The sequence below is a fragment of the Lissotriton helveticus genome, chromosome 4_1 (genome assembly GCF_964261635.1).
Source record: "Lissotriton helveticus chromosome 4_1, aLisHel1.1, whole genome shotgun sequence".
Taxonomy (NCBI): Eukaryota; Metazoa; Chordata; class Amphibia; order Caudata; family Salamandridae; genus Lissotriton; species Lissotriton helveticus.
The window spans coordinates 1997103906-1997248084 of NC_136063.1; positions in this window are offsets into that span (position 1 = coordinate 1997103906).

The window sequence follows — 144179 nt, forward strand, 5'->3', positions numbered from 1 at the left end:
ATACACCTACTGTCCCTGATTTAGAAGAATATTCTGGTTGGAATAATATTACACAGATTTCCATTAGTGAATTGCAAGCTCTATTGCAAAATGCATCCTTTAACATTTCCAGTTTTGATCCAAAAGGTTGGCTGATGTGGCACAGAAGTTCTGATTCATGCCAACGTCATTTTCTGAGTTTAGCTGATGGGTTTACACGAGTCAGGCCTGATCCCCGTTTTTATACTGACCATTCTGTCACCACTTATTCAGTGGGCAAATTATGCCAGAATTGGCTGAAACATTCTACCTTGGCTGCGGTTAAACTGCATCTATCCAAGCTGGCTGATGATGTAGATTTAAAGGATTTCATAAAGGGCCCGGCTAGTGGTAGATCTAAAAGATGGATATATGCGATTTACAATGAAATCTGGAAGACGTCACAAATTGAGGCTGCTACACGCCTTAGAGCTATTGATCAAGCTAATTTAGAAAAAGTGCTTGCAGTTGTAGATAATAGTATTAACATGCTTTCTTCCCGCATTTACATGTTAAATAATATTGTGTCTTCTGTTGTTGATATTGTGCAAGATGAAGTGTCTGTGTTGTACCATGGTCAGAATCAATTGCGTTCCATTATGCAATTTGCGTGGACCCTGCAGACGCTTAAGGCTGGTAAGGTGCCTTGGAGTTACATGAACGTGTCCTCCCTCTTTGCCCCTTTTAATTTGACTGACAAGCAGCGCATGCTTTCAATGCGGGATGCATCTTTTTCTATGTTACACATTGAACGATTAGAGTACCGTTCTCTGTGGCAGAAGCCAATGCTGCGACGTGGCTTATCCACAGGTTAATCACATTACCATTTGCTTTGTACAAATTTACAAATTGTATGCGATATATCGCGATAGGCAGAAATGAACCACTAGGTAGTTCATTTCTCCATGAGGCGTGGTCCATTCCATTCACTTACAGATGCCTAAAGGACGGGAAAGAAGTTTATATAAAAGGGGAGGAGTGCACAGAAACACCAGATCACTCATTAATATGTAGACACATTCAATTGCACTGTTCTTGTAACCAGGACCGGCCTAATTTAGCCTGTGTTTTAAAAGGTACTCCAGTTCCAGCAATCATCCCCACTTTCACATTACTGGCAAACGGCAGTTATTTACTTTTGAATAACGAAGACTGTTGTGGGTTAATTAAAGGGGTCGCTTATGTGGTTACAGTATCGGAACGTGTTGTGTGTTGCAAAAACGTTCTGTATCCTCCTCCACATTTCACTAGAATAAGAGCCATTTTGTCTCAGAAAGAGGTGGCCCTGAGTTCGGCTCGTGAAACATTTGTCCTTCACATAGCTATAACGCGCACAGAGGTGCAGGCTCTATTGAATACTGACTTGCCATTGCATTTCAGCGAGCTGATTCATTCAATCTTTAATGCCTCCTCCACCTCTGGCCTCGCACACTTTTTTAAAATAGTTAGCAGTGGTCTTGTGACTTCCTTCAGGAAGATATTTGGAGTAATTCCTGCTTTCTTTCATTCTATATTTTCGAGCCTATTTGGTGGTTTTCCTGTTTTGCTGGTGCTGGCTGCAGGCGTTCTGGTGATATTTTGTTTTGTTAAAAATGGATGCCCATCCTGTGGTACACGCCGCACAGCCCCACCTGCACTGTTTCGCAACAGGATGCTTGAATACTATGGCACATTGCCGCTTGCGACCTTAAGCATGGCATATAGATTATCATTTCGATTTTCCTATTTCACATGTGTCCAGCCTGTGTTTCATTGCCTGAGCTTCGATTTCGACTGGGCCCTTGATTTGTGTCTCTGTGTCAGAACTCAAAAACCTGATTTAGGCTTACCGACTCTTGCACAGGAACAGAGATGCTTGAACCCAAATCCCTCTCAGCAATGCTGGTAGGTCTTTAATCAGAACCTCCCATCATTACCTGAAGGGACGGGGGAATTGGATAAAATAAAAAACAGAGAAGAGACTGGTTCAGCGCTGGTTCCCTCAGTCAGCTACCTTCTGGGTGGACTTGTTTGATGGAAACCTAAAACAACACAGCATTACATTTCTGCCCTTCTACTATCTATCTAAATCTATTCTATTATTTTCTCTTTTATCTTCTCTCACCCACCCTTGTGCTGTTGGACCTTAGCTCCTCTTCTGGCTTTTGGTTATGATTCTCTTCACCACTAATTAGTTGTCACTAGTGTGAAAGAATAAACAGGGATATTTATTTCCTTCTCTAGTGAGCCTAAAAACTAATATTATCTGTGGGCTTAGAAAGTGCACTTACTTCACTAATTAGCGGGATTTCCTCTAATTGGGGTTTCTGTTATTCTCTGTATTTCTGGTAAGCTCTTCAGAAGGTCTAACTCTTGCTTTTACTTGTCTTTTGCAGGTTAGCTGTATCATTCTATCTTTAACAGCTTTCTCGGTGAGTATTTACATATGTACTTGCATTTACATTATTTGGCATGACTAAGAACTTTCCAATATTTCCTCCTAAAACTCCTGACCTTTTCTCAACAGGAATACTGCAACTCTGGTTATCTCCTTCAATCAGGTAAGTAACCGTGAAACTATTATTCTAAAACTACGAACGTTCACTTAGCTTTTGTCTTCTCATTGTCTGTGTACCAGCGATTACTTTTCTCTTCAGATAGTCCGATAGGGCTCTTTCTCTCTGAACCCCTCACCGTTTGGCACTAATGGTCTTTTTCTCCGACTTCTGCTCAACGCGGTAAAGTCTCTAGAATTCCTAAGTATTACCAGGGAACTCCAACTTGACTTCACGCGCCGAGTTGCCGTGTTGAAAATGCCGCAATAAAGATTCGAGGAAAGCGGCAGCTCTACTTCTAAATCCAATAATCACTTCAGGGATTTCGTGTTACTCAGGGAAATGAACCACTCCAGTTAGGTTCTTCAGTGAAGTGTGCATTTCCCGGAGCGCTCGCGCTCCACATCGAATTCTCAGCAGCTGTGGCCTGAGAGACTGGAACGCCTACTGCCCTCTGCTCTGGCAACAACGGCGGCCATCTTAAGTCTCCAAGTCCGTACCTTTTCAGCCCAAGTGTCTTCAGCAAGATTTGATCCAGTTTGCACCGTAGTTGGATAAGAAAGAATGGAACCTAGGATTCGAGTCCTGACAGTACCCCCCAACAAGGCAGGTTCCTGCTTTCTTGGCTTGGTAGGAAATCGTTGATGAAAGGATCTAATTAATCTCGGTGCATGAACATCCTTCTCTTGTTCCTAAGATCGCTCTTCTGGGCCATAGCCTTCCCAGTCTATTAAATAGTACAACTTCCCTCTGGATCTTTTGGAGTCCAAAATGTCTTTTACTACATACTCAGTTCCTGTTTCCAACTGAATTGGCTTCGGGCGTGATTGGTTTCTCAGGTTTGCAGAAGCCTTCTTTAACAGTAATACATGGAAGACTGGGTGTATCTTTAACTTGGGTGGCAGTTTTAGTCGATAAGTAACCTGATTGATTTGTTCCTCGATAGGATAAGGGCCGATAAATCTAGGTTGAAACTTTCTGTTTCCTTTTAGTCTCAAATTCCTGGTCTCCATTAGTCAAGGGTGGCCCTGCTCGTCTCTTCCGATCAGCATATTCCTTGTACTTTTCTTTTGCTACTTGTAGATTGTCTATAGCCTTTTGTTGAATTTGAAGCAGGTGCGACATGACTTCCTTATCTGCTGGAACTGATGTTTCCATTTGTCGAATGGTAGCATTCCGGTGCCTGCCATAGTTCACAAAGAAGGGGGAAAAACCTGTTGAGCTGTTCTTTGCATTATTGTGAGCAAATTCCGCTGTCCACAAATAATCCGACCAATTCCCTTCTTCTTTTAAAAGGAACAGCCGCAAATATTGTTCCAATTCTTGGTTTACCCTTTCCGTCTGCCCATCTGTCTCGGGGTGGTAACTAGTAGAGAATCTAACTTCTGTTCCCAACCCTTCCCTAAAGGCCTTCCAAAACCGGGACACAAATTGGGAACCCCTATCAGAAATGACAATTTTAGGAATTCCATGTATTTTGACAATCTGGGAGCTGAAGTGGGCAGCTACCTGTTTGGCTGAAGGTACCCCTTTTAAAGCTGTAAAGTGGGCCATTTTTGAAAAGGCATCCACCACCACCAGGATGGTGTTGTATCCTTGACTAGTAGGTAAATCTGTGATAAGATCTAATGTTACTGTGTGCCATGGATGGGGAGGTGTGGGTAGAGGTTGCAATAACCCCTTTGGAGCCTGCCGTTCTGACTTCCCTTGCGCACAAATCTCACAAGACTTAACATACTCCTCAATATCTGACGCCATTTTAGGCCACCAATAATGTCTCTTGATCATCTCCTCTGTCTTGGCTTCTCCTTTGTGACCAGCTAATTTGTCATCATGACACTCTTGCATTACTTGTTGCTGTAACTCAGTTGTCGGTAGATACAAGGCCTTCCGATGGTAGGGCATTTGTTGAACTATCCTTCTGTTGGCGTCCTTCTCCGCCCAACTCTGCATGGCCTCCGAACTCATAACATCTGCTATCGACTCCTGTAGTCGAATGGCATTTGTGGCTCCTATGATCTTGTCACTGGGAATGATTGGCTGAATGTCTGTAGAGGTCTTCTGAAACTCTGTACCGATACTGGATAATGCATCCGCTTTTCCATTTTGAGCTCCAGGACGAAACGTGATCACGAAATCATAGTCTGCAAAATACAGAGACCACCTCAGTTGTCGTGGTGTAAGAGTTCTGGCAGTTTTCAAGAATTTTAAGTTGTGATGATATGTGAACACCGTTACTTGATGTCGGGCTCCCATCAAATAGTGTCGCCACTCCTTTAAAGACGTCCTTAATGGCCAACAGCTCCTTCTCTGTGATTGTACAGTTTACCTCCGCTTGAGATAACTTTCTTGATCGATAAGCGACCGGGTCCAGTTGGCCTGTGGTCTTGTGTCGCTGCGATAACACTCCTCCCACTGCTTGGTCTGACACATCGGTCTCTACGTAAAAAGGTTCCGAGGGATCAGCATGTAACAAGACTGGCGCCGTGGTGAAGTCCTCTTTTAAAGATTGAAAGGCCTCCTCCGCTTCCTTTGACCACTCAAACTTGGTTCCTTTTCTCAGTAATTTGGTAAGGGGGAGAATCTTTCTGGAGAACTCGCTGATAAATCTCCGATAGAAGTTAGCGAATCCAATGAAGCTTTGGACTTCCTTCACACTCCTCGGAGATTCCCAGTTCATCACCGCTTCCACCTTGCGTTGATCCATCAAAATTCCGGAAGGTGACAGAACGAAACCCAAGAACTCCACCCGTGAGACATCAAAAGCGCATTTTTCTATCTTCACACACAATATATTCTCCTGTAACTTCTGCAACACTCCCTTCACTTGTTCATGATGTTTTGCCACATCTGAGGAATAGATTAGAATATCGTCAATGTACACAATCGCACACTGATCAATAAATTCCTTCAGGATGTCGTTAATGAAGTGCTGGAAGGCTGCTGGGGCATTACACAGTCCATACCGCATCACCTGATATTCGAAAAGCCCAAATCTAGTTCGAAATGCCGTCTTCCACTCATCTCCTTCACGCGTTCGAACTAGATGATAGGCCCCCCTCAAGTCGAGCTTTGTGTAGATTTGAGCTCCCTTCACTTGGTCCAGAAGCACCGAAACCAAGGGTAAGGGATACCGGTTTTTCTTGGTTATTTTGTTGATGGCTCTGTAGTCGATGCACGTCCGCAAATCTCCCTCCTTCTTCGGTACGAAAAATAAGGGAGATGAAACGGGCGACTGGGACGGCCGGATGAACCCATTGGCGAGATATTTATCTAAGTACTCCTTTAGATGTTGGTGCTCCTTCTCGGTCAAGGCATAAACTCGGCTGCATGGCAAATTTGACCCCGGCTCTAATTCAATCTTGCAGTCATAAACTCTATATGGTGGCAAGTGTTCAGCTTCTACTTCATTGAACACTTTCGTAAATTCCTTATATTCTTCGGGAACTTCCTGAACGTTGACCACGCACATGGAATGCCCAGTGGTACACAAGGACTGTGCTGGATTGTTCTTTACTAGTCTGGTCTCGGAATTAAAACAATTCTCGTGACAATAACTCGAATCCATTACAATGGTTCTGGAACTCCAGTTGATCGTAGGATTGTGCTCCGTAAGCCACGGGAGGCCCAGGATTAGTTGGAACTGGGGAGCATTGATTAAATTAAAATGAATCTACTCCTGATGTCCGTCGCTGGTCATCAATTGGATTATCTCCGTGTGGCTCACGATTGGTCCTGAAGACAGATTTGTCCCATCCACTGCTCGAACAGGCTCGCTCTTTGCCTTTCGGATTGCTTGTATTCCAGCTTTAGCGGCAAATTTTAGATTGCAGAAATTCCCTGTGGCCCCCGAGTCAATCATAACTGATACTTCCGTTAGGGTAGTCTGTCCGAATTTCACTTCCATAGTTAGAACTAAATGCGGAGCCGCTGATTGTAGCGTATTCGCCACTTGATGTTCATGTGGAGTTATCTCTTGAATCGCATTCACCTGCTCAACTCCTCCCACAGGTGGTGCCGTTAGTTTTCCTTCGGCTTGAAGGGGCCCTTAGGTTTCTTCGGGCAATCTCGAACAAAATGGCTTCCGGATCCACAATACATCCATTGGTCATTTGCTGTTCTTTTTTCCTTTTCTTCCTTGGTCAAAGGGCCTCTTATTGCTCCAATCTGCATTGGTTCGGCTCCTGCGTGAGTCTCTGAGTTTCTTGCACCATCTGACCGAGCCCGGTCAACTCGTGGAGGTATCACCTTAAAGTCTTTCTTCTTTTCTCCACGCCTCTCTCCCTGACGGAAATCTATCTCTAACACCATGTCTATAAGTGCTGAAATCTCGGTGGGGCGATTGGGAATCTGAGCCAGAGTGTCCTTTAATTCGTCTCTCAACCCCCAATAGAATCCCGCAGCTCTCTTGCTCTCCGGCCAATCGGTCTCCACCACCAACTTATTGAACTGGGCCAGATATGCGATTAAGTCTCGATTTCCCTGTCGTAAATCTAGCAATTCATTATCCACCACTTGAGATATTCTCCGTCGGTCGAATATCCGTAAGAACTCTCGTTTGAAATGTTCAAAGTTCCTCAATAAGGGGTCATCTCGTGTGACTAAGGGCATGGACCACAAAGCTGCATCCCCACTTAGATATGAGAGTATGAAAGCCACTCTAGACTGCGCGTCTGGGAAGATAGAAGGGCCGCACATGAAGTGTAACGAGCACTGAGAGAGGAATGTCTGCGCTTTCTGTGGATCCCCATTAAATCTCTCTGGCGCTGCCAATGGTATGACTAGTGAGAGGGAATGTATCACTTGAGTGGTAGATCTATTCGTAGTTTCTAATACCGGATTCATGGCTTCCCTCTCCAAACTACTAGGTTGGCGTAATCTTAACGCCAATTCAGCAGTTTCCTTTCTGGCACTAATTACTTCTTGTCTTAGGTTTCGATTTTCCTCCCTAAGCACTCCCAATTCCTTCTGTATTGCGTCTAGAATTGTACCTAAGGATTGGACATCAATTCCTTCCGCCATCTCTGTTCGGGTGCGAAGGCAACTTGGGCACTTCACTCTGTCAGAACTCAAAAACCTGATTTAGGCTTACTGACTCTTGCACAGGAACAGAGATGCTTGAACCCAAATCCCTCTCAGCAATGCGGGTAGGTCTTTATTCAGAACCTCCCATCATTACCTTAAGGGAAGGGGGAATTGGATGAAATAGAAAACAGAGAAGAGACTGGTCCAGCACTGGTTCCCTCAGTCAGCTACCTTCTGGGTGGACTTGTTTGATGGAAACCTAAAATAACAACACAGCATTACATTCCTGCCCTTCTACTATCTATCTAAATCTATTCTATTATTTTCTCTTTTATCTTCTCTCACCCACCCTTGTGCTGTTGAACCTTAGCTCCTCTTCTGGCTTTTGGTTATGATTCTCTTCACCTCTAAATAGTTGTCACTAGTGTGAAAGAATAAACAGGGATATTAATTTCCTTCTCTAGTGAGCCTAAAAACTAATATTATCTGTGGGCTTAGAAAGTGCACTTACTTCACTAATTAGCAGGATTTCCTCTAATTGGGGTTTCTGTTATTCTCTGTATTTCTGGTAAGCTCTTCAGAAGGTCTAACTCTTGCTTTTACTTGTCTTTTGCAGGTTAGCTGTATCATTCTATCTTTAACAGTTTTCTCGGTGAGTATTTACATATGTACTTGCATTTACATTCTTTGGCATGACTAAGAACTTTCCAATATTTCCTCTTAAAACTCTTGACCTTTTCTCAACAGGAATACTGCAACTCTGGTTATCTCCTTCAATCAGGTAAGTAACCGTGAAACTATTATTCTAAAACTACGAACGTTCACTTAGCTTTTGTCTTCTCATTGTCTGTGTTCCAGCGATTACTTTTCTCTTTAGATAGTCCGATAGGGCTCTTTCTCTCCGAACCCCTTCACTGTTTGACACTAATGGTCTTTTTCTCCGACTTCTGCTCAACGCGGTAAAGTCTCTAGAATTCCTAATTATTACCAGGGAACTCGCGCTTGACTTCACGCGCCAAGTTTCCGTGTTGAAAATGCCGCAATAAAGTTTCGAGGAAAGTGGCAGCTCTACTTCTAAATCCAATAATCACTTCAGGGATTTCGTGTTACTCAGGGAAATGAACCACTCCAGTCAGGTTTTTCAGTGATGTGCGCATTTCCCGGGGCGCTCGCGCTTCACATCGAATTCTCAGCACCTGTGGCCTGAGAGACTGGAACGCCTACTGCCCTCTGCTCTGGCAACAACGGCGGCCATCTTAAGTCTCCACGTCCGTACCTTTTCAGCCCAAGTGTCTTCAGTAAGATTTGATCCAGTTTGCACCGTAGTTGGATAAGAAAGAATGGAACCTAGGATTCGAGTCCTGACACTCTGCAAGACGGTGTCTCCTGACGTCGATTTTAATCATCTGATGAGTCCCATAGTTACTCACGAGTTGGTTTGTTCTGGCGAAAGGATTATGGCCTTGGCAGAAATGCATGGACTAATGGGTCATTAGAACATACTCGCAGCAGCGCACGATTTCTTGGCACAGAGCTTTATTGAGAATCCGCCCAGTTGTCCTCTGATGATGCTAGAGGCTCCAGTGCTGGAAGAGCACGTATGTTCTTTCCCACTATTGAATTGGATGGCTGAACTGTTTTCGGATGATGACAGTGACTTCATGCTGGAGGCTGTTGCTGCATATTTTGCATATTCAGTCCTGTCCTAAAGGCCTTCGAAACTTTTGATAATACCCGTTTTTAATTACAAATTTTTTGGGGGAAAATTATGCGTACAAATTTTTTACAAACCCGGACCTATTGACTTGAGTAAAAGTGAGCAAGGATTGGCAAGTTCAGAACCTTTTTAATTGACTTCTGTAAAGGTTTTTCACCACATTTTGAAATTTGACCTAGCTCATCATTATTGAACTCTGCTTTCATGATGTGCCCCTAATATGATCTTACATTATCTTATCTTGTCCGTGCTCGGATCATTGGGGGGGTGTCATATGGTTACTGCTTACCTATATACCGTGTTAAGTTAGCATGAGCTTATTAAATGTTTAAACGCCATTTTTCCTTTTGCTGCTTCTGCACACGAGACATAATTGTTATTTTAGCTTTCAACCTAGAAGAGCATTGTGATTTACATGAGAATAATATGTTATTGCTCTGATATCAGCATTGCTTGATAAAATATGTCTGCACAGTGAGTGCTGAAGCCTTCAAGGATAACTCGACACAGTGTTGTTGTGAGGTCTGATCTTCGCACCTTCCTAGACATAACATGAATGCAGCTGCAGCCACAATCTGGCTTTAGGCGCGTTTTATATTGGTTTGCTTAGAGCACACGATACACACTTGATGGTGCTTCGCATGCAGAGAGCTGGTGGAAGATGATGTGATCCTCTGCCACTGAGATCTTGAGGTATGGGCCCGCCCTGCTAAAACCCAAAGAGACCTTCATAGATATAATATAATATGCTAGTTAGGGAGGGTGAGAATTAGGTGTTGTTAACTCCTATTCATTTCAGCATTTTAGCATGCTGTCACCTTTTGCCTTTTATGGACTAGTAACTATGCTGATAACTTTGCTTCTTATAATATGTTTGCTTGTATTATATAAGATACTGCGTTTGAGAACACTGCATTAGTAAATAAATATTTCAAATATGCATGTGTCCTTTTTTACTCCACGTTCTGGTTTGAAATGATTGTATAACTAAAGAGTGTTCATGTGTTCCACGATACCTGAAGTATTCTAAGTTCATGTTCTGGTTTGTCTAAACATTGGGAGTTTGTTATGACCAATGAGACACTGTAGCTAGCTCGGTAAGGGGATTTTGGATACTGAGGTGAGTTTTGGGTCATCCTAATTCACTGAGGTTCCAAATCTCTATGCACAGTTCTGTAGGAGAACATAATCCTTGCTACAGCCTCCTTGAGGCAGGCGTAATGTTGGAGGAAGGTTTTCTTTCCTCCAAAAGTTTCTAATTTTGCAAGTGTGTTGTACTATACAACACACATAAAAAGTAGGAAAAGTGTTAAACTTTATTCAAGTAAACTATTTGTACTGGAAGTGTATCACACTCTGCTGATTGAACTATGATGCAAGGATGTATGAGTTGGCACAAGCTAGCCCAAAGGGATCCAAAGCTAGGGAAGAAAGTAACAGCACCATATGATGCCAGATATGGTGCTGTTTTCCTTTCTCTTTCATGAACACGTTGCAGCATCGTTCATTGCTGCACTGGATTGTCTAAAAGCTTTGTAAATCTCGCTCCATATTTTGTTTGACATGCACAGCATTCTCAGTAGGAAAAGTTGATGGCATTTACTCAAGCCACATCATCCTTGACTTCCTTGGGCCTCTCCTTTTCAGAAATGTCTGGTGCCAACAGGGTTACTTCTGGCCATGCTGCCCTTAAAATCAGATGAGCCATTGCCCAGAGAAGGGCAATTGTTTGCTCCAACATGTCCATAGACTGCATCCTTAGCAGTGAGCTTCCACAGGCACATAAAGACGCAGGTAAGACAGTCGCCCTGGGCGTCCCCCCAAAACACAATTCTGACAATACTTTCACTAAATGGAAGGCACAGAGGCTCAGAAGAAGCGTTAGGAGTAGGATTTATAAGTCATCCATGGTGGAAGAGGGGTTATCTTCTCTGGCAAGGGAGGACCCCAATACTGGCACTGATGAGCCCGCATCTGGTCTTGAGGGACTGCCTGCACTGTCAGAGTGAAAGGCAACAGGGGATCTGGCCCAGACAGACTCCTTCAAGACACAGAGAGGGTATGTAATCCTTGAGAGGGACTGTTTTTGATATTGATAAAAAATGATGCTAATGCTTATGATTGAATACTCACATGCACAAATAAAATCTCATCACTATTGTCAAATTTGCTCGTCATGAACTCTCCATCAACCCTGACTCACAAATGCATGATCAGAGAGGCTCTGCAACCCAGGCCCACGGTAACTGTTTGACAGGTTACGGGTGGGGTGGCAGATAAATAACAGACAAATGCCAAACAGGAAACACAAGTCAATCTACCCTGAGGGGTGCATGAATCCGTAAAACCCCATAAAGTCAGATTTCACATAAAGTTAGGAACATGCAGCCGATCAGGACAAAACACAAACAGTAAAATAAGTGATCACGCGCCCATCATTTCAGACATCTGGACATACTACCCACTGGCTCATAATGTGTCCATATAAGTTTGAGGCCCACCTGCATTTGATAGTAGGGACCTTTTATTTATGACTTCACAGTCAAGTGACACTGTCTTTTCCCAAACAAGGATTGCCAATGTGCTTTTATTGCTCTCAAAACTGTATATAAATTGCTCGGATTGATTGTACATTGAGACGCTCCTCAGACATGTTTTTGTAAGTTGTACTCCGGTTCGCAATATTTAATTAAACCAACTGATCCTGTTTTGCTAAACACCTCTTGTTTTTTGTTCTTTCAAAGTAAGACAGTCCACGCCTGGACTGCGGCCAGAGCCAGAACCCCTGGTCTCCGCGAACGTTATGACTCCTGTTGCCATTACGATTCCAGAACCCTGCATGCACTCAACGCCGGACGATCACGTGCCTGCTGCCTGGCTGCTTTAAGTGCACCCAAGGACCCTTCTCCTGCCGGAACTGCAGTTGCACCGGCATCAGACCCGCCAACCCACCGACCAATAGAGAGCCCAACTACTGCATCCTTCTTAACATCAGCTCCCCCCGCAAACACGCTGTTAAACTCTGGGACCTACTCGACTCAACCTCATTAGATGTCGCCTTCCTGACAGAGACCTGGCTGAACCCCTCCTTGGCACCCGACATCATCATAGCCATCCCAGAAGGCTACAAGATCACCTGCAGGGACTGCACCAATGGAGTAGAAGGAGGAATTGCCATCGTCCAAAGGAAAACTCTCAGAGTCTCGACCAACACCGACGACAGCGTCAGCACCGCCGAACACCTGCACTTCCAGATACACACTGACCCCAACACTACTCTCAGAGGAACCCTCGTCTACAGACCCGCCGGACCCCGACCACAGTTCAGCGACTCCTTCGCCAACTTCGTCAGCACACACGCCCTCGCCTCCACAGACTACATCCTCCTCGGGGACCTGAACTGCCACCTCAAGAACAACTACACCAACTCCACCACCCTGATCGACAACCTTGCAAACTCCGGACTCAGACAACTCGTCACAACACCCACCCACTCCGCCATCCACATGCTTGACCCCATCTTCTCCACAAACCACCATGTCTCCTTCATCCACACCCCGAACTCCACTGGACCAACCATCGCTGCATCCATTTCACCTTGTGGAAATCCACCACGCACCACCGCACCCAACAGATTCATCGCTGCTGCTGGAGCAAAGTCACGAAGTCCAGCTAACCACCACCATTGCCCGGAGCCTACCCGCTGACCTCACCAACCCCGACACCGCCGCCCGCAACCTCAGACAGTGGATGGACGACTGAGCCGACACCCTCGCCCGCTCAAGAATCCCTCCAACAGCCACACCAGCAAGAAAGCCAGCTGGTTCACTGAAGACCTCCAGGCCACCAATCAAACCTGCCGAAAGATAGAGAAGAACTGGCACCGTGAACGAACACCAGACAGCTACGCAGCCCACAAGAACGCCACCCGCAGACACCATAACCTCATCAGATCTGCCAAAAGGGCCTCCTTCAAAGACCGCCTAGACAACAACGCACACAACAGCAAAGAGCTCTTCAACATCGTGAAGGAACTCTCCAACCCCAGCCCCAACACCAACGACATCCCACCTTCGCAAGACCTGTGCGACTCGCTTGCCATCTTCTTCCATCGCAAGATCGCTAACATCCACGACAGCTTCAATGCCATGACCGCCATGATAACCACTGAGCCCTCCGTCCCAATGACCACCATCCGCACCGACCGCCTGCTCTCCTGGACTAACATAAACAACGACAACACCATCAAAATCATGAACACCATCCACTCCGGATCACTGTCAGACCCATGCCCACACCACATCTTCAACAAAGTCAGCACCTCCATTGCACCCCATCTCCGGAAAGCCATCAACATTTCCTTCAAGACAGAAACCATCATGGAGAGCTGGAAGCCCGCAGAGATAAACGCCTTACTCAAGAAACCCAAGGCGGACCCCAAGGACCTCAAGAACTTCCGGCCCATCTCCATGCTCCTGTTCCCGGCGAAGGTCATCGAGAAGACAGTCAACAAACAAATGACCTGCTACCTCGAGGGGAACAGCATTCTAGATTCATCCCAGTCCGGGTTCCGCAGCAACCACAGCACCAAAACTGCCCTCATTGCATCCACCGATGAAATCAGGGCCCTGCTAAACAATGGAGAAACCGCGGCCCTCATCCTCCTTGACCTGTCAGCCGCCCTTGACACAGTCTGCCACCGCAAACTAGGCACACACCTCCAAGAAAAATCCCTGGACTGGACCAACTCTTTCCTCTCTGGCAGAACACAGAGCGTACGCCTCCCCCTTCCACTCTGAAGCCACCAAGATCATCTGAGGAGTACCCAAGGGCTCATACCTCAGCCCAACGCTATTTAACATCTACATGGCACCGCTTGCCCACGTCGCCCGACTGCACAACTTCAACATCATCTCTTAAGCTGATGACACTCAGCTGATCCTCTCCCTCACCAAGAACCACCACACCACCAAAACCAACCTCCACAAAGGAATGAAAGCTGCCACCGAGTGGATGAAGAACAGCCGACTGAAGCTGAACTTGGACAAGACTTAAGTTCCCATCCTCGGATCCACCCCCGCGGCCTGGGACAACTCCTGGTGGCCAACTGCACTGGGAACAGCTCCAGCATTCACCAACCATGCACGCAACCTTGGGATCATCCTCGACTCCACCCTCTCCATGACAAAGCAGGTCAACGCCGTCTTCTACTCCTGCTTCAACACCCTCCGCATGCTCCGCAAGATCTACAAGTGGATCCCCACCGAAACTAGAAGAACGGTCACCCAGGCCATCGTCAGCAGCAGGTTGGAATACAGAAACGCCCTCTACGCGGGAGCCTCGGCCAAACTCCTGAAACGACTTCAATGCATTCAGAACGCCTCTGCACGCCTGTTCCTCGACATCCCTCACCGCTGCCACATCAAACCCCACCAGAGAGACCTGCACTGGCTCACCGTCAACAAGAGGATAACCTTCAAGCTCCTCACCCACACACACAAGGCACTCCACAACACCGGACGAGCGTACCTCAACAGACGACTCAGCTTCTACACCCCAACCCGCCAGCTTTGCTCTGACGACCTTACCCTCACCACAGTCCTCCGCATCCAAATAGTGACCTCCGCCGTCAGATCATTCTCCCACCTCACCGCCAAGACCTGGAACACCCTCCCATCTACCTACGGCAGTCCAAAGACCTGCTGACCTTCAGAAGACTCCTCAAGACCTGGCTCTTAGAGCAGTAGCAGCATTCCCCCCCAGCACCTTGAGACCCTCACAGGTAAGTAGTGTGCTTTACAAATGCTATGATTGATTGATTGAATTCACATTCGAGCAACATTTTTCTGAGCCAGCCAGGAGTGATTGGTACCTCAAGTCTGTCTACAGCCAAAGAAAAGGGACCCTGCCCGGACAGATTTACATATGCGCAGCAAGGAATGTGAGTGGATGCCACAATTGGTTGAAAGTTCTGCTGAACCCACAGGAAGAAGGTCCGTCCTGTAGCCGCCCTCAGTTAGTGTGTAAGAGACCACATCTGACGCTAAGTCCCCAGAATTTGGTGTATGGCTAACTAGAGGGAAGTGCAGAAATGTAACCTGAGCATCCTGCCACTCACAGAACTCTCGATACACGACCTGGTACCATAAATTACCCAGGGGAACAGACGTATGTCTGAAATTACTTTTTTATTTTATAAAGTTTTTTGAAAAAAAAAATTTTAAAGCGTCAAAAGACACAGCAAAACATTCAACAAATTACATCAACAATACATTACATAAATAAACACAAATAAATGGAATTTTCAATCAATGAGATCCAAAAAACAACATTTCCTGGACGGACAACTGTAATATACCTACAAGTGAGTAGTCTATGAGGCACCAATCCTAGATATAAAACAAACAAGTGGTCTAGCAGTATGAAACACTGGCCTACTTGTTTAGCGCCCTTAGTGATGCGCCCAAAGCGGTCACTGGGAGGGGTGCCGGTACACATGAATTATACACATTTCCGGTCGAAACGAGCTTCAAATAACGGGCAGGAGTCCCTACATAAGCGCTCGAATAAGCGGCGGCTGCCGCCTGCACTCGTGCGTTCTCTCTCGTGGTTCAAGAACGTGGAAACTAGGCACCCAACTCCGAGTTCACCAACCATTAATGGTTGGTGAACTCGGAGTTGGGTGCCTAGTTTCCACGTTCGTTTCGACCGGAAATGTGTATAATTCATGTGTACCGGCACCCCTCCCAGTGACCGCTTTGGGCGCATCACTAAGGGAATTGATTCAACTGCCCAGTCACTAAGGGACAACGACCCCCCAATCCATGTCCTGATGAGAACCCTTTAAACACACTCGGGTTCGAAACGCGTCGACGTTTTTTCCTGCAAGATACCAATGTCGGAAGGCGCAATAGGAATGAACTTATGCATGTTAAATCGTGAATTGGCTTCCATGCTATTCCTATTGCTCTAGCACTTGATGTAGAAATGCACTTGGTTTTTTCTTGCAGACGCTAAACAAGTAGGCCAGTGTTTCATACTGCTAGACCACTTGTTTGTTTTATATCTAGGATTGGTGCCTCATAGACTACTCACTTGTAGGCATATTACAGTTGTCCGTCCAGGAAATGTTGTTTTTTGGATCTCATTGATTGAAAATTCCATTTATTTGTGTTTATTTATGTAATGTATTGTTGATGTAATTTGTTGAATGTTTTGCTGTGTCTTTTGACGCTTTAAAAAAAAAAAAATTCAAAAAACGTTATAAAATAAAAAAGTAATTTCAGACATACGTCTGTTCCCCTGGGTAATTTATGGTACCAGGTCATGTATCGATATTTTTACATAGGCTGTCCGGCCATTTTGTTTGTTTACTCAATTAAGAGTGGTCCAGGCCGGATGGTTACAGGACCCAAGTCTTCCCAGTCCCTTTTACTCACAGAACTCTGGCATGTTATCTATTTTATGTGCTCAATCAGAGTAGTCGCAAGGCACCCTCAGATGAGTTCCTGCAGAGGCCACCTTTTTTTGAGAGTCAGCATGCTACAAGGGTGAATTTATTGTTGCTTGGACTACTGGGTATTACACAGATGGTATGCAGGGGCCCTGGATATGATAAAGGGCTAGCACTTTGATCTTATTTTTTAGTCTCAAGGGGTTTTTTCAGTGCTGCCCGTTTCTAACACTGTCAGTATCTGAAAGAAGTGAGAGGTTTTTGTTAGCTTGGACCACTGGGTGTAACACAGATGGTATGCATGACCCCTGGGTGTGATATATGGTGTAATTCAGATGTTAGGGAAAATTTGGCTCTTGGAGATTAGGGGTAGCTTGGGTTTGACCAAGAAGGACCAGTGGTTATCGGTTTGTTCCTCTTTTCAGGATAAATTGTTGTTCTCTTTGCCCCAGAGCTGATATTGACAGACTATCGGGCTAACTTAGTCCTGTGTACCGCGCAGAGCCTCCCCTCGTCATTGGGTAGCATGAGCTATGGGTGGGCTGTCGTAATGTATTTTGACAAAGTCATTATTTTTTATCTGTCTGTTTTTTCTATTTATCTTCATTACAGTTTTTTGATTGATACATTCTTGATGTTGTGGTGCTGAAAAAATGTTTCTATCACATTTTTGTCTTTGATGTCTAGTTTTGTCAATTACTCAATGTGCTTATGTATGCTTTGTTATTTCTCACAATCGATGTTCCCTATCTAAGTGGAGTCTGCTGTTTTGCTGTTAAATTCACTCGTTCGAACTAACAATTACACATTCTTTCAGGCAGTGTCCCTTCATATGCATTGTTATTTGTATTTGTGAAATGGGTATTCTGATGCATCTGTATATAATATTGAGCTCAAAGCAAGTAGTTGTAGTCAGTAACACCTGTGTATTTATTTCCCCACGTCCAGAGTATTACTTAATCCAGGGAAGTTAAAGTGTATTCTTCACTTAAAAAGTTCCCAACTTATCATGGAGATGCCACTAAATCACATGTAAACTAAGTTCCCCACACAAGTTAAACACTTAGCAAGTATTGCTACGAATAGCATGCACACATTAAGGCACAGATGTTCCCCTGGCCAGAGGGGGAACCTCAACACTAACTTAATCGAGCACACAAGAGCACGCATAAGGACCAAATACATTGGGCAGAAGAACACCAGAAGAGAAGCACTGTTAGGACTATGGGTCATCTTTGAGGAGGCCCAGACTGACAATCCTATCCTAGAACTAGCAAGTAAGGTGTCTATGCCTTCACCGCCATATGTAGGAATGGAGGTGCTCTCTCCTGATGCATGCCGTCCCCGCATTAGGTTACACCAATCCACTAGTTGAGGGAGCTGGAGGGCCCCCTGGTGAACAGCAAATTACTATGTCCAGACCTGAGAGGCTAACAGGCCAGCAGGCTCATGCAATCCCAGCAGCACCCCAGTCTAGTGCTAGAGCTCCCTGAACTTCGACTCCCTCATCAGTTACGTTCAGCCCATCGAACCCCAGCCTTGCTGAGAACATGTACTCCTACCCGTCTGGGTGAACACACTTAGAGCCATATGTATGAGGCAGTTTTGCGATGGCATACACTGCAATTCGTAAAAAAACGGTGTATACGATCGCAAAACACAGCTTTGCTATGTAAGAGACATTCTGTGTGCAAAATTGCTCATCGGAAAATCAGTGATTAGCAAATTTGCGATTGATACAACTTAGCGATTATTCTGCGAATTCGCAAAATGTGGTCCAACAATAGCAAATATCGCAAATGTTAGGCTCGCAATTTGCTTATTCGCAAAACAGAATGCATGAAAAAATTGCAAACTGCGATTTGAGGAAATTCGCAATTTAGAGAATCGCAATTACCACCAAGTCTGAGCAGGTGGTAACCAGCTGCAAACAATTTAAGGAGGCCCACAATGCAACAGATTTTTTCCACAATGGCTGGGCTGTATGTGATAGCCAGGAGGCTGCGACTCAGAGCTGCTGCACAGAGAAGGAGACATCAGGAAAGGATCTTTCGCGCACGCATAACCCTGTTCCAGCAGACTGAGGAGGAGATACATACAAACTACAGGCTGGATGAAGAGAGCATCCTGGATTTAATAGAGGAGCTTAAACCTATACTTGAACACCCCACACGCAGGACACACACCATCCCCACCCACATCCAGGTCCTGTGCTCACTGCACCCCTTGGCATCAGGTAGCTTCCAGGGATGATAGCCTCAGCAGGAGGGGTCTTACAGAGTACATTGTTGTGCTTTTTCCGCGCGTTCCTTGATACTATGGTACAGTGGCCTCATCACCACATCCACTTCCCCAGCACACCACAGGCACTAGACCAGAGGAAGCAGGAGTTCTATCAAATTGCACAATTTCCCCACATCATTGGATGCAAAGATGGGACACAAGTCGCCATATCACCCCCTCCCAGAATGATTATGTGTTCAGGAATTGCAAATCCTACCATTCCCTGAACATACAGGTGGTGTGTAATGCCAAGCACTTTATCACCGACATTGTTGCAAAATACCCAGGCAGTACGCACAACGCTTTCATCTTCCGCCACAGTGGGATACACCGTCGACTCACAAGTGGGGAGATTTGTGAGGGATACCTACTAGGTAATTGCATTTGTACAAAGGACACACTAGTAAAGGACAGCATTGGCAGGACAGTGTGTAACCATATTGATCCCACCCCACAGGTGACAGTGCGTATGCGGTCCGTGAATTCATACTGACTCTTTACCTTAATCCTGCCAACACTGGGGAGCAGAGGTAAACAGTGCCTATATAGCAACCAGATGTACCATTGAGCGGACCTTCAGCATACTCAAGAGCAGATTCAGATGCCTACTTAAGAGTGGAAGGGCACTACAATACATCCTCCAGACCTGTTGCAAGATAGTGGTAGCATGTGCCATGCTGCACAACATCGCCACCAGGAAAGGCACACCAGTGGAGCTCAGTGAATCAGATTCATCAGATGAGGAGGGGCCAGCACCAGGACGCATGCCAGCTGATGTAATTGGTGCATCTGCTGGGCGCCAGAGGCGAGATGACATAACACAGTACTATTTCTAGGTAAGAAAATATGACAAAATGCTAAATATCAATTATGAGACTGTGTTTTATTTTGTTTACTTCACGATTAATAATGGCACACAGCCTGGTTAGCACACAATGTATTGTCCAGAGCCCAGCACATTTTAGGATCACAGTGCGAATGAACAATCAGGAGCAAATGTCCATGTACACTGGGTTGATTCACCCATCTTCTTGTCCAAGTTCAAGCACCTCAACAGCGGTGCAGTCGGCCTGTAGCCCCTGACAGTGGGTGCACAGTGCCCTCCACACCTGTCCCAGAAGCCCTTCTGTGACGCACACTATGGCACCTATCCGGGGGGGGATAGGGTGAAATGCTGCAACTGCCAGATTGAGTGTCCTCGTCTGTTGGAGTGAGGATTCCTGAGCCAGTAGTGCGAGCTGCCCGCAGCTCATCCACAGCACATGTCACCTGTACCAGAACCCTTGCCACGTCCTGGCTGTAGTGTGCCACATCAAGCTGCATACTGATGCTGTGCCTTGCCAGCACATTGGTTGCTGAGGAAAGGCGGTTGACCGCCCTGCTGTAGAGGTCAAGGCGCTGCATCTCCCTGTGCCTAGCAGCACGATCCGCCCTCAGTTCAGCACAGAGTGCCTCCAGGCCCATGAAGCCAACCCTTATTTGCCTCTGTATTGATCTAATGTTTCTCACCTGCAGGTGCTGAACTTCCAACATGTACCCGCCAGCCCTCAAAGACTGTGTCCTCTCCTGGCACTGCTGCACTGGTGGATGCACATGCCCTGCTCCTGGAGGCAATTGGCGGTGTTGTGGCTCTGGCTGTTCCGGGACTGGTTGGACATCGCCATCGGTGTCCTGGGTTTTCTCCTCCAGTGGGGGCAATGGTGGCACTGCATTCCACCTGCTGCGTTTTGGAGGGATAACTGGGCTGCCCTCCACCTCCACCTCAATTTCCTCCTCTTGCCCTGTTGCCTCCGGGTTAGGGGATTCATCCTCGCCTCCACTGTGTTTCTGATGGTGCTGTGGACGTAAATGCACACATTAATTTTCTAGCCTGACCTGCACTTGTCATGCATTAAATTTCACAGTTTGGAGTTACATGGGTCCTGTCTGTCTGTATTTTGCCTTTCATGATGCGCACATACTGTTTGGGACTGTTATGTGCATGTGACTACTTCTCCCATAAGGCATTGCTGTGTGTGCTTGTGTACCTGCATTAGACTTTTTGTTTTGTTGTGCCCCTGGGTCTCTCCTGGGTGTGTGGGGATAGTAGGGGGGTATGAGGGGTGTGATGGCATGATTCTTACCTTGTCTTGGTCCGGGGGTCGGAGCTGTCCAGGTCTGCCACGCCCATTACACTCTCCGGAAGCAGGGTCCCCTCAACCATTTCCTCTAGTGGTGTTGAGGCAGTGGCAGTAGAGGTCCCACCACCGGTCTTCTTGGCCTGCTCCAACCTGGCAGCAACCTTCTCCTTTGAGAGCTGATGCATGTCGTAGCAGCGCTTCTTGAAATCTTCCACTCTTCGGTGGGTGACGCCAAGTGTGTTTACTTTGCGCTGGATATCAGCCCAAATCCTCCTCTTGCGTGTCTCAGGTACCCACAGGAACTTCTTTCCAAAGAGATGCTTGTGACTAATGACCATTTCCTGAATCAGGACCTCCAGCTCACTTTCAGAAAACTTTTGTTTTCTTTTTCTGGGTGTCTCTCCCTGCTTCTGATTGTCCTGGCTGGCCATGTCTCCAGTGTCTGCCATTGTTTGTTGCACTGCAGAGATCCCTCACCTCCATTCCTAGTCTCTCACTGTGCTTCAGAAACTCAGGTGCAGCATGGGTAGGCACACTTCCTGGTTGTGACGTCATCAAGCTGCACCTGAGTTTCCGATTCTCTAATTTGCAAATTTTGCAAATTTGCGATTTTTGGGAATAAAAAATCGCTATTTGAAATGTTGCAATCGTTATTTTTTGCGATATTTTGTTTAAAAAATGTTTTGCGATTCGCAAAATTTCGCAAATTGGGAATCGTAAAAAGAGAGTTTGATACATATGGTCCTTAGTGACCCAGAGATTCATAGCAGTTCTGGATAGTGACAAAATTAATGGAAGTGAGGAAAAGGCTCACAGTCCTCAAGGATCTGAGGATGAGGGGGGTGATGCATGATATATTCAGGCAGCCAGTGGGACAACAAAAGACAAGTTTGATGGCAAATTCCTACCCAGAAGAACAGCGCCTACCTCAGAACGGTTGAGGCAACCTAAGTAGAAGTTAGAGGACAGGTATGAAGTAATGATGGAAAGAGAGAGAGCTCTCACTCAGGAAATGCATCGAGAGAGTAGAGCAGTGCACCCTACACCTGAAGAGAGTGGGGCTAGGTAAAGAACACCATTCGAAGAATAGTCCAAGGCAGAACTAGAGGGGAGGCTTCTACCTGGGACCCGAGCCTCTCCAGATTTTCAGCATAGGAGAGGGGTCAACCAGGTAGGAAGAGATCAAGGTGGCTTGCTGCAATCTCATTAAGGCACAGGAAATTTTCACATGGCACTTTTGCGTGAACTTGAGGAGAGCAGTGCCAAAAGCATCCGCTACTCCCTTAGAACGCACAGGATAGATAAACTGACCTCATGGGAGATAGTGACCAAAGAGACTCAACCATTTTGACGCCTGCTAGCCCACTGAACCAAAAAGGAGGGCTAAGATGGTAAACCCTGGCTGGAGGAGGGATCCTTAGAATCAGAGGCATGACCGGAGCATAAGACTGTATCCAGCATGAAGGTGGAGATCCTAATTGGAACATCCCCTACATGCAGGATTGCCTAAGAAAATGAGAGCATTACATTGGAGAGAAACCAGTAGTGCCACCCCTAGCCAACATGTGTCTGCTCCTACAGAAGGGCACATTAGGGACCAGGTATGTGCCATGGGCCCAGATTGACAAAGAATGGCTCAGGTCTAAATTGCGGCCATTGTTGGATGATGTGGAGAAATGGATCTCCTGCTTGAGAAGAGCACCCCCTGAATAAACCTAGCGAAAGGCAATGGCAAAAATCTGCTAAGCAGTCACATTGGAGAGCAGACTAACACAGTGTTTGCCTGAGCCTACATCCCAACAGCCATGCTGAAATATTTGTTGACATCCCAAATGTAGGAGGACTGATGGCAGAACGCCTGACACCTGTGGAGAACTTAACGGACTTTCTGTACATAATTAGGGAATGATGGGGACTAGAGACAGGACAGCCATAGACTGATATGAGCCCCAGGTTGCATTCCTCTATAACATTCTCAAAAAGGGTCGGCCAACCGAAATACAAAATGGATTGGACAGCGAAGTAGTCATCACATCTTGGTGAGAGATACAGGCCCACATATGGCATTACTGCAGAAAGAAACAGGAAAAGGACAGGGAAAAAAAGGAGCAAGCCCAAAGAGATAAGGTCAAGCTGGTCCAAGAAACATTTAAATACGATCACCCTCAAAGGGGACACATTGTTCGCAAGAGTACAGATAGCACCATTCTTGAAGGAGTTTCCACAGCAAAACCCCAAAGAGTCTCAACCCAGTTCCAGTGGCAAGAGTCAGGGAGTTTGGCAGCAGCCAGACCTCACACAATGTTATTGTTGCCACAGAATGGGACACATGGCCAACTGATGCCACCTAAAAGCCTATCATGAACAAAGATCGATGAGCCTGGGCAAGTCCCTGCAAAATTCCTATCCTCAAAACCAAACCCAGATTAACCTTAATGCACCTTACACTCAGATGTTGGGAAATCAGACAGCCGCTGCACCTCCACAACAGGGATCATGGGGTAGGTCAAACTTGTGGCAACAGCTGTAGTAGACAGGGAACCCAGCCCAACAAGGACCAGGGCCACAACCATGGCAGGAAGGGGTAACTGTCTGAGGAGGTAATGCCTTTACTCAAACATAAAACGCACATCCACAGTAAGTTCAATCCCCAAATGTGAAACATCCACTCATGTACACTTCACCATTTATTTAAAAAATAAAAACTAGTGAGATATCATTAGGAATTAGAGCCTTTACTTGTGCTTAGGAATGCTCTGGGCTGCTGTATCTTTTGTCTACCAGGAATCCAGAGTAGGCCCACAGGAGCCTAGGCCCCCCTCTGTTGCTGAGCCCCCAGGGCAGGGTTGGCTGACCACACTGCAGAGGGAGGTCAATCTGCTGAGTGGGTAGGTCTGCTCATATCCATGTCCTTAAAAATGAGGCACCCAGGTCCTCTCACCCAAGTCCATTTGCGTTGAGTTCCAATTACCAGATTGAAAGGACTCCACTCTCAGGCCTCCGGCCCGGTACCAAAATTCCTTTGTGCCTTGTGGTTCAAACCACAGCCTCCCCAAAAGCCAGAAGCCTCAAATCAATAGAGGCCACCTTTGAGTTTCAAAATGAAGTTGTTCACCTGTGTCGGAAATCAGATTTCCTTTACGCTTGGGATAGTAAAGACCCCATAACCCCAACCACAAAAAATCAGACAGAAGGAGAAAAGCTGCATGGCACTGAATCAGTAGAGCGGGAAATTCGCCCAAACAACCAATCCTCCCAGTCCAGCACCCTCCAGTTGGCCTCACACCGGATAAACCGCCTTCTCATTACTCTGCCCCACTAAAATGGCATGTATAAATGTAAAAGCACACTTCTAAAAGAAAATGAGAAATCATTGATGGTGATAAATATTTAAGGATCTAAATGTTTTCTGATCTAAACCAACGAACAACAGCTCTTAACCAACAGCTCTGCAATCGAGCCACCAAAGTACACTACCTTTAAAGTGGCCTTCCATCACTGCAGCAACAATTCTCATAATGCCAACAAGACCCAAGTGTGCGAGTCAAGGACCACAAACATGTTTCACAAACTTTTTGAACATTTCCAAAAGTAAAGAAATCCTCACTCACCAGCGGTCTACAGATGTCTCCCATATAAATCATTCCAAGACTTTCAATGTTCCATAAGTTATGTATTATTGCACTTCTATCTACCCTCTGTTAGCTATGGGTGTTTCTGCATCCATTCATCACCAATGCACTGTCTAGTCTTATGGAGTCTACCCCGAAGTTAAAACTGAACTTGAGTAGGGACCTCTCACACACCACTTATAATTCCATCAAACCCAACACTAGCATTCCACATGCGATACATAGTGCCCGCTTACACAACATGTGGTTTCAGCAAATTACCATCGTGGGCTCTCAGTCATCGATCAGGTCATGTTATGGTTGTTCGTTGATACCGCACGCATTAGGCACAGACAGACTTTACTTGTCCCAAGATGTACCACCTGAAAAAATAAAATGTCTTCTCCTCCTATACATACAAACCAATGAGTAGAACCACATAGAGCAGTGCTTAATGTGTGCCAGTGCTTTCCAGTGCTCAGCACCGGCACTTTATTGCCAGGGCTATAAATTATATTCAGGAGGCAGTGGTGATGAACATAGTTTTTTTTCAAACAAAATGCAAAGTGAGACAGCCTTACTTTTCCCACGTCATCTGTGCTGCTCAGCCACTCACTCTCACCCATTCGTCAACACATGCACTCCTGTCAGGCTGGCAACTGAATTTCAACTTTTTAAACTTCAATAATAAAAAAAAGCAAACAGGCTCTCCAAGAGCAGTCTTTATTCCTGCTATTATCATGCCTTGCCCTTCTCCTTCCCTCAGAGCAAGTTAGAGGCCCCTGGAGGAGCGGAGGAAGGCTGGAATATTCATGTTGGTTACCTGTCACGTAGACCTTCAGCAGCTTGGCAGAATGCTTCTGGCAGTAACAACTCTCTAATCAAACACATTTTTCCTCCACGGGGTTTCCTACAACCAAAATTCATTCATTCTTACAAGCAAGCTGCAACTCCAGGCCGAGGTGATTCATTGGGATTCTTCACTGCCCCCATTCTGTACCCAGAATTACTGGAAGTTGAAGCAACACTGAGGCTTGATGTTGAATCCCATCTAGTTCCTGTGATCAGTTTAGTGAAAGTGCGCTAATTTCAAATAAATAATTTCTGCACAGCTCATCAGCATTGCACGGCTCAGGCACTTAGAAGATGGCGGAAAACCCACAATTTTGCGTTCTGTAAATAATGTTAACCAGACATGAAACTGTCTCTCTCTTCAGATCGGGGCCAGTTACGTTACCCAAGGACACATTCATTATTTTTATTTGGTAGGGACGGGGTGATTAAGTAATTTGCCCAGGATCGCCGAGTGTTGAAGCGAAGCTGAAGCTCCTTGTTAGATCCCATCTAGTTCCTGTGATAAGTTTAGTGAAAGCGCTCTATTGTCAAATAAATATTCTCTGCACAACTCCTCAGCATTGGACGCCGTAGGCACTTAGAAGCTGGCTAAACACCCAAAATTGTGCGCGCTATAAATAATAGTAACCGTCTCTTTTTCAGATTGTGAGCGTTCAAGTATTGATTGATTTTTATGCTTCGTGGGTTTTTTCTGACTTTTTGTAATGTTCATCTGTTTAGTCCAAAATGTACCCACATGCTTTACATTTGCCGGGATGCGTACAAGCCTTGTCACTAATTAGCTCCTCTGTTGGGTTGGGTTAATTGGCCTTTGAGGGAGGGCGGACAATACCTTTCTTTATATGCTTATAAACTTTTATGAGCCATGGTCTGACCTGCCTGGAGCCCCTCCACTTGCCTCTCCACATCCACTTCCTTTAATGTGCTGCTCCAGTCTTCAAGGTTCTATATCTATCATGTCCACATCATTTGTATGGCAACATGCCAATTCCCAATGCTCTGTTGACTTCAAGCCGCTGCCCATTTCTCTATGCCCAGTCCGATGCCTGGGTCACAGTTGTGAAAAAATATGTTCTATTCCATGAATTATTTTCAGCTTTGCTGTAAAGAACCAGTTACGTTACACAAGGACACATTCATTATTTGGTAGGCACAGGGAGAATAATTGATTTGCCCAGAATCAACCATGTGCTCGCTGCATTGTGGGCCTTGTAGTTTGGCCTTTTCACAGTTTCATCATGGGCTCAAAACATTTTTGTCTTTTTTACGTTTCTTAGCACCCAGGATAATATGCTGCGTAGCCAAAAATGTATAAGGTCCCAAAGGCTAGAATGATATGTGTCTGCGCAAGACATGGCTGGATGCAAGCATTAATGAAAACAGGATTGCTTTATGTGCGGAAGAGTTGTGTGTGTTTTTGTAGCTGTTTGGGTAGATGTGCCATGCATGTTTAATTATCTTATGTGACAGTCTTGTGGTAGGTTCATGCGCCCATGAAAAATCTGCTGTGGCTATATTGAATGCCAATCTGAATGATCATTGGCATTGTGTTGGCTGCATAAGAGTGCGGCGTTGGTGTGCATTCTGTTGGATAGATGAGTGGTGAGCCATTGGGCAAGTGAGTATAAATTCTGTCCATGATTATTGTTGCCTATGTTTGTTGCAGACTTGTTATGGGTGGTGAAGCTTTTTTGGTGGCATGGAACTTACACAGTGACGGTGAGCGGGGTCATCTGTAAATTCACCGGGAACTCTGGGAGGCTAGATGGTTAGCCCAGGAAGTCTGGGGCTCTTGAACACATCCTCCTTTAGTCCTTAGGGGCAAGGCATTTTCAGCGAGTGCCTACTTTGTTCCTGTGCCGGATGCCAAAGTGGCCCCCACAATCGATCATCAGCAGGGGTCAAAGCTACATCCAAGGGAGACCCCCTGTCCCCTTCTTTAGCGTAAAGGCAGCAGAATTTGTTTTGATACTACAACTACTGCCCTGTACTTCTGGGACGACCTTGATTAGCGATATAAACAATGTGAGTAATACTCTAGAGTCGCCCCACCTGTCCTGCTAATGGCAGCTATTTCTCCCCTGACGGTTATCACTCAACATCACGCGCTCCCCCTAAAGACATGCGGACCCTGGCTCTTTTCATCATGCCGATCCACTGCTTAGTTTGCACCCCCTTTCATCCGGATTATAGAAAATTGTGGGGATCCTCTGAATTCGCACATCAAGGACTCGTCCCCCCTGCCTGACCTCAAGATGGTCGCCTCAGTCATTGACTCTGTGAACTCTCCATCGACAGTTGAGGCCCAGCCATTTCGACTGATGCCCTGTGAAGCTACCTCGCGAGCTAAAGTGGAGATGGGCTATGGATTCCCTACAGACGGTTCTTGGGCAAACTCTTCTGCGTCTCTCCTGAGCTTATTCCCCTCCTACCCCCTACCGCTCTACTCTTCTCTTCTTTCCAGCTGTTGACCCCTGCCCTCACCCATGCTTGCTCATATTTCCCACCCTGTTTATCCACTGGACTTATTATGTCAACTTTCCCTCGTCAGTTGTGACCTAGCTATTTGCCTGATGCCTGATGGAGCTACCTTGTTTAGCTAAAGGGGAGACGGGCTGTGGATTCCCTCCTCGGATGTCACCTGCCCAGTCGGTCTTTGGGCAGACTTACCATCATCTCTCCTGCCATATTTTCCCTCATCCTCCCCCTTCACACTTCCCCCCTTCCTCCCCACCTCCCTACTTCTTTCACCTTTCTTTCCCCTTTCAATGTGGTGTTTATTTTTGACATAATGTGTAATTGTTATCATTTTTTGTAACAATGTGTAACTGAATGTAAAGCGCTCTGATACCTACGGGTATAGCCAGCGCTATATAAAACTCATTAAATAAAATACACAAAAATTTTACTCAACTCTATATCACTTTACTCCACTCTACAATGATCCACTCTACACCATTGCACTATATACAACTGCAATATATTTTACACCACTATACCCTATACAACAGCACTCTATACTACTCTACTTAACTGCACAAAAACACCAATACACTCTTCACTGCTTTGCTTTGTGGAGAAGCGTGGCTCAATGGTTAGTGCGGCAGACCCTGATGCAGAGGTCTGGCCCGGGACCAGGGTTCAATTCCCGCCTCGACGGCTCTTGGACTCAATCTCCCCAGACTTGATCATTCTCGCCTCGGTGCCTAGTCTAATCATGGGTCCCACTCTGTGACTCTGGGCAATAGCTTGCTCAATCTCCACAACGACCCCAGCAGCGCTTGGATGCCTGGCTTCACCTCGGTGGAGCCCAGGAGTGGACATTTCACATGGAAAAGCCAGGAAGGGTTCCAAATGTTCTCTACACCGCGGCACTGTGTCCATATACTCTGCACCACTGTACTTTAAGCCACCTAACTCTGAACCACACCACTACACTCTACAATACTAAACTCTATAATATTATACTCCATTAGTCTACACTACTTCAGGGCTCGAGAAATCATAAACATGTTACTAGACCTGCGAGTCTAGTAACTTGAATAATCTACACGACCTTACTAAAATGTACTTGACCCATGAACTGGTCTCAAATTGTGTGATCCTAGGCAAATATTTTGTCTTATGGGGACGCTTTTTTCTTTATTATCACATAAGAGAGCACCTTCAAATATGCAAGTTCACTATCTCTGCTGTACAAAAAAACTTTTTATTAACTAGACTAAATGTTTGCTCTATGAATATCAAGAATCAATCCCATATGTGGGGTACACATGATCCCTGGCTTGCCTCTTTGGGCCAGATCTATGACCATTTTTTTGCAGTCACAATTGGAAAATAAAGCTGTTTGCGACTCCAAAAATTGGTGGTGGAATGTATAAACGCTATTTTGCCACTAGGTGACTTGCAAAATAGGGTTTGCGTGACGCTGTTAGGAAAGGGCGTGCCAAATGCTTCCCGTCCTAATAGCGAGTCAGAATGGTAGCTACCATTGTTTTGGTTGCAAAAGTCTCGAAGTTTACTGTCTACTTCAAGTAGGTGGTAACCCACTCGCAAACAGGAAGGGGTAGCAAGGGGACACCTTCCCCTTTGTGAATGGGTGCAAAAATATTCAAGAGAGCAGGCAGTGAATTCAGGGACCACTGCTTGCCCTTAATTTTTTTTAAACATTTTTATTTATATTTTCTAACTCATTCTGCTTTCCTTTAAGGAAAATGGCGTGCATATGGGAAAAAAAGTTGTTTTATTGAAAAATCAAACACAGATATGGGGGTCTCATGTCCCCAGCAGGCCACCATCCCTGTGTAACTCACCTTTCATGAATATATTACTAAACCATGATGTGGTAGTGCACTGCCATTTACACATAGCATATTTTCCATTGAAATGGCCACAAAACCTTCCCTCTAACATGTAGCTTCACTGATAATGGCGCATAAACAATGTTTGGAAATGGGGTTTCTGCAAAAATATTTAAAATTTGAGCATCACAAAGTAAAGGGTTTTAATTTGTTTTGAGCAGATACAAATCTTTCTTCATAACTAATGAAATACATTTGAACTGTTAAAACAGTACACTTAGCTATTTCAGTGTTCTATTAGAGAAAAGCCTTATACAGCTGTTTATTTCACATGCTTTGCACAGTTCAACTGTAACTGTAACTGTATCGAAATGAATCCTGCCTCCTTATCCTACTCGACCTTTCCTCCTTATTTGACACTGTCAGTCATGACAACCTCCTAGATATTCTGGAGCAAAGGATGGGCCTCTCTGGTCAGGTGCTGCAATGGTTCATGTCCTTCCTCCAGCACAGGTCCCAAAGAGTTAAGGCAAACCACTCACTCTCCCAGCCATCCCCAGTCACCATTGGGGTTCCCCGAGGGTTCTCCTTATCTTCCATTCTCTTCAATGTATTCCTTTAACCATCAGCTAATGTACTAAAATCCATGGACATTCGCTTCCATATGTATGCAGACGACACCCAACTCTACCTGAAAATCTCTTCCCTGGATAGCATACCTTCACTCAACTCCACCCTACTGACTACTCAAAACTGGCTAACTGAGAACCACCTCCTGCTAAACACCTCCAAAACAGAATTCCTCCTCATTTCTCCCCCGAAACACACTCCTAAAATTGATCTCTAGATGAACCAACTCACCGCCTTCAACTGCTCCCCTTGTGAAAAACTACAGGAGTATAAACCCTTCAACCACGTTGGGATTGGGATAGGAAATTAGAAAAAACAAACAATATCCCAACAGGTATAATTCATTAGACAATTAGAAAAGATATGCAAAAACATTATCAAAAAGGGAATGAAAAGACTCAATACATCTATTTGTATGTGCCATTGGCATCATCTTTATGCAAGTAAAATTGGGAAAGAAGATAAACAGTAATATCAACACTGTAGGTAAACAATACTTCAACCCTAGTTGTACTTGGTGCTAAAAAGGTGCATGTGGTGTGCACAGTGGCGACGCAACAGCTCCCCCACATTATTGACTCAGCTAAATCCCTAGGAATCACCCTGGACAAACATCTGAATATGAAGACTCATATTAGCAATGTGTGCAAGGGAGCTAACCACCTTCTGAGAACACTCAGGAATCTCAAACCTTTCCTACCTCAAGCAAATTTCAAGCAAGTGGTCCAAGCGTTTGTTTTGCCGAGGCTTGACTATGGCAGTGCTACGGTATGTGTCCTCCCCAAATACACTTTGGCCCCTCTAAAGGCATTATTGAATGCGGCGGCCAGATTGATAACGGGCACCAAGCGAAATGCCCACATCTCTCAGGTCCTAAAGTCTCTAAACTGGCTGCCCTACGAAGCTAGAATTCAACTACAGATTGCCTGCTTATCTCACAAAGTCCTCCACTTCAAAACCCCCAACTACCTTGCGCAACTGCTAGAATTATCTGGAGGGGATAGACCGTCAAGGAGTGCTAATTTCCTCCTCTTGAAACCCTAGATCTACTGCAAAAAGAGAACATGCCTACAAACCTTCTCGGGTTCTGCACCAAAAATTTGGAACTCTCATTCAACAGAAAACCGTAGACTCTCTTCCAAGGTTGCTTTCAAATTGGAAGCAAAAAGATTCCTCATGAATAAGGGCCATATGTAGGTAATCACTATTTACAGATTTTTAATTATCAAATTTTACTGATTCGGTATTTGAAAATCGGTAAATAGAATGTAGGTAATAATTCGGTAAATTTTACAGAATCGGTAATATCCGGTATTACCGATTCGGTAATTCCCATTCATTCCTATGGGCCTGGAGGCCCATAGGAATGAATGGGAAGCAATTCACTATTACCGATTCGGTAAATACCGAATCGGTAATAGGGGGAACATATCCAAGGGTGGCAGGGTGGCACATTGACACCCTGTTGCACCCCTGAATTGTGCATGTGTGCACATGTGGCACACATACATGCTCTAAGGGCATGTATGTCTGCCACATGGCACTGACCAAAAAGCAAAAAAATGTTTTTTAAAAGGTATTCGGTATTTACCACCAACTTATAGTTGGTGGTAAATAACTAATCTTGAATGCAAATATGCACTCACTTGAGTGCCTCCTACATAGGTTTCAGGATTCGGTAATTTACCGATTCCTTAAATTACCGATTCGGTAAATTACCGAATCCTTGAAGCCTGCCTCCTACATCTCAAATCCCTAAATACCGTTCAGTAACGGTGAAATTTACCGAATTTCACCGTTACCGACCGGTATTGCCTCACCTACATATGACCTTAAGTTCTTACCTTAACATGAGGAGCGATTGTCAGCTCTAATCGCATCGGACATACTACAGTATTGGTTATCAATCATGTATTTTACTATTGTATTTGCTCCCCTTTTGTCATTATGTCTAATCGACTAACCCATTCTTCGCTTACCCTAGGTTTTAAATAGTCTGTTATGTGTGCACTATTTCAATGCCTATGTGTATTCCCTATTCGACTCATGTAATGATCTGTTACCTTCATTTCCCTCAAACTGAAAAGCGCTCTGATATCCTTCAGGATTAAGTTTGCTCTATATAACACTTTATAAATAAATAAATAACACAGTTCACTTTTCAAACTCATCTAACTTCAGTCACAGAAAAATAAATGTAGGTAGACAAACTGACTTTTTGACTTTTGACCTCTGTCTCTGAAAGCCAGCAAATGTGACAAGATTTAACTGCTCTTTCACTTTGTGAGCAATAAAGATGCCTTTAAATCTTGTTATTTTGTTACCTTTGCTCCACTATCAGATACAGAGGTCAAAAGTCAGTTTAGCTTTCACAGAAGTTTGAGAATTTTCAGCTCGCCAGAAAGGGTGAGTAGTCCCTAAATATAGCTTGTCCTTAATTATTCTTCCTCGACAATGCGAGTGGGCAAGAGGATTTTGCGAGCCCTGAATAACACTCTGATCCACTATATACCAGTCCACTCCACAGCATTATACTCCACTATCTGCCATTTTACAACACTATTCCACTATTTATTTTTTTCGGAGTTTTATATAGCGCAAACTTGACCTGTAGGCATCAGAGCGCTTTGCATGAGCACCAGTTGCATTACAGACGGACATATTCATTTTTTTGGGGCACAGGGAAGATTAAGTGATTTGCCCAGAATCACAGGATGTTGAGTCCCTGCCGAAACTTGAATTCAGTTCCCCAGCTTCAGGGTCGACAGCTAGAGCCATAAGGCCACAACCTCTCCCCCACTATACAACACTCTACGCAACTCCATCCATACACTACATACCACTTTACTCCACTATATTCTATAACACTATACTCCTACACTATATAACAATATCCTCCACTCCACACCACTTTACTCTACAACACTCTACACAACAGCCTCTACACTAACACTCTGCATTCTGTACCACTACACAACACGATAAAACACTCCACTCTACGACACTATACCCAATTCTAATACTATACTCCACTCTACAACACTATACTACCTACTACACTATGTTTCACTCCTATTCAAGCCACTAAACTCCACTACACGCCGAGACCTATTGGCATTGCCGAATGCTTGTTTCTTTTACTTCACACAAATCTTCAAAGTTGGAATAGCCAGGAATACAAAATGCTGGATTTTATTTTACTAATGACACTTAAGGAGCTGAAGCTCTCCTCCCCCGCCCCCAATGCATGGAAGCTGGTTTGGCCACAAAGAAGTTTTAGAACTCTGCTTTCACATAGCACTGTTCCTTTCTATTTTGAAAAGCAATGCAGACAGAATGCACTTTGGCCACAGGTGCTGTGGGTTACAATAATTTTCTTAAGTGTAAGACACATTTGTGTGTTTCTTTAGTTTGATTTAAAATGATAAAAAAGACAAATACCTATATAAAGGCTTAGTGTGATTTTCCTGTTTTTCCATTGCAAGGTTATGGTTTGAAAGTTACAAAATGTATTGATTCATTAAACGTTTTAAGTGTTAAAATGACAGAATGCAAATTGTGTTCTCAAATCCAGCAGAGCGTATTTGGCTGATTCAAGTGTCCTGTGCATTTGTAATATTGTGTGTAGTGCATTATGTACAGTTGTGTTTATTAACCTTCAAATGTCGTGTTAGCTATACATGAAAATGAAACAGGATGGTATCAACATTCAAATTATTTCTGGCCATAGTCTCTTCTTCAATGCTCCCTTTAAAATATTGACCTCTTTATAGTCAGTTGTCAGTTGTATTCTGTGCTTGTTGGGGTCTATCAGCTACATCACTGTGTTTTACCTTCATGTTAGGGAGCAAAAGCCACTGTTGTATGTTGAGAACATTAGTTTAAGGGCTAAGGGGTGCACATTGGGTAATAAATGCCCATTTGCAATGCACTTGTGAGAGTAAATCACTTTCTGGAGACTTGTCCCTCCTCCATCTCTCTTTTTACTCATCCCAAGCCTCATCTTACCACTATGATCTCCCTAATAACCCTTCCTAGATTCTTCCCTCCTCTATCCCTTCCGTGACCCATCCCAAACCTCATTTTACTACGATTTTCTAAATAACACTTTCTAGAAGCTTCCCTCTTCTATCCCTCCATTATCCCATTCAATGCAACTAACAGACTCAAATGTCCATTGCTCACAATAATATATATGTTTCTATATTAACCCACCACTAATCCTTTTTGGGTTCCGGTGTAGCATGCTGCTCACCAAATAGTGCTTTAATGCCTCGTCTGGGGTGAAAGCGCTATATAAATACTATTACAATATTGGGCATATTACAGACTGAATGAGGTGCATAAATCAGTTACAGGTAATGCTTATGCCAGAGAGGTGCATATTGTGCCTCTTGCAGAGTCCAATATATTCTTCATGTGATAGATGCCTTCATAGTGGGCTTGTACCTCTGAGCTCTATAAGGTCATATATCATACTGTCTTTTAGTAGCAGACTGGTCTTGGGCAGTTTAGGGTCAAGCTTGATTTTTTTCAAGATATACTTTCCAAGGAGCTTGAAAACCAACAAGTATCAAGTCAACCATCATATTACCAAGGTAGAAATTCAGGTCGGGCAGGTATTACATGTAGCTTTCAGCTGTGCCAGTTGATGATGCGGGTGGAGCCAATAGAGTACGTGGGTGGAGTCAGTGAATGGAGTGGTGAAGCCAGTGGAAGTGGGTGCGTCCTCCTTCAACTCTTCATATTTTACAAATTAAGCACTGCCATAGAGTAGTAGTGAACCTGACCCGATACGAGATCAATCAAACAGCATTTTACATTTTCACCAATCATAGTGACATTCAAACAGAGCTAGATAGCATGAGTAGGAGGGGCACCATAGGGAAGGATACTGTTTGGCCTGAGGCTTTCTAGAACAAGGGTTCTCGAAGGTAGCCACACCTATGCACAAACATGGTTGCTCCTGCCTCTGTCTGTGGTTCTAGGGTGGCCCTTAGCATTTATGGGGCTATCTTCTTAAATAACAAATGGACCTCATACATGGAGTTCCAGAGCATGGCCATCCACCTCGATAATACAAATGGAAACGGGTCTCATAGGGGTGGATTAAACAAAAGCATAGATAGTCCATGTCAGGAAATGTGAGACACTGAGGTGAATAGATTTACATTGTTAGACGGGATGGAGCAACCCTTCATTGTACAGAAACTTACACTGTACTCCTTGTGTTTTAGAGGAAAAGGAACCATCCTATTAGAACCAAAAGAGAACTGCAGTACACTGTTGCAAATTACGGGCATGCAATGCAGAATCTCCATGCTGGTGGATACCTATTGGCAGTGTGGCAAGTTTGCTTACACTCAGCTCGTCCTCAGATGGTGTGGTCTCTTCTCCCTCATTACCACACACACCCCAACCCTTCTCTTTCTCAGTTAAGAACTGTCAGAACTGCCCCAACACCTGCTAAGGAAGAAGACTCCTCTGGTGCAACAGGCTCAAGAGAAATGAACTGCTGAATATTTTGGCTGGCCTCAGTACAAGGACATTCAGACTGCTTTTTTATATGTAAATCATTGCAGGGGGGTCAATACCCTTCTTCACAGTGCAGACGAAAACGAACGCCCACTGGTTAACAATAACTAGGTGAGAACTGCTCGAGATGATGAACAGCACTGAGCGTTCCTTCATGCAATCATGAAAGAACTGAGAGCTATCTGACTCATGGTGATGTAACATCGATATGTGTTGGACTTAATGACCTCAATGGAGGGAGGGGTGTTCCCAAGATTTGTGCGTCCTGCTGCACGTTTGTCCCAGGTAACAGCCTGGATAATGAACTTTGACTCTTGCGGTCGAAGCACTGCACTGTTTAAACAGAGTAATGTGTAAGGAGAGAGGTGCCCCATAGCAGGCATGTTATCTGTACCAGTTTGATTGGCTCCCTCTGTGGCTTACCAGACTGTGCACATCACTGTTGACCAATCTCATCTTTTTATTGTTCTTGTGCCGTTTCCTACAATTGGGGGTTACCTGCTGTAAAGACGCTGTCCTCAAACTAGGTAGAATGCAAATAAATAGGGAAGTGGTATTAGTCAAAACTTAAGAACAGAATGTCCCCAATAATGTGACTGTCATTAAGTATGGGTTACAAAATTCAACTAGAGGGGGAAATGTTGATATTGATAAAAACAATGCTACTGCCTATGATAGTACCCTTGTATACATGAATAAAATCGCCTTGTTTTTGTCAAATTGTCCCGTCATGTACTCTCCATCAACCCCGACTTCGAAAAAAATGTTCAGACACGCTCTGAACCCAGGCCCATGATAACTGATTAACAGAAACAAGAAACTCTGGTTCATCCCTCAGATTTGACATCACAATGATCCAAGGACATTGTCGCCAATAAAGTACTCATAGAAGGAGGGGTGAGCACATTTCCAAAACTCCATAAAGTAAGATGGTACATAAATTTAGGAGCACACAGCCAATCAGGACACAACACACAAAATACATGCAGTGATCATGCATTCCTCATGCCAAACATCTTGACACACTACCCAGTGGCCCATATTGTGTCCACGCAAGGTCAAGCCTACATGCATTTGTTATCAGGGATCTATTATTTATAACTCCTCAGGCAAGGCTCACATTCTTTTTCCAAACAAAGATTGCCAGATGCACTTTTATTTCTCCAAACATTGTATAAGAATTGCACAGATTGATTATACGTTCAGACAGTCCTCTGACCCGTATCTCTAAGCTGCAGTCCAAGCCACAGTGTTTAAATAAAGCAACTGCTCCTGTTTTGCCAAATGCCTCTAGCCTTTTGTTATTTCAAGGTATATTCATATTCAAGCAACACTGTGTGTATACCTTAGTAGTCCTGAATTGCCAGGCACATACTCACAGGCAGAAGTGAGAGTGAAAAGATAGAGTCTGCGAAGCACTCTGGATGCATTGTAGTCAGCCAGGCATCATCCGAGTGGGAGGGAGAGCTGGTTCCAGAACCCAGGTGGAGTAGCTTAAGAAGCAGGGACTCATTTCCCTAGATAACTCTCATGTAGACTCTTGCTCTCCTTCCATAATGGATGCGGTCTAACATGTATTTAACTTAAAATAGCGCATTTTGGGATAGTTTGCAGTAAAGGAAACAGAATGTGCTGTAAGAGTACGTAGAGGATTTCCCCAGAACTTTTTCCCATTGGTTATGGAGTATCCAACATTCACCTCTACCTACTTAACTGTACACACCCACAGATCTTTAGAACACTCTGAGAACCTATGGAAGAGCATATAAGGACTAGACCTGAAGATTGAGACCTGTTTGTAGACCATTAAGGGCTGGATCTGCTCTACTGGTACCCAGGACAGAGAAGTAAACTCCAAGGGTCATTTAAGTGACCTGCGTGGCAACAGAAACATTAGAAGCTGCAAGAGGTCCTTTTTTTGAGGTGCCCTTCTGAACTGGACTTGACCTTGCAGGTGGCCTCTTCTTGAGTGAGTCATAATTCTTACGTGCTACCCCTAAAGTCCTTTAAGCATTAGAAGTGACCGATAGGAGCAGCTTCACAAACTCAGAAAATGTGAGACTTAGAACATTTCTGGGATTCAGAGCCCTCTGGAGGGTCAGCAGGACCTCCTTGTAGGAGTATTTGATTTTAATGCAACTTTGTTGAATATGTCAACATGCTTGCCCCGCTGGAGGATTTTGAGCTACATAAAGAAGACTAAGGGGTCGATTAGGATGGCGGAGAGACCGCCACCGGAGAGCTAGCGGTGGCAGTTCTTCCACCATCATACAGCAAATTTCCCACTGCCAAATTAGGATGGCAGTGGGAACCACGGAGGATGCAAAGACCGTCAACCATGGAACCATCAAAGGCAGTTGTTCCTATTGCCTGGCAGATGGTGCAGGTAGCATCAAATGGTGGTGGTGCCAAGGAGGCACATACCATCAAATGATGATGCTGTTTTTGAAAGGCCTTTCCATGGCAGCCATGCCACCTTAGAAAGGCTTGTGGAGATTTGTATTGGGGGCCCTTTGCTGGCCCCCCTTGTTTAGGGGGTGGTGATGGTACACTTGGGGGTTACCCATGGTACACCCCTACATTTCACAGCTCTAGGTGGCAGGCACCATGTGGTTCCTGCCATGTAGTGCTGTGAAATGCGTAACATGCCATATGCACTTTGCGTCGGGTGCTGATTTCAGCAGGACACGCCACAGTGTTAAACGTCAGAATGCGTCCACCATGGTGGCGGTCACTTCCTGATTAGTGGTGCGGGACCGCCGCATGTATGGCGGATGGTCCCGGTCTACACAGGGATGCAGAGATGGCGAATGAACTCCAGTCCATCCGCCATCTTAATGAGCCCTAAGTACGAAGTTTGGAAGCTAGGTTGGGCAAAGGTGCCAAAGGTATCTGCCCAATGAGACAAATTTGTTAACTGCAAAATGTGGATTTCTTCTGCTTGGTGCTTTTCCCACCAAAACCAATGACTTTACCAGGACTTTGTTCAGTGGCTATCTGGCTTCAAGGGGACTTTGGTGGGTACAGCCTGCAACCCTGCCCCACTGGAGGATTTTGACTTCCTTTTCGAGGACCAAGTTCGACGTTAAAATCTTTACCCAGGACAAACCAGCTTGGTATATTTAAACATGGCTACATCCCTGTCGGCCTAAAATTGCTACTTGGTCTTGGTCAAATATGAATCAAGACTACTGAATTGTTTGCATTAAATCTTTAAAAATGCATACCTCCTTCTCCCCTTATCGGGTTTTCTGTTGTTTCAGTGCCATTTTGTCATTACAATTTCTTTATTTTTATAAATTGGAGTTGAATTTTTCTTATTCATTTGGTAAGTTAAGCCTATCTACTCTGTGCCACAACTACCAGAAGTTGAGTTCAGGTTTAAATTACTGGAACATTTCCCTGGACCAGACAGGATTTGACTGTATTACTTGTGGTGGTCTAACCATGCTCCCCAATCAATCATTCACTTTCTTACAGGGATTAAAGCTTAATATAACGAAAAGCCCTAAGGTACCTAACCTAATCTAAGAGGGCATATCGTAAATATACTTAATGCAACATTACATATCTTAACTTATAATTGTTAATGTTCAATCAACACATTTTATATGGCTGATGTTTCACTATAAAAGACAGCAATGAGGCAAAGCAGTTTTTGCCATATTTTAAACACCCCACCTCTTCATTTGATTTTGCCACATCTGCCCTCTAGCATAGTCTTCTCTGCACCTGCTGGGAAGCTGTCAGGGTGGATTTCCATCCTCTACACTGCTCACATCATGTTGTGATGAACTGTGCAATCATTGTGGGCATCACTCCATGTTCAGCCATAATTGGCAGCTAAGCAAAAAACAAGAGGTTTGACTGCTTTCCTTCTACATAGGCAGAACTAACAAAGTTGCTTCCTCTATTGCCAGCCCTGCTTAATTTGTGCCTATGGTTTCCGGTGCTCAGCAACGGCACTTCATTTTCAACGCCGATACTTATGACAGTCTGCCACATGGTGTTGCTCTTTGTTTAATTTATGGATGAGCATAACAACAGCTGTTTATTATTTCAATGTACTTCAAAATGACTTCTGTCTGTCACCCAAGCCATTATTACAGCTTTGGGGGCCCTGAACTGTCAAACTTGTAGAAGAGCGATGGTTAGTAGCTGTGTAGGTACTGTTGTTGGCAGCACTGGCAATGGGTGCTGCAATTTGCAGTGGCTTCCTGAGGAGGGCCCTGCCACTTATTTCTTACAAGTTGCTGTCCCTGGGCCAGATGAGCTATAATTCCATCCTTAGAGAAGAAAGAAAAGGATTTTTACAGATAAGTATCAATTTTAGTTTAAGTTAAGATGTATTTTCCCAGCAGTCACCTTTTAGGTTGGTGCGTCCAGTTTTTTATACTGTTTGCTGTGTAGAGCCTCTATGTAACAGGCTTGATATATTAGAAAAGCAACCCATACTTCAAACGTATCATCCACATTTGATTAAAAAAATTAAGTGACAAAGGAGTTGCAATAATTTCAAAGTGGCTATTTACCTTGATATAAATGTTTTGGGCTAGGGTACAACATTGCACCTGTATTACCTTTTTCATCTGATTATGCTCTGGCTGTGTAAAAAGGCAACACAGCTGAGGTATTGTAAAGTATAGTATCAACCTACTGTTACCACAAAGAGCAGAGTAAACAGAAGACAGCAACTGCTGCAGCATACTCACAGCATTCCCACCCAACATTCCACTAAGGGTAAGTATTAAGACTGAAGATTCTTGATCACAAGACAGGACTAATGCTAGTTGGACCCAACACAATGCAATTATATTCTTTTATATATGCTCAACACCCATTCCAATAGGGCGTTCTGGAAGGTATTGCTATTTCATTCTTGCCATTTAATCTATATGTAGGTTCTCTGGCTGGTATGACTTTTTATTATAAATGTTGATATATATGTAGAAAGTAGGTATATACTTTGTAATTTATAGGAACCTTATATGGGTGAATAAGTGTATCTTTTGCAAACTTTGGAAACAGCCCATTAGGTATAGAAAAAAATCTCTGCTAAGTTAATGTAGAAAACAAATATTCTCTTTATTCAGAAGCAACCCGTTAGCTGTAATATTAGTTTTTGCATTCTTCTCTGGTTGTACCTCCTGTCCCATTGGACATAGTCAGGAATTTAAGGTCCATGATTGCTTTCAAACTTACTTTGAACATCTGCACTCTGCTGCACTACAATATTATCTTCTTTTCTAGTGGTGGATAATTCCATCCTTGCCCTTCTGTTGTAGAATCATCATTAATATTGTAAAACAATCATGCACTGACTCTGGAAATGCTTTCTAGGACCGCTTTATGGCTTCAATTGATTCAAAATGACAGAGGCAGAGCACTGTTCAAATTGAAGAAATAGACGCATGTCTCTCCTCACCTGACAGCATGGAGTTTCTCTCTGTATGCTAAAAAATAATTTCTTCGAACTCTATATCAATTAGAAAACATGTCTATGACAGACTGTTAGCCCTGGTCATCTTAGCAGGGTCACCCTCAAAGCCTTTTGCCCTCACCCTTCCATTTCTTTTTTAATTTGGTTTTGTTGGTTCTACTGCTGATGACCTGTACTAAAACGTTTATTCTTGCTCCTTTAAACATGGTCAAAATGGCTGACACCTGTTTGGCATATTTAGTTAGCTTATTTTCCCCTAGTAAAGTGATATACCATGCACCTAGCACCTGTTAATTAATTACTATTAGTGGGCCTGCAGCACATATTGTGTCACCCACTTAAGTAGCCCCTTAAAACATTTCCCAGGTCTGCCATTGCAGATTGAATGCATTTTAATATGCCAATGTCACCCCAAAGGTAAGCCCTAGGTAGCCCATAAGGCAAAGTGCATTGTAAATAAAAGGTTGGACATACTAAATATGTTTTTCACTACTGTAAGAGCTACCACTCCCATTGGATAACATTGAGCTGCCTTATTACGTTTAATACTTGATCATTTTTAATTTGGAACAGGTAAAAATGTCATGCTTGGTTTCTGCGAAATGTGAATTAAAAATCCTCTTTAATAGTAAATTTGGATTTTTAAGTTACAATTTTGGAAATGCTACTTTTAGAAAGTTTTACAAAGAAGAAAATCTGGCTGCCATTTTTACCATGCTGCTATTTATTTACGCAGACTGAGAGCCAATATTTTTAATCATTGGTCTGTCCTAATTATTTGACCATTATTCAAAGACTTTGATTATAACATTTAAACAATTTTCAAAGTCTGAAAATGGAATAATACACTGTTTCAAAAGATCAAATACATCATTCATAAACTGTACATTTGTCAAATTAAACAACTGTGCTTGAAATCTATACAAAATAGAACAATACGCAGGAAAATTACTACAGCCATTTGGAAATTACACCAGTTTGTAATTTATCAAACATTCTAAACACAAAAGCACTCTTGTTAGACCCAAATTGATTTTCTCTTTGGAGATTTGCTTGCCATGGTGAGTATGCTTAGTATCTGTGAGGATGAATAAATGATCATTATCCTTCCACAGGGTCTGGGCTCACTTTATTCAATCTCCCTCATGGAGTAAAACAGAAGTAGGTAAGTGCTGATGTGTTTTAAATCCCTGTCTCAATTTTGGGATTATTTTAAGGACAATAACACAGTGTAATCTGAAATTGATAAGAAAACATAAATAAAAATCAATGTTCTGTGACCCTTCTCTATATCACTATACACTCATTGTTTCATAAAGTGTTGGACACCTAAATTGTAAATGCGAAAAAATCTTTGTGACAATGAAAAAGCTTTTTCTTGCCAGTTTGTTTTTTATTCGTGTTCTGTTTGGGTTGTGGACGATCTGAAATAGTGAAGAGGAAAAGTGTTACTCATTTAGTTAAGGTTTAAGAATGAAAGCGTTAAGTAAACGGATTTGGCCTCATTGGCTAACGTTAATTATTACTTTATGTCCGTGCTTCGTTTAAGGTGCAACAGACCTGTTGGTCCAACTGGAGGATGGTCTATATTTAATTGCCGTGTTTTTGGTGTTATATATAGTCAATCTGCATTAATGGAAAAGAACGGTATTAATGAAAAAGTTATAACCGCTAATGGCAGCGTTGTTAGGAAATGAGAATCGAGCCTCAGAAGCTTACTTTAAGTTGTTACATTTGTAGTGTTGGGCCTCAGGACCACATTGCAGTAACGATTGACACAGACACCAGTAGTTCTGTAGCAGTAACCAGCCTCGAGCACGTGTACTCTGGCCTTTTTATTGACAAGGCTACGTGACTCGTGGCATCCGTGAAGAATGGGTGTGGGGGTGCAGTGTGCCCATCCCTCGAGGGAGTGGCTGGGATAACAGCTTCCTGCGGGACACTAGAACGTGTCTCACAGGACACTACAACAGGGTGTCCGTGCTTCAATCAGGACACAAGAGGTCCTTCTGTCACCATGGAGAATTTTTAATCTGTAATTGGAAAGCAATGGAGGTTCGATTTTTGTGGCCTGTTCGTTGAGGCAATGAATACTCTGTAGCTGTTGAGTTTTCAAGCACATACTATATGTATACAAGCTCACTGCATGGTTTCCGCTTTTCTGATTACCGGATGTTTTTCTTAGGAATTTCTATCTTCGAAACAGGAAGTTTTTTGTTGGATGATTGCTGGTTGATGTAGCTCGACCTCTGCCACTGTTTGCGATACCTTCCACTATAAAATATGCTAATACACTTTTCGTTTAATTTAGAAGCGTGACACTCGTTTGTAACTTAGGATGATTCCAACATTTCGGATACATGCTCACTACTTGTTGCTTGCTTTTTTTCCAATTTTCTGGTTGCAGAACATTTCTTTGAGATTTCTGTCTTTGAAAGAAGATATTGTTTGTTTGGTGGTTGTTGGGTGATGTAGTTCATCTCCCCCTTTAAGGTGTGGTGATGCACTTTACATTTGATTTAGAAGTGTGACCCTAGTTTGTGGCTTTTGATAATTCCAATATTTCATTTAGCCCTTTCTAGGTACAATTGAAATTAAGAAAGAGATATGCTTCTTTTTTTCAAAAACATGGTTTCAACATTGCCTCCCCGAGATGGTTGCTTGAGTGCTGCTAGCACTGTCCATACAAAGTCTTTTTCAAAATGTTTCTTTTCTAGAAAATGAGACACAAGTGGAGCTGTCAGGACCTGCTTTGTTATCCTGGATCAATGTTGTGTGATCCTTTGGTTTACTTGCTGATTTGTTTTCCCTATATATAACTTAGGGCAGGGAAATTTGATTGCATAGACTGTGTTATTGGTTTTGCAGTTTGAAAACTCTTTGCGAGTCCATTTTATTCAATCATGTATGAATTCATTGCCTTCAACTGTTTTTTTACATACGGAAAAATTGCCACATTTATGGTGGCCCTCAATGGGTCTCATATACTATTTTGTTCTTAAATCCTTCTTCTGTAAACGTGATACCAGTTCTGCCCGAATAATGTTTTGACAGATGCTTTTACTTTTTTTCATTGCAAAAAATGGTCGTTCGAGTGGACATTCCCGTTGTGTAGGGAGGTGGCAATTTTCCAAAATCATCTGACAACATTTTTCAGAATTGGAGCGAAATGTGGAAACATAAACTCATTTTTCAAGGGGTTTCCTAGATGTTTTTGTGAGCAGCTCTTCCTGCGGCGTTTACCATAACCTTTTGGTCACATGTTTAAGCATTTTCCTGGGGTAGCCTCTCTCTTTTAGTTGGTCAGAGAATACTGCAGCTTTGATCATGAAATCTTCTATTCTTGCATAGTTTCTTCTGATCCTTAGCAGTTGGCCATATGGGAGATTGTCCATTATATTCCTTGGGTGGGACCTCCAGTAATGTAAAATTGTATTCCTCTCTGTTGATTTACGGTGCAGGGTGGTCATCAATTTTTGTTCATATGGAATGATTTCTACATCAAGAAAAATCAGACACGTTATCCTTTTCGTAATGCTGAATTTGATGTCGTGGTGTCTTGTATTTAAAAATCACTTTGAGAAAGTTGCCATTATCCTGCCATAACTATTTAGTGTCTGCAGCCTGTCCTAGGTCGCATGACTGGGTGTAGTTGTTAGTTGTACTTTGATTATTCCTCCCAGACACCCACACAATAGCAGGAAGGGAAAGGATCTGGGCACAGCCCCACTTCCAACTGTATAGGATGTACTCTGCATTCACACAAAGGACTTGTCAGCCCTGCATTGTTCATGCAGCCAGCTTTGAGCCAGTGCGGAGGAAGCAAGAAATGTCAAGGGTCTCAAAAGAAATTCTCTAGACATTTTTCCTACTTCAAAAAAGGCACCAGGTAAAAATAATGACCCTCAAATACACTATTCAGTTCCCTTTCTGGACCTGGAGAAGGACTCTCAGAGGACTGCCTGCTGCTGTGGTCTGCTGTGTACTTCACAGGGCTGTGTTCCTGCTGCTGAAATTACTGCTTTGCTAGATGGAGCCTGCCTCAAACATTCAGATGCCTAACCTGCTGCTTGAGCCCTATTTCATCACTTGAGCCCTGTTTCATCACTTGAACCCAGGACTGCCAGAGTGACTCAAACGGTTGGTTGGATGTCCTCCTGATCAGAACCTCCAGGATGGAAAAGGCTCCAACCATCTTGAACCGGCACCTGGATCCAGCCTGAGTGAGTTCTAATCCCACCATGTGGTGCCCCTCCAGTTAATGACAATTGGTGGTGCTTAAGGTACCTAGATAGCTCAAGAAAAACTTGGGACTTGGCAGAAACTGCTCCGATAACTGAGAGGAGACTGGAATCAACCTGCTCGTCTGTCTGCCCAAGGTGCATCGTCTGTTGGCCTGACTTTGCAGCTGCTCCCGATACACTCTTCTCCTAAGCTGCATTTGCTGTTCAGCAGTGCTTTGCCAAAAGGGTATACAGCTTGGTGGAACTCTCCTCGGCTGCAGCCTCATCTTGCTTGAGATAGTTGACTTCCCAAAAAGAGACTATGTCTGAACGTCACTTCAACATTATCCAGTGGCTCCTGAACAACACCTCCTTCTGCTCCGACACCATTCTGCAGATTAGATTTGTGTTATTTTGGTGTCAAATAATTTTTAATATTTACTCTATTTTTCTAAACTGCTTTGGGATTTTGTTTTGTTGTGTTTTCACTTCATATCTGTTTCTATGCTTCATAATACTTTACACACTGTCTCTAAGTTAAGCTTAACTACATTTGTACCAAGCTATCAGATGGTCAAGCAGAAATGAATTTAGTGACTTATGTGGTTCACCCTGACAGGGATTGTGACTGTTTCCTGAACAAGGTTAACACCACATTAAACCAGCAACCTAGATTCCCACACAGGCATTTGACAAATATGTTCCAGATGCTTTATAAAACTCCCATCACCTGCTCTGTGCAGATTATTTTAAATGCAGGACTTGGGGCTCTGAATATTTTCAGTGTGCACTAACCTGGAACAACTTCCCTCCTAACCTGCACTAGATCATTTATCATTATCTGAAGTAAAAGAAAAAAATTGAAACCTAGCTTTTTACCTCTTAAATTTGTGCTACATCCTATCTACTGTGGCTGGGTAAAGCCAAGAGCTGTGTTTAGTGAGACTGAGCACTCACTAAATAACACTTATTTCAATACATCAAATAAATGTACCTCCCTGCCTGCCCTTTGTATTTGGTCTAGGGACTCTTGTTTGCTCAGGAGTAAGAAAGTGCCTCATTTTTGTAAGGTCACCAGCTAGATCCTTTGCTTTATGGAGCTGGTTACTCAACTCTGCAGTGCGCTGGGCCCTGCCGAGCAGACCCCAATGCATGTGCTCAGATCGTTCAAAATGATATGTGTAATAAACTGATCCTTCATTGACATATTTAACCTACCTATAAGTCCCTAGTATATAGTACAAAGTGTACCCATGGCTAACAAGTTAAATGTCACTAGTAGACTGCAACACTTATTGTGTCTCCATTGTAGTCACACAGTGAAAACGAGGCTAGAGTTCTGTCACTGTAGCATTGTCAGGCAGCTTTTTAAGTGCAAATCCGACATGGCAAAGCAAACCCTTTTGCTCAATTAAATCCTTTGTTTTTAATATATATAAGTCACCCCTAGGGAAGATCTTAGTGGCCCATAAGGCAGGGTTATAAATGTTAAAAAGAAAGGTATGTCCATTTATGTTTTACATACCCTGACAATGAAAACTTGAAATTGTTGTTTTCACTGGAGAAAGGTTGGAAGTCCTATTGGCTAACGCAGGATTACACTAGCTCATGCATTAAGTGCTAACATACATTTAGTACCACTAAAGATAATACTCTAGTGTATCAAATTAATTGTTACATTAATCCCGATTTTCTTGCTGAAGTAGTAGAAAGTTGCTACTTTACTGCCCCAAATTTCTGATTGCAATTGCTTATTAACAACAGTATTTATCCCATGAGACAGCTTGTTGTCCTCCTTCTAGGAGACAGTAAGAGCTCCCAGGAAGGTCTAATTGTGGGAGGAGGTGTGACCTTCTCCAGCAGGATGACCAGAGGGCTCTGGCCACAGATATGACAGTTTCAGAGCAGCCACCATGTCCGAGAGGCAAATCCAATTTACAGTTTAGCTTGCCCATCTCCTCCAGAGGGGTGAAATCCTTTGCAGAGCAGGTTTAACTGTCTTGTGGCTAATTATACTGGACACATCTGAGGGGTGTGTCAATAGCTCTGACCCAGGAAAGAAGAGTCCCAACATTTTAATTTGGGCAGAGAGATGCACTGTGTGATGGTTTAGTGCCAACCCTACAGGAATTGATGCAAGAGAGATGGGATTGCCCTGTGCAAATTGTAGCCCCATTTGCTAGGGAGTCATTCATACCCATAAACTCAAAATTGGTATAATAGTGGTACCACTGCCTCCCAGCCTCAAAATACTGCAGGACTCAGAAAGGACAAAAGAAGGACTGCACCTGCTGAACCTGTGGACCTCAGAAAGGAAGAATCCACCAAGGAAAACAACACCTGACGCACCTGCTTTAGCAAGACAGGACTTTAGAAAGACAAAGTGCTGCTCCTACTGTCGACTTCATGACAAGAAACCCCAAAGGCTGGACCTGCTCCCATGTATTCCAAGGACCAGTGAGTGGACTCTAAGGGATAGTTGGTTAGGCTCCTCTTAATCTTCTTTGGGCAAAAAAGCTAAGGAAGCTTCTTTTCCCACAGGTCCTTTTTAAAAGTGTCCGCAAGTACGTAGTCCACACACCTTAGCGTGTGTGTAGATACACTTTTCCTCTTCTTTTTTCATGTGGCACTACACACTTTGCCACTTACCACTTTCACTACACTTTCCTGAAGAAAGCCCCCTTTAAATTTCCCTTGTGGGCTGAAACATGTAGACCATTCACATAGACAATAGATAATCAATTATTTTTATTCAGGCTTATTTGGCTTATTCAGGTGGTGGCAGCTCCTGTTTCCCACTGGGGGTGCCATGGCAGTGAGGGGCAGCATTAACACTTTAAGCTCTGATGACATTTTAGACATTGCTGGCATTACGCTGACTGCTCCTGCATGATTTAGATGCAGGCGCCGATCTCTTTTTAATAACTGCTACTTTGCACTTTGTGAAGCTTCGTTTTTTAAATCAGAATTGCCAGAGCATCTCTTACCTTTCTCTGTGGCCTCCCCTGCCCCGGTCCACCGCGGCTGTTTGCGCCGATTGTGTGGAGGGCGGGGCGCCTTCTTGGGTGTGTCTCGAAGCACGGTTGGACCGAAGTTAGCAGTCCAGCTGCTCGTGGGAGCACGCCATAAAGCGGCAGACTGCGCAGGGCCCGCTGTGGCTTATTCAGGTGGTGGTAGCTCCTGTTTCCCACGGGGGGTACTGTGGCAGTGAGGGGCTGCATTAACACTTTAAGCTCTGATGACATTTTAGACATTGCTGGCATTACGCTGACTTCTCCTGCATGATTTAGATGCAGGCGTTGATCTCTTTTTAATAACTGCTACTTTGCACTTTGTGAAGCTTCGTTTTTTAAATCATCAGTGCCAGAGCATCTCTCACCTTTCTCTGTCGCATCCCCTGCCCCGGTCCACCGCGGCTGTTTGTGCCGATTGTGTGGAGGGCGGTGCGCCATCTTGGGTGTGTCCCGAAGCGCGGTTGGACCAAAGTTAGCGGTCCAGCTGCTCGTGGGAGCACACCATAAAGCGGCAGACTGCGCAGGGCTCGCTGTGGCTTATTCAGGTGGTGGCAGCTCCTGTTTCCCACTGGGGGTACTGTGGCAGTGAGGGGCAGCATTAACACTTTAAGCTCTGATTACATTTTAGACATTGCTGGCATTACGCTGACTGCCCCTGCATGATTTAGATGCAGGCGCCGATCTCTTTTTAATAACTGCTACATTGCACTTCGTGAAGCTTCGTTTTTTAAATCATCATTGCCAGAGCATCTCTCACCTTTCTATGTGGCCTCCCCTGCCCCGGTCCACCGCGGCTGTATGTGCCGATTGTGTGGAGGTCGGGGCACCATCTTGGGTGTGTCCCGAAGAGTGGTTGGATCGAAGTTAGCGGTCCAGCTGCTCGTGGGAGCACGCCACAAAGCGGCCGACTGCGCAGGGTTCGCTGTGGCTTATTCAGGTGGTGGCAGCTCCCGTTTCCCACTGGGGGTACTGTGGCAGTGAGGGGCAGCATTAACACTTTAAGCTCTGATGACATTTTAGACATTGCTGGCATTATGCTGGCTGCTCCTGCACGATTTAGATGCAGGCGCCGATCTCTTTTTAATAACTGCTACTTTGCACTTTGTGAAGCTTAGTTTTTTAAATCATCATTGCCAGAGCATCTCTCACCTTTCTCTGTGGCCTCCCCTGCCCCGGTCCACCGTGGCTGTTTGTGCCGATTGTGTGGAGGGCGGGCGCCATCTTGGGTGTGTCCCGAAGCGCGGTTGGGCCGAAGTTAGCGGTCCAGCTGCTCGTGGGAGCACGCCATAAAGCGGCAGACTGGGCAGGCTCGCTGTGGCTTATTCAGGTGGTGGCAGCTCCTGTTTCCCACTGGGGGTACTGTTGCAGGGATGGTCAGCATTACCACTTTAAGCTCTGATGACATTTTAGACATTGCTGGCATTACGCTGACTGCTCCTGCATGATTTAGATGCAGGCGCCGATCTCTTTTTAATAACTGCTACTTTGCACTTTGTGAAGCTTCATTTTTTAAATCATCATCACCAGAGCATCTCTCACCTTTCTCTGTGGCCTTCCCTGCCCTGGTACACCACGGCTGTTTGTGCCGATTGTGTGGAGGGCGGGGCGCCATCTTGGGTGTGTACCGAAGCGCGGTTGGACCGAAGTTAGCAGGCCAGCTGCTCGTGGGAGCACGCCATAAAACGCACATGTGTCCTCGTGCGCTCAGCGGACGTGCGCAGCGGGCGCGCCAATGGCGGGCCAAAGGTGCGCCTAAGGTAAGCCCATCTGCGCCCGTCCACGCCTCGGCAGCGCACAGCACCAGGAACGCTAGATGTAATACGGCCAGGGCCGCGTCCGAAAGGTTTTCCTATGATCGGGAGACATTAATAAAGCTAGACACTAATTCTTGCAACAGTGTTAGAAAGTGGGAGGTCCTTAATGACATGATGCGGACCTGTCCCTCTTGTCACTTTTACTTTCAAATAGACCAGCCCGTTCCCCCCCTCCCCCAGCACGGAAAACTAATATTCGCGCGGCTCTTATTAATGCACGCTCGCTGGCAAAACACGCCGCGGACATGCATGAGCTGATCGTTGATGAACAATTAGATCTTCTGTTCGTCACGGAGACCTTGTTGAATGATTTCTCCTCACCAGTGGTCCAGTTAGCTATCCCTCAGGGATATAAGATAGTCAGGGTCGACCGTCAGACAGGTAGAGGGGGTGGTGTTGCAGTGGTTTTTAGAGAAATTTCGACTTTCACCCAGGAACTCACGGGGAGGTTATGGAAGGCGAAGCTCTGGAGTTCTCGCTGCACATATCTCCTCATTTTACTTTGGGTGGGGTATTGGTGTACAGCCCCCCGGGCCCGCCGGGGACCTTTCTTAAATCTCTCGAGGAGGTTATTGCCTCGTGAGTGCTCCTGTTCTCCAGGTTTATATTGTTAGGAGACGTTAATATTCATTTGGAGAACCTGCTAGCTCTAGGAACAAGGGACCTGTCGGATCTATGCAACCTGACCCACCTGACCCATCGGGTCCTTGACTCCACTCACAAATGTGGTCACCTATTAGATCCAGTATGTTCCAACTTTGAGCTTAGTGTGTTAGCTCCCAGGCCTGTTACTGGGTTGGATAATTTTTTGGTTAGCTTTTCCTGGAACACCGGCTGCTCTCCTCTATTGGCTGCCAAGGTATTAGGACAGTATACTAAGAAGATTAACATCCCTGCCTTGTCCAGAGCGCTGTCCCTTACGCTCCCGGATGAAGCCTCTGATCTTGATGGAGCGGTGGAAAAGTTCGCAAACTGGATTAGCCAGGCCGTCAACTCTCTTCTTAAGTCCTCCTCGAGATGCCTACCACGCAGCTCTCCTTTTCAGCCATGGTTCACCGACTCGCTTAAAATATTGAAGCTAGGATGTAAAATATTAGAGCGGGGTTGACGTCAGGAGTACTTCCCCTGTGCTAAGGTAGCACTTCGTACCGCCCAGAGGGAGTACTATGCTGCCATTAAAGAAGCCAAAGGCAACTTCTTTGCTGAAAGAATATCTAAAGCAAAGAACAACAGCAAATAAATCTTTGCCATTGTCCGTAGCTTCCTGTCACCTGCTGCTGAACTCTCCACCCCTACTATCTCTTCTCAATGGTGCAACAATCTATCCACCTTTTTCATTGCCAAGATTCAAAAGATACAAGATAGTTTACAAACCACCCCCCTAGCGCAATACTCTCCATCCACACCCCTCGCCCCGTGTACTAATGCACCCAACCAGCTCGCATTTTATCCCAGCAGAGGAGAGGGATGTGGCTTAGCCATCTTGAAAGCACTTAAATCAGGTTCGCCTGCGGACCCTTGCCCTGCAAGGGTCCTGAGTGGGGTGGCAGAGATAGTCTCCCCGGAGGTAGTGGTGCATGTCAATAGCTCACTTCAGTCTGGAAGAGTGCTCCTGCAATGGAAACATGCCAAACTCCTCCCTCTCCTTAAGAAACCCTCAGCTGATTCCACCCTTCTCTCCAACTATCACCCCATCTCCCTTCTTCCAGCCTTAGCTAAGGTGTGCGAAAAAGTGGCTTTTAAACAGCTGGAGAGATTTTTTGAATCCTCGGGAGCTCTTCACCCGGCGCAATCCTGGTTTAGGACATCTTTTAGCACCGAGACAGCACTAGTGGAGATTACGGAGGCTATCAGGGAGTGCCTGGACGCGGGCGGCAGGGCGGCTCTGATTTTGCTTGACCTCTCTGCCGCCTTCGATACGGTACCCCACCTCCAACTTCTCTCCTGTTTGTCTGATATTGGCATCACAGGCATGGCTTGGGACTGTATCAAATCCTTTTTGGACAACCGCTCCCAACAGGTGTGGATGCCTCCCTTCTCTTCCTCCGACAGTAGAGTGGCCACTGGGGTCCCTCAGGGGTCTACATTGAGCCCCCTTCTTTTCAATATTTACCTCACACCCCTGATCTATTTGGCAAAGAAGCTGGGTGCTAAAATTGTGGCTTACGCCGATGACACCCAGCTTCTGTTCACGTGGAAGGGTGATGATCTTCATATCAAGGTGGCCCACCGATGCCTGTCATCTGTATTTTCTTGGCTGGCTCAGGCTAGCCTGAAGTGCAATGAAGATATATCCGAGGTGCTCCTCTATGGCCATTTTCCTCCTGCTTTTAGAGAGTCCCTCTGGCCTCCTGGGTTCCCATGTCCCAGCGGAGATTGTGGAGTAGCCAAGAACCTGGGAATCTGGTTCGGGGGTGATTTGGGCTTTCATGAGCAGATTAAGAGACTCTCAGGGGTGTGCTTCGGCACACTTAAAGCCTTGAGGAGGTTTTTTCCCCTGCTTGCCCGCTCTGCTAGGAAGACGGTGACCAGGGCGCTTATCTTGTCTCGTCTGGACTACGCTAATGCCCTCTACCTTGGCATCCCGGGGTTCCTCCTGGGAAGGCTGCAGGTCATCCAGAATGCTGCAGTTAGGCTTCTTTTTAACATCCCGAGGTGTCGGAGCGTTCGTAAGCAGCTAAGCAATCTACACGGGCTGCCCGTCGCTCAGAGAGTGCGCTTCAAAGCTCTGACCATGATGCATAAGGCACTCCACGGTTTGGGCCCTGCCTATATAAGCTCCAGGTTTGCCTTCTACCTGCCTAGCCGCACCTCCGTTCCGCTTTGCAAAGACGGCTGGTGATCCCCAGATTTCGGCGAGCGCGGCTCGGAGGTCAGTCCTTTGTGGTAAAAGCCGCCACCTTGTGGAATGCTCTGCCAGATGATCTACGGCATACTAAGGAACTGTCCACCTTTAAAAAACTTTTAAAAACTCATCTGTTTAAACAGTCCATCTAGCTCCTGCCGCCTCCCATGTTACTGTTCCCCTATGGGCCAGGACACTCTTGAGTAGCAGTGCGCGATACAAATCCCTTTATAACATAACATAACATTTGCACCACTCATACTTTTAACCATATCCTGAGCTGCCGTCAATAAAAGTTCACAGGCAAGGACTCTCAGAGGTATTTTTAACTCACATCACATTATACAATTGCACAACACCTGCTCCGCTCTAATCAGGCATCGTAGAACAACCGGGAGGCATTCACCACCCGGTTGGGACCGCAATGATGAAGCATGACACCAACTAGGTTGGTGTGTGAGGGGTCTTTTAAATAAACCCAGTGGGTCCAAATTATTGCCCAACCAGTGATTGTACCATACATATAATGGGTTTGTCCAACACAATTTAAAGCTGCATCATGCTCAGAAAAGAAAGCATAGTGATGCATGTCTATATGGTAGACCAGTTAAAACAAGTTTGGATACATCTGTAAGGCATAAAGTGATAACAGATGATGTGGATGCTAATGTCTGTCGGTGCGTCAAGTTAGTTCAAGATACAGCACTTATGGCAAAATTGGCTATGGATGATACACACGCACAGGATGCTGAATTGCATCATAAATATTAAGTTGGACTCAATAACAGAGCACGCAGTGTATGAAAGAAAAAAGGGGTCAGCTAGTGAGCACTCAGTAGAAGGTATAGCTCTAGCTGAGTTTGCATCTCATCTGAAAGATTCTGAAAGATTCGCAAGTGGGTGATGTTAAAATAATTTTCAAATTCTGTGACTTAGCAAACTTTTACACAAGCAGAGCACAGTAGCTCGATTCCACTTTTGAACAAAACAATGGCAGCGAGGGAACTAATTACAACCGCACTTACTTCATGCTCACTATAAGTATCAAAATATAAAATTAAAGCAAAAACAGTGCCCACCTTTATAGGTCCTCTGCCACAAGACCTAGAAACTATTATAACAACAAGCAAAGAGAGGCACAAATTAAACAGCATATAATATGCATTTCACCCACAACGGGCTTCCTCAGGGCTGTTAAAATAACAATAAAACATTTTATACAGACCCCACAGCATATTCAATCAATGTACAACTCAAAACCCAAACGCACACAAAGTGCAAACCTAACGTCTTTACAGTGAAGTTATCCTATTTATACCCTTAATCCAAGAACAAAACATGGCATGTCACCATTCATGTCTCCCACCTGCCAATTAATGTGACTTGCCATAAAAGCACCCACACGCCAAACAAAAACCAGAAGAGCCATAACAGACAGAAAGAAACCAAGACCATTCATTTGACAAGAAACACGAAATTCCAGAGCTTCAATGCATTGGTGCTCAAACCTAACAGCCAGAATTGTTTCTATAGTGTTGTTTATTCTGCAAAAAATAACGTTTCATGACCAACTCATTTAGGGGAAGAGGAGATGAGAATCGAAGAGAGCCATCCCAAATGGATAGAAAACACACTCCGTGCTTTTCACCACACCCGTGCACAGGCAATTAAATGTTGAAAAGGGCGATATAATAAATATACTCCATTACCTAAATAACTGATACTATATTGCGAAATCCTCTGGACGAGTAGTCCTTCTTCATATATTCAGTGTTCCTTAAATGGTTCTAGAGCAAAAAACAGACTTTGATCAACATACATTCAAATGTCGACCATTACACATCACACTACTCTTTTGCTGCCTATGAAATCCTGTATTTGGACACATTTAGTAGTGTAGTGTAGTTCCTATATTCCCAATAGGCTCTGCGCATTGGAATAACATAAACGATAGTTTAGACGTAGGACTTAGGTCGACTAGGTCTCTATTGAATATGTTAGACTTAATTATGAATGCCAGCTAGCTCAGAGGTCACTAAAAACGTTCTCGTGTAAACAAGAAGGTGTTAACTTTCCTGAATAGACAAGAAGGGATTAGTTTCTTACAACCGCATAAACATGACAACTTTGCTCCCTCCAGAATAAGGAGTATATCTCCAGAGTCGCGGAAACAATAGATAGCTATTTCACTCAGTCAATCGTGCATGCTTAGTTTCACCAGAAGCGCAGAGAAATAGAGACGGGCGTTTTCAATAAAAGAGGTTAATTATTGAACAGTCTTCTTTCTCATGCAAGAGAAGTGAGTTGCCACAATTGCAAAACTTGTCATAAAGTAAAGTGCGTACAGTAAAATGAGTATTATGAAATAATACTGTAAAAGCATGGTATGGTTTCTAAGTCATACGGTGTTTAAAATAGAAAAAATATATACATAGATAAAATCATAACTAAACGTACTCAACTGGTGCTTCTAAGATACGCCTACCCCGGTGTACCTAACCTAAGCCTAGTACGTGGGAAGGAGTAAGTGAGCTACAGTTTTAGTTAAGATAGTTTCAGCCAAGAATCTGAATCAAGAATTCTCTAAGGGTCTAATCAGCTCCGTACCTTGTTTATAGAATGAAGTCTTGTATCTCTCTCTCAGGACTCGATCTCCCAGCAACCTGCGAGGGTGACAGGGAAACACTGGAGCTGGATTTCTCGGCAGGAGAAAAGACAGCGTCTCTCTCAGTGCTTCAATGGGAGGGTCGGCTTCCTTCAGCACTCGCTACATCAGGGCGTCGGGCAAGTAGATAGCCGATCTGCTCCAAACCACCGTGTGTATTGCTAGGGCAGATGCTGGTATATTTATACCTGGAAGGTGCCGAATTTGACGTAAGGTTGGACATAAGATGTCACTAAGAACTCGCAGTTCTTTCAGGACTCCAGGAGTTCTAGGACAAATCAATACAGAAGCAGGGGGAATTCCTGGGCTGCTGGAGGCTTGGTTTGTTTAAGAACACATTGTGCTTTCTAGGAGTCTATGGGAGTATCCTTGCTGTATTTGGACTGCATTGGCTATGACTTAATATGGGTATGATTCTTATGCCTTTATAAGGATATGATTTGATATAACCGCATAAGGGCATAAATCGGGAATATTTAAATAGGGTCCAAGATACGTTTACAACAGTAGAAATTAATAGAATAGAACAATTGAATAAAGAATACCTTAATATTTCGTCTCTATTGGAGAATAATCCAATTTTAACAAGAAGTTCTAAAACAACAAATATGTTGTCAATATGCCGAATGGCCGCTCTTCTTAAAAGCTGCTCTTGACGTTCGTCAATGTATTCTAAAACACAAATGGCCAGACGAGAAAATAAATATTTGTTACATGCTCCATAGCCGACTCTAAAAACATTAACAAATCTTACATACAGCCCAGCACATGACATTCAGAGGGTTCATGATCAATATCATGTATCATCACTAGCTCTGCCATTATACGTGGCATAAACTGAAACGACGACCTTTCAATTCAATAACTTGTGGTTTTCCTCCTCTTCATTTGTACGAATCTTCATTACGTTTGCACTTTATCTAGCGCAATACCCTGTGACTTTTCAAGATGACAGGCATACTGGGTTATACGCATTCAAAACGACCCAAATGAAGACCGCAAAACCAAGACGCCCATCATGTAGTAACAAAGACGTGCTTCGAAGGCTGATATAATAATAGACTACACCAGCATTTGGCGCGATTATCCTCCATCCTGCTAAAACGTGGTATTTTCATTCTAAGTATCACGGTATACGTGCTATTTCAACTCACCCGTGTTTCGGTAGGCCTCGTCACTCACGAGCGGAACAGCGGTCCAATTGTCGTGTCGTTCCGGGGCGATAGCAAGTAGTGTTCTACCGCCAGTGTGTTTTAAAATGCCACAGACCAATCAACACTCGTCACAACACCGGCAAGTGTCGTATTACGTACACCGTCATGGGAAACACACCTGACACTGTTAATAAGCGGACACAAATCAGTAGCCACTTTTCCGAGTATACTTTTTAGTTACATGGTTTGTTGAGCAGATCTTAAGTAAAATATAACCAATGCTATGTTTGTTAGGTGTATCCGAGGCCGGGATAACCATCCCGCCTACTTCTTACATCATCATGCCCACTCAAACTAAATATAACTTTATTGTTCCTCACACTTGTAATATAAGGGAAGTCTGAGCAAATCCCTCTACTGTACCACCGGACTAGCAATTGATAAAGCAGTACAATGTGATCTATTTACACGTACACTATCTGTGTCATATACTACTCAAAATTGTATTCCTACCCTCCCCTTAGGGCTCGGGGGTACTGGGATAGTCTTTACAATATTTCACAGACAAAACTAAATATCCAGAAGCCAGTGACATGGGGATGATCCCATGGCAAGTTAAGTCAGCTCTTAATTATCAGTACCACTTTTATACTGGGACCAACAAACCTTCTCATCGAGCATGTACCTTTCATCCATATAAGTACAGATTCAGAGCAACTAGAGGGCAGCAGCCGCAGCAGCAGTCAGACCTCAGCAGACCCTAGCAGTCAGACCTCGGACCTCGACCTCGGACCGTGGACTTCGGTCCGTGGATTGCAGCGGCAGCAGAACTGCAGCAGAGCGGCAGAGGGAGCGGGAACCAACCAAAGACCAAAAGCGTTGTTGTGGGAGCAGCTGCTCCTCAGTCCCACTTGGCCATTTAAGGGGAAGCCCACGCAGTGGTGAGCTTTGACCCCTGACCCTGCTTCAGGGCCAGTCTCTCCATACACTGCGCGGACCCCCGTGAGTGTGCCCAAGGTCCCCCGCTACCGCCACGAGTTCGCCGCTGCCCGCAGCAGAGGATTCTGGGTCCCGTAGTCCTTGTCTGCGCTGCCCGTGATTCGCCGCTGCTCCTGCAGCAGAGGGTTATTGGTTTGTTTTGTGCTGTGCCTGTTTATTATTGTTGTACTTTTTTGTAACCCTCCCCATTCGCCGCCCCGCCTCCCAGCTGCTCCTCCCTCCCACTTGGCCATTTATGGGGGAGCGTTCACGCGCAGCGGGCACGCCAATTGTGCACCAAAGGCAAGCCCGTCTACGTCCGTCCGCGCCTGGACCACGCCCAGCGCCAGGACCCCTGGCCCCCGACGATGCCAGCCCACACGACGGACCTACGACGCCGCCACCCTCAACGCACTCAACGCCGGCCGGAACCCTGCCTGCTACCAAGTCACCCCGAAACGCACCCACGGACCCTTCACCTGCCAAGCCTGCAAGTTCACCTGCCTCCGGACATGCACCGCACCTGAAAGGCCAGGCACCAGCAACAACCACCTCAAATGCATACTGCTCAACACCCGCTCCGTCCACAGACACGCCGTCGAACTCTGGAACCTGCTCGACACAACATCACCAGACATCGCCTTCCTCATGGAAACCTGGATGAACACCTCCTCAGCACCCGACATTGCCATAACCATCCCGGACAGATACAAGATCACCCGGAGGGACCGCGTCAACCAGACCGGAGGAGGCATCGCCATTGTCCACAGGAACACTATCCGCATCACGACCAACTCCGACGACACCTTCACCGCCGCCGAGAACCTCCACTTCCAGATACACACCGACTCCAAGACCACCCTCAGAGGCACCCTCATCTACAGACCCCCAGGACCACGCACCCAATTCAGTGAAGACATCGCAGACTTCATCAGCCCGCACGCCCTCCCCTCCGCTGACTACATTCTCCTAGTGGACCTCAACTTCCACCTGGAGAAAAACAACAACACCAACACAACCACCCTGCTGGACAACCTCGGACTCAAGCAACTGGTGAACACCCCCACCCACTACGCCGGCCACACTCTTGACCCCGTCTACTCCTCCAGCAAGCACATCTCCTTCAGCCACTCCACCGGACTTCATTGGACGGATCACAGCTGCGTCCACTTCAGCTTCAGAAGAACCACGACCAACCGCAACAGGTTCCTCGCAGGAGCTGGAGCAAGATCACCGCCGACCAGCTCACCACCTCCCTCAGCCTGAACTCTCCCGCCAGCGCAACGGACCCCAACGAAGTAGCCCGCACCCTCACTCAGTGGCTCACCAACTGCGCCGACGACCTCGCACCACTGAAGAACTCTCCCAGCAGACCCGGCAGCAAGAAAGCCTCCTGGTTCACTGACGAACTCAAAACATCCAAGAAAAATTGCCGCACCCTTGAAAAAGCCTGCCGCCACGACCAGACCACAGAAAACATGACTGCCCTCAAGAACGCCACCCGCAAACACCACCAGCTGATCCGCACCACCAAAAGGACAACATTCAAAGAACGACTGGACAACAACACCCACAACAGCAAGGAACTCTTCAGCATCGTCAAAGAGTTCTCTAACCCCAACGCCGGAAAAAACGACATCACACTCTCGCAAGACCTCTGTGACTCACTCACCACCTTCTTCCACTGCAAGATCGCCGACATACAGAACAGCTTCGGCGCACAGACCACGCACCCAACCACCTAACCAACACCCCCACCACCACCCTCTGCAACTGGACCCCGGTCAGCACCGAAGACACCACCCGCACGACGAACACCATCCACTCCGGATCACCAACCGACCCCTGCCCCCACCACGTCTTCAACAAGGCCGACTCCATCATCGCACCCCAACTCCGGGACATCATCAACATCTCCTTCAACACCGCCACCTTCCCGGAGAGCTGGAAGCACGCCGAGCTCAGCGCCCTCCTGAAGAAACCAACAGCGGACCCCACCGACCTCAAGAACTTCCACCCCATCTCGCTCCTCCCTTTTCCTGCCAAAGTCATCGAGAAGACCGTCAACATACAGCTCGCCGCCTTCCTCGAAACAAACGGATCCCTCGACCCTTCGCAGTCCGGCTTCCGAGCCAACCACAGCACCGAGACCGCCCTCATCACAGCCACCGACGACATCAGATCCCTGCTTGACAACGGGGAAACAGCGCCCTTCATCCTCCTGGACCTATCTGCGGTGTTCGACACTGTCTGCCACCGCACCCTAGTACAGCGCCTCAACAACATTGGAATCCAAGGGAAGGCTCTGGAGTGGATCATCTCGTTCCTCGCCGGAAGAACCCAGAGAGTCCGCCTCCCCCGTTCAAGTCCAAAGCCACCGAAGTCATCTGCGGCGTACCACAAGGATCCTCACTCAGCCCCATACTCTTTAACATCTACATGAGCCCCCTCGCAGCCATCGCACGCCAACACAACCTCAACATCATCTCCTACGCCAATGACACCCAGCTGATCCTCTCCCTCACCAACGACCCCGCCGCCGCCAGAGCCAGCCTACACGAAGGGATGAAAGATGTCGCCGAGTGGATGAAGAACAGCCGCCTGAAACTGAACTCAGACAAGACGGAAGTCCTCATCCTGGGATCATCGCCCTCCGCCTGGGACGACTCCTGGTGGCCCCCTGCCCTGGGCACCACCCCCAAGCCAATGGACCACGCACAAAACCTTGGCTTCATCTTGGACTCCTCCCTCTCGATGACCAGACAAGTCAACGCCGTATCATCATCGTGCTTCAACACCCTGCGCATGCTCCGTAAGATCTTCCGATGGCTCCCCACCGAAACCAGGAAGACAGTCACCCAGGCACTCGTCACCAGCCGACTGGACTAACGGAACACCCTCTACACGAGAACCACTGCCAAACTACGGAAAGGACTCCAGCACATACAGAACACCTCCGCACGACGCATCCTGGACATCCCTCGCCACAGCCACATCTCGACCCACCTGAGAGACCTGCACTGGCTCCCCGTCAGCAAGAGAATCACGTTCAAACTCCTCACACATGCACACAAGGCTCTCCACGACATGGGCCCGAAGTACCTCAACAGCTGCCTCACTTTCTACACACCCACCCGCCAGTTACGATCGGCCAGCCTCGCCCTCGACGCCGTACCACGCATTCGCAGAGCCACCGCTGGAGGAACATCCTTCTCCTACTAGGCGGCCAAGACATGGAACTCTCTCCCCATCCACCTACGGCTGACCCAGGACCACCTCTCCTTCAGGAAACAACTCAAGACCTGGCTTTTCGAGCAGTAGCGGACCCTCCCCCCAGCGCCTTGAGACCCTACTGGGTGAGTAGCGCGCTATACAAACTGCTGATTGATTGATTGATTGGAGCAGGAGTTTGGCGTCCGGAGCGGAGCACGGCCGGAGCACTGCCACTGCGGCTCTGGGCTCCGGGCGGCTCACGCGGTTCCGAATCACACTTCCCTGTCTCCCGTCCGCCGACCACTGACCGCCATTGGCCTTTGGCGGATTGCCGACTCTCAGAGGACCGGTCATTACAGGCTTGCTTACTCGGCTTGTTAATCGGGTATCCAGCCCTAGTCCCAGCTCCCATCTCCCAGCTCCCAGCTCCCACCTCCCACCTCCCAGCTCCGACCCCAGCATCAGACAAGTGCATTGGACGAGTGCCTTGGACAGAGCATTACCCCTGCAGGAGCATAGTCGGGTGGTAAGGTCTGAGATGGGGCGGTCAGGAAAACAGGACACGCACACTGCACTACCCTGCCTCAGCTGCCTTAGCTCTACTCCAATCCTGCAACTACAGGTGAGCAAAGAGGCGAGCGTTGGGAGCACTGGGAGCATTGGTAGACAGCAGACAGGAGCGTTGGGAGCCAGCAGTCAGGAGGAGGAGGAATTGACGGGGGAGGAATGGATGTGAGGAGTGAGGATTGAGGAGTGAGTGGCGGCTTCTTGCATCCTGCACCAGTATTATACCCATACCCCATCCATCAATACATAGCCCGCGCCTACCACATCAGCACTCATCAGCTTACGGTGTCACATTTCGGCAACCCTCCGGTTCAGGCCAGCTACTCAAGGCCTAGCACCGAAGGCAGCAAGTGCTGTGAAAGACATCTGGACCCCTGAATCTTGGTCATCTGTGACGGAGCCTTACGCTAGCCGCTAGGGTACGATAACTCAGACAACTCAGACAACGTATAGGTACGGCTTTGGAGCCTCCTGGGAGCCTCTAAGTACCCCTGAAGCAAGAGCGGCTTTGAAAGGCATGTAGAGAGGACTTAAAATTGACCCAGAATCACAAACCCAGAACCCAGATCAGACAAAGACCGAGGACTGAAGATCTCCGATCAGACCAGACCAGACCCAACGGGCTAGCGGGTCGCACTTCAAACCATCTCACGTTGCGACCGACCCACAACACGGGTCTTCCGCGTAGTTAAGGCAAACGCGGAGGGGCAGAGGGACGAGAAGAGGGAGGAATTTGGCGAGCGGAGCAGGAGCATAGCCCGTGCCAAAGTCAGAGCTAGAGCAATTATGCGGTCGGGCAGAGTGAGGAAGGCCCTGTGAGAGAAGGCAGCGGCCTTAAAGGGACTGACTAAACGGAGAAAAATTCGAAAAAACAAGTGCAAATGAGGCAACTGACACTCTAAAAAGCCCATTGATCTCACCAATAGCCTCTTTATTTGAAAAAGTGTATTCAAATAAAAAAATACACAGAATTTACGATTTCAATTCCTAAAGGATCCTGGATCTTCTCTTTTTGCTTTAACCGGGGACGTTCCGGGTTTAATGACTCCTTTGGCTCCCTTGCATCATCCAGCAGGGAATTAAGGAATGATCAATCAAATGCTACACAATCTATACATTCTAGTATTGAGGATCTTGCTCACCTTTGGCATAATTCATGCAATATGCTAGACAAAACGGATGATTCTTTGGCCGTCAATAAAACAGCATACAAAGAGGCAACACAAGAGGAAGAAACAGGAAGCGAAGAGGCGGAGAATAAATTATTCAGCATATGTCACAATAATAGTCAATACAGGCCAACAGACGTCAGAGTAAATACGTCAACATTACAAGACGAAAGACGTCACCAGATATCAAAAAACGAAGATAAGGCAAATTCCCACAATACTAAAGGGCAACCGGATTTTGTTCCTCCATTATTACAAGCTTTGCAAACATCAACAACAACGTTAATAATGCAATCAGATAAATTGGACATACAAATGGACTTAATGAATGTAATTGCATCATACATAGCTGCAATAAACACGAAACTGGACAATCTAAATAATTTAATCAAAAGAGCACAATCAATTAATCCCCCTCCGGAACCAGTCTGTACCTGTGGACCAATTTTAGATAAATTGAGCTTATTACCGTCAATGCTAGAACAGATCCTTACCTTGAATAAACGTTTCATTAACCCAGCACCTAACATAGAACAATTCAGAGCCTCTATAATTAAGCCGCAACCTCAAACCGAAACTTACCTTAGCTCAGAGAAAAACAATGAAGTTCAAATCACTAAACATGGAAATGTTGAAAGAAAGGATAATATAAACAAAATAGTAACAAACAATGCAAATGATCTACAAGAAACAAAGCCGACACAATCCAGGAGACAAAGAAAGAAAGAAAGAAAAGCAAGGAACAAAAAATTTGTCTCAGAGTCCCAGCTTGGTAACAGATTATACCCTATTTTTTCTAAATCTAAAACAGGAAGACCAAATGAGGATTCCACCAGTGAAACTAGTCAGGAAGTAAATCTAAATATCTCAGCCTCTCTTACCGTAGGAAGAGATGATAAGATTATCGACATAATTCAGATTCCAAAAAAGAGAACCCAAGGGCTCATTAACATTTGAAAGTGAGGTTTGTTCCTCACACACGACGAATGATAAGCAGAAAGAGTCGGCAACCCGCCAATCAATAACCACGACAGGATTAGTTGAAAATAATATATGAACCACAAATCGGGCAGATGAAACACTCAGTCATTCCTGTATTGAAGAAAATATGCAGTCAGTAGAAACCCAGAAGATCATACAACTTCAGGGTATGGCAGAGGGGCACCCAAAAACAACTGAGAAAATAACTATACTAAAGCCACAAATCCAGGCGATCGTACATAAACCAGCTTGGGACCCACCTACAATCGAGGAATCAGATTGTGGAGTCGCCCAAACACACATGGAACATCGCATAAATGCAGAGGATAAGATAAAGATGGCCTCATCAACACAGATTGTGAAAGGGAGATCAAGATCCTGTAGAAGTACCTCAACGTTAAACATCAATAGGTACATCGGGAAAACAAAGTAAGTTGAATCAAGGCAAGTTAAGCTTCTGTATAACAAATCATGAAAACTTACAACTTAACTATCAGGATGGTAAGGACATAATGAGGCGTTCTCCAAAGCCCGACGATACACATCATCAAATAATATGGACATCGGAATATCATGACACTTTGAATAGGAGTAATATCTTGAAACTTATGGCTGAAATTAAGGATTTAAGAGATATTCAATCAATAGATCTAGTAACAGTACAATTTCTTAAGAGTAACAATGCGGAAACAAAGGAACAAACATAAACTACCTGGAAAGCGCCAGGGATAGTGTAAACTATTTTAAGAAGATCGGACCAATTTCTAACATGGGGCATAAAAATATCAATGCCCAGTACTCCACATTATACGTTTCCCTTGATAAAACCTTACGGACAGCAAACTACCAGAAATTTAGATAAGCGGGCATCTCATAATCAAGTCAATACAATTTTACATAATGCTAAAGGCAGAAGTGTTACCGCTATTTCCTCGGCAGGAGTAGATGAAGAAAGGGTAGGGGAGTCCATTCCAACAACGGATCAATGGAATTGGCTTCCCAGCTTGTTAAATGATAAGAGGAAAAACTGACCAAAGAGGGAAAGGGTGACACACGCAGAAACCGACGGTATTCATTTACTATCATGGTACATAGCTGGGGCAAAAAAATTGCTAGAGGAGGGAGTGGCTTTAAAAGAGTGGGCTAATTGTGATGTAGTTACCCTACAAAAAACGTGGCTGCAAGAAGATATCCCAATAGCAGGCTACGTCCATTACTCCGTAGCAGCAGAAAAATGCAAGTACTATGGTCGTGCAATAGGCGGCCTAACAGTCTACGTATCCACAGCCTTAATAATCAAAACGGAACAGCTTAAATCTCCAGACCCCAGTATACAACTAATTAAATTCTCGGAACAAAACGTAACTAAAAAAAGCACAACAATCTTGATTAATTATTTTACACAACCAAAGCTCCAAGTCAAAAAGATAAAAAATGCCCTACTAAGCAAAGTAATTACAGACCTGCGCAGCACAGAGCCTTCATGGAATATAATAGTGACTGGAGACTTCGATTCAAACCTGATATTTTCGCTGGAAGATGATGAAATACTGACAGCAGATAATATGTATTGGTGTGTCCCACAGCAGTCTCAAGTTGGGGCGAGAACTCGAAAGTATCGACTCGACCAGCAACTAGTGATAGATCTTGAGTACCAAGGTATGAGAGTGCTTAACGGAAGGACAGACGAAGACCGTCTGCCAAAAAAAACGTATTATGGCCCGCGGGCCCAATCAACACTTGACTTTCGCTAATTCCATTACTAGTCAGTTTTTATATAGATTACACCCCCTTGAGTGATCATGCGTTTCAACAAACACAAATAAAATTGAGTGGTTTTCAATAATAAAGGATATCCTGGCCGAATTAGGAAACACCTCAATAAATAAATAAGATCCAAGCTTGGTCACTCTTCTTAGATAAACTAAAAATGAAAGTCTCCAGCATGAAGGACAAAAGACCCGGTCCAAACAGCAAACTCCCGAAAGAGGTGCAAGATTTAAGAAGGGCCTTACGAAGATCACAAAAGAAGTTACAATTAAATAACATAGAAGGTCTACCACTGGAGACATTTCTCCAACAAAGAAAAGAATACAAAAAGAAGATCTGGGAATTAAAAAAAAGGAAAACCGAGAGCTTTTGGGCTAAATTGCTATTTAGTATTAAGCATCCAAACTCAAATACATTCTGAATGACAATAAATCATTTATCAAACGCTCCAAGGAAACAATTAATATCGGAAAATCCGATAAAAAGGAACTCAGACGAAGAAAGTCACCGTCAGTCCTTAACAACAGACCGACGCAAAACCTCCACGCCAGTAGTAAATCATGTCATCTATTCAGTAGAGGAGATAGCAAAAATAATCAAAAAGGGTAAAAGCAATGGGGCTCCAGTGCCGAATGGCATTCCCCAAGCGATTTACGAGCACGAATCAGAATACTGGGGCTCTCATCTTGAGAACCTTTTTGCGGATATACAGATTAAAAACCAAGTACCGGATAGCTGGCAAGGCTCATTAATAATGCCCTTTATAAAGGTGGAGAAAGAACAAATCCACTTAATTACCGATTAATTGCATTGCGGGACGTTGAAGCTAAATACTTTGCATCACTACTTCTGAAAGACCTGGTAAACTGGTCCGGGGAAAGAAACCTGATTCCAATCAATCAAACAGGATTCAGAGAAGAGATTGGAACAACTTCTAACATCCTGTTCATAGTAATGGTTGCTGAAAAATGCCAGCGTGAGAAACAGGACCTGCACCTGTGTTTCATAGACTTAAAAGCAGCTTTCGATAGCGTGGACCGGAATCAGTTGTGGGCAAAGTTAAAAGCATGGGAAATACCAGAGAGTTTACTGAGGGGTTTGTTATTATTCTACTCCGACACCTGGACTCAAGTAAAACTTGGGGACGGTACGAGCCTATCGATAAAAGTGTATACAACTATCGGATTAAAACAGGGGTGTGTCCTGGCACCACATTTATTTAATCTCTTCATATCAGATCTCTCCGGAAAACTAGATAACGGCAATACACACTCCCCGAAACTAGGTAAGCTAAAACTTTCTCACTTAGCCTACGCAGACGACATTGTGCTATTGAGCTTAACGAAAGTTGGTTTGACAAGGCTCTTAACTGTACTTTCAGATTTCTTGTTTACAAACAAGTTGGTCCTTAACTCATCAAAAACAAAAAACAATGCTAATTACCAATCAAAGAGCGGCAAATCATAACATCTGGTTAGAAGGTAATCAACTGGAAAAAGTATCCTGCTATAAATACCTGGGATACTACATAGATGATAAGTTATCTTTAAAAAAATCAGAAAAACTATATGACACAGAGAGCGGGGGCCCTAATATTTGCATTTAGCTCATTGGCAAATAAGCTGGAAGGGCCATCTTTGAGGCCTCTCTTGACAGTTATCTCTAGCAAAGCACTGCCTACCTTATCTTAAGCTAGCATTGCCATGCATGGAAAAGATTCCGAAATTCTTAACAATTTAATAACAAAGATCTATAAAAAGGTACTTCAACTTTCCAGTTCAGCTTCACCAGCGCAAATGCGATTAGAATTCGGACTAATGAACGAATCACTGGGTAGACTTTATACTTACATAAAGGTGTGGTTTCGAATCAAGCAAAGTGCCAACGAAAACAACCTCGATACATTTTTATGGCAGGAATTAGAAGCGCAAAAAAGATCACAGGCCAATAAATTCTTGACCAGTGCACTGGAGACAACATGTTCTACTAACTTCTGGAATAAAAATGTGCCTTTTATACCATTCAAGAAGGCACTGAATAGAGCTGCCAAACTTCACTCGTTGCTACCAGACAAAGGTATATTTTCTCATCGCACCCACTCATGGACTGTGATCACCAATTATAAAACCCTTAAACTGGCGGCCTCGTTGGACACAACGTTTCCTATTTACATTAAAAAACGACTTATGGCCGTGCGCTTTGGAAAACTTCCAACCTTAGCCAACGAACCATCCTGGAGGCACATTGAGTCAAAGGAATGCCGTCTCTGTGGGAACGTAAAGGAAAATGTTATCCATATAATATGTCATTGCAAGATGCTGCACAGTGAGCGAGTAACTTTTTTGAAGAAAGCCTTTGGTGAAAGGAGAATACGTACATGCAGGACTGCTATTATTGGGTGCCTGGATCCAACTGACCCCCAAATGAACTGCAAAATGATAAAGTTCTTGCAAGCTCATGAAAAAATTTGAAAGCAAGCGAGCCCATAACAAAATAATTTTATAAAGTGTCTTTAACATTGCAGACTAAGTCAGAAGAAGTTTCTCATTTACATTTGTAAACACTGCTTACGATTGAAAGTAATTCTATTGAAATTTTATTTTTACTGTTTTTCATAGTTCTGGTTGTTTTAAGCTAATATTGGCCAAACGCTGTAAAGAAAATTTGCTATGGTTTTTATTAACTAAACAATAAAATAAGTAATAACTAGTAATAACTATAAGACTGGCCCTCCATAATACCATTATTGAGGCTACACATAATATAACCTATTCCTGATACTCAAAATTAAATTTGAATGCTATAATTGTACATCTATTCAAAGGACAATTTCTGCTCAAACCATTATATTACATCTACATTAATATGCAACCACTAGTAGAATTCCTGTCATGACAACAGTTAACTAACACTGAAATAACTCTGTTAATACAATTACATTAAAACATTATCAACCAATATGGGGATTTGGTATTTAGGTGCATATTTCATAATACAACCATGATTCATCTTGCCCACAAACAGACTCTGTACAATGTTTTTCAAGGGAAGAAGCAAATATATTTACACAATTGTAAGGGGTCCAGAATAAATCCTAGACCCATTTGTCAATACTAATTGCCCATTTTCTGCATGACTAACCAGGACCCACCCGGTAATTCATGGGACATGTTATAACCAAAAAACCACACCCTGGAAGGCCCTACACCTATTTCTCTTAGAGAAAAGTTAGGAAAGAGCCATTGTTGTACTCTCATTATTCGGGTGGTTTCTATAGATTTTATTATTTTCAGACAAGGAAAAAATTGCCGTGAACCATAGCAAGATATCACAGCAAGAAGTGCAGTTCATTGTCACTATTGAGCCCAGCAGATACGGCTCTCAATTTACAGATCCAATGAGCCTCCTCCTGTCTTAAGCAAAGCTCTTGGTCTCCACCTCTTCGATCTTGCGATACACAGTCAATAGCATGATACTTAAAATTGGCCTTAGAAGAACTGGAACTGCAGACATGAGAGCACATCACATAAGATTGGTTATTATTAGGCACAGCACATCAATGCTCCTGAATGCGAACCTTCAATTGTCTGACCGTGCTTCCCACATATATCTTGGAACAGTTGCAGATAATCACGTAGGTAACATAAGTTGATTGACAATTTATAAAGTGTTTGACTTCATAATCTTTATTGTTATTATAGGAGAAACTCGTCATTTTGTTTAGACCCAAATGTTGCAATTCCCACACGTGAAAAAAGCTTTGAAACACTTAAGCCACAAGTTGGATCCCTGTGTCCTAACAGCAGTATAGCTAGGACACAGAACTTCCCTTAGTGTCTTTGATCTTTTATATGTCACAGAGGATTTATCATACATTAGTGAACCCACTCCCGGTGCACTTTTTAAAACATTCCAGTGTCGGTGTAGGATTTAGTACAGATGCTGATTTAAACCTGAATGGCTGGTAATAAAGGCCAAGTGTTCGTTTTGGGCCTTTCTTTTAGTGGTCCCAAGAGTATCCTCTCTTCACACCTGTCGTATCTTCCCAAAGGCCTGATTCAAATCTTGACTCTTGTAACCACGCCTTTTCAGACAGTTTAATAACCCCATGGCCTGCTCTTCAAATAACTGATCAACGCTGCAGTTCCTGTGCACTCTAATTAGCCTCCCTACGGTATGCCTCTTTTCGTTCTGTGAGAGTGGGCACTGTCATAGTGCAAAATACTGTTGACGGCAGTGTCTTTTTTAAACATGGTACTGTGTAGCTTATGATTTGATATGAAAAACTCCAGATCCAAAAATTGAATCCTCATATGGGGCATATTCATTGTCAGTTTTACATTAAAAGAATAGTTTATTAAGAAACTGAAAGTAGTCCAGGAAATCCTTCTCAGTTCCTGTCCAAATGAGGATCATATCATCAATGTATCGTCCCTAAAAATTGACAAAATTAGTCAATTTTGCCGCACTTGTGGAACACGCATGAAATCTTTCGTTCCACCACATGAATACGTTCACATCGGATGGTGCAAATTTTGATCCCATGACCGTACCCTGTTGTTTACGGTACCAAACTTGGTTGAACAGAAAAAAGTTGTTGCCTAGGATTTGATTGATCATTTCAATAATCATATCATTGTGATCAAGAAATTATGCATTTCTACGGGACAATAAGTGCTCCATGGCTAACTGACCGTATTCTATTTTTGATGCACGTATACAAGGACTCTACATCCAACGTTACCAAATACATAGAGTCATCCCATTGAAGGTCCTCAAATTTATTCAGTATATATTTTGTGTCCCTAATGTAGGAGGGTAAGTTAACCACCAGGGGTTTTAAAAAGGTATCTACAAATTCAGACAAGTGCTCCGCCATGTAGCCATTGCCCAAAATAATTGGTCGCCCTGGTGGAAAAGCGGCTTGTTTGTGGATTTTAGGTAAAAGGTACAAACAGGGAACCCTGGGATGTGACACCTTAAGAAACTGATATTCTGTTTCTGATAATAGCCCAACTTCCTTCCAGTTAGATAGACGGTCATTAATACGGGACATTTCTTCTGGACAGGGATTATGTGTTAACTTCTTATAACATTGTTGATTGTCCAATTGTCTATGTGCTTCCCGCTCATAATCTACACGGTCCATTATTATAACGTTTCCACCCTTGTCAGCCTCTCGGATGACAAGGGAAGAATCGTCTCTAAGTCCAGGTATTGCTCCTTGTTCAGCCATAGTGAGATTCTCTACATTATAGAATTTCTCTTTTGTGAGTGGTTTGTCCTCTAGCTGATGTAGGTCTTCTGTCACTAGTCTCCAGAATCTATTAATACTAATTAAATGCAACCCTTGTGGAGTAAAGTTACTCTGCAAGCATAAACCACTTTCAAGAGTATAGTCCTCATCAATTCCTGAACCTTGTGCATGTTCAACAAGAGGCACAGACCTCCCATCCTCAAGTGATAATAAAACAGATGCATTTCTTAGATGTGATATTGAAATGTCTGAGGTATTTATGAGATTATCGATGCTCATTGGGTTATCAAAGCTGTTTAGATGAAAATGACGCTTCAGCTTGGCCCTTCCAATGAAATTGAACAAATCAGTATGGGGTTCAGAAAAGACACCTGTGTTTGTTGCACAGAAACCTAGCCCTTTATTTGATACATAAATTGCAGCAGTATCCAAAGGACGGCTAGACAAATTAACCACAATGTTATCCAGATTCAGGAGACAATCACCAATCACATCATCATGCGTATCAATTAGTTGTTCATTTTTTTCTTTTGATTCCTCATAAGAATCCCAGAGTCTCTTTCTGTTTTTTCTACATCCCCCCCTTCTTGTTTTCCTCCCATTTTCTTTTGTTTGCTGCCTATCCGATATCTTAGCACTTCTTCCAAAAAAGAAGAAGGTGAGGTCAGAGAGACTGTGCTTGCTTCGGTACCATTCCCTGCTGCAATGGCAAAATCTTCTGTAGAAGATTCATTTGAACTACTCTGGAGCCTACCTCTTCACCCTTACTCTCAGTGTCACTCTCATTTGCTTTAGGAACCTGTATATTATCATTTTTTTGTGCAACAGTATAAATGCGGCCTTTACAGTAGTCCCTATATTCTCTGGCTATTTTGTTTAATTTTCTCTGTTTAATGACACACTGATGTATTTGAATTTGCTCTTTCAAGATCACATAGTTTTTTTCAGTTGCCTCCTTAAAATTTAAACTTTCAATTTTGTTCTCAGAAATTCGAATTTTTTGCCTCAACTTGACACATTTCTGATTGGAATGTTGAATTAGAATCTTCATCATAACACAAGATAAATTTTGTAGGTTCTCTTCCCAGTCAGTTGAAAGATCAGGTTCAAGATCATCAAAAGTGGGGGAAGTAAGTACGAGGAATCCTCTTGTTGTCTAAGTATCTTTTAAGGATAACTCTGTCCTACCACTTTGACTGCTTGTTTTTTTCAACCTCTCTAATTTAATAAATTCGCTTTATGACCTTCCCCCACTGGGGATGTTGTCACACCATTAGATTTGTCAGAGCTTCCTAAGTTGAAAAGGTCCCTTGCCAACTCCTCTCTGTCGTCACAAAATCTATCATGTAAGTATATACAGAGTGTAAGTGTTAGTAGTGCCGGCTACCCTTGAGAATCACTTTTGAACAAAACAATGGCAGCGAGGGAACTAATTACAACCACACTTACTTCATAATCACTATAAGTATCAAAACATAAAATTAAAGCAAGAACCATGCCCACCTCTAAAGGTCCACTGCCACAAGACCTAGAAACTATTATAACAACAAGCAAAGAGAGGCACACGTTAAACAGCATATAATATGCAATCAAATGACAACGTTTTTTGGAGACTTGAGTGTGGAGGAATCTTCTTTATTTCTAAATCTCGATACACACAGCCAACGCGTTTCACCCACAACGGGCTTCCTCAGGGCTGTTAAAATAACAATTACACATCTTATACAGACAGCGTAGCTTATTCAATCAATGTACAACCCAAAACCCAAACGCACACAAAGTGCAAACCTAACTTCTTTACAATGAAGTTATCGTATTTATATCCTTTATCCAAGAACAAAACATGGAATGTCACCATTCATGTCTCCCACCTGCCAATTAATGTGACTTGCCATGAAAGCACCCAAACCAAGACCATTCATTTGACAAGAAACACAAAATTCCAGAGTTTCAATCATTGATGCTCAAACCCAACTGCCAGAATCGTTTATATATTGTTTTTTCTGCAAAAATAACATTTCATGACCAACTCATTTAGGGGAAGAGAAGATGAGAATTGAGGAGAGCCATCCCAAACGGATAAAAAATACACTCTGTGCTTTCAACCACACCCGTGCATGTGCTATTAAATGTTGAAAAACGTGATATAATAAATATCCTCCATTACCTAAATACCTGATACTTTATTGTGAAATCCTGTGGACGAGTAGTCCATCTTCATATATTCAGTGTTCCTTAAATGGTTCTAGAGTAGAAACCAGACTTTGGTCAACATATATTCAAATGTCGACCATTACATATCACGCTACTCTTTTGCTGCCTATGTGATCCTGTATTTGGACACATTTAGTAAAAATAAATAGAATAAAATAATTGAATAAAGAATACCTTAGTATTTCGTCTCTATTGAAGAATAATCCAATTTTAACGAGGAGTTTTAAAACCACAAATATGTCGTCAATATGCCAAATGGCCGTTCTTCATAAAAGCCGCTCGGGATGTTCGTCAATGTATTCTGAAACACAAATGGCCAGACGAGTAGCTCGATTCCACTATAGGTAATGTTAACTCGATGAAACTAAAAGTGAGAATTTTCAGAAACACTAGAGGTTCAAAGGCATACAATGAAGGAAGACATGTCCTGTTAGCTTTCAAAGATGATGTAGGATCGGCATTAGTATTTGGCATTGACAAGTCAGATTCTGACGCCGTAAATATTGCTAATGCAGAAAACATTGTTAGATGGGACATGATGTAGAAACCTGAGAACTTCAATCAGTATTCCTGTGACACAGCCACTACCAATATAGCATAGCCAATTTCCAATTTACTGATGTTTAGCAGTGTAAATAGTTCAAGAACAGACTCTTCTTCAGCTCCTAGACATAAAAGCAACAAAGAAAATCCTCTGTCCCTATACATTACTCTTTCTATCCATAGTAATTTACAAAATTGAGACTTATAGGCAAGTTACATAATCTATGTATTTGTGTTTCTTATGATAGCATTTTGCAAATATCTACTGACTTAGGAAATAGCATTTGCACACTGTATGATTGTGAACAATTTGTGTGTACACAAAAACTGAAGTTGAAAGTACTCATCAGTGGAATTATTGATGACATAGATCACAACCCAAGTTCCATGACAGCAAAAGACTCCTTTAATGGGACAGCAATAACTGTGACACAAAACCCAGAGCGAGAACTAGAATACATTGATCATGGTATTGTGGTGATTAATCCTATTATGGCAAAGCCAAAACAGATTTAAAAATTTCCAGTACTGCCTATAAATATTGAACCTGCTTCAATGAACAATACAGATATTCACATTCCAATACTATCTGTAGTAGTTGATCACCAAAGTGATCTAATTGATGCTGCTAACACCTATGAATATATTTGGCATGAAAGAGTGATGCTCAATGGTGTGAGTGGAAATATTTGTTTTGATGAAAGAATATCTTCTTCGGCATTTGTTTATGTATGCATTTATAAAGTATTATACAGCGCGAACATAATCCTGAAGGATATCAGAGCGCTTCACAATTGGAGGGAAAGGAAGGTAACAATTGCAGTACCGGCATCAAATAGGAATACCAAACAAAACAGTTACAAACAAAAGGGGTCGACAAAGAATAAGACAATACTTGGTACATAGCGAACTAGGAGGGGAGCAAATGATTAGTAAAAGAAGAATAGCACCCAGCACAGGGCTTAAAGGTGTAAGTCTAATGCATTAGAGCAGACGACCCAAAATCATGCATCATAGCTACCAGCTATTAATAGACCACTTTCAGCTACTGCATTATTGCTGCTGTTAACAGAAAGTGATCATTCTAAATCCATTGTCTTGCATTACATAAAAGTCAGCAAAGAGTCTGTTCAATATTTCAATCCCGGACAAGCACCTATTATTTCAATGGACCAACCTCTCTATGCTCTAGCAAAACAGACTCTATGGGATGTACCACATTTATATGGTGAAGAAAAATATGTTGTGGTGATGGGGGGACTTCATATCGACAAGACTTTGTTTAATAGTAGTAGTGAAACTTAATCTCGGGGGCGTGCCCGGGCAAGATGGCTGATGGGACATAGACCGTCTCGGCTCTCGGTCCACGCCTTATTCCGGATCGGATTCTGGTGGCTTCCTGAGGCTAAAACCTCCTACATGCGGCGGAGGATGTAAGGCACCGGCTACATCCGTCCTACTGCCTCGGGAGTGCTCGTACCGGCTTCATTCTGCCTCGCTCTGTCCCGTGGGGAAAGGTCGTCGAGAGCTAAGATAACGGCCAGAGCCCTGCTGCATGAGGTGCCCGGTCCTTCTATTGCAGTGGCGACTTGACCCCCACAGCGTTATGCCCTGAGATGCTTGCGGAGACGTGTTCCTGGGAGCTGAGGGGATCGCAGTACTTTCCATCGCAGCTGCTTGACAGTATTATGGCGGCCGCACTTCACCAAATGGCAGAGAGTGCTGATGCTTGAATCCCTGGGCTCGCAGACTCCTACAACTGCCATACCAGATGGCGCGCCTGGGGGAGCGAGTCGTGGCTCTCTCTTTGCGATTGCCGCGGGACCAACGACAGCCTGTAACTACTTGGGGGCCTGTGGTTAGCGATTCACCCCATTGAGCACCTAACCACCTGCACGGACAACCAGTCTGCATAGTAAGGGATCCTCAATCTGCTACCCACATTAGCGGCTAGACACCTTGCACTGGAGTACACCTACTCTCCCTAGAGGCCTCTCTTTCCTTTCTCCCCTTAACTGAGCTGGGTGCAGATCGTGGCCTTCACCATATCCAGGGTCATCCTTGACAGAGCTGCAGGGATTTGTGTGGCTCATCCATATGCTGCCGAAGAAGCGGACGAGCAAGACGCCAAGTAAGCTATCGGACTTCTTCACGACTGCAGACAAACGCCCGATGGTGCGAGGTGACACGGAAAGTGCAGCCATGGCCCTCTCGAAGGCAGACCTATTGAATATGTTTAAAACTGAACTGTTCAACGAACTCAGTCAAGACATCAAATCCTCAATGGACCCACTGCGGACACGATGTGGACTCTGTGGGCATTAGAGTGCTGGACATGGTGTGCAACATCAGGAGCAAGAACACGCGAGGATGTCCGTGCTCTCAGGGAGCAGTTGCAACAGACGCAGCTTAAGGCAGAGTACCTCAAAAACAGAGCACGGAGGGAGAACATCCATGTCAGAGACTTGGAGGAAGGTGCAGAAGGGACGGACCTACAGGTATTCATAGAAGGACTCTTTGCGGAGATCCTGAGCCCCCAGACCCTCAAGATAAAACTCAACAGAGCCCATCGGGTGGGAATTGTACAGAACAGCGAGAAGAAGAGACCCCGCAACATCTTGGCGATATACCACTCATACAAAGTCAAGGAGTCAATACTCCAGGCGGCAATGGCGAAAGACTCCATCGCCTTTCAGGGTCACTGTTGAACCATATACCAGGATGTAGCGCCGTCTACACTAGCGCAGAGACAACTGTTCAGACCTGTCACCACTAATCTGCGAAATGACAAAATCAGGTAACGGTGGACCAACCCGTTCGGACTCAGTTTTGAATTCCAGAACAAGGGACGCCACATTACTGACTTAAATGAAGGTTTGGATCTTCTGTGCCTTCCCTCTGAAGAGGATGGCCCCACTCAAGGCAAAAATGGGGGTCCCTCCCAGGGCTCAACGTCAGCTTCCTCCTGGCCAGTGGGTTCGCGCAGGGGCCGCCCATGATCCCTAAAAGAATGCACCATGGGAGTTGAGGGGTCTATCCCCTAAACCAGAACTGGGCTTCATGGACATATGAACAATTATCATTGGGGCCGACGTCTCCAGATATATCCAGTGGCAGCAGCTACAGACCTGCTCTACCTGCAAACCCCTGTTTTCGGATTCCTCTCCTGCCCCTGTCTCTGGGGCTCCAGTCCTCTGTGTGAGTTGTGTAGACATCACGGACTAAAATGGCTCCATATGTAAGAACAGTGCTGTCTCCTTTTTTATAAAATTAGGCAGGTTTGGAGCCTAGTACCATAACTACTTTTTGTTCTATACTGTTATCTGGGGCCCTGCTATATGTTTTATTCTCCATTGCAGATAACTTACCTTTGTTGTCCTCCTAGCCATGGGTCTGAATTATGGCCTGCGTTCCAGCCACACAAAGATGTTTTTCATATGAGAAATTTCCTGGGATGGGCGTGGACGGGGTCCTTGGACCTGATGTCCCCCCGATCCTTGAAGGGGCATTTTAGCCCCACAGATGACACCTAGTAGTAGTTTTGCATTGTATATTTGTTCATGTTTGTTTTTACCTTTTTGGGGGCTAAGGGGAGGAGGTGGGAGAGACGTGGTGGCAGATTTTTAACAATTGACTGTGTGGGTCTCTCTGATCTTCGCAAACTCACAGTTGACTCGACATGGCACTGTAGAACCCTTTGGAGGTGAGCGACAACCTGGGACATGGTGGGGCTGCTGGGGCTCTTAGAGAAACATAGTCTTTCCTTCTAGCATAATGCCGATCCCTATTGGAACTTGGAATGTTTACTCTCCCCAAAAGCGCCAAAAGGTATGGAAGTACATTATCAACCACCATCTTGATATAGTAGCCTTACAAGAGACACACTTAGCCAGGGCCAAGGACACGTGCCTTAGACACAAACACTATCCATAATTTATAGGTCCTCATCTCACACAAAACACAGAGGAGTGGCGATCATGTTCCGTTCTTCCCTACAATTCCAACCAATAGGAGTTCATAGTGATAAAGATGGCCGCTGGGTTATGGTTAAGGGGGGTCTGAGAGAGAAAATATGCACTTTTGTAGCGGTGTATGTCCCCAATACTGGACAGACGGTTTTCTTACACACAATACTGGGGTAATTAATGGATTTTGCGGAGGGACTAATTGTCCTCATGGGCGACTTCAATCTGACCTGGCAGAAAGATCTGGATATCATGCACGCACACCGCTCGGACATGGGCTCCTTCTTCATGGACACACAGCAACGCATGCATGGCATGGGCCTTATAGACGCTTGGTGCACTCTCTATCCACAGACCAGGGACTACACTTTCTATTCTCATGTCCAGCGTACATATTCTCAGCTTGATTACATTTTTATTAGTCGATCCCTGCAGGGTGCCCTACAAGAAGCCAAGAAATTTCCCCTTTAGGTATCACATCATATCCTGCTTTATATATGTCTCTCTTGGTGTGGGAACGCCTTGGTTACTCCCAGGTGGTACATCCCAACGTTGCTTGCCCAGGACAAGGAATCCTGTACCAGATTAGGAGAAACCATTACTTATTTCTTTGCTATCAATAAACCGGAGGACACGTCGGAGTATACCACCTGGGACACGTTTAAGGCAGCCTTCAGGGGGAAATGTATTGCCCTTAATTCGCCGTTGAATGCGCAGCACATTAGAGAGAGGGAGCAACTGGAGACAGAGCTGTCTTCTCTTGAACATACCCACAAATTGAATCCCTGCGCAACCTAACAGCGCTTCGAGGTACACGCTGGGCTATTTATATTAATAGGGTGGACTTCACGCTTCTCAAGCTGCGGCATTTATCATACACCCAGGGCAACAAAATTGGTAAACACCTTTCCAGACAGCTAAAAGATAAATGAGAGAGAGAATACATAGGTGGCATTCAGGTGTCCTCTGGGGAACTTACACATAAGGACGAGGACAAAGCTGAGATCTTTGGGTTCTTTTATGAAAACCTCTATTCGGGGGAAGCCCTAGATACGCATGCCCACCAGGATTATCTCCAGACATTATCACTACCCCAAGTGTCTGCTGAATTGAACAAATTACTCACCGCCCTTATTACCATAGATGAAGTTAACTCTGCTATTAAAGCCTTAAAGCCCCACAAAGCCCCTGGCCCGGACAGATAAACCGCCCTCTTCTATAAGACATTTGCCCCTGATATCAGCCCACACCTTGTGCGACTCTTTAGAGGGCAAGACCTCTGGCACCATGTCCAAGGCCATGATTTCTGTGATACCTAAACCAGGGAAGGACCCTCATTGTTGTGCCTCCTATAGGCCTCTTGCCTTGTTAAATCTTGACGTGAAACTGTACTCCTCCATTCTAGCCAAACGACTGAATGACCTCATGCCTTATCTCATATACCCTGACCAGTCGGGATTTATTAAAGGCTGTCAAACACACAATAACACCAGTCATATTCTACACCTGATAGAGAAGGCCAACAGACATCACATTCCCGCGGTATTAGTGGGGTTGGACGCTGAGAAAGCCCTCAACAGGGTTGACTGGACATTCCTGTTCCACACACTCACAGCATTCGGATTCTCGCCTAAATTTCTTACTATGATTTGTACGGGCATTGGAGGTAACATGCTCTGCAAATCTTTGGGATAAAAATGTGCCATTTGCTTCATTCAAACAGGCACTAAACAAAGCGGCCAAATTTCATTCATTGGTTACGGATAAAGAAATTTTTTCCCATCGTTCCCACTCTTGGGCCATGATCAATAGTTACAAGACACTCACCCCGGCAGCCTATTTGGATACAACTTATTCTATCCTTATCAAAAAAAAAGCTGATGGCCCTGAGATTTGGAAAATTTCCAACCTTAGCAGAGGAGTCCGCTTGGAAACAGTCTGAAGTTGTCACTTGTCGTCTCTGTGGTAGTACAAAAGAAGATTTAATTCATATAATATGCCACTGTAAGATGTTGATCAGGGAACGAACATTCTTTTAAAAAAATATCTTTCGGATTAAGAGACTACGTACTTGCAGAACTGCCATTATTGGAGGCCTGGATTCAACGGCACCTCAAATTAACTGCAATGCCTTAAAACTATGTAAGTCAATCCATGTTAATAGTCTAAGTCCTTGTCTCTCTTTCTTTTATTCTGATTTTAGTATTAGAAGGAACATTTTTAAGATTTTATTTCCTTTATTCTCAATTATTATGTGACTTCTTCCTCTTTTAATGAGTCCCTAAATTTTTAATATTGGTTGTGTACTCTAAATGAAATTGTTATGGTTGTAATTAACTAAACAATAACGTTTAAATTCAAATTCAAAGACTCAATAATATCCTTATTGGCAAACAAAGGAAGCATGAATGATCTCCCAAAAAAGGTTTCAACCGGCAAAGGAACCATCGATCAACTTCCAACAAAACACAAATAAAGTACTTGCGATTGTGGGAGTATCATTGAGAAACTTGCATCCCTCCCAGAAATTTTAAAAGACATTCTCGGAGCAGTAAAGATAGGGAACACGGGGACGGTCAACCAAGCCTCACCAGTAAAAAAAAACAGCAAGTACAAACTAAATGCCCCAATTACCCAAATCAAACTAATACGCAGCAGAGAGGGAGACAGAAAACCAAACCCAGAGGACCACATAGAGGACCAGAAAAAGGAATCCGAGATTCAGGAAAACCAAACAAATAAACCTCTGGGCAATTTGGGCCTTCAGCTTCAAGACAAATTAACAAAAAGGCAAAGGAAACGAGCAAGAAAGGCAAGGCCCAAATCAAAAGGTAATCAATTGTCAGCTACAGAGAACCTCTTTTCAATATTCAAGAACAACTCGAGACAAGAACGAGCAACGACAAACAGTTCACCACACACTTATATTAATAGACCGGAAGATCTAGATTCTGACCGGGTAAGCTTCTCATCTGAGAAACCGTCAATTTGGAACAGTTCCATGAACTAGACCCAATAACTCTTATAGGACCGAATCAGGGTTTGCGACCACCCACGGTCAGAACCAACCTAAAGCAAGCAACAATACCGACAACATCGGCGGAACACCCCTGAATGAAGCATCCAATAAAACCCTTACCACTATCAACAGACTCAAATATAGCTATAGAGGTCAGCTCGCCTCCGAATAATCGTACTACAGAGACACCACTAGAAAGCGCCTGCAGATCACTGAGCAATAACTCCAACCATGGAAATCTTGAAAGAAAGCCCGTTCAGTTAGAGATAGATTTGACCCAAATCAAGATCATAAAAAGCGGAAATGACCGGCAATGTACAACGCAAAGTAAAGTTTGTGAACAGGTGGGAATTAACCAAAAAACAATAGGAGGACACAAAGCTATTAGGGACACTACCCCTATTAAGATCATAAAAAACGGACACAACCGGCAATGCATAGCCCTAAGTAAAAACCAAGTTCAAGAAAAAAACAATCAAACCTTAAAAAGAGGACAGGTACTCACTAGGGACATGAGGGAAGAGGTCCACATAGGACAAGTGGCAGCCAAAATCAAATCTATCCCAGCAAGTGGAAACAAACCTCTGGAACCAGCCTCCCAAGGAAAACTAAAATTTTCCATAGACGACATTGAACCAATTCTGTCATTCACACCTGAATACGTTACAAAGGGAAGGCAGGATACTCTAAACAGAGGGAACGTAATAAAACTAATTAACGTAATTCCAGAGCTAAGGGGCATAGTCTCTCAAGATATGGTAGCAGTAGAGTTCCGTCAAAATAAAGATAACTCAGACATTGAAGACTCTGTGACCACCTGGGCCTCTAAGGAGATAGCCGCCAAGATCTTTGCTAATAAAGGATCGTTCAAGAGTTGGGGAATAATTTTTAAACAACACATGCGGTCCAGATATCCACACCCCCTGTCGAAAAGTACATCCCACTTAAGAGGGGAGGACCCAATAAGTTGTAAGCAGTCATCATGCCTCCCTGGAGCCCTATCAACCTCACAGGAGAGAATCTTTGGAGCAACGAACATCCATCCAAACCAGGCACACAATGGAGGGCCATCTAGCATCGACCAGGACTGGTCATGGATTCCGAAGATACTAAGCCAAAAGAGTACCTAAAACAGACATATTAGTAACAGACAAAAACATCAAAGACCAATGCACGGATATAAATCACCCGGCAAAAATCAACATGTGCACATGGAACACTCATGGATTTAGCAGCATGGATCAGGACCACGAGACTCAATCTTTTTTTCAAAAACATGACATCATTCTTTTACAAGAGACCTGGAAACTGTCACACCCCGCAATCCTGGGCTTTACCGAACACCACATACTTGCAGAGAGATCATCCAACTATGGTCATCCATGTGGAGGGCTATCGACGTACGTCTCACAGATATTTAATTGGCAAACTGAGACTAAGGACGTGGGGTTGAGTTAGGTCCAAGTAACAAAAATCACTAGAAAACCTCAGCACCAACTTCTAATAATAAATGTTAAATCCACCCAGACCGTTGAACCAAAAAAGACAAAATGAACATACTCATCAAACTTATTCAAGCACTCCAGAAATCAAACACCCAATACCCGTTGATAATATCAGAGGACTTTAATTCTAACCTAACGAGCAACGGGACATTCACTCACAATCAGAAGACAAAACCACGAGATGGGAAGTTCTCATTGAATAAACTACAAACATTGGGTCTAACAATTTCGAAAACGACGAAAAGGGGAACTCCAACGTCAGAACCAACATATATGAGCGGCAAAGTCATGTCAACAATAGACTTCACAATAATCAGTGATAACTTACTAGACACCATTGAAGACTATAAGATAGTCCAACGCAAAGAAAGTGACCACTTTCCCCAAATCACACGTATAAACATCATGGATACCTGGTCCGAAAAGTTAACCGCCTTGTTTCAACAACCTGAGAAGTTTAACTTGCGAATAATAAGATGGAGAGGCGGAGAAACAAAAGCAATCCAAGAAACAGCAAGTAATTATATGATAAAATATGAACATCAACAAGATGGAAACTATGTAAAAAATTGGGAAAATCTGATAGAGGCCTTGATCCACAAGCACTCCGCCTCTCCTGCTCCACAAAACAGCACAAAAGTTCTGAGAGAACCTTGGTTTAACCAAGACTTAAGACAAGAAAAGATCAAAATAGCCCGAGAGCAACGAAAGGAATTAAGGAACAAAAGACAGGGAATTAAATCGAATTACAACCTCATTAGGAATTTGAGAAGAAAATACCGCAAGATGGTGTGGACCGCAAAGGCCAAACACAAAGAAGCTGTGTGGGCAAAATTGTTATTTGCAAGTAAAAAGCAAAATACTCGGGACTTCTGGGGCATTATTAATAATTTAAACGATGGTGAAGCAATGTCACGGGACCCCGGAATTGGCGACGGTAGTTTGGAAGATCATGTAAGGAACCTTTACTTAAGAAGGGTACCCGATCCAACCAATAAGACTCAAGGTTTAAAAAAAGGAACGGAACCTGGCAACCCAGTAGTATCTTTGGATAGGGTCACAATCCCTACCGATTTAGACAGGGAAAAACCGGCGAATGACCAGTTAACAACCTGCAAAAGCGTAAAAAAGTTTATACAAAAGCTCAAACCCGAGGGTGCACCAGGACCAAACGTTCTTCCCACCACCGTATTTAAATACAACGAGGATTTTTGGGTTAAACATCTAACAGCTTTGTTCAACCAAGTCTTCACCCGAAATCATATGCCAACATCATGGAAAGGAAACATCATTCACCCGATTTATAAAAAGGGTGACAGAAGACTCCCGGGGAACTACAGGCTGATCTCTCTAAGACACGTGGAAGCAAAACTTTACGCCTCATGTCTTTTGGAGCAGATCCAAGAATGGGTGGAAAACAACGACCTAATCCCGAGTTTTCAAATCGGTTACAGACAGGGGATGGGGACAACAACAAACCTGACCACCCTTGCTCTGTTAATGGAGAGAGACAAAATAAAGGACCAACGGCTATATGGGTGCTTTGTGGATATAGGAGCAGCATTCGTTCGAGTGAGCAAGTCGAGACTTTGGGGAAAGCTCAAAGATTGGGGGCTGCCAAATAATCTACTAAACACAGTTATGCTTCTATATACAGACACATAGGCAAGAGCAAAACAAGGCCAAGGATCGAGTTTAACACCCAAAATAGAAACCCAGGATGGCCTAAAACAGGGCTGTGTCCTGGCCCTGTGCCTACTTAATTTGTACCTCCCAGACTTAGGCAGAAACCTAGGTCTAATCGAAAGTCACGCACCAAAACTCGGCAACGCTCTAATTCCAATTCTGCAGTTTGCCGACGACATTGTCCTTTTAAGCAAGACTCCAATAGGCCTGCAACCTTTAATAAACATGCTACAATCCAGAGAGCCTGGAATTAAACAGGAAAAAAACAAATGTAGTGCGACTAATGGAGCATAAGAACATCAAATTTAAATGGACAATTGACAACTTAGCGTTAAAAGAACAGAAATCCTATCGGTATCTAGGCGTGACTCTCGGGCAAGGTAATTCAAAAAAAGAACACATACTGGCAATAAAAGCAAAGTCACAAACGCTAATTTATTCTTACAGGCAACTTCAATTAAAAATGGACGGCCCAAATCACACTCATCTCCTAAAAGTAATGGCCGCACAGATTCTACCAACACTGTCATACGGACTAGTAACATGGCTTGGTGGTGAGGCCAAATTACTAAATGACCTACAAAACAAAATATATAAAGCAGTATTCAAACTACCGAAATCAGCATCTGCGGCTCAAGTCCGTCTTGAATTCGGACAACAAAATCAAATATTTCGGTCCATGACAAGATTTGTAAAACTATGTCACAACCTTCGCTCAGCCCAACCAGAGTCAATGAATTACACCTGTTGGCAAGAAATAAATACTGATGTCATTGAGCCTTAGAGAAACTTGTGGGCAACCTACTTGAGAACCTGCCTGTCTGAACTGGAATTATTAGAAGTATGGAACAAAAAAATAGACCAAGCATACTTTAGTAAAACAGCCAACATAGCAGGAAAAAGAAAATCACTTCTGGAGGACAAAAAAATACTGTCTAATCGACGCCATGCCTGGACTGTGATCTCCTCCGACAACCAATAAAAACCGCAGGTTTATTTGGCCACTCACTTTAGCCTATACTTATAAAAGATCCATATAGACTATCAAATGAGTCTTCATTATTCCAAGGACCTGAGATCGTCCTGGAAACACCAAGAAGAAAGCCCGCAATGCAAACTGTGCGGATACTACAACGAAACCCTAACTCATTTGTTTTGTGTGTGCCCAGGTCTCATGGCACTAAGAATACGGTACTTACGGGACATCTTGATCCAACTGAACATAAAAACATGCCGGCAGGCGGTAATAAGCTGGCTGGGAGGTTCCTCTTCAATCCTGGCCTGTCGGGGTCTCAAATTCATGATTGAAGTAAGAAAATCATGAATGGACACCCACTAACGTCACCTCAACTCCCATATTTGCTCGTCTTAGACTAACAAAATTAAAAGACTAGCTCATGAGGAAAACTGAGAAATTGTTTTAAAATTATTTCTTATGAAGTTTATTAACGATAGCATGCTTTTGTAACGTGAATTTTTCTTTTTTATATTGTAATGATTTTTACTAATCAAACAATAACATAATTGAATGTATGTGAATCTCTGCTCGTTTTCCATGCTGCTACAGGTTGCCACACCACATTGACTTTTCATGGAAAAGGGAAAAATCAGCTTATGACACCTAAATTGCGCTATTTTCTGTTAGATCGACCATGTTCTATTGATCTTGTTTACTTAGGAAATACTGAGAGATTCAATGTACTAATGTATAGCCACACTTGTCTGTTGCATGAAATAAACAGCGCCTGCCAATTCATGTTTAGAAGTGGCAACAGAACATTTGAAAACATCCCACCTACACAAGATGCTCTACTTCAACATGTTAAATGATCTGTGCACGAAGGGGGCCATGTTTAGGGTCAGAATTGAGTGCCTATGCAAGAATCACAAAATGTAAATGATTAGGGCTGGAAGCAGATTGATGGAGTAATGATAGCACATTGGACGACCATCTAAGGTATGTAAGGCACGCAAAGAACGTATTTGTTGTGAGGTCAAAAAATTTGTGCCAAAATCATTGCAAATGCTAAAAAGCAAGCCTCCTGTGCACCAAACTTTGCTTTTGCGGTGGAACTGTTTTCAAGATTAAAACATTATACAAACTCAAATGATAATTTGTTCATAGTATAGAAATGTTATCAGGTATTAATAAGGTCTTGTATCGTTTAATGGCAATAGGAATATTATCCACATGTTCATAGTAAGAGCTGGAAGGATACAAATGATGCAAATTATAAGTTTACTTTCACTATTGTGTGTGTTATTTCCTGACGTCCATATTGGTGGCCATTTTGGTTTTATATTTACGATGTCACAGTGTAGATCCAACATGGGCATGCTCATGAAATGCACTGACATGCACACATGAGCTTTGTGCTGCATTTGATGCAAATCAGAAGCTTTAAAATGATTTTTGAATATTTTTCGGCCATCATGGATGTCAATTAGACAATATGAAGTTATATGCATGATCCACTTGGGGTCTTGCTCTTATATGATTATAATTTCAAAGATGAATGAATGCACCAACTTCCAGCTTTCTATCACAAAGAGAATGATTTTTCAGACTAACGTCTATATAACTTGTGGACATAAAGCAAAAACTAAAATTTTTGGTGCACAGAGTTCAAGGCTCTTTGACTACTACTACTTGCTTGTTCAAAGATAGCCTTGAACCTTGTCAAGAACCAAAGCTCTCAGTGGACAGTTGGAGTTCGCCTGTCCATCAAAGTCGAACCCAAAGCCAGCCTTAAGCTGCAGAGGACTCTGCCTTGTGGAGAAAAAGAACCAAGAAAAGTTTCTAAGTGTGAAAGTAAAATCTTGACTGGGCCCAACATGTGACAAATCCAACATTGGGTTCCATAGCTGTCAGTCTCAAACCTTGACTTTCCCATACTCTTGTGTTTGAGGCTAAGAGATTACCACTAAGAGTGAAAAGTAGTGATTTATGAAAACCTCAAAATATACAGTATTTTATATATTGGAGTGGAATTTCTATTGTATTCTCTTTGTTATTGACTGTTTTGGTACTGACAAATGCTTTACATTTGTTTTCTTTTAATGTGCCACACCTACCCAGGTATGAGCTAAGGTTCGATTTAAAATAAAATAAATCATGACTAGACCTGATACAGAATAGTGACAATGGGGCATATGTATGAACAAGTCATTTTGCGATTCCTTAATAGCGACTTTTAGCGAATTGCTATTAAGGAATCGCAAAATGCTATCTATGTAGGAATCACAATAATAATTGTGATTCCTTAATATTCCTTAATTGCAATTAGCAAATTGCGAATCGCAATTAAGGAATACCTTCCCATTCATTCCTATGGGTTCGGAGGCCCATAGGAATTAATGGGAAGACATTCTCAAATTGCGATTCGCATTTAGAGAATCGCAAATTGAGAATGAAAATTTCAAGGGTGCAAGGGTGTCAAAAGGACACCCTGTTGCACCCCTGAAATATGTATGTGTGCACATGCGGTGCACATACATACCCTAAGGGCATGTATGTGTGGCACATGGCACTTTGAAAAAAGCAAAAAAGCGCTTTTTTCAAAGAATACGCAAATTACCACCAACTTTAAGTTGGTAGTAATTTGCGATTTCTTATGGCAAATTCGCACAACTTAGTTGCTATCTACATCACATTTAAGGAATTGCAATTTGCGATTCCTTAAATGTAAAATAGAGATCAGCAAATTTTGCGATTTTCTAATTTGCGATGCCCATTTGGGACTATACATCCCAAAAGGCTTTTACCCGTTCGCAAACGGGCCGATTCTGAGAATCGGCCCGTTTGCGAACTGGAAAAAGTCTTGATACATATGCCCCAAAATTACTTGTTGAGGTCTCACAACCACACCAATTAATAATCCACTTTCTCACATCAAGTCTTTAACATGTTTTGTAAAAATGTATGTGGTGCGATTGTCCTACTTAGTCCATGATAGATGATAGTCTAATAGGTGCTTCATTTCTAAGTCTGCCACCTACTCCTCATGGGTTTTCTGAGGATCCATTTATGCTAACACTTTAAGAACACTCGGACGCAATTAATGGTTTGATAGTAGCACTTAACAGAAACCAAAATAAAATAGGGAAAATAATTAAATATTACATTCTCTACATTATTTCCTTTGCATTAGTCATTTATGTGCTGAAGGTGTTTAAAAAAAAAATATGGAGTTATAAGTTACCAGTCTATGAATAAACATAAAAAACCCTCAGTAAGCATATTTCATTAACTGTTTTCCCTTTTGTGGCTTTACTTTTTAATTTATATCCTTAACAATTTGCCTTTGCCTCACAGGAACCACTGTGTCCACCTTCTCATTAGACTTTTTAATTCTTCCCAAGAAAGAACGCAATGTCATCTTACTGTGCTGCCATTGTGCTTGCTGCATCTGTATGACTTCTCTATTAAAGAAAAACCATAGCAAGAGTGTAGAATGTATATTCTCAGTTGCTCACAGTAATTACGCATCTGCAATATTTAAATGGTAACTGTCATTTTCGATGTGGTGCTTGTTTCTGAGTATTCAGATGGTTTAACTAATTAAAACAATGGCATAACCTAATGACATGACACACAGTACAGAATATCCAGGCGATACTGAGAGCTCGACTAATGAACACAGTTTCATTTGTAGAATGATTTCAAAATAGTTTTAAAGTGGTAAAGAAAGTTCCTAATTCCTCGCTGCTGCAGCGTACTTCCTATATGACAATAACAGTCAACAAATAGGAGTGCTTCCAGTTCATTATTCTTACTTACAGTCGTCATCATGAAGGAAATTAATTAATTTTTACTAACATAACTAACATAACACGGGCCACTCAATTGCTAGACTCTTGCTAGAGTCAGAGGGAGAACCCAGAATCGAACCACCTGGCAACCAGAGTGGGATGGTTTGAACAAAGGTTGTATTTAAGTGCTTTCAAAAAAAGAGTGTAATGATTCAACATAGAGGGAGATAGAGAGATGAGTGAAAGAAAAGGAGAGAGCGACAGAGAGAGAGTGAGGCATTCTAGTGATGCGATCCAGTATAGAAAAAGGCTGTAATCTGGAACTTGTTAAAGTGGGGGAACTGTGGGGTTTATTGTTGAACTGGTTTGCGATGCTCTTGCACCATGCAACGTGTTGCAAGAGGGACGCAAGCCTTACATCAGATGTAGTGAAACCCAATCAGGCTACTTTACGCAGGTCTGAGTGGCTTAATGATTCTGGAGTAAGGCAATGCAGTGCAAATCGCTGGATTGCATTGCTCTATGTGTGTTGCATGGGTGTTCCCATGTTACGCCTATGGTTTTTGAAGCATTCTCAGATTTACCATAACAAACATGGGAGTGTGACAAAAAGATGTGCCTTGATCGAAGAGACGTAACAAGGATAAATATCTTTATTATCCTTGTTACTTCTGCTTTCTATGTGTGATTCATTCTGCAGCACACATAAATAGAGACATATGCCTCTCAGGATTGTTTTGTGCAGGAAGTCGTCCCTTCCTGTACAAAAACAATCCTGTAAGCAACACAGGCGATAGGCTGCAAAAGGGTGCCAACACAGAGAAAAAGGCAGGAATGTGTCACATTGCCTTAAATAGAGCACATTCCTGCCCTTTCCCTGTCATGCAGAGCAGCACAGCAAGGTGAATTGCTGCTCTGCATGACTTCTTCATAAATAGGCTTCTAGCCGAGAATCTGGAATTCGCTATCTCCAAGCATTGGATGGTTCCCTCACTCTGCAATATTCAAGTAAGAAACCAAGCTTTCGAACAACCTAGTAAGATTCACCTAAAACCTCCTGCTTAAAGACTCAGGAGCATCTCTTGCTAAGGTCCAATTTCATCTGTTTTGTATAGGTTCTTGCATTCCTTTATGCTATGTTTCCTCTAGACTTACATAATGTGAATGTGCTAAAGTCTTTGTTGTTGAGTGTAGATACTGTTAACATTTTGAATTGGACTTTAATGAGTTTCATGCTTTCCAGATTAATGTACTAAAAAAAAGTAGTCAGATCTTTTACTATGAAGCACTCTGATGCCATAGGGGGGCAAGTTTGTGCTATACAAAAACTGAATAAATAAAAAAATAAATAAGAGAGTGAGTTCTAGATTAAACAGAACACTAGGGAACGTATAACGGAGATGAGTGCATAAACAGCTGAAAGAAATCTTGCACAATGCCCATTGGGTCACACATACTATCAAAGAGAATGGAGTGGTCAATCTAAACCCAGTGAAGTTTGCCATGCCACACGAAAACATCATCAAAAGTCATCATGTAAAAACTGTGCACACTGCCTTCTTCTAATGGAGATGCAGCTTTCCAATAACACAGAAGGGAAATGTTTATTCATATTAGACAAAGCAGGCGCACTCTAGGGGGCCCTTTCACTTTATGTAAGATTTCAAGGATGCTAGCAGGAAATATGCTAATTACTAATGCTGTTATCATGATCTATGTTTTCGGAGAGTTCCACTTCAAACTCTTTGGTACATACTTTTCATTGAGTTGTGTTGCCATTGCGCCATGCAAGAGGATGCAAGGGAGTCACAACTACTAAGTCAGTGTTGTGTTACTCTGCCCCAAAACTTCCACGGACTGCCTGAGCGCTGTTAAAGGCTCACTCGTTTGTTTGCTGCCTGCCTGACACCGGATTCGGACCACCACTTGCCGGACCCGCTGCGCGGGTCCCGCTGCGACCTAGGACTCCCTGTGGGGCGCTGGAGGGGAGCTCCATACTTTGCTGAAACTTCGTTGGGGACCGGCAGGGCTGCGAGCAGCCTAGCAGGGACTCCATTGTCCAGGAGTCCCTGCGTGCTACACCTGTGGCCACTCTCCCTGCCGGCAACGCCCCCCCACCCCGCCCTATATCACAGAGAGGAGTCCCCGCTGCGCGGGAGCGAGCGGGAGCGACCGGGCGAAGACCGGGCAAAGAGCGGGCCGTCTGTGGCCGTCCGGGGCCGCAGGAGGCCGGGCCCACCCCCCCTTTGTTCGCGTATCTGATTCCTGGACACACTTCTGGCCACAATCCCCGGCCGAATATAACTTTGTACTTGTATAATGCCGTCCCCTGCAAAGGAGAGTACTCCACTGAAGCCGGGAGGAGTGAAAAGCAGGACCGTAGAGAATTATTTCTCGCGGGCGGGGGGGGGAGGGGGACAAAGAGTGTAACCTGTCTCGACTAAGGGAGACGCTCGAAAAGGAGACGCTCAATAGACAATTTGAAAAACACCCCCCTTGGAGATCAATCTACTATGCCCAGGGATGAGCTCTCCTTAATAGACGATGTCCCACTCCTGTTGAGGGGTTGTATGAATACATCACCAGTTGAAGCTACGAGTATAGTTCCAGTTACCAGTCCCAGCCCCACTAGGGTGACTATTGATTTAGTCTCCCAACCACCCCTAGGTCCTAAGGCTAGTAAAGTCCAACCTATACCCGCCATTGCGCAAGGAGCACTTGGGCCTCCCCCTAATAAACGTAGAAGAAAGTCGAAGGGCGTGCAGGGAAGGAATAAACCAAAAATCTCGCGTTTGGACTTTGGGAAGTCTTCTACTAAACCCCCTGTACTAGTAACAAAGTTACCGGTTGATCCACACCCCAAATCTACTGCCCAGGATAACCTAGCGCCCGCCTCAACAATAAATGTGGGAACTAATATCGCTAATCTTCCCCTTTCTGTTGTATCGCTTGGGAACTTGGAATTCTTGCTAAGGTCTCTATTACTACCGATTAGTGAGAGTATAAAAAAGATCGAGATCAGACTAACCATACTGGAGACCACATTAGGTAGTCTGAAAATCCCGGCTGATCACCAGAAAAGGAACTTAGAACCCACTCCCATTACTTTAGCCCCCCAACAGCCTGTAAATAGGGCTGCAAATACAGTCCCCTTACAAGCCGCAAATACGACGGTTGTGCAACATCCTTTAAAAAACAACCATGTATCAACTAGGCCCCCTAATTTTAACATCCCCATTCCCCCGTCAGGCCCGGTTAATTCGGCACAGCAGGTAGACAGTACCACATTGATCCCCCTAATGAAACTTCCCCCGAGAACACGTAGGCCCAACCTACCCCCCGAGACCAATGATTTTACTGTTGTCTTGGCAGGTGTTCCCCCACTTGAAGTAGGTGAAACTGAGGATTTTTGTGCTTTGAAAAGTAGGGTCATTAAGTGGCTAAATATAAATAGACCCCTCCCGTTACACCTTAATAATGAAATCATAATGGTAAGAAGGGTGCCACGGGTGGGGAGAACCCAAAAATCCATTATTGGGGATTGCATACTGGTGAGTTTTAGGGACACAGACACAGTGACCTATATATGTCAAGGGAAAAATAGATCTAGGGAATCTACTATTCAAACCCTTCGGGTGTCTTTCTTTTTTCCCATCACTCCAGTCCCATTGAAGCCACCACAAATGCAAAATAGTTGGGAGAGGGTTGGCAGGAGGGGGAGACACCAGGATTCTAACTATAGGTCTTCATTTGGCCGACCAGAACCACCCATCCACACCTATAATCGGTTCAATTGTCTGAATGATCTAGAGGGCGTTGATTGACAGATGGATAATGCCCCCCAGGGTCTTATGGAAAAGAGTGCCCTGGTAGAGGTGTTGGGAGTGCGGAGCTCTTATGTTCAGCAGACTGGAACGACTGGTGTTGGGAAACCAGGGTGTGTTGAACCCAAGGTTACAGCCACAGAATGTACAGGAGGGGGACAGGGGCTGGCTATGCAGGGGCCAACACAGGATATTTTATCAAACCCACAGGAGGGTTTAGAAGGGAGGGGGGAGGGATTGCGAATGATTTCCTGGAATGTAGCGGGGATAGCGGGTAAATTCACCAACAAGGAATGGGTCGATTTTATTAGGAAATTTCATGTCATAGGTGTTCAGGAGACATGGGCCTTGGTGAGCGATTACCACCTACAGGGGTACAAGTGCTTTTTTGTTCCTGCCCGAAAATCCAGATCCGGGAGAGCAATGGGCGGGCTGTCCATTTACATAGATTTAGATCTCCCAGGCACCTGGTCGTCTCCAGACTGGAACTCATATGGGATCCAGGTAGCTCGGTTCCTTGGAAAGGGGCTAAGACTCTATCTTTAACATCTATAACACTGAGTCAGCAAACAACCATACCCCGTTACTAGCTGAATTAGACCAGAGGCTGGAACAAGAAATAACATCCCAAATTAAAGGGCAGTCTTATGGGCTGCTATTAATGGGAGATTTTAACTGCCATCTCTGTCCGGCATTGGTCACGGCAAATTCAGATTGGTCACAATGCCCATTGGAAAAGGGGCCGCATTTCTCTCACACACCCACTGGGTCGGCCCTTGGTCTACTTCGGCTGAAGTATGACCTAGAACACACCATTACCATGATTGAACCACAGTTGGATGGTACACTTCCTCCAACTTTTAAGGGCAGGGGCTGCTCATCCATTATAGATTATATTTTGGCTTCGAGATCCCTGATAAACAAAATAGTCAGGGCAGGGATAGAATGGAGCAGCTTTAGCGACCACAACCCTCTCGTTTTGGAGCTCTTATATAGGGTGGGTGCTAGATCTAGACCCCGTGGTATAATTGAGGAGAGGGTCACAGACCAAGGTAGGTGACTGAAATGGTCCAAAATAGATGGGGCAAAGTTTTTTAAAACTCTGGGTGAGAAGGGCCTACCGGCCATTAACGATTGTCTAGACTTAGAAGTTCAAGGATCAAGGTTGCTGGAAGCATTTGAGCAGATCGCTAACCTGATCGATGGCCTACTTAAGTCTAGTACGCCCCCTCGTAACCTGGTCAATCCTCGGTGGTTTGACAAAGATTGCTCTAAGGCACTAAGGGAGCTGAAATGCTGCCTAAAGCTAAAACCGAGGGACCCTCAAAACATTAGGGCGTGCAGAGAGAAATATAATAAAGAGATCAAAAGGAGGAAACTTGCCCTGCAGGCAGAAGCTTGGGCAGACTTAAGAGAGGCAGGGGAAAGAAAGGATCTTGCGGGCTTCTGGAGAATTATTAACAGTCCGACTTTTCAAGAAAATGATTCCCCGGTCATAGGGGCTAATATCCTACCGGAACAGTGGATCTCTCATTTCAGAGGTTTATATAATTATGAGTCCGGTACCTCTGTAGAGCCACCGGTAACCCTAAGTCAGGTTCCTCCGGTAGTATTTACTCTTAAAGAGATCACTGTAGGGATGGAGGGTCTGACTAAAAATAAAGCTCCGGGCCCGGATGGGATCCCCCCTGACCTATTTCTCAGTAATATAGATTTATGGGCCCCCTTGATGACCAGGGTCATAAATACTGCCATCTCTTGTGACCTGCCACCATCCTGGTCAAAAGCAATTATTGTGCCAATTTTTAAGAAGGGCAACAGGGATGACCCTAAGTGCTATCGGCCGATTTCCCTGATTGACGTATCGGCCAAACTCTTGGGGAGGGCAATCCTTAACAGACTGTCCGAGTGGACCGATGAGAATAACATCTTCTCGGACACTCAATACGGGTTCAGGACAGGGAGGTCTACCAGCGACCAATGCCTGAACCTTTATATGCTGACTGCCAAATACACTTTGGCTAGTGATGAACCTATTTACATGGGTTTCATGGATTTGCCAGCAGCATTTGACCACGTCAATAGAGGAAAGCTATGGGACATGATGTCAAGTATGGGGATTGAGAGTGGCTTAATCACCATACTAAGGGAATTACATAGCGACACTACGGCCAGGGTTCGATTTAACAGGGAGGGAGGTTTGTCTGACTCCTTTCCATGTAAGAGCGGAGTAAGACAAGGTTGCATCCTTGCCCCTTTTTTGTTTTCCCTTTATATTAACAACTTGGAGCAGTTTCTTTTGGGTTTAAAGGCAGATTCCCCCAGGGTCGGGCAGAGGCATATCCCCGTCTTGCTTTACGCGGATGACGCGGTTCTGCTCGCGCGCACCCCGCGTAGCCTACAAATCCTGATTGATGGGTTTGTTAACTTCATGAGCACCCTGGATCTATCTGTTTACCTGGGCAAATCTTATGTGCTCCTGGCCGGCAAAAAACCTTCCTCTAAATTTATTTATACAATAGGTACCCATATTTTAGAGGAGGTCAAAACGTTCACTTATCTCGGAGTGACTTTCGATGGCGCTTTACAGTTTAACTCCTTGGTGACGGAACGTTGTAGCAAAATGATTGCCTCAAATGGGGCCATAGCAGGATACGGCAGGAGGCTAGGTAGATGGAGCCTGGAACAGGTGGTGAACTTGTATTGTTCCGTATCATGCTCCAAAGTAATCTACGGGGCAGAAGTATGGGGCTTTGTGAACACTATTAGAATCCAACAGGAAGAAAACAAATATTTGAAATCTATCCTGAGGGTACCAACCAGCACCACTGGATTTATAGCTCACAGGGAGCTAGGGAGGCCATACCTGGATGACCTGTTAAAATTTAGGCCAATTGCGGCCTGGTTAAAAATATGGGCTAACCCAGAGGCGCATCTAAGCAGAGAAATTCTATTGGACTGCTTAGACAGGACCAACTGCATGCGTATCCCTTGGCTCAAATATGTGAAAAATACCCTCAAAGACTTAGGTTTTGGAAACCTCTTCACGAACCCCACAACAATTTTAGCCCAGCATAAGAAACAAGTAGGGGAAATTTTCCTAGAGCGGAAAACCCATTACAGAGCTGAGGCAGAAACACTTAAAAAGACTGTGAGGGCGCATAATCTGGTGAAGAGTGTGGAGGGTATGGAGCCTTATCTGTATCTCATGCATAATGCACAGGATAGATTTCTTATGTGCCGTTTTAGACTGAATCTACTTCCCTTTATGTTGGCTTTCCCAGCAGGTTTTTCCACATCAATTGAGCAGAAGGGACCCTGCGGCTGCGACAATAGGTCTCCGCAGTACTCCCTTCATTTTGTTTTGCTCTGTCCCTATTTTTCTATGCCCAGGCGCAGTTTTCTTGTAAATATTTTAAAAAATGCCCATCAGGAACATGCCAGGGATGCATTATTCTTTTTGCAAAAAGCTTCCGATCCCCTTACCCTGTGTTGTATCATGAATTTTATTAAGGTTGCGGTCCGATTAAGGATGACCAGGGGTTAGGTATGAAAGACTTTGGATTCTCTATTTTATGCTTATGAATTTGTATATCGATATCTTTTTATCTATGTTGCCTTTGTATAAGGATCTTGATTAATGTTTAATAACTTTTTACCAATGTATATATGTCTGTGCTTTTATGGTGTTTTTTAATCACCGAATAAAGATTCTTAATTGAAAATTGAATACTCTGCCCCAAGGAGGCATTCCATGGGTGGAGTAGGGGTGTTCCCAAGCATCCACCCATGGATTTTGGTACATTCCCAGATTTACCATTAGTGGCAGACCTGGGAATGCATAACAAGTCGAAATATCTTGCTCTTTCTATGTGTGCTGAATTCTGCAGCACACATAGAGGAAATTGCCTCCGAGGATTGTTTTTGTGCAGGTAGGTGTCCATTCCTGCACAAAAACAATCCTGTCTGCAAGGCAGGTACCCTTGCACCACGGCACAAGGCTGCTTGTGTTGGCGCTACGCAGCACATTGTGCCCCAGTGCAAGGAAATGACAGGAATGCACCATAAAAAGGTAAATGTAGTGCATACATGCCCTTTCACGCAGCACAGCACAGCTAGCTGACTTGCTGCAGTCACTGTGTGAAAGCTTTATAAATGTACCCCTTTTCTCTCTGCTAAGTGGAACATCATGCATTAGTGCCAGCAAAAGAAGCTAGGAATCCTCAGAAATGAAGTAATATAATTGGCATGAGGTTGCTGGACTTTTACAGTAAAAAGTGAGGGGTATATATTTATCATTAAGTTATGTCGCCCTTGGGCCACACATGGGGAAGCAAGGGCAACATAACTACTAAGTATGATTTATCAAGCTACACAAGGTCACCTTGCATGGTCCTGTGTGGCTTGATAAATTTAGAGTAGCGTAACACAGCTGTGTTGCATTACTCTGCCCAAAGAAGGCATTCCATGGGTGGAGGTGTGGTTCATGCGATGTGTGTCACTTGACAAAGAATACAAAAAGCATTGATGTGGGTCTTCAATACCCGTGGGAACAAAGGACACACACCATACGTGACTCGGAATACGTGATCTACCTTAACCTTAGCTCCTGCAGTAAGCAAGTAGGATTGTTGGCAGAATAACTCTGAGCACCCCCACCAATATATGTTAACCTGTTTGTTTTAGCTTGCTGACAGTGCCACTAGAATCTCCTACCGGGGAGAGAATAGTTTCTGGCAACCTTAGAACATGACAACCCTGATCCGTCAGCATCGTGGAAGCAATGTACTACCTTTCGCTTAGTCACTTGTGCTCACTTATTCGGTCTCAGAGAGTTACACAGAAGAAACGGTTGGGCGTGTTACAATAAGAATTTATTGCACAGTTGTTCTTCTGGTGTAAAATAGATGTGCTGCAACAACCGTTAGACAGTAGCAGATGTATATGACTAAAAGTACAGTGAATATAAAAGGATAGTGCAGTTATACCATCTTGCAATAATCATGAATACATACATGAATATTAAAATGCATGATAAAAGAAAGCACATACTCCTACGATCCCTATCTAGATGTACCTAAGTGTACCTAGCCCTGTGCGCTTTTCCTTCTGTTTCCTCACCGTTCCTGCCCATTTTCCCGCCGCTGCATCCCCTGTGGCCCGCCACCCAGCGCGTCCTTTCGCCGCCTGCTCCCGCCTCCCAGCTGCTCCTTCCTCCCACTTCCCCTTTTATGGCGGCCGCTGCGCTGTGAGGAGAGTGACTCTTGACCCTTAATAGGCACGCCCACGCTGCACAGAACCACCAGTGTATGTTTCCCCTAGCCCCAGCTGCCACTGCTGAGGAGAGTTGAGACCCTCCTCCACCCGCAGGTTACCACCTGCACCTCATCCCTGGTGGCCAGTGGTAGGCTGCAGGTCTGTTTTACTGCATTTGTATTGCTCCTGCCTTATTTGTGACAGTTTCTTTCCTCCCTGCTCCCGGTGTTAATATGTGCCCTGTGCCCTTTTACTGCATTTGTAGTGCTCCTGCCTTATTTGTTATTGTTTCTTTCCTCCTTGTTCCCTGTGTTATATCTGTGCCCTGTGCCCTTTTCCTTCTGTTTCCTTGCCGTTCCTGTCCGTTTTCCCGCTGCTGCTTCCCCTGCGGACCCGCCACACAGCGCATCCTTTTGCGGTCCCGCTCCCGCCTCCCAGCTGCTCCTCCCTCCCACCTCCCCTTATATGGTGGCCGCTCGACACGCCTAAGGCAAGCCCATCTGCGCCCATCTGCGCCTGGACCATGCCCAGCGCCAGAACCCCTGGCCCCCGCCAACAATACAATACTTGATGCAACTACGATGCCAGCACCCTCCACGCACTCAACTTCGGACGATCACACACCTGCTTCCTTGCGGGCCCGAAACACACGCAAGGACCCTTCACCGCCGGAACTGCAGATTCACCAGCATCCGATCCCAAATCCACCCACTGGGAAAGCCACATATCAGCCACCTAAGTAAGCTTCCCACGTATCCTACTCTGCCAATCATATTACATCTCTCGAGTCCTTTCTCCTTCCATCCTTCTTTCCTTTTTCGTTCAGCACATCCATCCAGGTCATCTGATCTGACTTTTAGTCTTCTCCATAAAAATTTCACAGCTGAGTTGAAGTCAGATAGAAGAGGCCATTGGTTACTCAACTCCTGCCGCTAATGATATTGCTAATGCTAAGTAAAGTGTGTCTTCTTCAACCGTTGTGCACTACAACTTCATACTCACTCTGTCTCAACAGTACAGTGAGTGTGCACCCTTGCAGCGAGTGTAATGTCAAAAAGTAAGGAATATAATACCTTACCACTGTCTGCCACTGCTGCTGGCTCACCGCCTGTAGCTCCTGTAGGTGCTGCATCTCCTGCTCCCTCCGAAATTACTGTGTCGCCATCACCGCTGGCCCTGCCACTGGTGATAGGTAGTACACCTAAAAAAAATATGACATATTTTTTAGACGCCATATACACCTCCCCCTATTTATTCTTTTGCTTCACTAGCAAGATTGAAAAAAAAGTTAATACATACAGATACAACATACATCACTAGTTCAAATAGGGTACTAGAGTAGAGTGGATACTAGTAGTGTTATATGGTCCCTAAGGTCAGTCTAGTCTTTGCTAAGTTAGCCTGAGCAATGCAACCATTTTAGCTTTGTGTCTTTTGCGCATGTTACCTCGCCGCTTGTTGTGTAAGACACCTTTGTGCCCACATAAGCTCATACTGCTACTGTCTGAGCGCTGCTTACAAGGTAAAAAAACAAGCCACTTCATTATGGAGTTCCGGTCAGTCCGTATTGCGTAGCCATAACATGCCACACTTTTTGACATGAGTGAGAAATGCTTGCATTATACTAACATACACCATTTTTCTCATAACAGGCAGAAGATTCCCTTCTACGAACCAGAGCTTTGCAGAGCTTATGATATAACCATTACTTCTAAGTCCTAAGGTGAGGCCGAGGTCCCCCAAAATTCGCTCAGAGATCTTTTGTCTTCTATAGACTTGTAGCTGTAACAATGTTTATTGTTTTGACCTTACACATTTTGCAGTTGGTGCTGGCTCGAATACTGCATTATAGAACAATGTACAGAGATTGTTAGTTGAAAATAAACCTTTTGAACTTACATAGACTCTGTGGTATTTGGTGTGGACTTACACAAGTGAGTGAGTGAAAGGGTGTGCATTGCTTCCACTACTCCGAGAGGTTCCGAGTGTTATTTTCTGGATTGACTACTCATTGGGTATCTTTGGGGGGGTTTGGGGACCTAATGAGACACCATAGCTAGTCGGACAGGGGATTGTGGGTTCTGACTGAGATGTAAGGAAGGTCCAACCTCCCATCACCAACGTCCTATCTTGTGCATGGTTCTGTATGTGTACAATACCTACAACAATAGTAGTATGTACTATCCTTATCCTATAAAAAATGCAAGAGGATCCATGCAAGAGGATGCAAGGGAGTCACAACTACTAAGTCAGTGTTGTGTTACTCTGCCCCAAGGAGGCATTCCATGGGTGGAGTAGGGGTGTTCCCAAGCATCCACCCATGGATTTTGGTACATTCCCAGATTTACCATTAGTGGCAGACCTGGGAATGCATAACAAGTCGAAATATCTTGCTCTTTCTATGTGTGCTGAATTCTGCAGCACACATAGAGGAAATTGCCTCCGAGGATTGTTTTTGTGCAGGTAGGTGTCCATTCCTGCACAAAAACAATCCTGTCTGCAAGGCAGGTACCCTTGCACCACGGCACAAGGCTGCTTGTGTTGGCGCTATGCAGCACATTGTGCCCCAGTGCAAGGAAATGACAGGAATGCACCATAAAAAGGTAAATGTAGTGCATACATGCCCTTTCACGCAGCACAGCACAGCTAGCTGACTTGCTGCAGTCACTGTGTGAAAGCTTGATAAATGTACCCCTTTTCTCTCTGCTAAGTGGAACATCATGCATTAGTGCCAGCAAAAGAAGCTAGGAATCCTCAGAAATGAAGTAATATAATTGGCATGAGGTTGCTGGACTTTTACAGTAAAAAGTGAGGGGTATATATTTATCATTAAGTTATGTCGTCCTTGGGCCACACATGGGGAAGCAAGGGCAACATAACTACTAAGTATGATTTATCAAGCTACACAAGGTCACCTTGCATGGTCCTGTGTGGCTTGATAAATTTAGAGTAGCGTAACACAGCTGTGTTGCATTACTCTGCCCAAAGAAGGCGTTCCATGGGTGGAGGTGTGGTTCATGCGATGTGTGTCACTTGACAAAGAATACAAAAAGCATTGATGTGGGTCTTCAATACCCGTGGGAACAAAGGACACACACCATACGTGACTCGGAATACGTGATCTACCTTAACCTTAGCTCCTGCAGTAAGCAAGTAGGATTGTTGGCAGAATAACTCTGAGCACCCCCACCAATATATGTTAACCTGTTTGTTTTAGCTTGCTGACAGTGCCACTAGAATCTCCTACCGGGGAGAGAATAGTTTCTGGCAACCTTAGAACATGACAACCCTGATCCCTCAGCATCGTGGAAGCAATGTACTACCTTCTGCTTAGTCACTTGTGCTCACTTATTCGGTCTCAGAGAGTTACACAGAAGAAACGGTTGGGCATGTTACAATAAGAATTTATTGCACAGTTGTTCTTCTGGTGTAAAATAGATGTGCTGCAACAACCGTTAGACAGTAGCAGATGTATATGACTAAAAGTACAGTGAATATAAAAGGATAGTGCAGTTATACCATCTTGCAATAATCATGAATATTAAAATGCATGATAAAAGAAAGCACATACTCCTACGTTCCCTATCTAGATGTACCTAAGTGTACCTAGCCCTGTGCACTTTTCCTTCTGTTTCCTCACCGTTCCTGCCCATTTTCCCGCCGCTGCATCCCCTGTGGCCCGCCCCCCAGCGCGTCCTTTCGCCGCCTGCTCCCGCCTCCCAGCTGCTCCTTCCTCCCACTTCCCCTTTTATGGCGGCCGCTGCGCTGTGAGGAGAGTGACTCTTGACCCTTAATAGGCACGCCCACGCTGCACAGAACCACCAGTGTATGTTTCCCCTAGCCCCAGCTGCCACTGCTGAGGAGAGTTGAGACCCTCCTCCACCCGCAGGTTACCACCTGCACCTCATCCCTGTTGGCCAGTGGTAGGCTGCAGGTCTGTTTTACTGCATTTGTATTGCTCCTGCCTTATTTGTGACAGTTTCTTTCCTCCCTGCTCCCGGTGTTAATATGTGCCCTGTGCCCCTTTACTGCATTTGTAGTGCTCCTGCCTTATTTGTTATTGTTTCTTTCCTCCTTGTTCCCTGTGTTATATCTGTGCCCTGTGCCCTTTTCCTTCTGTTTCCTTGCCGTTCCTGTCCGTTTTCCCGCTGCTGCTTCCCCTGCGGACCCGCCACACAGCGCATCCTTTTGCGGTCCCGCTCCCGCCTCCCAGCTGCTCCTCCCTCCCACCTCCCCTTATATGGCGGCCGCTCGACACGCCTAAGGCAAGACCATCTGCGCCCATCTGCGCCTGGACCATGCCCAGCGCCAGAACCCCTGGCCCCCGCCAACAATACAATACTTGATGCAACTACGATGCCAGCACCCTCCACGCACTCAACTTCGGACGATCACACACCTGCTTCCTTGCGGGCCCGAAACACACGCAAGGACCCTTCACCGCCGGAACTGCAGATTCACCAGCATCCGATCCCAAATCCACCCACTGGGAAAGCCACATATCAGCCACCTAAGTAAGCTTCCCACGTATCCTACTCTGCCAATCATATTACATCTCTCGAGTCCTTTCTCCTTCCATCCTTCTTTCCTTTTTCGTTCAGCACATCCATCCAGGCCATCTGATCTGACTTTTAGTCTTCTCCATAAAAATTTCACAGCTGAGTTGAAGTCAGATAGAAGCGGCCATTGGTTACTCAACTCCTGCCGCTAATGATATTGCTAATGCTAAGTAAAGTGTGTCTTCTTCAACCGTTGTGCACTACAACTTCATACTCACTCTGTCTCAACAGTACAGTGAGTGTGCACCCTTGCAGCGAGTGTAATGTCAAAAAGTAAGGAATATAATACCTTACCAATGTCTGCCACTGCTGCTGGCTCACCGCCTGTAGCTCCTGTAGGTGCTGCATCTCCTGCTCCCTCCGAAATGACTGTGTCGCCATCACCGCTGGCCCTGCCACTGGTGATCGGTAGTACACCTAAAAAAAATATGACATATTTTTTAGACGCCATATACACCTCCCCCTATTTATTCTTTTGCTTCACTAGCAAGATTGAAAAAAAAGTTAATACATACAGATACAACATACATCACTAGTTCAAATAGGGTACTAGAGTAGAGTGGATACTAGTAGTGTTATATGGTCCCTAAGGTCAGTCTAGTCTTTGCTAAGTTAGCCTGAGCAATGCAACCATTTTAGCTTTGTGTCTTTTGCGCATGTTACCTCGCCCCTTGTTGTGTAAGACACCTTTGTGCCCACATAAGCTCATACTGCTACTGTCTGAGCGCTGCGTACAAGGTAAAAAAACAAGCCACTTCATTATGGAGTTCCGGTCAGTCCGTATTGCGTAGCCATAACATGCCACACTTTTTGACATGAGTGAGAAATGCTTGCATTATACTAACATACACCATTTTTCTCATAACAGGCAGAAGATTCCCTTCTACGAACCAGAGCTTTGCAGAGCTTATGATATAACCATTACTTCTAAGTCCTAAGGTGAGGCCGAGGTCCCCCAGAATTCGCTCAGAGATCTTTTGTCTTCTATGGACTTGTAGCTGTAACAATGTTTATTGTTTTGACCTTACACATTTTGCGGTTGGTGCTGGCTCGAATACTGCATTATAGAACAATGTACAGAGATTGTTAGTTGAAAATAAACCTTTTGAACTTACATAGACTCTGTGGTATTTGGTGTGGACTTACACAAGTGAGTGAGTGAAAGGGTGTGCATTGCTTCCACTACTCCGAGAGGTTCCGAGTGTTATTTTCTGGATTGACTACTCATTGGGTATCTTTGGGGGGGTTTGGGGACCTAATGAGACACCATAGCTAGTCGGACAGGGGATTGTGGGTTCTGACTGAGATGTAAGGAAGGTCCAACCTCCCATCACCAACGTCCTATCTTGTGCATGGTTCTGTATGTGTACAATACCTACAACAATAGTAGTATGTACTATCCTTATCCTATAAAAAAAATAGTAAAATATCAGGTTGGGCATTTTGTTAGTGATAATTGTCGAAAAGCCTCAAGATTAAGAACACTAGAAGAGGACAACCCAAATGACTGGACTCAGTGGCTAGAGCTATTGGTGAATCTGAGTTTTATTTAAAACCTTTTAAATAAAGAGTGGCCAAGTGGGCAAGCTTAGCTACAGACTGACGGATGTACGTCATTACGACGCACACTTTTACAACGCGTTCCATTACAACGTGGTTGTAACAACGCAAGTCGTTACAACGACTTGCGTTGGGGGGGCGCAAATTTAAAAAATTTAATTTACTATTCCAACACCAGTCCCCGTGGATAGTAGGGAAGGTGTTGGGATAGTAAATTAAATGATTTACTATCCTTGAGCTCCCCCCAGCGCAATTCGTTGTAACAACTTTCGTTGTTATGACCGCGTCGTAATGGAACGGCGTTGTAACGCTTGCGTCGTAAACGTCGCATACCCAGACTGACTAATAGTAGTAGTACAGAGAGTCATACTAGAGGCAGTTAGAGGCAGGCATAACAAGAATTTAGAAACAGATCGAAGAAGATTTTGTAAAAAAGTTAATTAGGAAACCAAAATAATAGTTCAGAAAAAATAAGGTGCAGTAAAAGTTAGGGAAATATAATTATTAATGTTAACCACTGGAGGACTTACTTGGGCCAGCAGCAGAGGCCTCGGTAGAGGAGCGGTCCTGGCCCTGGGAGGCATCTCGTTATTGTTGTCCCGCCGACTCTGACCCTGTCTTCTTGCCCCTGGGTGCTGATCATGTAAGATATAATTAAGAAAGAGACAAATATTAATGATTGGTGTGAAACAAATAAAATATTTTTTAAAACGCTCAAAAAAACATTTTAGGAAACAACCATTACAATAAAATTGACCTATCTAATCTGATCGACTAATAGTATTGGGGATTCAGGGACCGTCTACTTATTATTTATGAACACTAATCCAGTGTTCTATTCTGATTCCAGAATACTAACTAAGCCTAAGTACTACCTGACCTAGCCCACCTATTCCAGACGGGCCAATTGTTCACTAAGTATGTATTTCCATTTATTTTAGCCCTCAAAAATGCATAGATGGAGGACACATGAATAAATGTTTGCATATACCAAATTGTTGGTTGGTTACTGCTGATTTTCTGCTAGTGATGAGCCTATTACCACTTACTAAACAAACTACAAATGAATATACTAAGGACTGGGGTAAGCAGCACTCAGCAGCACATGATGTGACAGAGGATGAGTCACGCAGACCACTAAAAAATTACCAACTAATACTAATAAGTAACTAAAAATATCAATCCACCACTATCTCTTCTTAGTGGCAGCAAGACAAAGGAAGGACTAGAGTATCTTTAGCATTACCTAACTTAAGTTCTCTAAAGTAAACTCTTATATAATCAGGCCAAGCGAGCGCAAAATTGCAAACAAGTAAGATTAGTAGCGCCGAGCAGCACCCGTGTTATACAATCACAGAAGATTTTTAAACGTAATTTACCTGCAATGTAAGCGCCAGCATTCTTGCTGTTCGGAAAAAAAAAAAATATTTGCAATATATACTACAGAGCAGAAGAACACAAAGTAGTAATATTAAATAGCTACTCACCAACCTCTGGGACCTCCACTCTTAGCAGGTCAACTTGATCGGGGTGCGCCGGACCCCAGATCAGGGAAACACTGCCGGGCGCACATTTCCCCATGGCTGCTGACGCTCTGGTAGCCCGGACTCGGACCCAGGCCTGCCACCTGTTGCCAGGGTTAAGGGGAGGTGGCGCTGTTAAAATAAACAAGTGCAGCCACCTCCACCTCACTAAATAAGGCCAATGCCTGCACCCCGTGTCGGCGTCACCTTCCGCAGGGAAGGCGGTTGCGGCTGCGAGCATGGGCAGCCTTGCCAGTGTCCTCCCACTTGCTCACACCCTTGGCCATGCTGCTGGGACTCGGGGGTGGGGGAAGGAAAGGGAGTAATTTGAAAAGTAAGTAAAATAAATGAAAAACGCAAGTTATAGAAAAAGAGAGCAATGCCCCAGTAAAACAGAAAATTGTATTTTATTTATTTTTCATAAAAAAGGTTTTTTTAAAAATATTTTTCGATACATCCTGTCTTTTGACTATCTAAGCATCTTTCAGATATTTGCTCCAGTCGATCTCTCAATTTTAATATGAAAACATTAGCTGAGTTGCAGAAAGTAGGTTGAAAAACTGTATTGGGAAATCGTTAGCTAGCTTAGGTAGGCTGTAGTTTAAAATATTCAATTTTTAGTCATCTCAAATTGGGTGGAAAACAGACAGCAACATTTTATGGAGAAGGTCTCCTCTAGACATTAACTTTTTACTTTTTAGTCATCTGCCAAGAAATATACTATTATTTTGATAGTTAGGCTCATAGAAGGGTGGAAATCAGTACACTATTTACAAAAGGGACATGGAAACCGTAGCGCGCAGCAGACGCGTATCAGGGTGGCTACATTTTCTGAACACTTTCTTGCACTAGCTGCGAATGCTGTAATCCAATCTTGGTAATTTTAAAACCTTTTAAAAACGGTTTCTATTATTTTGTGGGCACCTTCCCTGACCTTAGTTGATTCTGTGACGGAGTTCACCGCGGGCTCTATCCCGTTTGTGTGGAGGGAAGAGGCAACTTCCGGGCGGCAGTTAGCGGTCTAGCTTCAGACCAGGCCTCACTATAAAAGGGGCATGGAAACCGTGGCGGGCAGCGGACGCGTATGAGGGTGGCTACATTTTCTGAACACTTTCTTGCGCTAGTTGCGAATGCTGTAATCCAATCTTGGTAATTTTAAAACCTTTTATAAACGATTTCTATTATTTTGTGTGCACCTTACCTGACCTTAGTTGATTCCGTGCCGGTTTACCTTCCCCGGTCCACCGCGGACTCTATCCCATTTGTGTGGAGGGAAGAGGCAACTTCCGGGCAGCAGTTAGCGGTCTAGCTTCAGACAGGGCCTCACTGCAAAAGGGGCATGGAAACCGTAGCGCGTAGCGGATGCGTATGAGGGTGGCTACATTTTCTGAACACTTTTTGCGCTAGCTGCGAATGCTGTAATCCAATCTTGGTAATTTTAAAACCTTTTAAAAACAATTTCTATTATTTTGTGTGCACCTTACCTGACCTTAGTTGATTCCATGCCGGTTTCCCTTCCCCGGTCCACCGCGTGCTCTATCCCATTTGTGTGGAGGGAAGAGGCAACTTCCGGGCGGCAGTTAGCGGTCTAGCTTCAGACCGGGCCTCACTACAAAAGGGGCATGGAAACCGTAGCGCGCTGCAGACGCGCGCAGTGGACGCGCGCAGCGGGCGCGCCAAAAGCAAGCACGTCTGCGCCTGTCTGCGCCAGACCGCCACCAGGAGCCAGGGACCCTGGTTGTTCCTCTACAGAGTACACCCTTCACGCACCTCTATCCTACACCAGACAGGAACTGATGAACCTACACATCAAACCATCTCACAGCTGTAAGACTATACCTTGGCCATTTCCCAAAGGGTTTTTCTCCTGCCAAGGTTGCCCTTTTCAAACTAATTTTGACCAAAGCAGTTTTTCCCACTACTCTCACGCAAAGACCCTCATTAGAGCATGGGGAAACATACTGTGTAAACACAAACAAACTGACTGTCAGTGGTCTGTAGAGTAGGAGGACTATGTGTCTGAAATAACAGAAGGTGTCACTGTGTACAGGAAATGAATCCCATCAGCCCACCCAAATGGCGGAGCATCATCATCTGGGATTTTTGTGGAAACTCGTATGGATAGGGAGATACACTTGTTGAAATAGTGTGTTAATCTCCACTTCACCGAGACCACCAGCGACGGATCCAACCATTGAATGACAGGGAGGGATAGAATGGTGTGGGATATATAATTGCAGTGAGAAAAATGTGTAAACATAAAAGTGTATAATTTAAAATTGGCTACCGTGAGAGGAAGGAATCATTTTAATAGGAAGCCATCAAGGTGTCAATATTAAAACAAAGTGTATGACAGTTTGACAAAATAACTGTCAGTAAAAGATGGTATAGTGGTCAACATGTTTCTGCCATTTACTAGGGGTATTCCCTTCTGGCTTTCATCAGGACCTAATAATACACTACTGCAAAAAAGAAAACAGTGCAAAACAAAGTATTTACACCAAGATAAATGATACCGGGTATACTGTTGAGCGTGGAAGATCTCCTACGTCTCTTTATCCGGTTCAAATCCTATTGGATTATTTCCTGAAAGATTTACAAGCAAAGAAAAGTTGTACATGTAACAGACACAGAGAATACAATTTCTAACCTAATGTTAGAAGTCACTCTTACGTCTAACTTCAAGAGATAGTTTGATTGATTGATGAAAAAAGCTTAATGTAACTCACCCAATAATCCTTGGGAGTAAGCCCCACCTCTCCTGGCCACTGCTCAGGAAATGGAGGCCCCTCTCTAAATCAGTGAAAAAAATAATAATAAAGGTAACGATTCAATGGTAGTATAGGTTCTAACTCTAGGAGATACCAAACCTCATTTGTTCACTGTATTTACTCAATAGTTTTATAGAACCTTGGTATTTAATTTCTGAAACACCACAGACGGCTTGATCGACTGAACCCACATCTAACGACGACATGGTATGTTCATTTTGTTAATAATCCAACACAGATTTTACCAAACTGCCAACTTGAACTCTGATGAATTACAATCCTGATGTATTTCACTCCTGATGTTTTTAAGAAAATATTTAAGAAAATATGGCAGGGTAACATTTCAATAAAGAGCCCTTTAGCAGAATAGGGTTCAATCTATGCATTCTGACAACAAAATAACAGGAATAGAAAAGAAAAAAGACCCGCTGTAGTTCTGCAGAGCGCCCAATTTCCTGCTATCTCCTACCTCTCCGTCGGTACCTCTGGCCTCGTCCTAAGCCAAGGGGGGAGAAGTCCTTAGGATGGGCTTGAGCAATTATCAGAGTAAGATTAATTCAAACATTCCATCCATCACATTTTGGTATGCTTCGTTGTGATGCACTAAGTGTGATGGGCAGAGCCAGACTGGCCATAGCACCGGGCATTTCTCTGCTAGGTGGCCAGGGTTGGGGGCTTTTTTGTATCAGGCCTGTTTTTGCAGCATAGCTGCAATATCGTCCGCTGTAACAAAATCGCCAGAAACCAGGCCTGGTAAACAGCTGAGCTTCACCCCAAACCCCTGGGGGGCTGGCAAGCACTTTGCCAGGGCCGGTTTTGGGTCCAACTCCGGCTCTGGTGGTGGGTGTGCCCAGGCATAGGTGCAGTGCTCACTGTTCCACTGGAACCCAACTATTCCTGGATGATGAGTCCCTGATAATGGCGAAACTGGTCATCGGTTACTCTTGCCCTGGATCAGAAAGAACCTGACCTGGCTGAACTGTTCTTATTGGAGTAGAGTCAGTACTAATTTTCATCTGCCTGGGTCTAGACTGATGTCACATGGTGGGTGGAAAATTATCGATTGGCACGCAGCTCTAGTGATTGCCAGTGACTAAGATTAATTCATGCATTACATCCACCTCCTTGCTTTTGATGCCCTTAGTGTGATCGGTTTATCTTGATAAGGGTCTCATGCTCACAGTGCCACTGGAACTCAGCTATTCCTGGCTAATGATCCCTGATAAGGGTGAAACCAGTCATGGGTTGCTTGTGTTCCAGTTCACGGAGGGATTAACCTGGCAGTTCAGCCTGGGCTGTTCCCTTTGAAGCAGGGTCAAGCCCCATTTGATTTGGCTGGCTCCAAACTGTGGTGGTGTGGTGGCCCACAAACAATGGATTAGGATGCTGATTGTAAGTGGCTAAGATTAATTCAAGAATTACATCCATCACCTTGTTTATGATACAATAACAATGAAATGGTACAATCCAATTATAAGCAAATGAAAAGGTGTTGTGGTGATGTCAGCTGTAAAAAAAAGTAAATATTAGAGCTTTAAAACGGTCTGGTTTTTATGGTAGAAGAACAAAGGCAAATTGAGCTATATTTTTACATATGTGGGATACGTACCCATCCTTTAAGGAAAAACGGAAGTAAGTCCTGCAGAAGGCTACTTTAAAGGAGCATCATAGCCGAACCTTTACATCAATGTTATGGAAAGATAGAATGGGTGTGAAATAATCCAGAATGACAACCAACAGTTTATTTTTTTGTTTTTTTGAGAAATTTTTTAGATGCTATGTATGAAATAAAAATTAGTTATTTGAATCTGATGTGAGGATTTATGGTATAGGTAAAAATGGTTCAGAAAATGTTAGAAAGTGATATACGGCCTGAACAGAAATGTCATTAAAAAAAGCTTTTTTTTAGATTAGATCTTGTGAAAATGTAGTATGCACTGCCAGCGCCATTGGTATTAGAATGATAATGCAAACTCCCATTTTCACTAAATGTAAAATGTTTTGTGTAATAGTTAAAATTCGGGAAGGCAACGCCACATGCCAGAGAAACAGTTAATGAGTTATAAATCATGAAAACATTTTGCATTGAGAATATTTCGATTTGTCTGTGTTAATGGCTGTGTCCTCTAAAGAGATTAGTGTTAGAATTAGTCAGCAGTAAAAGCTATCTCGAGACATTTAATTTGCCAGCAGATAAATTGTGCAGCACTTGATGATGGCACCATATCGCACCAAATAATGCATTTTGCATTGTTGCCATCGGTGGTTAAATAAATCTTAGTAAAACAAATTAAAATACCTCTGGCAAATGTTATCAGTGACAAATTGAAATTCAGCTGACACTTTGTAAACTTGCGCTCGTGACGATAACGATGGAAATACTGTGACAGGTGTTTTGATGACATGGTCCGGAGAATGCTACAATGAAGGAGTATAGCAGCTCACAAACGTGAAAAATCTCAGTTAATCAAACGAATGAAGGTTCTTGTACAATATTAAAAAGTGGAGAGTGACGTTCAAATACCTAAATCATCACATAATATAAGTGCTTAAAAATATTGTTAACCAACAAAGAAATCCCGAAATGTCGCACAATTTAGCACCACTTAATTTTCATAGATAGATTTATTTTGGTTTTATTTCATCAACACATTATTTGGACGTTTAATCTTCATAGGAATTCAACAGGTATCAAAATGTATGCTTCAGCAAAAGTCAATTACATTTTTGTATCACTATCTGCCTGTGCCCTGTGCCGAAAATTGCCAATGGTGAATAGCAATTTTATTCTTAACTTCCTGTTTTTATTCAAGCCCCATCCTGCCACGTCGTGTAGTCTAGACAACTTCCTAGGGCTAAGTGTTGCTCAGTCAATCGCCATCAGAAGATGCAAGGCTGGGAGTTCAAACCTAAAAGTGATTAAGGCTTAGAATGAAGCCATTTCATAGCTGGTAAATCATGTTTAGGCAACCCACATTGAGGGGCATATTTACTATTAAGTAAAGTAATGCGGTTCAGCAAGCAAACTTGTGGGCACATTATCAAGAAGGGTGTTAACATTATCGCCGCTTTAGCGGCAGGAAACTGCCACTAAAGCGGCGATAATGGGCTTGATAATATTCCCTTGAGAATTCCAAAAGAAGCCCATGTTGACAGCAGAACATGGGCTTCTACGGGAATTCACCAGGGCATATTAGCAAGGCCATTATTGCCTTTCCTGCCGCTAAAGCGGCGATAATTTTAACGCCGTTTCTTGATAATATGCCCCTGAGAGCACCATGTTGCATGAAAGGGAGAGCACAGAAATACTCCATATTTACAAAGATATCGATAATTTTTTCTCCCTCCCTTCACTGGCGAACTCTGTGCTGACTAGCGCCAACAGAAGCGCCCTTGCAGCATACTGCAAGGGTACCTCTGTTATGGGCAAGACTGTTTTTGCTTAGGTAGGGCATCTTTCGGCACAAAAACAACCCTTAGCGGCACATTCCTCTTTCTGTGGGTCCTGCGGAATGCAGAACACATAGAAATAGGAACTAACGAGATGAAATTAGGATATTTTGCTTTAGTACACTGGGTAGGAACACCATTTTGGGGCTAACGCAGGTTAACAAACACCACTCTTTGCCTCCTCACTCTTTGTTCGACATTAACGCTGGGAGTGGGACGCTCCACTGTTGCGCTCGACAAATATTATAACATAACATGTATGAATGGATTGTGATCATGTGTGCAATCATAAACCCTTGATTAGTCACCGACCACAGAGATGGGGTGGTAACAGATTCACACAGAGGAAATTGGAAGGGTTTGCAAGGTAAGCTGCACCCTTGGGACACCTGCTACATTAGGAACCATGTCGGTAGTCTCGGGTAATCACATGCAGGGCCAGAGGTCTGCTATGTCTCCATCACTGCAATTTTGGCAAATCATGGGGGAGGGGGCATTCATTTGAGCCTGCCCTATAGTATTGGTTAGGCAGGTCATTCTGCTGAGCTCTTGCAAATATACAATGTGTGATTTCACCTATTACCACATAAGTCTTGTTGCAAATTTCGTCACCCTTCGCAAGCCAGGCTGTGTGCAAATTGCCCTCCCCCGATTTGCCAGTGTGAATTTTACACAGGTCCGTTTAATACAGAACAAATGCAGGATGGGCCTCCTTTTATTATTATTTAGCCAGGCTTTAGGATAAACTAGACATTGATGCTCTCCTCGCATGAGAAGCTAATCAATTGTGATGCACTAGAATAATGCAGTGAATTGTTCATTCCTGTGCTGTTTGATGTACTCTTATGGGGCAGGGTTCTCGTTATACACAATGTGAAGCTGTCACATTTTGAGTTAAAATAAGATAATGTCTTACCAGCAGCCCTCCCTATTTTATACCCTTATTTTTCAATTAAGTAGACATTTGAAGCAGTTATGTATTCTTCAAATTTACAATACAGTAATTGAACTGTCAGTAATTGACTGAATGTGTAAAAACAGGAGAATCTGATGAAACAGCGAGTCCCTCTTTGAAGATCCCGTTAGCTGAAAATATGTAACAAAACATCACCATCACCGGTTGTGTTTGCTGAACTGGACCCCAGGAGAACAGCGACAAGGATGCGGGATTCACAGAACGTGCCGCACATCATTAAATTCAGTGTTTAGCCTGAAGTGATTTTCTGAATGTGTCTTGACGACATTGACTGATCTACTGGCTTTTGTCCTTAAGATTTTACACTTAATTTGCTATTTTGTTTGTGTCAGGGGTTAATTTAGTATAAGAGTATTTGCAAAGAATAAAAAACGAACTTGCAGTTACTTTCCTTGCCCAAACGTGCAGAATTGTTGCTTTATAATACGCCCATTTGATTGTCATTTTATATGCGTGCTTCTCATAATTAAAACCCTCCTGCTGGAGTGAAAGGAGGAGATGGTACAGGCTGGTGTTAAATGAACATTGGTGTATTTATAGATGTCATTAATAAGGCCCACTGCTGAGGAAAGTGCGGGGTCCAGCTCCACCTGACTGGTAACATTCTACATTGCGTCAACATGATCCCCTACCATTCCATACTAAAAAAGCATGACATACTCACTCAATTCTATATGACCACATACAATACCAAACATAGAGGCTCTATAAACTCTTCTTAAAATGGCAGGCATTTTAGAATGGAATGCTTCTAAGACGGAGCCTGCAGAGTTTTCAGATGTATACCTCCAATAGACCTAAATAGTGCGTTTCATGCAACGGCCAGCTGGGGGACCCATGGCAAGCAGGGGTTACTGGGCCTGAACACTGGTTGTTGAGCCATTACCACTGGCGTTGTGGGGTCTGTCCAACTATGACTCTGAAAACTACACAAAGTGAATGTGTGACATTACAACACAAACATTTACAATGCATGCCTTTACAACGCAGTTTTTACATCGCAACATCCATTACAACGCATGATTTTACATCGCTCGCCTTCACAAGGCATTTTTATAAACTACATTTACAACACATTCCATTACAATGCATGCCATTACAACACATAACAGTAAAACGCTTATTGCTTTTAGGGCAACAGTAGGGTAAGTGTTGGATAGTGTAGGGGTAAAAATTACTATTCCCACTCTAGTGAGTCCAACAGTAGGTTAAGTGTTGGATAGTGTAGGGCTAATCATTACCAACAGTAGGGTAAGTGTTGGACAGCGTAGGGGTAAAAATTACCATTCTCCATTACTTACCTTATATTGTGTTGTAATGGCATGCATTGTAGTGACATGCGTTGTAATGACATGCGTTCTAATGACATGCATTGTAGTGACATGCGATGTAATGGCTGCATTGTAATGGCATGCAATGTAAAGGATTTTGCGTTGTAATGACAGCATTGTAAAGGTAGTGCGATGTAATGACTGTGTTGTAAAGGTTGTTTCCCATGCCAAGTGCACCATTGTTGCACTTGGTTCTCAGGCTAGCGAGGGAGAGTAGTCTATGGCATTTCATGGAGGTAGTGTGGCGAGTAGAGACTCAGAGCTCAAGAAATCAAATAGGCACAAAAAGGACATGCCTGATCCAGTGCATTATTTTTAAGAAAAGAGCACTTTAATCACACCAAGACCTACTACGGTAAATAAAGAAAAATTAACCACTCCTCACACTGCTGAGTTTATAGGGCAAACTACACAGAGAAGCAGAAACTCCTATACTTAAACACAGGCTCACTATGACAACGTGGAGCAGCTTTCATGAAAGTTTCTGACCTGTTGGCCATCCGGTAATCCTTTACTAGTCAATTCTTTTATGTGGGTTCCAGTTATTTTAAGCAGGTCAACTAAGAAATAAGGTGGAAGTTAGTAAACCACAAATAATAAAGTCACCAACTTGTTATGCCATCTCAAGGTTTCAATAATTTAAACCTGAGCTTAATCTGTGATAGGTCTGGTACAGAGCAGACAGGCTTAATTTGGGGAAAATTAGCAAAACATTTAAAAGTACAAAAGCAGTCAAAACCACAATAGAATACAAACCACCTTTCAATTTATAAAACAAGAGTAAAATTCAATAAACAAAACAACACCAAAAAGCAGAAATTAAGTAAACACCACTCAAGATATCACATTTTAAAGAGAGAAGTGCAAAAGAGTCTAGAAAAAAGAAATCACCAATAGAAAGTACTGTTAACATGTGACCAGGAACTAGGTGCCATTCCAGAGTAACAAAGGTGAAGTGTGGGTCAAATAGGACAAACAGGTTTGTCCTAGTCTAAGGTTTTATCTTCTGACTTAGTCTGAAATGGATGTCAGAATCCTCCAGTGGGGCAAGCCAGCAGGCCGTGTCTGGCTGAGTCTTTGTGAAGTCAAATAGGCATTGAGCAAGGTTCCGCTGAAGCTTATTTTGGTGGGTAAAGCTCCAATCAGGGAAATCCACATTACATGCCCAGGAAATTCTTCTCATCAGCCAGATACTTTTTGAGTATTCGCCTGGTCATTTAGTAAACAGTGCGGCACTCCCATCCGCTCATTCGACTTAAAATCTGCCAACCTTTTTGCTGCAAATTACATTTTCTAAGAATTTGAACTCCCCAGGTTCACGAGACATTCATGATCATAATGATCTTCGTACACACTTTAAAAGGGATAATAAAGTATACCACTTAATTTGACTCTATCCCCATTACTGTATTTTAACTATAGCATTAAAAGTTAAGCAGAACATACAAAGTTTAGTTCGAGCAGGAGCATGTGCATTAGTATGTGAAGCATGAAGCGGCCATCTTTGGCACTAGTGTGCAGCTCCAAGGAGTTCCCACCAAAGCACAGATACGTCACACTACGTAGATGTAGCAGACTTATGCGCAGAAAGATTCCCGCGTTTTCGGCACATATTATCTCATTCCGGTTACTGTTAGTAAAATCACGTAGATAAGCTTCCCCTAGATACTGGAAATGTTGTGTAGTGCGGTTTTTAGTAATCACAAACCATGTTTGTTAATAAGTTACATGTTATTTCGAGAGGAATAAATACGTGCAAGTTTCTGTGATTAAGAAACCTTGCTCCATCTCATGCCAGTTCCTATTTTTGACACAGAGGGCACATTGCTTTTTGGGGATAAGTGGATTTACTGGGTGTGACCCCCAATCATTGGGCCGATTAGGAATGCGGTGAATCCGCATCCTCCGGGCCGGCGGAAGCCACCGCAGGCCCGGAGGATGCAGATTCACCGCTTCGGTGATTGAAAAGACCCCCCGCCAGATTAGGATGGCAGGGGGTCATCTGCGGATGGGAAGACCATCCGCCGCCTTTCCGCCGCGGTCGCCTTCCGACCGTGGCGGAAAAGCTCTAATATGGTGGCGGTGTCTATCAGACACCACCAGCCATATTAGGATGCATGCAGAAACATGCTTTTTCACGGCGGGTTTTCCGCCATGGAAAAGCATGTGGTCTTTTGTGTTTGTGGTCCCATTGCGGGCCCCCAGGGGTGATGGGGGGTGTGGGGTGCACATGGGGAGTACCTATGGTACCCCCCTGCCTTTGCATGCACAAGGCGGCAGGCACCGCGCGGTGCCTGCCGCTTTGTGCATGCAAAGGGAAAACATGCATATTTAACATTGGGGAGGGTGCTGCTTCAAGCAGCACCTGCCGCAATGTTAACTATACGGGATGTGACTGCCAGGGTGGCAGTCACATCCTAATTCCGAGGGAGGGAATGCCGCTGGCCGTGCGGACGGTCCTTCCACCTCACCATCCTAATAGGCCCCTATATTTGAGTGGGCAAAAGACTACAGAATTCTAAGATTTTCAGAGAGTTTAAACAAGATACAATCACATTTTAAAGCCAGTTACATTCCACCTAATTGATACATGGAAGTCAGTCCCTGTCAATTTGTTTTTAAACCCTTCGCTGCTAGGCCTTTTCCCCTCCTGTGCTAAGCCTTTTGTTTGGCGATTTGGGGTAGTGCGCGCTTAGGCCCCTGTAACGTTTTGACCACATAAGGTATCCAAGCCAAATTTGCGTCCTTTTCTTCCAACATGATGTGAATTCTAAAGGTGCCCAGGGTTTGTGGATTTCCTTGGAGGGGTCCCAGAAATTAAGCAAAATACAGTAAAAAGTTTTTTTTTTTTGAGAAGAATGGGAAAAACATGCTGCAAATGAAAGCCTTTGGGTTTTTCCCTTCAAATTTTATCAAAAAGGGTTTGTGGGGCTGAAATCTCCATTTTCACAGCTTTTAGGGAATGACAGTCTTTTGTCAGAGAACCAATATTTTTCACACAGTTTTGGCATGTTTCTGGGACATAGCCTATTTTTGCTATTTTTAGAGCTTTCATCCTCCTTCCAGTTAATAGTAGAAATGAGTTTGAAAGCAATAATGGATCCTGGACAGCTATACATTTTCGAAAAGTAGACAAAATTCTGAATTTAGAAAGGGGTCATTTGTCTAAATCCATGAAGGTTTCTTTATAGAAACTAACAGTTAAATATTGGAATAATTGAAAATTAGTTGAAAAAAAAACAGCCTTTTGTCTCAACGTTTTCACCTGTAACTTCTTGTAATTTTGACAGCTCTTTGAAAACAATATACAGTTATATCCGTTTGACCTTCCTGGATGTGGGGATATATAGGACTTGTAGTTTCACCAAGAACCCGACGAACCCAGAGCCACAAATTGAGCAGCAACTTGCAATGGTATTTTATTTTTTACCGGGTATAGAGCACTTATTCTTGGAAAATGAATACATGGAGAAATCGGAATGAAAGACACCTACGTATTTCTGAATTGGGTAAAAATTTTAGAGTTTAGAAACAGTATATATTTGCACATTTTCAAAATTGAGAATAGTCATACTAGCATGAGAATTATTGGTCATTTTTCAATTTTTTTTTACAGAATGTCTTTCATTAGGAATGGAGAAATGCATGAAAACTCAATAGGTAATAACAGTTAATTTACAAATCTGAATTACCCTAAGTCTCCCGATAAAAACGGTACCTCACTTGTGTGGGTCGGCCTTGTACCTGCGACAGGAAACGGCACAAAATGCAAAAAACAACAATTTTGCTGTTAAAAAGTGACCCTTTTATGGCAAAGTGCCTAGCTGTAGTTTTTGCACCCTAGCTCTGCCGGCACCTAGGGAAAACTAGCAAATCTATACATTTTTGAAAACTAGACACCCAGGGGAATTTAGGATGGGGTGACACAACTGCCTCCCACCAGGTTCTGTTACCCAGAATCCCTTGCAAATTAAACAAATTGGTAAAAAAAACACTATTTCCTCACATTTCTGGGTGGAAAGTTCTGAAATCTGCGTGGATCAACAAATTTCCACCCACCCCGCGTTTCCCCAGGTCTCCCAAAAAAATGGTACCTCACTTGCCTGGGTCTGCCTAGTGCCTGCGACAGGAAACAAAGCAAAACGCAACGTGGTCACACCTCAATTTCGCAGTCAAAAGTGGCCCTTTTCTGGCAAAGTGCCTACCTTTTGTTTTTTAACCCTAGCTCTGCCGGAACCTAGGGAAACCTAGCAAACCTATACATTTGTGAAAAGTAGACACCCAGGTGAATTCAGGATGGGGTGACTCGACTGCCTCCCACTAGGTTCTGTTACCCAGAATCCCTTGCAAATCTAAAACATTGAAAAAAAAAAACATTTTCCTCACATTTCTGTGGTGGAAAGTTCTGGAATCTGCGTGGATCAACAAATTTCCACTGACCCCGCATTCTCCCAGGTCTTCCAAGAAAAATGATACCTCACTTGCCTGGGTCTGCCTAGTGCCTGCGACAGGAAACGGTGCAAAACACAACATGGTCGCACCTCAATTTCGCAGTCAAAACTGGCCCTTTTTTGGCAAAGTGCCTACCTGTCGGTTTTTAACCCTAGCTCTGCCGGCACCTAGGGAAACCTAGCAAACCTATACATTTTTGAAAACTAGACACCCAGGGGAATTCAGGATGGGGTGACTCGACTGCCTCTCACCAGGTTCTGTTACCCAGAATCCCATGAAAGCTAAACAATTGACACAGAGGGAAACATGGCGACCGCAGGCTAGGTGCGGTTCGCTTGCTCGTCAGGACCTGTAAACCTTCAGTACCTCAGAAGACGGAAACGCCGTGTCAGGAGAAATTAATGTGGCGGATTCGTTGCGCGGGGCATAAATAAATATTACCTCGGCTTTGCAACTCTCGGACTGCGGGATTGTGTCGGATGCGGCGAACACCCTGTCGGAGTATTCCCGCCTCTCCCTTCCACTGGAGGCGGGCTGCTGTAGAGCTTAGGCGCGGTCGCACGGCTGTAGCGAGGTGGACCCACACAGCAGCGGCGACCGGCGGTCAGACCGGCTGGAGAAACGGGGAAGCAGAGAGAGCAGCGTCAGGGGCACCAGGAGTCTGCCCATTCACACTGGAGTCGGCGAAGTTTGGAGGGGTGGCGGAGGACGGAACACTGGCTGCAGGAATAGGAACAGGAATACAGTCTGCACAGATTGAGGAGACAGAGAGGTTTTGTTCACCTACTAACCAACTCCAGTCAAGTAAGCCTTATAATTTATTTTGTGAGGTGTCTGGGGAAGTGCATACCAAAAAGGTGTTGGAGAGCCAGACTAGGATTACCAGGAGTAAAACGAGAGGGAGAGGTGGAGGTAAGGAGTTTGGGTTGCAGAGGGGACTACATCTCCCAGAGTGCACTGCAGTGGGTGAAAAAAAACCCCAGCAAAAAAGAGAGCACCAGAAGGTGGTAGAGACAGGGCTACTACATTTAAACAGCCTAAACAATCTAAACAGCAGAAAAACAAGAATAAGAGCAATAATCCTAAAGCCCTGGGGGAAATAGCTCCATCCTTGCGCGCATATTTTAAGGCTCTCCCACAGGTGTTACAACTTACACACGATATGGCAGATGCTCTGGAAGACCAACAGCTTAAGATACCCGGGCCAGCTGAACTCATTGATCACACCTCACAAATTAATCAAGGGGGGCTGTCTTTGCGAGTTGGCATAATTGAAGATCCTACTGCGTTGAGAGAGGGAGGTGTAAATGGTCTCCTTTCAGTGGATGTACCAAACTCCTCAGTAGAATTATCCACTGCTAACGGAGCAGAAAATCATGGAATTGTCAAGCTAACGGGCAAAATGGAGCAAGATGGCTCAACTAAAACTAAAGTGGGCAAGAGCAAGAAGGTTGCTTCTCAAAATTTTGACCCCGAGATTGGAAGCGCACTTGAAGCAATAGTTTCCTCAATCACAGAAATGTGAGAGGAAATAAGACAGGATTTTACAATATCCAAGACAAATCAAGCTGAGATCAGAGACACTTGTGAAGAGCTTGGGCAGAAACTTGAAGGTCTCTGCGAGAGAACGGAGGCGCTTGAAAGTTCAGTGGGCAACCTGACTATAAGCTTAGAGTCAGCAAGGTCAAAAATTAATAGCTTGCAGAAGGATGGAGACGAGATGAGAGGAAGGATCGAGACATTAGAAAACTATTCGAGACGTAACAACATCCGACTCCTTAAGATTCCGGAAGGAAAAGAAGGCGAGGACCTTAAGACATTCACTGTGCATCTTATAAAGGATACATTGAATCTGGAAGAGTCAATTGAGGATCTGGAGAAGGACATCCAGCGAATCCACAGAGACCCCTTTCGTCTGAATCCTGCTAGGGCTAAGCCACGGAAAGTTTTGGTTAATTTTCTAACGTATACCCTCAAAGAGAAAATCCTAAATTTAGCCTTAAAAGCAGGCACTATAAAGGGTCCAGATTTTGTATATGAAATCAGATCAGACCTCTCTAAGACTACTCTGGAGAGGCAGTGGGAGTTGGGGCAGCGTATGGCTAAATTCAGATCGCTTGGGGCAACGGTCCAGATGAGATTTCCGGCTTTTCTTAAGATCATGTATAACAATAAAATGCACAATGTTCGCTCTATTCAAGATGCCGATGATTTATACGAATCAATTAGAGTGCATGCCCAAAGCCAAGCTCAAATGCATAAAGCAAATTAAGGAAAAATGTGAGCATGTATAGGAAAAGCCCACAATACTAAAAAAAAAAAAAAAAAAAATACTAAAATACTAAAAAAAAAAAAAAAAAACGGTAAAAAAAAGTAGGACAAAAAATAAATAAATAAATAAAAAATAAAAATAAATAATAAATAAATATACATACACTACACAAATATAAAAATATAAAAATTAGAATAGGATTCAGCACAATTATATGTATATTCACACTACTAAGTTCCCAAACATTAGAACTAAAATGATAAACTAGATCAAGAATAATCACAGAATATATATAATTATATAGACACACACACTCATATATAGTTGACACGGTGATGGCATAGTTTCTTTTTTTTTTTTTTTTTTTTTTACGAATAGTGGTAGAGGGAAGAAGGTCAGGTTTTTGACGGGTGGTGAAAGGCTCAACACCGAGCCAGAATAAGTAAGGGGGGGTTTCCCAGGGGGAGGGAAGGGAGGGGGGGCAAGAAAATAAAAAAAACTCATTTGCTTAACCAATGTGAACATCTAAAAACCAACCGTTTATTACAGCTAATAACCAATAATTTAAGTGTAGCCAAATATCATTTCTATAAACTATGGCAAATTTAATTTTCATGTCATGGAATGTTAACGGTCTAAGAGTGCAAGGTAGAAGAAATAGGATTCTACAATATCTTAGAGATTCTCTAGCACAGATTATTGTATTGCAGGAGACGCACCTTCTCAAATCTGAGGCATACGCTATACTAAAGAAACACAGATGGATAGACACATTTTGCTCTACTGACCATAATGCGAACGTAAGAGGAATTATTTTTATCTTCAAAAAATCAGCAAAAGCACAAATCCTAGAGTTAAAAGAAGATAAAACAGGGAGATGGCTGATGGTCAAAGTATCTTTTGAGGGTCAGAACAGAACATTGGTGGGGTACTACGGACCAAATTCAGATGATTCATCACACTTGGATGCCATTAGAAACCAATTAATATCCACCCAGGATCCAATAATTTGGATGGGGGACTTTAACATCGTACTTGATCTTAATTTAGATAAGTCAAATAAATCGAGGGTTCCCAGTATGGTAAGATCAAGGGAGACTCTTGAATCTATTATGAAACATTTAGGGTTAGCAGATCTCTGGAGAGAAAAGGTGGGCAATATGCCAGGAATATCTTTTAGAAATAGTCGATTTAAACATAAATCTAGAATAGACTATGTTTTTGTCAGCTATTATCTGAAGGACACCTTGATTGCTATAAAGTATCTTCCATCACATTTATCAGACCATTCAGCGATAGTAATTACTTTAAAAAGAGACAATGTGGTCAAACATCACTCTTGGTCTTTTGACCGTACTATCTTGTTAGAGCAGGAAGAGGTCAAGTTTCTATCAGATGCAACTATAGCCTTTTTTAGTATCAACAAATTTTCTGCTACCCAGAGAATAGTCTGGGAAACATTTAAGGCCTTTTTAAGGGGGCAGATTATTAATAAAGCTTCTTATAGGAGAAGGGTATACAACGAAAAAATAAGCAAAATAGAAGATAATATGAAATATTTGGAATCAAGGCTGGACCCGACAATATCTTCTCCAGATCAAGAGAAGTTGGCTGACCTGAAAAACCAGTTAGAAAATATTTTGCAAGAAAGAGTAAATAAAAGGTGGGAAGTGAGCAAATCTTCTAATTTTGAGTATGGTGAAGCTGCAGGAAAAATTTTGGCGTGGAAAATTAAAAGTGAGAAAGCCCAAAATTATATAAGAGAAATTAAGGTGGCCGGGGAGCTAGAGATTAGATCCACCAACCAAGATATCGGAAGGGCATTTTACGAGTTTTTTGAGGAGATCTATAAAGAAGATTTACCAAATGATCAATATAAAAGAGATAGCTAGTTAGACTCCATTACACTACCAATCCTAACATTAAATCAAAAAACATTGTTAGAAAAAGAGATTTCGGAGGAAGAAATCATTAAAGCAATTCGTCATTCCAAAAAGGGGAAAGCAGCAGGACCGGATGGTCTGCCAGGAGAAATATATAGATCCCTAGAAATGATTATGGTTCCAGAACTTATGACACTCTTTAATGGAATTTTATTAAATGGTGATATACCACCTAAATCTTGGGGAGAAGCCGTGATAGTACTTATTCCAAAACCAGGGAAACCCCTATCAGAATGTGGTTCATATCGACCTATATCACTTCTTAATAGTGACTATAAAATTTTCACAAATATCATGTCCACTAGATTAGCCAGTATTATCGGAAGTATTATACACCCTGATCAAAAAGGATTCATGAAAGGTAGACAGTTGGCAGAGTTAATTCATGAACTCGTGGGGGCTATTGATATAGCAAATACCACCTTGTTACCCCTAGCTACTCTGACATTAGATGTGACCAAAGCATTTGACAGAGTCAACTGGTTATATCTTAATGAGGTACTAAAAAAATTTAATTGTGGAGATATTTTTTGTAGAACAATCAAATTACTCTATAATAACCCTTCTGCTAGGATAATGGTTAATGGGGGCCTGACAGAGGCTTTTAACATAACTAGGGGCACAAGGCAGGGCTGCCCGCTTTCCCCACTCCTTTTTAATCTATATGTAGAACTATTTGCTCAAAGGCTCAGGACACACACTAATATACCATCCTTTCGTTACGGAGATTGGGAAAAGCGGGTAGCTTTATATGCGGACGACATACTGATATGCACGTTGGACCCAGTTATGGCATTCCCAGCAATAATAACATGTGCAACAGAATTTGGACAAATATCGGGATATGACATAAACTCTAGCAAGACGGAGGTAATGGTTTGGAACCTCCCAAATATCATGTTGGAGGTAAAAATTTCGACAACTATGAGATATTTAGGAGTCAGAATAACACAAGACCTGGACAAAATAACATCAAATAACTTGGAAAGAATACACCTGGAAAGTAAGAAACAGCTAAAATCCTGGTCCCATCTTCCACTCTCTGTATATGGTAGAGTGAATCTGGTCAAAATGTGCATCCTCCCCAAGTTTATTTTCATTTTCAATACAATTCCACTGGCATTTGAGCTGAAACAACTGGAAAAGTCACAAAGAGAAATCAATTCTTTCATTTGGAATTATAAAACAACACGAATTTCATGGAAGAAACTAAGAAGGAGAAGGGAGAAGGGGGGGCTTGCACTCCCAGATTTGGTCTACTATTCATGGGCTTTTCAAATGTCACATACGAGAATGTTATTGAAATCACCATCCAACCTAAGCTCTAACAGTTTGTATAAAGCAATAATATTGGCGGCAAACCTAACACCTGAGGGATTTATGTTTAAATTTGGCAACTACAAATTTTTCAAAAAAATTAAGTTAAAGATGGCGCAATCATGGGCTAAAAACTGGTATCATATAAGAAAAAAAATGGGCCTGTCATATTATTCCAGCTATTCTCCAATTTGGGACTCACCGGGCTTACCAGAATTTTTGAAGGACAGGTTATCAATAATTATAAAACAAGCAGGGATCGCAAGATGGGGCCAACTGATTATAGACGGAGAATTGACACCCTGGAATCTACTACAAGAACTGGCAGGATTAGAAATTTCTAGATATAAATATATCCAACTAGATAGTTGGCTCAGATCTCAGAATAATACAGACCCTAATATCGGGAAAACTAATACACTTGAACAAATGCTGGGAGAGCGACCCAGTGGAGGTAAAGAAGTAGCTACTTGGTACTGGCAGATGTTGGAAGAAAATGATGGGGAATTCAAATTACCATACGAATTATGGGGGGAAGTGATTGACAACTCAAGGTGATGAGAAATGGCAACAGTCTTGTGTCTTACTATACAAAATGGTAAAACCTGCATGGCTAAGACGCAAGCACCTGTTCACAATTCACCGAGCTTATATTACACCACTAAGATTGTCTAACTTTCTTCCAAACAAAAAATGTAATAAGTGTAATATGGCTGAAGTTAACGACATACATATGTTTTTAGAGTGCCCAGATCTATCGGATTTCTGGGAACAGGTGAGGAACACGCTCAATTCAATTCTACAAACTTCCTTGTCAATCACTCTTTCACTTGTCATTTTTGGTATAGCAGATAATATCAGAGGAATGGAGAGGTCTTTCCTTTTTTATGCGATCTTATTGGCAAGAAGACAGATTTGTATTCAATGGATAGAAACCCCCCCCCTACATTCCCGGTGGTTGTCATCTCTATACGAAACTTCTAAAATGGACCTACAAAGAAATGCCAGTGAACGTAATTTGGCCTTTTGGGATCTTTTGGTTAGTTGGAAGTGAACCCGGGGTTTTTTTTTTTGTTTTTTTTTTCCCCGGGTCCAATGATTATGCCATTAATGCTCTTGGACCAAGGGTCGGGTATGAAAGACAGGGTTTACCCAAAAGTCACTGGGACCTGGGTCATATACAGTACAAAGAGAAGGGGTCCCAGTGTTCAATGACAATGAATATAACAAAATTTAAATAAAATTAGAGATGCAATTCATGAGTCTACAAAGTTTAATTCACAGAGTAGACGTATCGGGATAAAGTATCCAACAATTTTCAATTTGTAAAACGGTTGATCAGTGCCCAGGATAGGGGGAGGTGATGAAGTGAGGTTGGGCAGGTAGGGGAAAGTGAGCAAAAAACAGACAGTAATCTGCATCATTAACACATAGATTGAAATATCACAAAAGAATAAATCAACTGAATCATTTGAAAAAACACATGTCCCTAATAGTTCGTAAATGTCACAATTGCGGGCACAGGGACTGGAATGTAGACCGGTTGTCGACGTTTCGACCCACTATGTTGCAGGGATTAGTGGGACCCTTGCTGCGGGGTCTTCATCAGGACGAAAGAGGGGCTATCAACCTATTAATAATTAAGGATGGGTGTAAGTTAGTAGGCTATTTATCATGCGACTGTAAATCACACTAATTGAGTGAGCACACACTAAGTATGGAAATGGGAGCATACCTTTCTGATTGGCGCTCGTCATCTTAGTTATGAATTCTGGAATGAATCCACGAAGAGGATTAAATGTTCCTATAGTTGAATAAAGGGGATGTATCAACCATAAGTGAAAATGGAAATTGATATAAATTAGAAACAGAATCCTTTCTGTTGGATACAAAGTGTACATCGATAAAACTCACAGATTGTAGGCTGCCAATCACGTGGGGGCGGGAACGATGCGGGCCCGGGACGTGCGTTGATAGAGACTGAGGTTCTGATTGAAAGGAGATAGGCGCGCCAAGGTTAAAACATGGAAATAGAAATTGCCAGACAAAGGGTCAGCCTCGAATCGATCAGGTCCAACAGGTTGAAAAACCTAGATAGAGCCAAATAAACTCTTTCTCAGCTCTGGGTTACACATAATACCATCGGGTATTCCAAAATCTCGATGTTGAGATCAACAAGGAGGTTGGTTTGAACCCTTTTCGGGAAAAAGGGAAGGCAAATGAGGACAAAAAAAAAAACAATGAATGGAAAAAAAAAAGAAGAAAGCTAAGCAATTGACAAACAAAACGGCATTTTCCTCATATTTCTGTGTTGGAAAGTTCTGGAATCTGCATGAATCAACAAATTTCTACCCACCCCGTGTTCTCCTAGGTCTCCCGAGAAAAATGGTACCTCACTTGCCTGGGTCTGCCTAGTGCCTGCGACAGGAAACAAAGCAAAACGCAACGTGGTCACACCTCAATTTCGCAGTCAAAAGTGGCCCTTTTCTGGCAAAGTGCCTACATTTTGTTTTTTAACCCTAGCTCTGCCGGAACCTAGGGAAACTTAGCAAACCTATACATTTGTGAAAAGTAGACACGCAGGTGAATTCAGGATGGGGTGACTCGACTGCCTCCCACTAGGTTCTGTTACCCAGAATCCCTTGCAAATCTAAAACATTGACAAAAAAAACACATTTTCCTCACATTTCTGTGGTGGAAAGTTCTGGAATCTGCGTGGATCAACTAATTTCCACTGACCCCGCGTTCTCCCAGGTCTCCCAAAAAAAATGGTACCTCACTTGCCTGGGTCTGCCTAGTTCCTGCATCAGGAAACGGCGCAAAATGCAACGTGGTCGCACCTCAATTTCGCGGTCAAAACTGGCCCTTTTTTGGCAAAGTGCCTACCTTTAGTTTTTTAATCCTAGCTCTGCCGGCACCTAGGGAAACCTAGCAAAGTATACATTTTTGAAAAGTAGACACCCAGGAGATCTCAGGATGGGGTGACTCAACTGCCTCTCACCAGGTTCTGTTACCCAGAATGCCTTGCAAAGCAAAACAATTGACTGAAAAAATGCATTTTCCGCACATTTCTGTGGTGGAAAGTTCTGGCATCTGCGTGGATCAACAAATTTCCACCCACCCCATGTTCCCCCAGGTCTCCCCAAAAAAATGGTACCTCACTTGCCTGGGTCTGCCTAGTGCCTGCGACAGGAAACAGCGCAAAATGCAACGTGTTTGCACCTCAATTTCGCAGCGAAAACTGGCCCTTTTTTGGCAAAGTGCCAACCTTTCGTTTTTGAACCCTAGCTCTGCCGGCACCTAGTGAAATCTAGCAAACCTATACATTTTCGAAAACTAGACACCCAGGGGACCTCAGGATGGAGTGACTCAACTGCATAGCTGAGAAGTTTTTGTTGTGAATATTATGAACTTTTTGAAATAAAGATTTGAAGACTACCTTCTGCACTGGATCTTTGTCTCCAAAAAAATATCACAAGCTGTGTAATAGACATTGAGACAATGGATGTTCACCTCTTTATAATATAGGTGTAATACTATGCCACTTGGCGTTGCAACATTTTGAAGAAGTTAATTGTTTTATGTTGGTTATTGTCAAAGCAGTGTGCCGGTGAATACTTCCTTTCTTTGTTTATAGCAAAACGCAACGTGTTCGCACCTCAATTTTCCAGTGAAAACAGGCCCTTTTTTGGCAAAGTGCCTACCTTTCGTTTTTGAACCCTAGCTCTGTCGGCACCTAGTGAAATCTAGCAAACCTATACATTTCCGAAAACTAGACACCCAGGGGACCTCAGGATAGGGTGACTCAACTGCCTCCGACCAGGTTCTGTTACCCAGAATCCCATGAAAGCTAAAAAAATTGACAAAAAAACACATTTTCCTCACATTTCTGTGTTGGAAAGGTCTGGAATCTGCGTGAATCAACACATTTCCACCTACCCCGTGTTTTCCCAGGTCTCCCGAGAAAAATGGTACCTCACTTGCCTGGGTCTGCCTAGTGTCTGCGACAGGAAACGGCGCAAAACGCAATGTGGTCGCACCTCAATTCCGCAGTCAAAACTGGCCCTTTTTTGGCAAAGTGCCTACCTTTCGTTTTTGAACCCTAGCTCTGCCGGCACCTAGTGAAATCTAGCAAACCTATACATTTTCGAAAACTAGACACCCAGGGGATCTCAGGATGGGGTGACTCAACTGCCTCTCACCAGCTTCTGTTACCCAGAATCCCTTGCAAAGCAAAACAATTGACAAAAAAATGCATTTTCCTCACATTTCTGTGGTGGAAAGTTCTGGAATCTGCGTGGATCAACAAATTTCCACACACCCCATGTTTCCCCAGGTCTCCCAAAAAAAATGGTACCTCACTTGCCTGGGTCTGCCTAGTGCCTGCGACAGGAAACTGCGCAAAACGCAATGTGTTCGCACCTCAATTTCGCTGTGAAAACTGGCCCTTTTATGGCAAAGTGCCAACCTTTCGTTTTTAAACCCTAGCTCTGCCGGCACCTAGTGAAATCTAGCAAACCTATACATTTTCAAAAACTAGACACCCAGGGGAGCTCAGGATGGGGTGACTCAACTGCCTCACACCAGGTTCTGTTATCCAGAATCCCTTGCAAAGCTACAAAATAAACACAAAAACGCATTTCCCTCACATTTCTGTGGTGGAAAGATCTGGAATCTGCATGGATCAACAAATTTCCACCAACCCCGCGTTCCCCCAGGTCTCCCGAGAAAAATGGTACCTCACTTGCCTAGGTCTGCTTAGTGCCTGCGACAGGAAACAGCGCAAAACGCAACGTGGTCGCACCTCAATTTCGCAGTCAAAACTGGCACTTTTTTGGCAAAGTGCATACCTTTAGTTTTTTAACCCTAGCTCTGCCGGCACCTAGGGAAACCTAGCAAACCTATACATTTTTTATAAGTAGACACCCAGGGTAATTCACGATGGGGTGACTCAACTGCTTCACTTGTGTGGGTGGGCCAAAGCAGAACAGGCCAAAAATGTATTTTTAAGAAATTGGAGCGTTCGGGATTGACAAATTAAGCACAGGGAATTCTACAGTTTTGGGGTCATCCTAGTCACAGGCCATTGGCCCACCCACAAAAGTGAGGTATCATTTTGTTTGGGAGAACAAGGGGAACGCTGGGTGGTAGGACATTTGTACCGGCACGGAGATCCCACGCAAAAATGTATGGAAAACTGTTTTTTTAAAAACTAATTTTAAGGTTTGCAGGGAATTCTGGATAGGAAAACGTTGGTGGACCCACACATGCCATACCTCCCTGCACTCCCCCGGGTGTCTAGTTTTCAGAACTGTTTGGGTTTGGTAGTTTCCAAAGATGGCCGCCGAGCCCCGGGCCAAAAACTCATGGGAACCCCCTTGCAAAACCAAATTGTTTTGACTGAATTAAGTTTTCAATTCGAGATCGTGAGATTCTTGGGACAATATTGCATGGAAATTGTGACAGACATTTTCAAGTTTGCAGGACATTGTGGATAAAAAAAAACTATAGAATTCACAAGAAAGACATGCCCATATACTCCCATGGTTTAACAATAATATCTACATTTAGTAAGTTATTTATAGCTGTAATGTACACCTTAACAGAGTTACTCAAAAGTCAAACATTCCAGCACGGCTATCTATTCCTCAAAGACAAGATATTTCAACGAAATGAAATGCTCTGTCAATAAATAAATGCATAAAAACCGAACCAGTGACTCACAACTAGGGAGCTGTAAAGCCACGACAAGGCACCAACCGTTTTGCAGGCCATTCACGCACCTTTCATACCTGATACACACCAGACCATTGACACCATCCGGAAGGAAAAGCAACACATTACAACATTCACTAAAAGGGACAAGGTACACCCTACTTCAGAAAGAGAAAAAAGACAAATATTACTGCACAGCCATCTAATCCCATCTAATCCGCAAGCACACACACATACTGGTTGGATTTGGCACGAGGGTGAGTGATGATTCAGTACATACAATTGTATTCGCAAGTAAGTTCACAAAAATGAAATGCACTGCAAATAATTGAAAGTATGAGAAACTGAACCACTGACTCACAGATCGTGAGCTGTAAAGCCACGTCAAGGCACCAACCTCTTTACAGGCCATTCATACACCTTTCATACATGTGACACATACAAAACATTCACACCGCCAGCCGCGGACCAATCACATTACAACACTCACACCAGCAGACAGCGCCATTCAAGGGCCCATCACTTTCACACGCCCACATTCCTGACACTGCAACTACACAAAATGATGGACTGCGTGGAGTGTCACTCAACTAGCAGTGTGTGCAGTGACCAACAGAAAGTAACTACTCACACACCGCCAGCCGAGCACCAGTCCACCCACACCACCATCCAAGCACCAGGCCATGCACACCGCCAGCTAAGCACCACTCCGCGCACACCGACAGCCAAGTGCCACTCCACGCACACCACCAGCCAAGCGCCACTCCATGCAGACTACCAGCCAAGCACCACTCTATGCACACCGCCAGCCAAGCGCCACTCCACACACACCGCCAGCCAAGCACCACTCTGCACACAGACAGCCAAGTACCACTCCTTGCACACCACCAGCCAAGCGCCACTCCACACACACCACCAGCCAAGCGACACTCCATGCACACCACGAGCCAAGCACCACTCCACGCACACCGCCAGCCAAGCGCCACTCCACACACACCGCCAGCCAAATACCACTCCACGCACACCTCCAGCCAAACACCACTCCACGCACACCGCCAGCCAAGCGTCAGTCCATGCACACCGCCAGCCAAGCACCACTCCACGCACACCTCCAGCCAAGCACCACTCCACGCACACCGACATCCAAGCGCCACGCCACGCACACCGCCAGCCAAGCACCACTCCGCCCACACCGCCAGCCTACGCACACTGCCATCACATTTTGAATGTTTTTTAACAAAACAAACAAAATAATTGCAAATAGATATAAATCTAGTAACACAAAATCTGTAACTAATAACATTGCACAAATGCCAACCTTAAAAAAGAATACAAATTATTTAAAAAACACAGACCAGGCAGTACATTTTACCACTCATGGATACTCCCCAAAAATCTTTTGTGTGTGGTAAGCTCTATAACAAGCAGGCACACACAGCCCAGGGTTAGAAGGACACCCAGGGCAGTAAAGACGAGTCTCCTTCCGCAAACCTCTTCGCCAACAGACTCTACATCTCCTAGTGGGAAAGTCTTTTGTAGATGTGGGAGGAATGTAATCAGGAAAGTGGCGATCTTTCATTCGAGCCACATCCTCCACCATTCCAACTCTAGGAACACTAACTTGCTCCACAACAACAAGGCTAGATATCACAGAGTGCTGAAACTGAAGAAAGGTCAACTTTGACCCAGGAGAACACGCCTTGAACACAATAAAAGCATTGAAAGTTGCTAAGTTGAAAAAATGGATGGCCAACTTCTTATACCAAACATAAGCCTTCCGAATAGCAGTGTAAGGTTCCAACCTCTGATCTACTCTGTCAACACCACCCATGTGCTTATTGTAGTCCAGAATGCACACAGGTTTGTGCACTTCAGCAACCTGACCCCAAACTGGCAGAGGTGAAGTACTCTCATCATGGATTGTACTCAGCATGTACACATCCCTCCTGTCCACAAATTTCACAGCTAGTAGTTCGCCACAACGTAAGGAACTGCACTGACCCCTCTGAAGTTTCTTGCAAACAAGCTCCTTTGGAAAACCTTTGCGGTTAGAGCGGATTGTGCCACATGCAAAAGTGTCCACTTTAAACAATTCCTTAAACAATTGCACAGCAGTGTAGAAGTTATCAAGGTACAAATGGTGGCCTCTGTTGAACAGTCTTCTAGCAAGATCCCACACAATTTTCTCCGACACTCCAAAAGTGGACGGACAACCAGGGGGGTCAATAGTGGAATCTCTACCAGTGTACACATGAAAATTAAAAACATACCCTGTCTTACTCTCAGACAACATATACAGTTAAATTCCATAGCGTGCCCTCTTGCTAGGGATGTACTGCCTAAAAACCAAACAACACTTGAACAAAACCAAAGACTCATCAATAGAAATTTCTTTCCCAGGAATGTAAATCTTGAAATACGATCAACAAAGTGATCAAGAACAGGCCGATTCTTAAAATGACGGTCACAGTCAGGGTGACTACGTGGCAACGCCTCTGAATTATCCACAAAATGCAACATGCGTAGAAAAAGTAAATACAGATCATGAGACATAACAGCTGGAAATATGGCTGTTGCCATCAAAGGACTGGTAGACCAATATGAAGCCAGGTTCGGCTTCTTTAACAAACCCATCAATAAAGTCAATCCCAAAAACTTCTTCAGCTCTTCCAGATTTGTGGTAGTCCACCGGGTAGCTCTAGAGTGGGGCCTAAGTTTGTCACTGTTGACCCTCAAAAACTGTTCAGCATACAAATTAGTCTGCTCAACAATCTCACCCAAAAACACATCATCCATAAATAACTGAAAATACTGTATAGGCAAAAAAATTTCAAAATCCACTCTACACCCTGCATCACCGCTAAAGGCAGGCAACACTGGCTGCACCATGTTAGGATCAACCCAGAGTCCAACACTTCCAGTAGGAAGACTAGCAGCCTCAGGCTGCAATCCAGCTGCCTCTTGCACCATCGGCACAGCAGTGTCCTCCTCTAACACAGGCCCTTCATCTGCACTGAGAGTACCTTCATCATCCGATGATTCCATGTGGAGAAAAAACTCACTGCCAGAATCTTCCCCTCCCTCCTCTTCCTCAGACGCACTGTCAGTGTCATAATCCGGCTCAGAGGAAGATTCAAGAAGCATACCTACCACCTGCTGAGCCGTCATTCTACGGCTAGCCATAATGATTACTAACAAAGGTAACTTGACACACAAATCAGCAACTACAATCACTATGTGAAATAAGCAATGAACAAAATTCACCTTTATCAAAAATAACTACACAGTGCAACACAATACCACTCACTTGCCAGAAGCAACTAAACTCACCACCACGTAGTCTGCACTGACACAGTATGGATCAACAATATCCCACTAAAAAAGAAAGCGAAAAAAAATAGACATAAGACAATGCAAAACACATCACAAAAATGTTCATGCTCAAAATACTAACTAAATGCCACTAAGACACCACTTACAAAATAAAATCCAAACATTGCAATATTACTCCTTTGGAGTACATACAACAAACATAATTTTCTACAAAAATGCAAATACACAAAACTGCAGAACAACCACTGTCGAAACCGCAAATAGGAATCAAAAGCTTCAGACTAGATTTAAAAAGAAGAAAAAAAAACATTAGATTCACATACACAAAAAATACACTAGTCCAACATGCCACGTTAAAGGGTAGGTGGGCCTAACAGTATAACATTAATAGGGGAGCAACCCTTGCCCTTGAGGCCACCCCCAAAAATACAATTTGAAAAAAAATTCTGGTGTCTACTGGCTTCTGCCCCCATTGGGAACAGATGGGACTGCTACTCTGCCACTCAAAGAGGGCAGAAAAGGCCACAATCATCCTCCCATAAAGGAAGGGGAATGACCCATGACCATGGGGCGGATCACCAAAATAAAAATAAACCCTGGTGCCCTAGTGGCCCTAAATAAAAAAAAAGCAGAACTGCCCTTACAGGTGATACCAAACGGGATGACGGACGGAGCGCATGCGCAAATCTAACACTCACCTCCAGGCAACTGATCTTGAATTAATTCATCATCATTGTTTAGCTCACTTCACCAACCCAGTTCAGACATGGCCATATGCAAATCAGACTGACCCTGTGCCCTTTGATTGCCCTAAGTTGGCAGACGTGGGTACCTTGCTCACGTTGGCACTGCACTCAACCTAACCTGGCTGATAATGGCTGATTAGCCAGTAACCAATCCCATTATAGTTATTTTTCTAAAAATGTGCCCCCCCCCCGAGGGGCAGCCAAAGGCTTACAACATGCCCCTTAAAGGGGAGCGACCCTTGTCCAAGGGGTTGCTCCCCAAAACAAAACAAAAAATAAGGCTACTCAAAATGCCCCCCAAAATGAAAGTGACCCTTGCCCAAGGGGCCACTCCCCTGCTCTTTGCCCCAATGCATGTTTATATTAAAAAAATATTTAAATAATGCCCCATCGGGGGGCAGACAAAGCAAAAGTAATTGCCCCCTAAAGGGGAGTAACCCTTGTCCAGGGGGTTGCTCCCCAAAACAAAAACAAAACATTAGGGCTACTCAAAATGGCCTCCAAAAGCAGAGTGACCCTTGCCCAAGGGGCCACTCCCCAGCTCTTTGCCCCAGTGCATAGAAACATTTGTATGCTACTGCCCCCAAAAGGGGAGCGACCCTTGTCCAAGGGGTCGTTCCCAAAAAATAAAAAAAACAATAGGGCCACACAAGATAGCCCCCAAAAATAGAGGGGCCACTCCACTGTTCTTTGCCCCAGTAAAAAACTATATAATTTGTAATGCCCCCCAAATACAGGAGCGTCCCTTGTCCAAGAGGACGCTCCCCAAAACAAAAATAAACAAAAGGGCTGCACAAAATGGCCCCCATTATTAGAGTGACCCTTGCCTAAGGGGCCACTCCCCGAACGCACAAACAATGCCCCAAAATGCTGCTTTTTAAAAAACTTTAGGCAACTTCTGGCCTTACCCGGGGGCCAGACAAAGCGAAACCATTTGCCCCCAAATGTGGGAGTGACCCTTGCACAAGGGGCCGCTCCCCGAACGCACACACAGCCAATACAACAAAAAAAAAAATCCCTGGTGTCTAGTGGGCATTCCTGCTGCACGATTGCACGATCGTGCAGCAGGAATGCTCTAAAGAGGCATCGAGGGAAAGGAAAATCCTTTCCTTGCCCCCGATGCCTCTTTAGTTTAAATCCCACCCGCTCCAGGCCCCAAACTTACCTCTTTCTCCTCCGACACGCAGGAAGCAAATGGCTTCCCTGCGCGTCGGAGGAGAAAGGGAACCTCCAATGACGTCATTGATGACGTGGGCGGGGGGAGCGGGGGGAGGCAGGGGAATGTCTTCCCCTGCCTTCCCCACAGAAACTTAGAAAATCGGGCACCCGCGGGGGGAGCACTGGCGCTCCCCCTGCGGGTAGGGCTCATGATGAGCTAAGCTCGTCATGAGCACCCGAGCACTGTATGCCATGACGAGCTCATGCGTTCACAAAAACCTGTAAAACAGTTCAAAAGGACTGTGACCATCACATTGGTACGTCCTCTTATCAGCTATTATTACAATACCCACCCAACCCCCACCTATTGTAGCCCTCTTATACATTGATCTTTCCTCTTAATCTCTTCCTCCCCCCTCAACATAAACATCCTTCATTTTCCATAATTTCCTTACTCATGGATACACCTAAGAGTACCCCTGTGAGCTCGAGCTGTTTCAGAATGCCTCACACATGAGAGTCTTGTGTAGAGGGTAGTGCAAACCCAGCAGCCTTAGGCCCTGATCCACCCTCCGCGCCCTATGTTCCTGCCTTCTCAAAGGCATCCTGCAATTTCCCCCAGGTATCTAGGTCTATGAGAACCTTATCATCCTTATGACAAAGGTGTTTTCTTGGCCAAAGACAATTCAATCATGTCTCGTACCCAGCTGGTCACTGAAGAACTTTGTGTGTCCAGCCACATCATAGTCACCCACCTTTTAGCCAATGAAAGTGTGAACTGCAGGAATTATAGTGCACTTTATCCAATTTACACAGCGCACACTTTGGGGTCGGGTACAATGTCAACCCTGTCATCAGCTGTAACCATGCCACTACCTCTCACCAATTAGTATGCACCTGCACACACTGCCACACCATATGTAAGAATGTAGACCATCATGCCTCAGTGAGGGTATGCAGTCGAATGTCCCACATATAACTTATGGAGCTTAAGGGATGTAAGATATGTGCGATGCAATAAGGTAAAGTATAGTAATTTAAATTTGGCATTCCTTGAAACTGATTTAACTAACACACAGATCTATTTCCATTCCGCGTTCATGAGTTGTGCCCCAGGTCTTCCCCTCATGCCTTCCTGACTTCCAACTGTCGTTTGTGTCTGTTCCACATAAGAGATCTGTTTAACCAGGAGACTTTGCACCCACCACCCATATTCAGCAATGTCTGCAATGTTTCAAAGCCTGATGCCACCTCCAAAAACTCCAACCAGATCTCTCTCACCATTTGTGCAATTATTGCATATTATAAGAATTGGCCGCTGCGTAGGAAAAAAGCCATGTGAGGAATTGCTCCCCTGGAAACAAATCTTAGAGCCTTCTGCAGCCCCCCTTTTCCCATCAGGTGAGAGACATGACAAATCCTATATCATTGAAGGGTTTCAGCACCCAGACATCCAATCTGGCAGTTGTCGCAGAACTCTAGTTAGAATCCATGCCCAGAACTTGGCTGTGTGGAGCACTAGGTAAGGGAACTCATCCCCCATTCCAGCCCCACGCCTAAGCAACTCCACCAGCGGTACATCCCATGTGTGCCTTTCAGCAATCTATTTTCACTATTATCAGTATCCATCAGCCATTATGCAACATATTGAATATGGACAGAATAATAATACAACTTCCTGTGTTATAATCTGAGCCCTCCCTGTTCCAGGTCCAGTTTTAATGTGTCATGGCGGCTTACCTGCCCAGAACCAACTGCACCAGAAAACTCTTCAATCGCTTAAATGTGTCTTGCAGAATGGGGAACAGGACATTTTGTACGGCATATAGAGTCCTGGGATGAAATACCATCTTGCCGATTGCCACTCTACCCATAACAGACAGCGGTGAACCAACGCAAAATAGTATGGACCTCTGGATCCCCTTAAAAATCTGTCCAATATTACAGGCACACCGCTCCTCAGATAGTGGCAGCTATCTTACTCCCATCGTATACCCTGCTGTGACGGTGCATCTACGTGTGGGCGATGAAGTGCATCTTAGGGAAATAGAATGTTCTTGCTTCCGTTGGGGTTCAGCCGCACCACCCTATTAATCTCATGTAGGTGTGCCGTTAAATTGGTATTCTAAAAAAGAACAGCGCATCATCTGAATATGGGCAGATTACGTTTGTGATGTCTCCCAACTACAGCCCCTAGTTTCCATCTGCCCCGGAAGTCATATGGACAGTGGTTCCTGTGCCAGTGCAAAAAAGAGAGGGAAAGAGGGCACCCCTGTTGGGTGCCCCAATGTATGCAGAATTTCTCTAGTACTACTCCATCAGTTCGCACCCTGGGACTGGGGTTTCTGTAGAGCAGTCTAGGTGCAGAAATTCCATCCAAACCCCATCCACTACAGGACCTCCATCACATAGAGCCACTCCGGAGTGCCAAAGGCCTGCGGGATATCTATCAAGGCCAGGACTTCCTTCTTGCCATCCTTTTTCCACACTGTGTGACGTGCTGCTCTCAAGTAAAAGCCTGCATTTATCACTGTGGCCAGTGAACCTATCATTCATCTTGGCCACATCACCAGTATTTGCACAGGATCTTAACATCTGCATTTATCATTGCAAGAGTTCTAAAGTACGCAACCACCCACGGGTCCCTGTCCAGTTTCAACATCATGCATATCTAGTCTTCCCACATCAACTGTGGCAACTCCCCAAAATTATGCCTCCACAAACACCGCCAACAATTTCTTGGGCAAAAGTGCCAAAAACGTCTGCTAGAAGTCCACCAGAAAGCCATTGTCACCTGGGGCCTTGATCTTTAACAGGGTTCCCAGGGCTTCCAACATCTCCTCCAGAGTGGTATCCACCTCCAACTACTCCCAGGGTTCCCCTGGAATACAAGCCAGCTCCAGCCTGGCTAAAAAGGAGTTAAATTTCCCAAATTCTCCCTTTGTCATGCATTAATATTCCTGCATCAAGTGGCCATAGAAAAGTAAAATTAATAGCGTTCTCTGTTGTGGCTCAACTCTCATGTGGTATCTGTATTATCATGACAGGTGCCGCAAAACTATCCCTCCTCTACATCCCAGGATACTGGATTTATCACCCTCCCTGGGTAGGAGCTGCCTGTAATCCCTCATGTTGATTTCTGTAACCGAACAGCAGTCTCCACCAGGAACCTACCAGTATTGGTGAGATCAGGCCCAACCCCCCTCCACCTCTCTGCCTTGCAGATTGGCTAATAGGGTTCTGCAGCTGTCTTCTCACCACATGGACCTTTCGCAGAGAACCCCCAAGAACTACTGCCTTCAGTGCTTTCCATTCATGTCTCCTAGTGATTGAGGTGCCCCAGATGGACACTAGATAAGCCATCATATGCATACCCAAGTCTTCCCGATATTCATCGTCATACAGCACCTCATGAAAGACACCAGGCAGTCATCGTTCCCCTCCTGCCACTCCAGCTCCATTTTCAAAGGTGTATGGTCTGAAAGTTACCATGCCAAGTACCTGTCATCTCGCATCTAGGTCAGCATGTATTCGGTATTATTCATGAAGGAGTAATATGACAATTCTCTATCAGTTGTGTGGTGCTCCAGCAAAACATCCACTCCACTTGTATTATCCATCAAATGTCAAGTGTGGAGACCATGTGCTGTTTTGTGTCCTGTCTATCAGGGCCCGATCTAAGATACAGTTAGAGTCTCCCGCACAGAGCTCCAGGACACCAAAGCACTTCAACGGTAGTTCCTGAATCCTAGGGTAGAATCCCCTATCATCTATATATTTTGCGTACATATTTAGGATACAGAGCTCTCTACCATCCAGTGTCCCCTGTGTATATATCCCCTCCACATCTGCTTCTGAGAAGGCCAACCTGAAAGGCACCCCAGAGCAATCTACCCCAAGACCCCTCTGGCATATGCTAAGTAAGCAGACAAATACAGCTGATTGCACCATTTCCATGTAATTGTATACCCCTCTGAGTCTTGCAGGTGTGTGTCTTGAAGTCAGGCTATGTGTATGTTATGTCTGGCAAGAATGAAAGCACCTTGTGCCTCTTTCCATATGTTCCCAGGCCATGGACGTTCCAGGTAAGGAAGTTACCCCTATCGTGTTTGTGTAGTGTTTCTACTGCCCTCCCAGGCATGTGTGGCTGACAAAATGCTAGCTATGTCACAGTCAAATAAACCTTTAAATCTGGAAGCATCAACACACCCTCCTTGAACTCTCCCCCCACCCCCGGGTAAACACTTGAGAACTTACCAAAAATGTGTCTGCCTACCCCCTTACTCTCCCTATCTCTCCCCTCAAGCATATGTATGCTATCTGCTAACTTCCTATTGTTAAACCAAATACGGGGAGAGAGTCCCAACCTGTGTGCCTCAAAATCCAAATGGTCAAGGCCCTTTGGGAGGGGACTGCTCCAGCCATCCTATTGATCCCTGTTCAATGTGTCTTTGCCCATAAATTCAGAAAGTGTGAATGGTTGTACTCGCCTCACTCACCGATACCAGCACTGTTAAGACATTTCCAACCCATCTCCCCCACACAGCACTGCCCCTTTCTTTCATAGCCCAGCAGCCACTTTCCACCAATCCTCCCACCAATGTAGGCCACGTTTCACCCAGTAGAGACCTTCTAGGATCCCCAATATCCTCTGCTTGGTTTGCAGAATCCTCATCAGTGCACTATCGCCCTGTGTCCTCCGCCTCCTCTACACCCAGGGTACCATACCCTGCACCACCAATCGTGGGACCTGCAGGTCCATTCGTCTCGGGGTTACCAAAGTGCCCACACCCACTCCCGGAGCTGCTTGTCTGACCCCCCCCTCCTCCAACGAGGGTGTCTGCTGCATTCCACAGTTCGCTCAATGAACCCTGTCCTAAGTCTTTCTCCCTATTTCCAGGTGAGCCCCCTTGTCCTATCAACACCTCCAACTCCACCTTGCGATAGTCAGATCCTCAGTATCGGAGGTGCTCTTTAGTGCCCCCTCAGTCTCGCCAGAGTCTACCCCAGCAATGGACCACAATGACAAGCCTCAGCCCAGGCTCGTACCTGGGCAATATGGCCTATCATGGTGTCCTTAGCCCCCCCAGGGGCCACTTATCCTACTCTGAACTGCTCACAAGGCCTGAGGCATATGAAAGCAGGCCTACCTGCCGGACCTAAAGGTAGCACCACCCACAGGCCCAATCCCCTCCAACAGGTGGTATCCTGTCCAGTATTGCCTGGGCATCATCAGGTACACTCCAGGCTATGGGCAACAAGTCACAATTAAGGCGATTTATTTGCTTCAATGGTGAAGAAGCTCAGTGGCCCCCATACAGTGGGCCCCACCTCTGCTCCCTTCCAAGGCCCCCAGACAGCCTAGCATGCCCAGTTCCTCTCTGCAGCACGGAGTCCAAACCAAGATGACAGCCGTGGTCAATCAGGCTCTGGGGAGGCTATCACCCCTCTGCACTGCCGCTGCCTCCCATGCGCTGCACTTCCAGGCAGTAGAGCAGGAGACACTGGGGCCGCAGAAGCCCTTTTGCCTGTCCTCAGCCTCAGCAGAAGTCCGAAACTGACGATCAGGCCACATGGTCCCGGGAGGCCTAGAAGCCGGGACTGTGCCTGCACCCGCAACAGGTGAGGGTGCTCACCCTCTTCTGTTCACTCAGAAAGCATGGTATGAAGCAAGTGAGGTGCCAGGATTTCATTGGTGTGCAGGATTATGCAGGATTATCTAATGGAACGTTAGAGCTCCTTAGGTTTGCCTCAGAGCGGCCATCTTGTCATGATACACCCATGTCCATAGCAATGGAAGCCTTTAAACTTTGACATATAATTAGCACTGGCGCTGCCGCGGCGCTCCGTAACTGAGCTCCTGTTAGAGCCACCCGCGCACTTGGAAAGGACCTGAGCTTCATGTTTTTACTGGTTTACTAGGCAGCGTGTGGTTAGGAAGGCGCTAGCATGCTTTTCTAGTTATTATTACATTTTTCAAAAAACTTCCGTAAATTTTGCAAGGGACCTCCGCGAGCCGAGGAGTCTTTCTACCCTCTTCATGCCCACCTCGTATCGAGTGGAACTCGGCAGCGCTCAGACGCCGCTTCTCTTGCCGCATACCGTTTTCTTTCCGCTGGTCCTGCAGAGCTGGTTCTCGGCCGCCCTGGAGCTGAGAAGGGGCAGGAGGGCACGTAGTTTGTGACGCGCCTCCTGCAGTGAAGCTAGGACACAGGAGGAGGCAGCTCCATTTACTGCAGAAGAGAATGAAGAGGTCGAAGGCACGAAAGCGGCTGAGAGTGTGAGAGGTAAGGAGGGGGTGGGGGAGTATCTTTCCGAGTCGGGAGGGGATTCCTTGACTGTTCCCCAGCCATCTAGAGGTAAACCGGGTCGGAAAAAGAATTAGGCTCAAGCGAAGACGACCGTCCCTATTGAGTGTCCAGCTGTAGGAGCTGTTGGTCCTGTAGTAGAGAAAAAAACCTCCTCGTACCTCTCTGCGGAGGTAAAATCAAAACGGGCACGATCCACCAAAAGTAAAAAAAATCTGGATGTGGTTCAGAGCATAGGATCCAAGATTACTCCTTCCCTGCGTACTTATTTTAAAGTTCTGCCCCAGGTACTTCACCTGCCAGAAGCCCAGGGCATGTCTACTAACCCGGACAAGACGGTTTCGGAGACAATCTTTTCTTCAACACCCTCGCTCTCTTGCCCTCCTGAGGTCTGCTCGTTGTTAGTCTCGGACCCCGGTAAGAAGGATGAGGGTTTGTTTCCCTCACAGGAGGAGCTCCCGGTAATGGGGGTGAAGGAAGCCTCCGAAGGTGTTTTGACAACTGGGGTGGAGGAGCAGGTGAGAGGTGCTAAAAGTTCTGATGGTATGGTGGGGAGCCTAGAGGAGGGTCTTCCACTGTCGGGTACCCTGCAGGAGACATTGGTCATCTCATCCAGCAACAGCTCTGGGGGCTCGGATCCTGGCATCTCGGCCTCCTCCTTGTTGGCTATGTTTGCTACATTATCGAGGGACATAAAGAAGGGCTTCATAGACTCCTCAGCTAATCAGGCGGAGATTAGAAATTAGTGCAAATCCTTTGACAATAAAATCGACGGCCTCACTGTAAGAACAGGGAAGTTGGAGGAGACAGTAGCCGTAGTATCAGTATATCTGGATAAGGCTAAGGAGGATATCATCAAGCTGAAGAAAGAAGACTTGGCTATCCAGGAATGGATGGAGTTGTTGGAAAATAAAGCCAGACGGAGTAACATACGAGTCCTTAATGTGCCTGAAGGGTCAGAAGGTTCAGATATCAAGCAGTACATTATCCAACTTTTGAAAGAATCTTTAAGTTTAGACATAACAAATGAAGATCTGGCGATGGACATCCAGCGAGTGCACAGGGACCCATTTAGACGAAACCCCCAAAGATCTAAACCACGCAAGATCCTCGTGAATTTCCACACTTATTCCTTAAAAGAGCAGATACTGAATTTGGCCCTAAAACAGAAAGTATTATCTGGGAAGGGTTTTTCATTTTCCATCAGGTCTGATTTCTCTAGGGTCACGTTGGAAAAACAGTTGGAGTTTGGAAAGCGCTTAGACGCCTTTAGGAGGCTGGGGGCAACAGCCCAGTTGATGTTTCCTGCTGCATTAAAAGTGATGCATAATAATAAGATGTTCAACGTCAGATCAGTTCAAGCTGCAGATGAGCTTCTGTTGGAACTGGGCAATAGGGCGTCTTCGGAATAAGTCGAGCATCATAGGGGTCTCCCAGGTTGACTCAGTCTGTTTGTGTATCCTAACTCAGTAGGGGGAAATCTGTGATAAATTGTAACTAATAGAGTTAAAAAAAATGGTTAGTTATATAAAGAAGTCAAAAGGAAAAAAAAAAAGCTAAGAGTATCTTTCCATGTGCGAGATCATATTTATTGCCTAGTTCACTCTCTTTACTTAGGTTATTATTTAAGGCGTTAATGTTTTCTTTTAGGGTGGCCTAATAGGCGCTTGGGGACGGGTTGCTATCTACTGGACTCGATCCGGTTAGATACACCAAGGGTTCTCCAGGGGGGGGGCAGGGTAGGGGGGGCACTGTTGGAAGTGGGGGCAGGATTGGGGGAAAAATTAAAAAAATTCCTCATTTGCCAATCTTGGTATTCAATATGTGGTGATGATCCAACCGTCGAACCAACGCCCCCCGCCACCACCCTCCACACCTGGACCACTGTGACCACCGAAGACACAGCCCGCACGATGAACACCATCCACTCCAGATCTCCAACCGACCCCCGCCCCCAGCACGTCTTCAACAAGGCCGACTCCATCATCGCACCCCAACTCCGGGACATCATCAACATCTCCTTCAACACTGCCACCTTCCCGGAGAACTGGAAGCATGCCGAGCTCAGCGCCCTACTGAAGAAACCAACAGCGGACCCCACCGACCTCAACAACGTCCGCCCCATCTCGCTCCTCCCTTTTCCTGCCAAAGTCATCGAGAAGACCGTCAACAGACAGCTTGCCGCCTTCCTCGAGACAAACGGATCCCTCGACCCCTCGCAGTCCGGTTTTCGAGCCAACCACAGCACCGAGACCGCCCTCATCGCAGTCACCAACGACATCAGAACCCTGCTCGACAACGGGGAAACAGCGGCCCTCATCCTCCTGGACCTCTCCGCAGCGTTCGACACTGTCTGCCACCGCACCCTAGTCCAACGCCTCAGCAACACAGGTGTCCAAGGGAAGGCACTGGAATGGATCATCTCGTTCCTCGCCAGAAGAACACAGGGAGTCCGCCTCCCCCCGTTTCGATCCGAGGCCACCGAAGTCATCTGCGGCGTACCGCAAGGATCATCACTCAGCCCCACCCTCTTCAACGTCTACATGAGTCCCCTTGCAGCCATCGCACGCCAACACAACCTCAACATCATCTCCTACGCCGACGACACCCAACTGATCCTCTCCCTCACCAGAGATCCCGCCACCGCCAGAACTAGCCTTCACGAAGGGATGAAAGACGTCACCGAGTGGATGAAGAACAGCCGCCTGAAACTGAACTCAGTTTATATATAAGTGGGTTACCCAAACATAGTCACTGGGACCTGGGTTCAATACGTACAAGGAGGAGGGGGTCCCAGTGTGGACAGGGAGCAATTTACACAATTCAATG